This window comes from Gopherus evgoodei, chromosome 11 (genome assembly GCF_007399415.2).
Source record: "Gopherus evgoodei ecotype Sinaloan lineage chromosome 11, rGopEvg1_v1.p, whole genome shotgun sequence".
Classification (NCBI taxonomy): Eukaryota; Metazoa; Chordata; order Testudines; family Testudinidae; genus Gopherus; species Gopherus evgoodei.
In genome coordinates, this window is record NC_044332.1 from 49,481,786 (window position 1) to 49,625,964 (window position 144,179).

The 144,179-nt window shown below is 43.2% G+C and overlaps 1 protein-coding gene across 5 annotated transcripts; it reads left to right on the forward strand.

The window, feature by feature from the left end:
• The first annotated feature begins 6,413 nt into the window (after positions 1-6,413).
• On the forward strand, positions 6,414-118,231 carry ACVR1 (activin A receptor type 1). 5 transcript variants are annotated; one of them, XM_030579807.1, is made up of 11 exons: positions 6,414-6,455; positions 7,026-7,170; positions 53,936-54,009; positions 67,263-67,526; positions 68,040-68,257; positions 80,493-80,592; positions 85,046-85,192; positions 89,027-89,302; positions 94,387-94,584; positions 115,754-115,884; positions 117,005-118,231. In XM_030579807.1, exons 3-11 carry the CDS (start codon positions 53,943-53,945, stop codon positions 117,137-117,139), a joined length of 1,536 nt encoding a protein of 511 aa, XP_030435667.1. In that variant the 5' UTR covers positions 6,414-6,455; positions 7,026-7,170; positions 53,936-53,942; the 3' UTR covers positions 117,140-118,231. The 5 variants fall into 5 exon arrangements, with proteins under 5 accessions (XP_030435667.1, XP_030435668.1, XP_030435665.1 ...); XM_030579808.1 differs by having other exon boundaries at positions 6,423-6,455; positions 7,038-7,170; XM_030579806.1 differs by lacking the exons at positions 6,414-6,455; positions 7,026-7,170 and adding exons at positions 34,767-34,770; positions 37,339-37,345.
• The last annotated feature ends 25,948 nt before the right edge of the window (positions 118,232-144,179 follow it).

The window sequence follows — 144,179 nt, forward strand, 5'->3', positions numbered from 1 at the left end:
CATGATACATCATAGTTTCCTCGAAGTTTAATTTTCCAAATTGTGCAAGCATGTGTAATGCATGTGAATTCATGCTGCCTCGCTGGGGTTAATCCACTTCTTAAACATTCAGGCAAATTAGCTGTAATGTTTTGTTTGACATTTGTTTGCATGTCCTAGGATTCCCTATACCAGCTTCCACATAATTCAGGCTTTGTGGGCCTCACTAGTTAGCATAGCAGCACCTTGCTCCAGAGCCTGCTGCAAGATGTTTACAGAGACAGACTAAAGTATATGATTATTTATAGAAAGAAACATTAAGGACTCATTTCAGAAATTAAAACTGGTTACTGTTCTGTAACCATAGTAAAAGTATCTTTGTCATTTCTTACAGAGCGAGTTGAACTATTGAGTACGAATTGTATTTGTTATGAAGTAAGCATCATGGTTTAGTGAATCATTAACAAAACTGAGCTCAATTCTCTTTGTATTAGTTATCCATATGTGTATTTGGTGGATAGTTTGGACAATTATTTTTCAGACTATGGGGAGTTTGGAAACTTTTCACTTGGACAAGTCAATATTTGTATTGTGTGTGGTTGGTCACCTAAATAAAATGTTAGTGTTTCCACTCTGTGGATGACAAACATTTTAAATGGGAGAATAATTGACAAATAAATAACACACTTCTGCTACAAATACTCATGAATAATAAATAATATTCATGCTAAAATTCATCTAACTTTCAGGATTCATCTGAATATTCAGTGATTGTAAGACTACCCAGAAGTAACATAAATCCAGAAATCAAACTTGTCTTTTTTATTTACAAAAATATCCATGAATCAATTTTTTTTCCTATTCAGTCACTTCAGTGCATTACCACAAATGAGGCAGATTTATGGATCAGCTGTTTGGATGAATTGAACTAGGATCCTCTATGATCTTTCTAAAGAACAACATAACTGCCAGACTCTCCAGTATAGCTGTTGGTAGAATATTTTGTTGTTATAAATACATTTAATTCTGTGGTGAAATTAATAAAATATGTATAATGAACATATATTAATTTATTTTTCATGTCTACAATGACAAGATGGAAGAAACTGAGACCTTGGCTACACTCACACTTTACAGCGCTGCAACTGTGGTGTGAAAAAACACCCCCCTGAGCGCTGCAAGATACAGTGCTGTAAAGCGTCAGTGTAATCAGGGCAGCAGCGCTGGGAGCACGGCTCCCAGCGCTGCACGCTACACCTGTAAGGGATGTGGTTTACATGCAGCGCTGGGAGAGCTCTCTCCCAGCGCTGCCGCTCTGACTACACTCACACTTCAAAGCGCTGCCACGGCAGCGCTCCCGCAGCGCTGCCGGGGCAGCGCTTTGAAATTCCAAATGTAGCCATACCCTCAGAAATAATTTTCCAGCAATAGATGACAGTCAAAAGATGAATCCAACTTTTGCATATTTCATTCTTGGGTATAGAGATTATGAAAACAGAAAACAATCAACATAACGGCTCATATTATTCTCATGATTGTGTCTACTTACCCCTAATCAGAAACATTATACTGTACATTTTATAATGGTATGTTTTTTAGTTGATCATTGCCTGTTAAAGCAATTAGTTGTGAGATTCCTGAGAGAGTCCAGATGAACAATTTTTTTCATTAGCACCAAAACCTCTCCCCCATCCTGAGTTTGTAAACTGCCTCTTGTGATGAGCCCCAGATGTTGCATTTTCCTACTTTGCAAACTGTCTCCTGAACCACAGCCAACATTTCCATTTTGCTCTACAGATTCCATCTTTATTTGATTACTTTCCCATATATCAAATCTAAGTTTAATAAAATACATTTTCTGTTGAGGTAAGATCACTGAGACCTTGTCTATACTAGAAAGGATTTGCTGGTATAGCAATATAGTGGTACAGCTATGTTGGTAACACTCTCCAGGGTGGGTGCAGCTTAACTTGGCCAACTGGTATAGCTTATACTAGTTCTCCGAACAAAATAAGTTATAAGAACACAAGGACTTTTTGCTGGCATGACTGTGTTTGCCCTAGAGCTTCTGCCAGAGTAACTATGTTGGTTAGGGATGTGTTGTTTTCACACTCCTGACAGAGTTAGGCCAGCAACATTTTAAGTGTAGAATGGCCCTGAGTAACAATATTAGGGGCCAGATTCTGCTTTTAATTTATGTGGTTGTATCTCCCTGAGATGAACCTGGCTAACAGAGCAGCATATGGAATTGTCTATTAGATTATTCCAAATATAAACTCATACCTGAAAGAATCTAAGTGCTTAGCTATACTACAAGCTTTTGTCAGCATAGCTAAATTAGTCAGGGTTGTGACAGGCTGGGATCCTGGATTGACACAGCCGTGCCAGCAAAAGCTGCTAGTGTGGATGTAGATATACTGGCAATTTCATCTTTTGCCAATATAGCTTGTTTTGCTCAGAGAGACTGGAATAAGCTAGGCTACCAAAACTGTTTTTGGTGGTCTTAGCTGTGTCCACAGGTGGAGTGTTTCGCCGGTATAATATGCAGGTATAGGCATAATGGCAAAGCACTCTTAAGGTATGTCTATACTCCAAAGAAAAACCTGTGGCACCAAGTCTTGGAGTCTGAGTCAATTGACTCAGGCTTGCGAGGCTCAGCCTGAGGGGCTAAAAAGAGCAGTGTAGACATTCGGGCTCAGATTGGAGCCTGGGCTCTGGGACCCTCCCCACTCGCTGAGTTTCAGAGTGCAGGCTCCAGCCCGAGCCCAAATGTCTTCACTGCAATTTTAGCCTTGCAGCCTGAGTCCATTGACCCAGGCTCTGAGACTTGGTGCTGTGGGTTTTTCTTTGCAGTTTAGACATACCCTTAGTGTAGACCTGACCTAACATGTTGAGACTTTATATTGCATGTAGAAAAAGAGAGAAAATGTGGCACCTGATGTTTCTTGGCTAAATCTAACGTAATAGGGGTACAGACACTATTTCCTTAACCTGTATATTATATAATTGTAACATTAGCTTTAATAAAAAATTTAAATCAGTTCAGAGCCAGTCCAAGGCATGTCGAATAACCAGCTGAATAGTCCTGCCCTCCTTCCCCACACTTTGTGGGTATTACCTCCTAACAAGCTCCTATGTCGTCCTCCTCCACCCTGAGAGAGAAATTGGGGGAGGGACCATCCTTTTCTGTTTCCTAATGACAAAACCTTCTAGATTTCCCCATCATACGATAAAGCTCCTGGATCCAAGTAGTAACAACCAACCAAGTGTCCTACTCAAAACTGACATCCTGTACCCCCATAAATATATTCTCTTCTTTGTGGCAGTTATCCTGAGTTCACCATACATCTTGCATCATGCATGGCCCTATAAACTTTAGTGCACCCCTGCACCAAATTATCTGATGTGTCTTTTATGGGGGGCTGTAACCTGCACTCAGGGCTGGCCTTAGGATTTATGGTGCCCTAGGCGAGATTATTAAACTGGTGCCCCTGTGCCTGATCTGCTCTTAGCAACACAAACATAAGCTTACATTATTCAAAAACTTGCCACATTCATGTTATTAAAACCAGTTTAACTTAATGAAGCACACTGTAATGCTGATGGACTAGCACTAAAGAAGCAGCACTATAGAAAAAATTCTGATATGACAGAATGATGCAAATAATATATTTTTTTAATTTATCAAAATTTTATTGGAAATTTATATGAAAAGGTATTGAAACAAAGATTTGTTTTTAATTAAAAGCAATCTTTCTGGCTTTTTTGGCTGCAAAATCAGTAATAATGTCATCGTATGACAAAGACAAAGTCGTGTCTTGTTCGATTGCAAGAATAGCAAGACCAGTTAAGCGTTCCTGACTCATGGTAAAGCGGAGATAGTTTTTAATGAGCTTTAGTTTTGAGAAACTCCGTTCTCCTGATGCTACTGTTACAGGAATTGTCAGTAGAATACGAGTGGCAATATACATATTAGGATATATGTCAACAAGTTTGCGGGTATGAATAAACTGTACAATGTCCATCACCGATTTTGCATGTGGCAACATTGATGACAGTGTACTCAATTCTTCATACAGTTCAAGTCCATTTAAATCAAAACTATCACCGTGCTTCAGGATGCTCTCTAGGTTCTTGCACTTTGTCATTAGTTGCTCTTGTTTTCCTATTTCGTTGAATTTAGTTATGTCATACAAAAATCCAAACTGTTCATGGTGTACTTGCAAGGTATTAAACCTTTCATCAACAGCAGATACTGCTTTATCCATCACAACATTAAAAAAATTCAACCTCAAATTTCTTTTCTGGATCGTCTGTGGGCATGATCTGCTGTACAGATTCTTCACAAAGAAGTGTCCCTGGCCTTTTTAACTCATATTAACTATGTATTTACTTTATGAAAGTTGGAGAAAACATTATGAAAACGTAAAACATTGGCTGCCCAACTTCTGGGCTGGCAAAAGTTATACTGACTCACAGGGAAAAAAAAAAGCAGGAGAATCTTAGTACAACATATGGTCACTTTATACCAGGGGTCGGCAACCTTTCAGAAGTGGTGTGCCAAGTTCACTGTAATTTAAGGTTTCTCGTGCCAGTAATACATTTTAATGTTTGTAGAAGGTTTCTCTCTATGTCTATATTATATAAATAAACTATTGTTATTATCTGAGGTCTTGGCCACCGGTCCTGCTCAGGCCACTGCCAGCTGAGTAAATGAAACCCCAAACCGGCAGCAGGCTGGTGGCTGGAACCCTAGACAAGGATCCCAGGCCCTGCTCAGCCCGCTGCTGGTCTGGGGTTCTGACCACCAACTCCTGCCAGCCAGGATCCCGGCCGCCAACCCCCCCTCAGCCCGCTACCAGCCTGGGATTCTGCTCACCCAGGCTGGCAGGAGGCAGAGTGGGGCTGGCGGCTGAGCTCCTGACTGGCAAGGGGCCGGCAGCCAGAACCCCGGAGTAGCAGTAGGCTGAGTGCTGCTGGCACCCCAGACTGGCAGCAGACTGAGCCACTCAACCCCCCACCGGCCCTGCTCAGCCCGCCACCAGCCCACTCAGCCCGCTGCCAGCTGAGTGAATGGGACCCCAGGCTGACAGCAGGTTGAGTGGTTCAGCTGGCCTGCTCAGTCCACTGCCAGCCTGGGGTTCCTTGAGGGTTCCCAGGCCAGCAGCAGGTGCTGAGTGGGGCTGATGGCTGGTATCCCAGCTGGCAATAGGGCAGCAGCCGGAACCCCAGAGCAGTGATGGGCTGAGCCGCTCAGCCTGCTGCTGCATACCATCAAAAATCAGCTCACCTACCACCTTTGACACGTGTGCCGTAGGTTGCCGACCCCTGCTTTATACACTAGTAAGGAGATGAGCATATTACAGTTGTTGGAGGGCTCTTATCAGGAGTAACAGGCTATAGGAAAGTCAGTCAACATTTTTTGTTTCTCTGATGAAAACTGGCCCACTCCCTGCCTCAGACCAAACCTGTCACTAATAATTGTCAACAACTTAATTTTCTGTTTTTGGCTAAGATATTGATTTTTTTTTTTTAAATATTGAAATTGGATTCAGGATTGTTAGCAAAAATTTTTGGCAAACAAAGTTGTTAAATGACAATCTAAATGGCAACACAGTACTGCTTTCATGCTTGGCTCACCCCTCAGCCTGCTGGTCCAACAGCTGCAATAGACCCCAAAATCCACCTCTTGGGGTGCAGAGTGGCAACAGCAGCAGCAAACCCTCAGGTCCAATCACACGCCAATGGGCACCACCACCAGCCTTATGGACCATGGTGAAGTTAGCACAGCATCTGATCTCAGGGACAGGGCACCCATGGAGCCATAGCAGCTCATCCTGCCCTGTGCAGCTCCCCTGGATGAGATGGATCACTGGCAGCTGCCAGCCTGGGGGAGAGGCGCTCCCCAGCTAGGGTGGCGAGATCCAGATGTCCTGATTTTATAGGGCCAGTCCCGATATTTGGGGCTTTGTCTTATATAGGCACCAATTACCCCCACTTAGAGTGACCAGTCAGAAAGTGTGTAAAATCAGGACAGGGATGGGTGGGGGTGGGGGTGTAAAAGGAGCCTATATAAGAAAAAGACCCCAAAATTGGGACTGTCCCTATAAAATAGGGATATCTGCTCACCCTACCCCAATCCCCTACCCTGATTTTTCACACATCTGGCTAACCCCAGCCAAGCCCTGTGTGACATTCCAATTCTGGCTGCCTGCCCAGGAAGTGAGTTACTTTCACTTTCATTCCTCAGCAAGCAGCCAGCCAGCCTCCCTTCCCCCCCCAGCACTTCACTCAGCCTAGCCCTGACGGAGGGGAGGGAGGAGAGAGGGGTGCTCCTGGGGAGGAGGGAGAAAGGAGGGGGTGCTCCGTGGGGCAGGGGGGAGAAGAATGGATGTTATGGGAGACAACAAAGGATACTGGTTCCAGAGCCACAGCCTCACCTGACCTCAGCCGGGGGGAAAGAGTCACACTCACAGGTGAGTTCCTTTCCCAACCCCCACCCCCTCCCCTTCCCCTTCCCAGAGACCCCAGCAGCCAATCCCATTCCTCAGACTGTGCTGCATTCGGCTCTCTCTAGGACCCAGCAGCCCTGCTTCTACACTGTCTGGGCTGCCTGCAGAGTGGTGCCCCCAGGCAGTGTGAGGCCCTACGCCGCTGCCTATTCTGCCTATGCCTAAGGACAGCCCTGCCTGCGCTTGCCAGTGGAGCAGGCTCATTCGTCTAGTGATTCTTTCCTACTTCTAAATGCTATAAAAGCCAAATTCTTGCACCCCAATTACAGCTCAGCTCCGCAAGCCCATTGCACGCTGCGTTTAATAGGGATGCAGGCATAGCTGAGGGCAGAAATTGGCCAAATGTTCCTAAGTTAGTTCACAGAAACATGGACGAATGCTGACTTTTTACCCTCACCTTCCCTCTTGTCCCTCCTCCTCACCCACTGCCTCCTGAATGTCAAGAAATGCAGATCTGAATGCACAATTGCAACACACACGGTGATTCAGGATAGTTGCATGTACCAGGTATTATTTCTTCCATTCAATTTGCAGTACATTTTGCAGGAGCCAGAGAGGAGCAGGATCTTTAACAGGGGCAAGAGGAGCAGAAAGGAATCCAAAGCTGAAGGAGTAAAGGGAAACAAGATCTGAGAGAGACACTGGTTTGGTAACTACTCTCCGTCTGACATGAGTGCAGGTATTGTTGGGGCTCATTGCCTCAAAAGTTTTCTACCTATCTCTCTGGTATGAATGTGCATGAGCACAAGAGCATATCTCTGGCAACTCCCCGGTGTGAGTGTGTACGCTGGCGCTATCAGGTGCCTCTGACCTGCTCTCTGGTGGAGGTGCTGTTGGAGCAGTTCTATGGGTGCCCGCTCTGGGGCCTTGTTTGTAGCCAAAGTTGCATCTGTATTTCTTTAAATCAGTTTTTAAGAGATGTAGCTAAACTGGAGCAAAACACAGTGTGGTTGTGTTGCCAGCTCTTGCCCTTTCAGGAATTATGGAGTTATGGAATAATTGGTGTTTTGCTTAAAGTCAGTGCTCCTGGAGTCCTGGCAGTACACCTCTACTTTTAAAAAAAGCAAGTTTCTAGCCCTCCTGCTTGTGGAAGAAAGCTGGAGCGTGTGACCAGAGTGCATCCTAATGGCTCAGAAAAGGGAGTCCATTAAAAAGTTTCAGTGCCTGTGTTAGCAGCAAAGAGTCCTGTGGCACCTTATAGATTAACAGACGTTTTGGAGCATGAGCTTTCGTGGGTGAATACATGCATCTGAGGAAGTGGGTATTCACCCACGAAAGCTCATGCTCCAAAACGTCTGTTAGTCTATAAAGTGCCACAGGATTCTTTGCTGTGTTAATCTGTATCCACAAAAAGAAGGAGGAGTCGTTTGGGCATAAGCTTTCCTGGGTCGGACTCCCCCTTGTCTCCCTTAACAAATTCTTACTTTTCAAGTCACTGCTATGGGTTCTGGGGGTCTGACTCAACCCTTCTGACTGCTTGGGGCTGGCAGGGGCACTCTTAAACCAGGCGGTGGCGCCTATGGCTGCGGGCAGACTGAATTACACTCAATCCACATCAGGCGGGTTTACACCGCATTGCGTGTCTGCCCTGGGGCCGGCAGCGGTGACTTTACACTCCCAGGGCGCGCTCAGTGCCACTGCCCGAGGGGCGCCTGGCTGCGAACGCTGCCGGGCAGAGTGCGCCGCGCCGGCCGGCCGGCAGGGGGCGCGGCGGGGCGGCGCGCTGGGTTTGTGCCGGGAGGAAATGATGTGCCTGGTGCCTGGTTATTAATTACAGCGCCGGGCGCCCATTGGCAGAGCGGGAGCAGCCACTTCCTCCTCCCGCTGGCGCCGCAGGAGCAGCATCCCGGCCCCTCCTGCCGCCGCTGGGAACTTTGGCTCTGCGGCGTCTCGTCCCTCCGCGAGCTCCCCTCGTCCGCCGCCGAGCGCCCGCGGCCCGGGCTGGGGGAGGCGGCCGGGCTTGGCCCAGAGGAAGCGCCGTGATTAGAGCGCAGCGGCGCGGGGAGGTCCCGCCGCCGCCGCCGCCCCATGGCCAGGGCTGCCCGCCGCTAGCGCCTCGGCAGCGCCACAGCCCCGCGCCTCCTCCCTCCGCGCTGCCATGAGACGGTGAGTGGCCGGGCCGGGCCGGGCGGCCCTGCGGAGCCCCCCGCGCCGCCTGGGCCGGGAGCCGCCTCTGGCGCGGCGAGGTCCTGCCGCCGGGGCGCGGGAGGGGCGCGCTGCCCGCGGGGGTGGGTCCTACCCGTTGTGGGGCCCAGGCGGGAAGTCCCAGCTCCCCGCAGTGCGTGTGGGGGAGTCGGTGCGGGCACCTCGCTACCTACCTCCGGCTGGGAGTCGCCTTCAGGGGCGCTGGCAGCCAAAACATGACCCCTGCCCTCTGCTTTCCGCGGCCCTCCCTCCGCCGGGAGTGCTTGGCCCCTGCTCGGTGAGAGCGAGCCAGGAAACTCCTCGCCGAGCTCCCGGCCGTGCTAGCTGCCGTTTGAATCGCTTCAAAGGCAGGAATGTGGGATTCATCTTCTGATGCCCACAAGGCAAATGTGGTTACAGATGTTACACGTTACTGTGCCAAGTGTAAACCCTTCCCTCTGCGCTGTAACCCTAACAGTAAAAGAGAAGCTTGGGAACCTTTAAATGGATGAAGGAAGGGGGTGATCTGGGTAGAGGAATGCTTCTTTTAAATGGCCGGATTGCTATTTTCAGTTCATCTTTGGGTTCTGTCATTGCTTTAAGCACAAAAACACTTTGTAGAAAGGCTGGAGTTCCCACTAGTTCTCAAGCTTCTTTTGTAATGTAGAAACGATTGGTGAACAAGACTGACACTTTCCTGTTGGTTTCAGTTGCCTCATGCTGATTGATAAACATTACAATGAGTATCCCACATAAAAAGCTGTTAATTTAGTCCTTTGAAGAATGCAACTATCTTTTGGGGTCTAGTTTCTTAAGGCTCTTTCCTGTTAGCAATATTAAAACTCTGCAAGCCAAAAATAGAAATTTGTTTAAAAATTGCTTTTCTATATGTTTTATAAATATTTAAAAAGTATTTATCAAACATGCTTTAAAATACACAACTGTTTTTCCAAAATATAGTCCAAATGTTACAAAGCTGTTCCTGTCATGTGCTCACTATGAATAATCAAGACTCCCTTTCTAAATGCATTGAAGTCATAGGACCAACTTGAAAATGGTTGAGGTATGTGATTTTCATGGTGGAAAATCATGTGAGATCAATAGATATTACTAGGACTTTTGAGATGTGTGTTGATAACTTAAATCAAAACAAACTGAAAATACCACAGTTCAGAAATGTAGAACATGGCCTGTTGAGTGTTCCACACACCTGTGTGGAAGACAGCTACAGCCTTAGTTCCTGGTCTCTCTCAAACTAGCAAGTGCTTTGGATTTAGTCTGCTCAGCTCCCTGAGACAAGGATGTCTCGTAATGCTCAACAGTAATCCAGTTAGCCTGATGGAGAGTGGTATTAACACAAGCCTGGTCTACACTAGGGGGTGGGATCCATCTAAGTATGCAACTTCTGCTACATGAATAACATAGCTGAAGTCAACATACTTACACCTACCTACTCAATGCGGTGTCTTCACTGTGGTGAGTTGATTGCTGCTGCTCCCCTGTCAACTCTGCCTGCGCCTCTCGTGGCAGTGGAGTACAGGAGTTGACGGGAGAGCGCTCGGGGGTCGATTTATTGCTTCTAGACTAGACACAATTGATCACTGCCTGCTGATCCAGCGGGTAGTATAGACATACCCACAGTCTAAAGAGTCTTGTCTGGTCTAGTCCTCAGCCTTGAGAAAATTATCTTCTAGTCATCTTTCTCCTCCCCCAAGTCCCCAACTCTGAAAATTGTGGAGAAATGGGTATTTTAAAAGTGAGGGAGGAAAATGTCTCAGTTGTTGGGAATGTGAATAATTCTACTGCTCAGGGGAAGGAAAAAGTTAAATGAAATAACAAACTATTGTTTTTTTTTTTTTGTTTTTTTTTTTATAAAGGCAACTTCTCTAGCCATATCCATTTAGGATAGGCATAATAATAGCAAACAGCCTCTTATTTTGATAATTGTCTCAATTTGGAGATTGCAGGAGGCGGGGGGAGGAGGAGAAGCTCTTGCTAATAACCGAGTCTCAATGACTCTGCCTTCCGAAGAGAAGAATACTAGATATCAAATTCCACCCTATTTCTCTTACAGCTCCTGTTGTTATACAAACAACCATATGCCTGAATCACTGACTCTAGAAGAAATTTTCTGGACTAAATATGGTTAAAATTTTTCTCATTCCCTGGTATATGAGAAAGAAGGCAACGCTGAAAGCCAGTGTAGCAAAAGCCAGCGTAGAGAAGGCTGAAGTTTTGACAGGAAACAGATGAAGTCACAGAGGCCAGAAATCCTGTGTGCATTTAGATCTCTCGAGGCTATTTCATTCATTGCTGATTGGTGGTGGTTAGTCAATGCATTTCTGGGGGACTAAATCAAGCCACCTATTTTATGTAGTATTAATGGACTCATATCTATATATTAATGGTCCTAAAGGTTTTATTAACACTCATTGCTTTGTGAAATTTGGGGCATAAGCATGGTGTTAGCCTTTACAATATGTTTACAATAACATAATTTGTAGCAATACCCTGTAGAGGTGCAAAATGGTCTACTTCAGAGGTTCTCAAATTGTGGTCCACAGACTACCGGTGATCTGTGGATAGTCCCCTCTAAGGTATGCGCCTGGGTGTCCACACACAAGAATGAAGGGCCACACACCTAATTAGTGGAGCCATGCAGGCAAGCACAGGTTAAGGTATGCGCCTGGGTGTCCACACACAAGAATGAAGGGCCACACACCTAATTAGTGGAGCCATGCAGGCAAGCACAGGTATGGAGCAGGCATGGCTCCACTAATTAGGTGCCTGGATCCTGGAGAGGATGCACATGTAAGGTGAGGTGATGGCCTTGGAGGGAATAGGGTGGTAGATGGGAGAGGGCAGTGGGGTGAGAAGTGGGAGTGAGGGGAATTTGGAACGTGCAGGGCTGCAGCAGCCAGAGAAAGAGGCGACTTTCCACAGCTCCAGGGCTGTGGCTGCTGGGGAGAGACAGCCCTCTTTCCCAGCCTTATCTCTGTGGCTGTTCTGGCAGGGGAGATACCCCTCTCCTTCCCAGTCCCAGCTCGGGGGCTGCTGCAGTGGAGGAGTGAGGGCACATCCATTGCATTAGAAAGGTAAGACTACTGATATTAAAATAAGTTGTGTGCTTTTATTAATTTTTTTTTTTATATAGCGCTTTTATTCAAAGCGCTTTACAATAGTTAGGTAACAGTACAAACAACATTTGGAAAGATCATTAAGTGGTCTGCCAAGACCCTCAGCAATTTTCAAGTGGTCCGTCAGTTTGAGAACCACTGAGCTATTTACAGCAGTACCTTTTTTTATAAACTAGAAAAACAACTTTTCATGCCTACAGGGACATACCCTGCTTAAACCTACTGCAGACTGTGGGCTTGTACAGCTATCACTGAGGCCATAATCTGTCCTAGAGAACTTTTTTGTTATTTGTGATGATGCAGGAAATAGAAACTTTCAAATTCCAGGCTAAATTTGATGGCCTGGCAGTTATTAGGGAAATATTCCACTCCCCCACCCCCCGGGGGTGGGGGGAAAGGAAGCATTAAGTGATACAGAGTCACTAAAATTTCCAAGTGGAACCATACTTTCAAATCAGTAAAGATTGTCCATTTGTGTGACATGCATTGAGACTGTTCTGTGGCCCCCAATCTTCCAATTAGGAAAAATCCCATTATTGAAAAGGATGAAGCAATTTGCTTATGGTCAATAATACATTTAGATTTCTCTTTTCAGTTTTCATTTCTGTGTCCTGTAGCCTTGAACTAGGCCCTGTGCTTCTCATCCATGAAGGCTGTAGTGACCATAGCAAATATTTTATAAATGCCCTCCAAGTACCATCTGTAAAGGTCTAATGTTTGAGAATAATGTTCTCCCCCAGAAGGGTATGAAATTGAAGGCAGTAAAAAGGCCAAGCACCTAATTGAAGCTGCTTGGTTCTAACGTATATTTGGACATTACAAATTAGTCTGTTTTTTAGGAGGACAGATTCTCCAAAATGAAAGTAACCTTCTCATCCCCTACATTTGAACAAACAGTGATGTGTTCCATACTGTTATTTTGAGTCACTGGGCCCCCTCCTCAGTGTACTTTGTTAGTATGAAAAACACTTTTCTGTCTTGTTAATTTTAACTTCATAAAGGGCCCTTGGCATGCCATATACTTTGGGAATTGCGCGTTGACTCAGATGGCCCAAGATTTATGGGTAGTCCTTACTTGTACTTCTTCCCACTACTCATATGCCCTTTTATAACCTAATGACAGAGCGGTCTTTTCCCCTCTGTCTCCATTTCAGGACATACTTCAAGACATACTACAGTGACTGAAATAATTTTTACAGCCATTTCACTATGTACATCATCAGTCTTTATGTGATGAACTGTAGTCTGTCCAAAAATATAGAAGGTGGGGCTGTTTGTTTAAAAAAAAAAAATGCCTGGGAGAAGTAACCATTTATCTGTGTTTAATTATAATTCACGTAAATATAACACATTTCAAAGTTAGAAGCAGAGAAATGGAAATCCTGTTTGGATATTATTGGTGTTGGCAGTACTAGTCACTTTCAGTTGTATCAGCTGCTCTATTTTACAGGGAGCTCCAATGGCAGTCTCCTTGTATTTTCACTCAATTCTTTGTAAATAGGCATGGCAGAACTTGATTTTTATAATTTTAATGGGTAATATTGATGTTTTTAAGCATTCTTGCAGTTATCAATATAAATCTTCACAGTTGCCCACAGTTTTGGTGGTTCTTCTGCCTTTTTTAGATTTTTATTGCCTTAAATTTTGGCAGTTGTGGGAAGTTATGGATGGGAGTGGTGGTCAGACAATTATTTAATACATTGAGACTCAAAGTTTTAATGGTTAAAACACAAATTGTCAACATCACATGCCAAAATATATGAAATAAATAGCCTTAAATCATACTCAAGTTCTCAAGCAACACTTTTTTTTTAAACTTTGCCTATCTGTAAATTTCAATTATAATTGTGGGAATACTTTTTTTCATTGTGTGGTGAAATCATCACTTAATTATAAGTTTAATTCTTCCAAGCCTATTTATAATCTACATTACTACAGTCATCAACATCTTTCTAATTTTGCTTTTGTCAGAATGTAACCATTGTATTGCCTTAATTTTCATTTATTTATTGGTAAGGAATATAGCATATTGGTTGCTTTGCCTCTGCAAATGAATCATGTTACCTAGTTTGTTACTTAGAATGTGGAATAGTGTGGCCATATTAATTACTTACAAAGGAATTTGTAACAGTTTTAATGGTGACCACAGAAGTTCAGTCTGTGTCTCTGCAGACCTTTCTCAGAGCATTTTCAGCTATATTATTTCCTGAAGCTAGTTATTAACTAACTTCCACTTAATACAAAACACATTCCTCCTATTTGTGCATCAATTATAATTCTTGATGTTCTGATGACTGTTTATGCTGCTATCTAGCCTGATATGTCAAGTTGGTTAAGATTTTGTTTTTTCTAGATTGTTTGTCCATCGAAGTAAGAGAGCCAGGTGCTTTTAGGAAATTGAGGAAGTGACCTGCTCTTTCTTAGCAGTTGAGAAACTCTTGAGGGTAGGAGGAGTTGAAAAACCCTCTTCTCCCTTTCAGCAGGAACAGTGGCACAGTAAAGCGGAGCTTAAATTTTATGTGAAGCTGATGTAGGGGAAGGATTTAAGGACAGGATCCTTGTAGAAATCCCTGGATCCATTCCCTTTCCTAGGAGCTTGACATTACAAGTGGGGGTTCCTGTAACCTGTGCTTGTAGATCTACCTCTGTCTAATAAGTATCTGGTAAAAACACAGCTCTTTCTTGCTGTGTAGATGGAAGCGAACTGTGTTTTAAATGTGGTGGGAATTGTGGTGGGACTGAGTCCCCAGGCAATGCTTAATCTGGGTTTTGTCCTGCCAACTATTAAGCATGGGATTCTGCTTGGCTTTTTGTGTGTGTTGTCTGGGAGTTAAAGTCGTGGTGTTCTAAAACACTACTGTAGGCAAGGCAGTGTAGATTTTAACACAGTTTAAGAATGTTAGAACAAGTTATTTTATATCTCCTAAAACCATAGTTTTAAATCCTACTCTAGACAAGCCCTTTGTATGTAGCTGAGATCTTAATCTTTCTGTGTTTCAGTCTACCACATCTGTAAAATAGTGATGATACTTTGAGGCAAGTTGGAAGGCTTTATTTCAAAACACTTGTAAAGTGCTTTGAGATCCTCAGATAGAAGGAGCTATATAAGCACAAAGTTTTGTTATTAAATTTAATAGAAATGCTTTAAAGAAATAACCAAGTGACTTTTTATTACATTTAAACTATTCCCCTGCAATGTTTGCAACCATTACTCTAAGACTGTGTTGCTATGTAATATTTTCAAAAGTACATAAGGTAACTTAGGAGCCCAAGTCCCATTTTCAGAAGTGACTAAGGGTACGTCTACACTGTAGAGGAAAAACCAAGTCTCAGAACCCAGGTCAATTTACTTGGATTTGTGGGGTTTGGGCTGCAGGGCTAAAAATAGCACTGTAGGCTCTGGTGCCCAGTAAGGGGAAACAATCTGGAGCGTGGGTTCCAGCCCGAGCAGGAACAACTACGCTGCTATTTTTGGCCCTGCAGTCTGAGCCCAAGTCAGATGATTCTGGCTCAGACTCAGAGCTGGGGGGTTTTCTTTGCAGCATAGACATACCTTTAGGCTACTAAGGCCCATTGACTTTCAGTGTGTGCTTTTTGAAAGTGCTACCCTATATTACATGAACTGAGTAGAATCACAAAGATAACATTGATTTTGTTTTTATTGGATAAGCTGAGTGAGATGATTATTAGTAGTATCTTGATTTTATCTGACAATGTGTAATATGTTTTTTATAAATCTGTTACCCATTTCGTAGTGGGTTTAAATATGCTGACTCAGATAGAAAGCCCAAATCAGATATGACTAATAACAATCCATCAGCTTGTGTATGAAGGATATCAAGTGCTGCATCTCATTATCGGAGCTTGTAGGGGGAGCCTCTTCATCTTCTGATGTGGTGTTTCATTTCAGATTGGATTCAGTTTAACCCTTTGCTTTTCCTCCACTTCAACTGCTTGCTACTGTTACCTGTTAACGTTTCACTAAAGTCAGTGGAGCATTGGGATATGCATGGCAGCTGAGCAGTACAATGCCTAGTTCCAATGCATCTGCCATTGGTCAGAACTAGCCTTAAATATTCTTTGCTGGCTGGCTGGCTCTGCAAAACCACTAGTTACGTACTCCAGAAAAAATCCAGACTCGTCCACTGTAATCACATCCTATTCTGCATTAGTGCAAATGGACAACACAATGTCCATCTTCATAAATAATTTAGGGTATTCATGGGTCCCTTAAATTAGAAATGTCTGTTTTCAGGACCTCCCCTCGCTAGTCTTACACCAGTATTCAGTCTAGCATGCTTTAGCTGACTGGTCACCTGAAGGATGTGTTGGCCCAGTGTCCTCATGAAGTGGACATCAGGCTGGATGAACACTTATTTTCCTTGGGGGCAAGTGCTAGGTCTGTCATAAAATTTTTTTGCTGCCCTGTTTTCCACAATATCTCCTGGGATATGTTTGCGCAAGGACTCATAAACTCTAGGACTGGAAGGGACCTCGAAGTCATAGAGTCCAGTCCCCTGCCTTCATGGCAGGACCAAATACTATCTAGACCATCCCTGAGAGACATTTATCTAACCTACTCTTAAATATCTCCAGAGATGGAGATTCCACAACTTCCCTAGGCAATCTATTCCAGTGTTTAACTACCCTGACAGTTAATAACTTTTTCCTAATGTCCAACCTAAATCTCCCTTGCTGCAGTTTAAGCCCATTGCTTCTTGTTCTATCATTGGAGGCTAAAGTGAACAAGTTTTCTCACTCCTCCTGATGACACCCTTTTAGATACCTGAAAACTGCTATCATGTCCCCTCTCAGTCTTCTCTTCTCCAAACTAAACAAACCCAATTCCTTCAGCCTTCCTTCATAGGTCATGTTCTCAAGACCTTTAATCATTCTTGTTGCTCTTCTCTGGACCCTCTCCAATTTCTCCACATCTTTCTTGAAATGCGGTGCCCAGAACTGGACACAATACTCCAGTTGAGGCCTAACCAGCGCAGAATAAAGCGGAAGAATGACTTCTCGTGTCTTGTTTACAACACACCTGTTAATGCATCCCAGAATCACATTTGCTTTTTTTTGCAACAGTATCACACTGTTGACTCATATTAAGCTTGTGGTCTACTATGACCCCTAGATCTCTTTCTGCCATACTCCTTCCTAGACAGTCTCTTCCCATTCTGTATGTGTGAAACTGATTGTTCCTTCCTAAGTGGAGCACTTTGCATTTATCTTTATTGAACTTCATCTGTTTACCTCAGACCATTTCTCCAATTTGTCCAGATCATTTTGAATTTTGACCCTGTCCTCCAAAGCAGTTGCAATCCCTCCCAGTTTGGTATTGTCCGCGAACTTAATAAGCGTACTTTCTATGCCAACGTCTAAATAATTGATGAAGATATTGAACAGAATCGGTCCCAAAACAGACCCCTGTGGAACCCCACTTGTTATACCTTTCCAGCAGGATTGGGAGCCATTAACAACTACTCTCTGAGTACGGTTATCCAGCCAGTTATGCACCCACCTTATAGTAGCCCCATCTAAATTGTACTTTCCTAGTTTATCTATAAGAATATCATGCGAGACCGTATCAAATGCCTTACTAAAGTCTATTTATATCACATCCACCGCTTCTCCCTTATCCACAAGGCTCGTTATCCTATCAAAGAACGCTATCAGATTAGTTTGACACGATTTGTTCTTTACAAATCCATGCTGGCTATTCCCTATCACCTTGCCAGCTTCCAAGTGTTTGCAGATGATTTCTTTAATTACCTGCTCCATTATCTTCCCTGGCACAGAAGTTAAACTAACTGGTCTGTAGTTTCCTGGGTTGTTTTTATTTCCCTTTTTATAGATGGGCACTATATTTGCCCCCTTCCAGTCTTCTGGAATCTCTCCCGTCTCCCATGATTTCCCAAAGATAATAGCTAGAGGCTCAGATACCTCTTCTATTAACTCCTTGAGTATTCTAGGATGCATTTCATCAGGCCTTGGTGACTTGCAGGCATCTAACTTTTCTAAGTGATTTTTTACTTGCTCTTTCCTTATTTTCTCTTCTAAACCTACCCTCTTCCCGTAAGCATTCACTATACTAGACATTCCTTCAGACTTCTCAGTGAAGACTGAAACAAAGAAGTCATTAAGCATCTCTGCCATTTCCAAGTCTCCCGTTACTGTTTCCCCCTCCTCATTGACCAGTGGGCCTACCCTGTCCTTGGTCTTCCTCTTGCTTCTAATGTATTGATAAAAAGTCTTCTTGTTTCCCTTTATTCCCATAGCTAGTTTGAGTTCATTTTGTGCCTTTGCTTTTCTAATCTTGCCTCTGCATTCCTGTGTTATTTGCCTATATTCATCCTTTGTAATCTGACCTAGTTTCCATTTTTTATATGACGCCTTTTAATTTTGTAGGTCACGCAAGATCTCGTGGTTAAGCCAAGGTGGTCTTTTGCCACATTTTCTATCTTTCCTAACCATCGGAATAACTTGCTTTTGGGCCCTTAATAGTGTCCCTTTGAAAAACTGCCAACTTTCCTCAGTTGTTTTTCCCCTCAGTCTTAATTCCCATGGGACCTTGCCTATCAGCTCTCTGAGCTTACCAAAATCCGCCTTCCTGAAATCCATTGTCTCTATTCTGCTGTACTCCCTTCTACCCTTCCTTAGAATTGCAAATTCTATGATTTCATGATCACTTTCACCCAAGCTTCCTTCTACTTTCAAATTCTCAACAAGTTCCTCCCTATTTGTTAAAATCAAGTCTAGAACAGCTTCCCCCCTAGTAGCTTTTTCAACTTTCTGAAATAAAAAGTTGTCTGCAATGCAGTCCAGGAACTTATTAGATAGTCTGTGCCCCGCGGTGTTATTTTCCCAACATATATCTGGATAGTTGAAGTCCCCCATCACCACCAAATCTTGGGCTTTGGATGATTTTGTTTTTTTGAAAAAAGCCTCATCCACCTCTTCCGCCTGATTAGGTGGCCTGTAGTAGATTCCCAGCACGACATCACCCTTGTTTTTTACCCCTTTTAGCCTAACCCAGAGACTCTCCACACTTCCGTCTCCTATGTCCATCTCCACCTCAGTCCAAGTGGTGTACATTTTTAATATATAAGGCAACACCTCCTCCCTTTTTCCCCTGTCTATCCTTCCTGAGCAAACTATACCCATCCACACCAACATTCCAGTTGTGTGTATTATCCCACCAAGTTTCAGTAATGCTAATAATATCACAGTTGTATTTATTTATTAGCACTTCCAGTTCTTCCTGCTTATTACCCATGCTTCTTGCATTCGTATATAGGCATCTAAGATACTGGTTTGATCTTGCCTCCCAGCTTTGCCCTGACTCTCCTTCCTCTCTGCCATTATAGCCCATGCTCCCTCCTGTTTCCAACCCATCTCCCAGGTCTTGTTCCCCACTTACCTGTGGGCTTTGCTCACCTGTCCCCGTTGAACCTAGTTTAAAGCACTCCTTCCTAGGTTAGCCAGTCTGTGTGCAAATAAGGCCTTTCCCCTCTTTGAAAGGTGAACGCCATCTGTTCCTAGCAGTCCTTCCTCGAATAGCATCCCGTGGTCGAGGAAGCCAAAGCCCTCCTGGCGACACCATCTTCGCAGCCAGGCATTCACCTTCACGATGCATCTGTCTCTGCCCGGACCCCTACCTTCAACAGAAGGCTAGTATTCTTTTTAAAATTATGAAGAACAAGTTTAAGCTTTGTTGTAACGTGCGTTGTTTGCCTGGACTGCTCAAGCCCTGAATGCTTGTGTAGGAGGAAGTCCTGTCTAGTCAGAAGGCCGGATAATCCTCGACAATGCCTGTGTAACATCTCGGATATGGGCCCCTGGCAGGCAGCATACCTCCCGGGATGAACGGTCAGGGCGACAGATGGGTGTCTCCGTCCCCCTCAGCAGAGAGTCTCCCACCACCACTACCCTACGTTTCTTATCAGTGGTGGCAGCAGACCTCCCACCCTTAGGGGTACAAGACTTCACCTCCTTAACTGTTGGGGGTGATTCCTTCTCTCCTGTATCAAGAAGAGCATAACGGTTATCTTTTACCACAGCAGGAGGGTTCGCAGCAGCGGTGGAGCACTGCCTGCTGCTAGAAGTAACCAGCTGGCTGTGTCCACCATGAGCCTCCTCCTCCACTGGTGTGTCAGATACCAGTGGAGGAGGAGATGCCTCAGGGTGTGTGTCGGTAGTCCTGTGAACTGGGACAGCTACGTCAGCTGTCTCCACATGGATACTGTCCAGGAATTGCTCTTGGATATGGATGTTCCTCAGCCTAGCCACCTCCTCCTGTAGCTCTCCCACTTGCTGCCTGAGAGATTCCACTAGTAGGCATCTTTCACATTGGATGCCAGCCCAGCCTGGATATCAGTAAGTGGAAATTGCAAATTACAGTCTTTGCAAGCCCACACCAGAATCTGGGTAAAAGCATCCATGCTTTGGTGCTCTGTCTGGCCACAGGCGCAGGTGGAGGAGACAGAAGCAGTGCTGGCACAGGTGTTGCGGGTCCTCCTCACCATTGTAAGCCTCCCTCTGTCAAACTCTCTCAAATTCCCGTCTGCAGCTCCCTGTCCGCTCTGCTCTGCCCACAGATGCTGTATGTGCTCCTCCTTCACCTGGAGAACTCCCTTGCAAAACTCCCTGTTAGCAGCTCCTGTTAGCTAAGCTGGACTGTTAACAAGAGTTAACATTATGCAGTATCCATCTACCAAGTACACAAATTAGTTGACAAACTTGTGGTTTTCCATAGGGCTCAGTCTCCCTACTGTCCTTTTCTGCATTTCAAATTTAGATTAACCAGCTGCATTGCTCAGGGATATGAAAAAATTCACACTCCTGAACACTGTAATTAAGGCAGTGTGTAGATGTGACTAGATGGAATTCTTCCTTCGACTAGCTGCCAGCGCTTGGGTTTACGTAGAATGGATGAGGAAAACCCCCTTACATCAATGTAGGAAGTGTCTATGCTTTGGTACTACAGTGGCATAACTGCAGTGACTCCTGTAATGTAAACTTCCCTTGGGGGTTTGTCTAGACCAGTGGTTCCCAAACTGGGATTCTCGAAATGTTACAGGGTGTTCTTGGAGGAGGGGGGAATCCCTAATGGCGGACAAAGCTGTCCCTAGGGAACCCGGGCAGCACGGGGTCGGCAGCCTGGAGCCCCTGTACTGCCAAGAGCTAAGCAGATCAAAGCAAGCATGTCTATCACACTGAGGAGATTTACACTTCAAGGCTCTTCATAAGAAATGAAAAGGGAGGTGGATACTTCTTTTTGCTGTTTTTAAAAATTAAATAGGTAGCTAGTATTGTTTTTAAAATTATGAAGAACAAGTTTAAGCTTTGTTGTAACGTGCGTTGTTTGCCTGGACTGCTCAAGCCCTGAATGCTTGTGTAGGAGGAAGTCTTTGAGTTGGCTTTTTAAATATCTTCATGCTGTTTCACATCTGATACTCCTTGATGAAACATAGGAGCCTTGTTTTATAACAGGCTTATTCAAAGTGATAGAAGCTACACAGTGAGATCTTGGAAGAGTATTGCTGTTTTCATAATGTAATAAAAATACTATAATGATAAATTGTAATGTGTAATCAAGTCATAAAAACAAATTTTATATTTCCAAGATCACTGCTTTTATAAAGGAGAAAATCCTTGGAAATATTCATTTTTAGGAGGCGGTTCACGAGACTTGACATTTTAGTGAAAGGGATTCACAGGTTTGTTGAAGTTTGGGAACCACTGGTCTAGACTGAGGAAAATTTAGCTACCCCACATTGTCAAAGCACAACTTAATCTTCTACTTCTGCAAGGGGTGACTGCAAACAGCTAAACACAACTTGCCTTGTCTGTGCTAGTGCAAAGTGGTGATAGGTGGCACATCTTTAAATGATGTGTTTTCCCAGTCTAGGCAAACCAATAGTCAAATCCTGTGGCATCAGACTCTGGACACTACTACAATACTATCATTCCTATCCTGGCATATAAGAGAGGATTTGAGATGATGGCTAAGAGGGCGAGACTGAGGCCAAGCCTACTGTAGGAAATTAGGTCAGTATATCTGTTGGGTGTGACAAATCAACACAGATCAATTGACCTAATCCCTGATATAAACTGCGCCAAGTTGATACAAGTCTGACATAGCTACCGCCTCTTGTAGGTTGGGTACTATGCCAATAGGAGAAGGTTGGCGTAGGTAGCATCTTCAGTCAAGCGTGACAGCAGCGCTTTTAGTGTAGATGTGCCCATGTTTCTGAAGTGCTAGTTGGCACAGAGCGTAGCTAGTGAATACGGCATGAGTCGTAGTGAGTTTGAGATCTGGGAATCTGTGGCTTTTTACTTGTGTGTTTTGAGCCCCTTCTAGTGGGGGAATGTTTCTTTTTTTTGGTTGGAGGTTTTTTTTTTTTTTTTTTTTTTTTTTTTTTTTTTCCCCACCCCCTTCAGACTGAAACCAAACTTGGTTAAGGAAGAGGAGTCTGGTTTAGGTATTGGGGAGATGGTGGTGGGAGGAGCATGCAATCGCCACTTTCTTGATAGAGCTCGTTAATAACATACCTCTATTCTAGGATGTCTTTCTCCTCTTTCCCCCCCCCCCCCCTTTTTCCTTCTACCCTGCCTCTTGCCCAGGGCTGGCTTTAGGCACTGTGGGGCCCGATTCAAAAAAGCTGCCGCTGAAGACAGCGGTGGGACTTCGGCGACAGCTCAGTTGGCCACCGGTACCTTTGACGGCACTTCCTTCTTCCACATCGACCGAGCTGCAGCTGAAGACAGCGGAAGACTTTGGCGGAAGCCGGCGGAGGGTCCTTAGTGACGTTGCGGGGCCCTCTTAGGGGCATGGGGCCCAATTCAGGGGAATAGGTTGAATTGCCCTAAAGGTGGCCCTGCTCTTGCCCTCTTTGGGTGTGGGAGAAAGGGAAGTGGACCTGCTTTTTGCAAAGACTGCTTGAGAGGAAGAGAGGGTGCTGTGACTCCTAACAATAGAAGCATTCTCCACCCTGGTGATCTAAGCAGGACCAAATAAGTGAGGAAGGGCATCTCCTTCAGCACTCTGAAGGTATGGAAAGGAGGTGGGTAGAGGTACTAAGGCCCTCCCCTAAGTGTTTCAATGGAGTTGAAGCCAGCTGCCATACCCCTCTGGGGTTAGACATTTCTTTCTTTGACTATGAACCTTAGCAGCTTGGTAAAAGACAAACTGCAGAGGAGGCAGGCAGATCAGGCAACTGTTCTGAGCTCATTTGGCTGGCTGGCAAGTATCCTGCAGCCAGAAAAGCAGGTGGGCAGCTGCTGGTGGTTGTACAAATGAACAGGAGACTACTAATGGCTCTCTTTGAAGTCATCAAAGCTGCTGATCAGCTGTAGGGGGAGTGGTGGCAAACCCTAAAATCCTGTGCTAGATCAGTGGTTCTCACACTTAGCAAGCCTCTGATGTGACCCCCCCCCCCGCATAAATTAAAACACTTTTTTTTTTTTAAAAAAATTTTATTTTAAAATACACTTAACACCATCCTGCAGAAGGGGGTTGGCTGCATTTGCATAAGGTGTAGGAGAGAGGACTTGACCTCAAGGTAAGGGTTTAAGGTAAAGGGGCCAAGTAGGAAGTGACCCAGAGAAATTGCAGCAGCTAACTGAAGGAAGCAGTACATGGGTGCTGTTTATAGTGCCCTGGGCTGGAACCTGGAGTTCCTGGGTTCCCCCTGGAGAAGAGGACAGGGGTTGCTTAGAAGCCTGAGCAAAGGGCTGAATTTAAAGGGCCCAGAGTCCTGGCTGAAGACCAATGAGGGCAGATAACTTTGGACTCCTTTGCTACCTCAGAAGGGGTTCATTTTAACTGTGACACTTGGTTGGAGGGCTGAGCCACCGAAGACCCACCAAACAAGGTTGACATCTAGGTTGGCATAGCTGTAGTGCTAAGGGTGTGGATTCTTCACTCCCTTGAGCGCTGTAGTTATGTCGACATAAGTTTTAAGTGCAGATCAGGGCAGGCCTAACTCATAGTTACAGCTGAAGTGTAGCAGTGGCCTGTCTCCTTTTATAGACTGTCCTAACAACCACCCTATGCAGGTGGTATCACAGAGGATTTAGGATTCTGGGATCTGCTAAAATTTTTACGTGACAGTTGAGTGTGCACAGAAATGATATTTTCCCTTGATTGTCTATATGTCGGTCCTTGTTTCCCACCCCTAAAAATCAGTATTAAACAAAAAGGGTTGATGGGGTACCTATAAACTTGAGGTCACTTTCCTCATTTATTTGAGTTCTCCTGTGACTCTCTTAAAATACTGAAAGAGTATTTCACCCCTAAACAAATGACTGCAAAAATTCTTCCAAAAAAAGTTTCGGCTCTGGACTCAGGCCAGCCTTGAGATGTTTCAACCCCGAAGGTTAGTGTCAGACAGTACATTCAGTGGTGGGTTCTCATGAAAATCCTGATATAGCTTGAACTAGCTATAGCTGTAGAAGCTTTAATGTGCTGGCACACGCACAATATGACAAATATATATTCACCCTCAATTTTTGTAAGATACTTGCTTTGAAAAGTGTCCCGTTGACTTTACTGTAGCTCATTGACAGCAGTATTTGCTTCACTGGAACAAGTTTACAAATGAAGAACCACTTGGTTCTTTTTATGTGCATATTTGAGTTTAATTGTCCTTTGCAGGGCCACACGAATTCTGTGTGCTGTGCTCTAGAGAGCTCAGAGCTGCAGTTTGACACTGGAGTTCTTACTTCGTGTGTGTTTGTGTTTTTGCTGTTTACATTCTGAAAGGGTGGAGGGAATCGCAGATAGGATTTACAATATTGTGTTGGTTTAAAAGCTTATTTTTCAAAGAGGTTGTTTAAAGCTTATACTTTCAATTACACTGGCCTATTAAAATCCATGAATCCCAGTTAATATTAAAAATAGTGTTGATAACAAGTTGGTACAGTTTTTTATAAACTTTACCTGAAATGTCCTTGGGATTACACCTTAGGGTTTGTTTACACTACTGCTTATGTCAATGCAACTTCCATTTCTCTGGGAGGTTTTTTTCACACCCCTGAGTGATGTACGTTAATAGACTTAAAAAGCAGTGTGGACACGGCCTTATGTTGGTGGGAGACTGTCTTCCACCAGTGTAACTTCTGCCTCTTGTTGTGGTGGAGTAATTATGCTGATGGGAGAGCACTCTCATTGGCATAGTGTATCTTCACCAGACATGCTATAGTGCACATCGGTGCATACAGAAGAATGTTTAATGTTAATTTACAGTCCTTTGCTGTACAGTAATGATCAAGTAAACTACTTGACTTGGTATAGTAGATAGACCCCCCCCCCGCCTGCTTTCTTTTGGTGGTTTTTCTTCATTAACAAGGAACTGTAGGTTACTTTTAATAATATCAGTATTAAATTAAAAATAGATGATCTTGTACAGTGTTCTGAAATATTTCTTCACACAGTTTTAAAGTACATAACGTGGCAAACCTTATGTGAAAGAGAGACTACTGCTTCTGCTCTCAAACAATCCTCTTCAAAAATGTATAGTCTCCTATACTTTGGATTAAGCATAAACAATAGTCCATGTGCTGTATAAACATTCTCTGTATAAATCATGGAAAATCAGTGTTTAAAGAAACATTAAAAGGTTGATTTTAACTGACTGTATTTGCTTTGTAGTTTGCGGTTAAAATTAATCATTTATTCATCCCACAAGGTTCTAGGGAAACAAATGATTATTCTGATGAATTTTGAGACATGGGATTTTAACCCCTTGATTGACTGATCCAACGAGACAGTCAGGTTAAGTTACTTTTCAAAGTATCTCTTTCCTGATGTTACTTACATTTTGAAATGTTGAAATCATTTTAATGTTGAATATACTAAGTTTACATGCTCATCTCACTATATAGTCTGTTTACTTTCTGGTTCTTGCATGCTACCATAGTGCTGCACTCCTTCGATTGGAAGGAAATATGGGGAATTGTTTAACTATTACCAAGAGAACCAAACTGTTCATTAAGTATAAATGTCAAACCTATTCCAGAAACACTGTTTTTAAGAAGTCCAGGTAGCTTTTAGAACAATGTTTGCTAAACTTTTACATTTAATTTAATCTTTCTCTGAATCAACTTAATTTTGACATTACTAATAAGAGATTCTCCAAGTTAGGTGCTTTAGTACTTCAAATAAGGTCTACTCTGTATTTCCTTTTCTTTGCTTAGTTCACTTCAGCTGTACTGTAGAGCAGTGGTTCTCAACCTTTCCAGACTACTGTACTCCATCAGAAGTCCAATTTGTCTTGCAAACCCCCAGGTTTCACCTCACTTAAAAACTACTTGCTTACTTTGTGTATTTTTATGTCTGATTTTGTATCACAACACAGTTACTGAAAAATTGCTTACTTTCTCACCATAATAAAATAGATCAATTGAAATATAAATATTGTACTTTTCAGTGTGTATATAGAGCAGTATCAACAAGTCGTCATTGTCTGAAATTTTAGTTTGTACTGACTTCACTAATGCTTTTTATGTAGCCTGTTGTAAAACTAGGTAACTAGAGAAGTTAGTGTGCCTCAGAAGACCTCCTGCATACCCCCGGGGTACATGTACCCCTGGTTGAGAACCACTTCTAGAGAGAAGTGCCCCTTCAGTGCTCCACTGGTTGGCCAAGAGCTGGCTCTGTACCGTATTCAAGTAAAGTGGCTACAGCAGAGGGAGTTAAAAAGAATGTTGCTCTCTCCATGGCAAATTGATGTAGTGCTAATTTATGCAAAGTGCCCCCAGTGCAATAGTAAGAGATGTATTAGGAACATGTGCAGTAGGTGACATTCTATTCTAGACAGGCACTGCTCCTGTTCACTTTTATTTTGATCATTCCTGCACTACCCTGACCAAAATAAATATTCTTCTGATAAATAAGCAAATAGAACATATGAGTCTAGATAGTCCATCTGCTCTTACAAGCATCAAAAGAAAATACAGGTTCTGTCTCTGACAGGTGCGACAACTCATACAAACATACCTAGCTAACTCAATAACAATTGCATGAAGCTGTGGCAGCACAAGCTAGCCACTTGAGTACATAACCGGGGTCCTGGGTGGGCTTGCACAGCTCCTCTGCTGTGGCTTCACTGCTGCTGTTACTTGGGTACTTGTTACTTGACCCAGGCTACAGCTTCTGATTGCAGTGTATACAACCCTATGAGGCTTAGCACAGAATCTCCTCTGAGCTTGTGCTTGTGCTTGTTAATTCCTTAGTAGTTCCGCTGGTGGGAATGCTAATACAGACACAGCTGCTAGCATTTAAATAAATACAGTCTAGACTTGCTTTGAGCAAGATTGCACAATGTGGTTAAAATGCTGGAGACCAGCCTGAACGAGCACTCCCATTAATGCAGGTGCACTTGTGGTAAGGGCATTGGCAATCTTATGGGAAGGAGGAGAGGACAGCAGTTATATTCTGCACTCCACCCTTTCATCCATAGCTGGGATGGGTGTAGGCTTTGTGATGCCAGGTGCAAATTAAAAATTCAGACAGCAATATCAGGAGAAGTGAGAGGGTGAGGCACCCTGGTTGGACTAATGCCCCTTGCAGAAGGATTTGGAAGGAAGCTGACAATCATAACCCCCGAAGTGTGGGACCCTTTGAGTGACATGCTTCACACCAGACTATGGCCTGCCCTGCAAAGGTCTGTTACCAGTGTAAGATTTTATTATTTAGAGCCACACTAGCAATGTAAGGGTTTTTTTGTTTTGTTTTGTTTGTTTGTTTTTTTGTGTTTAAGCTCCTGAAATAGTAGGCATTGGAAGCTAACAGTAAAAGACTCTTCCCTTAAAAATGCAGCTGTGTTAATAATTATTTAACATAGATTTCGGGACACTACATATAGGACACAGCCAGGCTGGTTCCTGTTGTGCTGGGCACTTACGAACACGTCACAAAGGACAGTTCCTTCCCTGAAGAGCTTAGCTTTGTGTATCCCCAAACTGGTTGGCAAGTAGCTTGAATCTGACTCTGAAACATTGGGGGAAGTAGAACTATAAATCAATAAGTCAGGCCTGGTTTTGCTCCCATTGGGACTGATGGGAAATTTTGCACCCAACTCCTGTGGAAGTGGGATGGGGCATTAACTAGAAGGCCATACCACTGCTTGTGTGTTTTCTGTGGTACTTACAAATAAAACAAGTGGAACAAGTTGAAATGAAGGATGAGATGGCTGCAACTCTTCCCAAAATTGTCAAACCGTTAAAAGTAAAATCAGGTGAAGCTTTATCTCTAATAGTCTTAAATCTTTACTAGTGCACGAGATTTTTCTTTTTCTACCCATTCCAGTCTCTTCCTTGCAGTCACTCTAGTAATCCTGCACTGTTTTTTTGAAATTTGTAAGCAAATTCAAGTTTCCAATTGTTTTGGCCTTGCTGAGTCTAGAGAGCTACTGTTTAGAATTAAACTGTGATCCAGCTTGGAGTTAGAGAAATCATGCATATAAAAAAATATTATTTTAAAAAAGAGTCTGTGTGGGGAAGGGATGGGAGGGGTCTCTTCTCCTGCCCCAAGTATTGAGAATGGGACCAGCACCATGGCTGAAGTCCCATTACCTAGAAAGCCCAGAGTTGATACTTGGAGCTTGGTCCTGCTCCCACTGAAGACCAAGTCTTTCCATTGACTTTAATGTGAGAAGGATCTAAACTACCAGCTGAGTGGGCACATAATGCTCTGATTCTCCTTCATCACAACATAGAGTGGTAAGGGAAGAGCCTGTAGGTGAGAGGCAGTAAGGGAAATGATAGATGCACTTCACTGTCTTTCTCCATTGAAAGTGTCTTTGGGGGAGGGGGGGTGAAAATATGCAGGTAATAGTGAGGAAATGGAACAGATTAAATAGGAGTAGAACAGGAGGAAAGAAATACATGTTTTTAAAATGCTTTTTCACATTTTGGGTAGCGAAACTTCATTGGTGCATATTATAATAAAGGAAGCATTACTTAGGAAAATGCTGCATAGCACAGTTAATTTGAAAAGGGATGAAAGCTTCTGGTGGAAGGTTGTTTGATACTTGAGCCAAACTGGGTCAGACTTCTCTCCTTGCGGTCGTGAGTGGTAACTTGTCACTGAGATTCAAAGCTTGCTAGCACAGTTCTTGGAAGCCTGTAGTATGCTTTTGCCTTCCCAAACTTTTGGGGCATGCTCAGACCACCTAATGACCTTCCCTGCACCTTTTCTTTAAACTATGGGGAAAATCAAGCAATGGTGCCCTTTTTATCTTTTTTTTTTTTTTTTTTTTTTGGTGGGATGGGGGTGGCAAAAGAGGCAGACCCAAATACTAAGTGAAATCACAAGTGTGGTGTAGTCCTTGTCCTTAGGGCATATTTGACAACACAAATAAGCACTGCACAGTTTGGCAAGATCAGCAATGGAGCTGGTTTGAAATTTTGACAACTTTTTTTTGGTAGCTCACATTATTCAGCAGATAATGTCATATTATTCAGCAAGCTCCCAAGGCGGGATTAAAAGTTACTTAAGTAACTTATTTGATGCAGGGGTGCAATCAGTTAATAATGTTAAAAGGTAATAACTCCTTTTAGTCAGCTGTAATCTTCAGCCTCTGCTTGAGAGGTCCCCATCTTTAGAATACCAGAGGTGTTGCATGACACATTGCACTCGGTTTCCCCCGAACATGCAGCCATCAGTGAGTTCTCCTCATACTGTAATGGATTTAGCTAGTGCTCCAAGTCCTGTAACTTCATGTGTACACATTTAAGAGGGATATTCAAAATAGAAATGACTACTTAAAATGCTAGGCACTTCCTCAGTAACTGTTGCATAGGGAGTAGGCTACAGATGGAATATTTGATAGACTGTTGGGTTTCTTTGCCTTATAAAATATAAAGCAGAGTCATTCCTTAAGCATCACAAACAGAAGAACTATGTATGTATCCAACATCAAATTATCACTTGGGTGTATGCAGTTGTTGGTTCCTAGACTGAAGCTGGCATAAGACACTTCTTTAAGCACATAGTCACTGCAGAGAGGCTTTGGTAAGATAGTTGTGCTAAGTAAAGGTTGACATCCCGTCCTTCCATTGGATTGTGTTTTAACAGGAATTCTTTTAATTGGCTTCTACTGTCATTCTGTTAAAACTCTGTTTCTAGACAAAGAAATTCTTGACACATGTATATTCTTGAAAACATGCACTCTGTACTGCTTTGGTCATTAAATTCATTTTATGTGATTGTCAGCTCAAAAAAAAAAACCCTCCAAAACCCTGCATTTGGCAGCCTTTCAACAGCAAGGCAGCTTCCTGCAGCCTCGGACTATAAACTGTATAATTTGTCCATGGAGGCCTATGCATTACAGAAATGAAAATTCTTTCTCTGACAGCATTCATTGCTTAGTACACAGCAATTTGGCTGTCAGAAACAGCTGGAACAGTAGGATGGGGTAATAGGAAGGGGAAGAGAAGGAAGTGCTTACTCAGAGCACCAACCCAGACGATCAAGTTACACAGTCTGTCATTAGCAGACGACACCATGCTCTAAGATATAGCTTCATGTCTGAGCAGGAGTCTGTGGCTCAGACAGTAGGTGTTTTACTAAACAATTGAAGAAAAATCTTTACTCGGCAGTGATTGCCCAATGCTGGGTTTCTTCAATATTAAATGTGTTCTCTGTTAGATGGAGCTATGCATTAAAGTAATTTTTTTCTTTCCTAGATTAGGTAAAGTCTTGCTGTCCCCCACCCTGCTTTCTTATATGTGGGATGGGGTGGGGGATAGGTCAAACAGTTGTGAAAGTATTGCTCAGAGGGCTTGTTTCTAGCCCACAGTTCTCTTTAATCTGGTTGCTGGTTAAGAAATGTACAGTAATCACGATGATCTACTAATTAAATACCAGGTTAAAGAGGTGACAATGGGGAGGGGAAGGTGGTTTTTAAAAAAATAAAAATAAAATAAAAATGAGGAGTCCGGTGCATCTGAAGAGGTGGTGTGTTTTACCTGCAAAAGCTTATGCCCAAATAAATCTGTTAACCTTTAAGGTGTCACCGGACTCCTCATTGGTTTTTGTGTTACAGACTAACACAGCTACCCCTCTGATACTTGGCACCATGCAAGTGTTTTATGTGGCATGCCTTTCTCTAGTATGTCTTTTCTCCCAAAAAATAGCATGGTGCTGTTTGTTACATGCTTGATTTCTGTGTCTCCAACATGGCTTTGTGTTTCCTCTGTATTGATTTTCATGATTCATTGAACATGAGCTAAGGAAAAAGCATACTTAAATGATGATGGAGACAGCTGTCTGTTCAAGTAGGAGATGTACTCATGGTGTAATGGCGCCAAATTTTTCTTCCATTACTTTCTCCAGTAAGATGCACATAGTAATATTTCACTAAAGGCTTTTTCATTTCCTCTTAAGCCTCTGGTGTCTTACCTTAAAATATACTATGTTTTAAAGAACTCATGTGTACCACAAACTTTAGTATGACTTCTGTTCCTGAAGACCTAACCGCTGTAGTTCTGTGGTGATCTATCGCTAATCATTTTAGTTGGAAAGATTTTTTTTGTGGATTTGAGTCCTTATCAAAAAAAGGAAAAAATATTTGTTTTCTTAAAAGCTGATTGGCTAGCTAGCAGAACTGTTGAAAATGTACATATGGAGAATTTTAGATAAAAGCAGAAACTTCTAATGCTCTGGAAGCTGATATGTGGTTTTTTTGTTGTTTTTAATCTGTTCGCCTTTATACAACAGAAGCTGAAGTTCCAGATGTTGTTTTGGATTAAAGATAGTGAATGGGAAAAATAAGCTTTCTTAATGATAATAACAGAGTCAGACTGGCTGGTTCTGTACTGACAGGAATATGGAGAGATAAAAACTCCATTAATGGTGCATGCACTGCCGAAGAAGCCAATAAAACAATGCTGTCTTAACTGGAAAAAAAACTTCACATTGGCAGTGATCACTGCCAACTGCAAGAGGAGGCAGCTGCAGACTAACAAAAGTATTTATTAAAATAAAAACACTTACATGATTTGGATGGGACTGGTTTTTTTTCTCCCTTCTCTTACAGTTAAAGGTTAATCTTTAATGATCAATACTGCATGGAAAAAGAACAGGACCTTAAAATGCTTTAGCCATGTATAGAGTTTATGGTGGGAAGGAGCAGGGGACAGAGGATGGAGAAAAGTCAATAATATCTCTCTGAAAGAGTGTATTTTCAGGGGTCAGGTGGCCTCTTGGTGGCTTACTACCCAGAAAAAATCATTTCTGTAGAGTGACTTTTTTTTTTTTTTAAAGCTAAATGTTTCCTACAGTCCATGAGGAAGGGTGTGTGTTTTGTTTTTGTTTTTTAAAAGAACCATTCTGCTTTTTTCCTCCTCTTGATCTCAGTTGCATCCTTCTCCTGAGTCCTGGCAAATCTTACTAAGGGCTTGTCTACATCACAAAGTTGCAGCGCTGGTGAGGGGGTTACAGCGCTGCAACTTACACATCTGCAGGGCATCACCAGCGCTGCAACTCCGTGTTTGCAGCGCTGGCCGTACTCCTGTTTTGTCTCGGGTGTAGAGGATCCAGCGCTGGTAATCAAGTGTAGACACTTACCAGCGCTTTTCTTGACCTCCATGGAATAAGCAGGCATCCCAGCATACCTGAGGAAGCCTCTCCGGTAATCAAGCAGGTCTCCTTCCCCGCCGTTTGCAGGGGGGTTCGGGGAACGCGAGAGCAAACCGCGGGGAAGGAGACCTGCTTGCACGGGGGTTCGGGGAACGCGAGAGCAAACCGCGGGGAAGGAGACCTGCTTGCTCGGGGGTTCGGGGAACACTGGAGCAAAACCGGGGAAGGAGACCTGCTTTCCCGCGGTTTGCTCTCGCGCGTTCCCCGAACCCCCCTTGAAGCCGCTCAACAGCGCTGCAGTGTGGCCACATCTAACACCACTTGCAGCGCTGGTTGCTGTAAGTGTGGCCACTCTGCAGCGCTGGCCCTATACAGCTGTACTAATACAGCTGTAACAACCAGCGCTACAAAATTGTAGATGTAGACATACCCTAACAGTGAATGCAGGTTTTTCCCTTCAGTGGAGTGCCCTCCCCATCCGGTATCTGATAACTTACTGTGGTATTTAACTGATTCAGGCCTCTAGCAAAACCCTTATTCTTCAGTTCCTCTGACCTTGCAGTGCAGCTGTTGTAAGGTAGTTACTTCAACTATGCTGATTCATGGCATAGTACTAATAGTTACAGGAGGCAGTATCAGCCACCCTCATGTAGTGTGGAACTAAGCCATTGCTGATCACCAGGGATCCTAGTATTCAGTGATTTTTTTTTTAAAGCCCGCCCCCCCCCCCCGCCAAATTCTCCAACTTTTAAAAATAAAACCACAAAAATCTGTGATTTAAATAAACGCTGAACTTTAGTTTCCATAGCCACAGTATATATAGGTATCAGTTGAACACAATGTTTTATTGATACATTGTAGAACCCAGTTTAGCCAATCCTCATCATCTGGCTCTCTGTATTAACTGAAATATTGGCTGGAGCTGACTGCCCAAAACCCTTACCCCATCTTGTAATAAGGGGGAGAAAGCTCTTTGCCAATTCTCCTGGTTATCTGGATTTTTGTCACCCCACCCCCCCATCTGGCCCCAGTCCCAATTAGATTGAATAAATGGGGTTCAGCTGTTAACTTAAAGTGCATTCAAAAATCAGTCATGAGGGGGAGGTTGCGTGCATTGAATAAGTGACACTGGTAATATTAGTAAAACTTTTTTTTTCCACAAAATGTAAAAACAGAACATTGATTTTCTGTAAAAACAAATTCTGCATTTTTTCTGTGGCAAATGGATTTCTAGGTCCATGTTGAGCACTCAAGATCTAAAGGCTTGTCTATATGACTGACTGACAGCTATTCCTTGAAATGGGGGTAAACTTCCTCAGGGCAACTAAAGGCTTTCTCTTTCTATGCTAATGGCTTACAGTGGTGTAGCTATGCTAGCCTGCATTTCTGGCTGCAAATTTCTATTCTATTTCTAAGGCCTTTATTCCCTGTCTACACTAGGGAATTTGTAATGTCCTCCCACCCTGCTCTTCTCCCTCCCCGCAAATGTGACTTATCAAGGCTTTTGCCATTTTTCTCTGGATCTTCCTCCTGCCATTGATCTGGTTTGGAATCTGACTCTCAATTTCTTGCACTGTTTAAGTTGAGTATTGGTTTACTTCATGCCCCTTCTAGGATGAGTTTTGTTAAGCTTATATCTCTGCCTTTTGAGCTTGGGAGCCAGAGGGGGAACTTTTGTGATGGGCTTTCCCTGCCCCATTGGCTGTGGTTGAGGTCCAGTGATCTTTATGGAGGAATTAATCTCTGGCCCTGCATATGCTGGTCTAGCCCCATTTTTAGGGAGTAGGGTACTCATTTAAGTACAGTCTAAAAGGCTGACAAACTCCTGATAGAGCTGGAGCAGAGTGGAGGGTATAGAAAGAGCTGGGCAAAGAGTTCCCTTATTTTATCTCCTCTTTATCATGGTCCCTGGATTACCTCCAGGCAACAGAGGGAAAGAATGTGACAGTGGGACCATGATGCCCCTGTTGCTGCTGATTCAATTTCTCCCCCCCCCCCAGGTATTTTTGTGCCCCTTCTAGCTTGTTTAGCTGCAGTTCATTTCTGAGAATTATCTTAGGTGCCTCAGTTCATTTTCTATGTTGCAGCTTCCTGGACCTCTAGGCTGACTTGGTTCTCCTTCAACTGAAGTTTTTCCTGTCTTCCTTGTGCCTTCATAGACAGATGTGGTTGCTTGTCTGCTACTGAGTTAGAATAAGACTTGGGCTTTTGTGGAGATGGGTTACCTGTTTTGCCAATGACTGGGAGATCTAGGTCACACCCCTTCCCCCAGCCAACACACACTAAGGACTTGTCTACATGTACATTTTATAGCTCTTTAACAGCTGGCTGGGGGCGGGGGGGTGAAAAATCACCCCCCTGAGTGCAGCAAGTCTGAGCACTTTAAAGTGCTAGTGTAGACAGGCTCCGAGCGTTGGGAGTCGTGCTGCCAGTACTGGGAGCTAATCCCCTCATGGAGGTGGATTACCGGGAGAGCTCTCGCACAGTGCTCGTGCGTGAGCACACTCGCACTTCACAGTGCTGCTGTGGGAGCATTCCCGCGGCAGTGCTTTGAAGTTTCCAGTGTAGACATACCCTAAGTGCAGGAAGGAACTGGAGTACCAAACTCATTCTGCCAGAGGACTGGGTTAATCTTTTAAGTTTAGTGGGATGTATGTAGCCGTAAATGTACACTTCACATCCTTAGTGAAACTTTCTCTGATCTCATTCGACTTGCACAAAGATCAATGCTAGAGAATTGCCTTTTATGTAATCTATGTTTATATGCATTATTTGTTAGTATCTTTATAATGACATTCAGTATCACTCATTGGGAAAGTAAGCTCGCCTTTCAGCTTTTTCTCCTTGTTTCTCTTATTTTTCACAATCTGTTGCTTTTGTTTTGTCCTTTCTGTATCAGTGCAGGCTTCTCCCCATTCCTTAATTCATCCACTAAAATGATCAGCATAGAGATGATGCTAAAAGCATAATCCAGCTTTAGTTATTTTTACTGAGGAGTTTGATAGAAGGAGAAGTTTTAATTCAGAGCCCCTCAAACTATTGCTGTCTTCCTGAGTCTACAGATGGACAAACATTGCATTGGTTTACATCTGGTTTGGAAGGTTTGTTCACAACCATCCACTGCAAGAAACGTAATATTTAAAATGAAAGCTTGTATTCTGGTAAGGTGGGTCACATAAATGTATCAAGTTAGCCTAGTGTTTGAAAGATAACTTTCATGGATGAGGAATGATATATTCTCCTGTTTTGGAAGCATCCCTGCTCGTAAATTACAATGGCTTTTTGTTGCTTCATCCAGAAACAAACTACCTACAGGATTTTAAGAAAATTCTGATGGGTTTGAAAATGATTCCTTACCTTACCGTAAAGATCAGTAGCTAAGCTACAACTTTAGAGTGTCCTTGATGTATGAATTATTTGTCATCTTAAAACTGAGTGATCCTCAAATATTCTAGAAATGATAGGTAGTCTTTTAGGTTCTAAACATAAAAGTAGATAAGATTTAAGCTGTGTGCATATGTGTGGTTTTTTTGTTGTGTAGCTGCATCCAGGGCCAAGCAAACTTGCAAAATCTCATCAGTGGAAGGAAGTGTGTGGCATGGCGGAGTCGGGAGATGAGATCCCTTGAACTATTCTTGGGTATGCTGTAGTTCAGCAAATCTACCAAGGCATTTGTTGTGTTACAAGATGGCGGTTTTATGTCCTATTGTACCATAGTTTGACCTTCACTTACCTAAGATCCTAAAAGTTTGGTAAAATGGTTTGTTCCTGTCCAAACAGGCAAAGCCAGATTATATAGGATAATGTAGTCCAGGCTCTGTCTGTGGTATTGTAATACAGTCTTTTGAGAGCTAAACATGCTTGTGTAGCTGGTTCCTCCTCCTTTGCCTGGATAGCTAATTGCATTCAGCTTTTTGCCTTTCAAGAGGGTAGTTAAGGAAAGAATTTAATGAAAACTTCTTAAATGGTGTGTGTGTGTGTGTGTGTGTGTGTGGACAGTGTTTGTAGAGAAAGGACTTTTAATCAGATTGTCTTTAAAGACTTGTTTGTTTAAAAACAAAAACACCCCCCCCCTCCACAAACTTCTGACTGGCTGCTCTTTTGGGGGGTGGGGGGAGTTAACCTGTTGTCCTCCCCCTTCAACTTTTTCCTAACTCAGAACACCCCGCCCCTCCTGCAACCTTTCCTAACCATCATAAAGAAGTTAAAAAGAGCGATCAGCCCAATTTCAAACTCCCTTCAAGTTGCCTTCTTGAAAAACAGAAATATGTGGCTTGTTCCCTCACATTTTGTAGAGGGCCAACTGTCCAGGGATATTGTTGATGGCTTCAAGCTGTGATCTTCCTTTTTCTGCTTTCTTCCTAACTAACTTTGTGTGGAGTCCCTTTGGACATCTTACTCTCCTGCCCTGCTCATATTTGTTTGAATATATTTTAATGAACAGCTGTGCATTGGTTGAGTCACACTGCAATTATCTGATTCTGCCATAGCAGTGAGATGGGCAAAAACATGTTTCAAGCTGAGTTGCTGGAAAATTCCATTAATCGCATTCTAGTTAGGAGGCTTGGGATGAGGGGAACAAAGCAAAGTATTTTTGTATATTAAGTATTTATTATAGTTCTTCCCACCCCACCACACACACACACACACACTCTCTCTCTCTCTCTCTCGATTTAGTGGGTAATGTGATTTACTGTTAACATTATAGACCTTGGGAAAATAATTACAGAGGTTCAGCTTTACCCTGGCAGGCAAAATCCTGCTGGGATTATTGATGTGCAAATGAAGTTAGTTACTTGTGGTAGAGTATTTAAATAGATAAGGGGCCATGGAAAAAGTTCTGTCTGTAATGACAGTGCTTGCAATAGCATTCCATGAATTCATTTACTAGGTATTCAGTCTGAAATGCTCCAACCTGATAATATCACAGGCTGAAAATAAGAAACATTTGCACCTTCCAAATTCCATGCATGTGTGAAAACACAGAACTAACCACTAGTGAGACAGTATTTAATTAGTACACATGGCAATCTGCAGAATCTAGACTAGTGCTCTCTCACCCCCCTCCCCCACATACCTGATGAAGGAGGTTCATTTTGAATTATGGGTCTCTAAATAGTATTTAATTATTAGTCAGCTATTGGGGGCATAGAATAATTGGTGAAACATACTTCCTATAATGCCTTGCCCTGTGATGTTGAACCACTCTTATACATTTTTGATAGATGAGCAACCCCCCCTGCTTTTGTTTAGACTAGAATAAAAGGTGTATCTTAAACATGTATTAGCCATGACATTTTAAACTAACACATTTCAAAAGGTGATTGTGTGAAGAGGTGGTGGATCAATGTTAAAATCCAACTTTCCCTGTCCATGCAAAAATTTTCAATGTTTTAGTTAAAATGTTGAACTAATGTTTTAAAAATACGTCTTTTCCTAGTGAACATCATATGTGGACATTGGTCTCTATCTACATTGTAATGTCTAATCAGGTCCTGAATGCAGTAGAATATATTGTAGTCCTAAGAGAGCTAAAACACAGATCCATCATGCAGCATAGGTGGGGCTATACTCTGCTTTTACAGTATATAAAAATAATCATATAGACTTTGACTTTTGTAGGGCTGGAAACACAACACAAATACACTTTTTAAAACATGGGCCCATACTGTGCTGTATCATGTTCCCCCAGTATTACAGTATAGAGACAGGACCTTTGTCAGACTTGCTTGCAACCATTCTTAACATCCTCTAAAACTGGCTCCAAACTCTTAATGGTATGTTTTGATTTGCAAGAACAAAATACTGTTTTGATCTTAAATGGTCTTGTAAAATTACAAGAACTGTTTTTTTCAGGAAAATACTTGCAATGTCTTTTCTGAAGCAAATCAGTTTCAGGGAGGGCAGCTAACAATTCTTGGAGAAGGGAACGCAGAAGTATCTCATCAGTTAGAAAAATTCCTTCTGTCTTTATTTATGGCTGCGAAGTATAAACACCACCTACTTTTTTAAGCATTCAAGTAGTTAGAATATCAGTATCTGCATATTCGTCCTTAATGCTTCTACTTAGCAGGCTTACATTAAAAAAAAAACCACAAAGTTCTGCAAGCTAAAGAATGTTGTTCTGTCACCAAAACAGACACACTTTCATGTAAAGACTAATAAATATTTCACCACTCTGATATTCTGACAAGCCCTGTGTTCTTTTCTGTAGGGAAGCAAGTTAAGGTTTCTCTTCCCTCTTCTTCATCTGTCAGTTTGTAACACATACCTTTAATGTGACTTAAACACTTTTTAATAATTAATTTTGAAAAGCCTAGAGACTATCATAGAGCTTCTGTTTGTCCCTAAAGACTAAAGTCACTCTGTGCATCTGAAGAAGTGGGTTTTTACCTGCGAAAGCGTATGCCCAAATAAATCTGTTAGTATTTAAGGTTGCCATCGGAATTCTCATTGTTTTTGTGGATACAAACTAACATGGCTACCCATCTGATACTTGTTTATCCCTGAATCTGGTTGAGCAAATACGATAAGCATTTAGAGCAAATATTACACCAATATAACCCTCATTAAAAGTATTGGTAGACACAGGTCACTACCTAAAGTTGAAAATCTGTATTTACCTCTAAAATTCTTTGTGCTTTTGCCAGTTTTTTAAAAACACAACTCCTTGATCATCATAACAATCTGACTTGTGATTTGGCTTTTGTTTACAGTTGTGCAACTAACAATGGTCAAGCTAAGTTTTCTTTTAAAATAAATAAGCCCTCCTTTCCCTGAAGCTCTATGCTGAGATTTTAAGCAGCATGGCCAGGATACTGCAGACACTTGTGACTGGATGAGAAGCATCATAGTACATGAGCTCAATATCTGCAGTGTTTGCAGGATCGGGCCCTATGCTTGCCTCTTCTGTAACAGAATCTTCATTCTAAACTAGTTTTCTGGCGTTTATAATTAAAATGCATCTGATTATGCAAGTGTATTGATATGTGCAGTGGTTTGGCATGGCTGCAGCAGAATTCAGAATTACTCAAACCAGTTTAAAATATATTACTGAGATTCATGAATACTCTCACCCTTTTTAAAAATAAAGAGCTCATGCTGCTACTGTAAGACAATCTCCAATGTGCCTGTTGGCTTCAGCAAGCAGGCCTCAATGCTTCTCTTCCCATAGGAGCATGTCCGAGCATCACATTGTGTGCCAATGTGACATAAAATGTATAACTCATTTAATATTCAAAATGTTACTAAGGATATTTACATTAATGAGCTGCTGAAATATGTGGGAAGCAGCAATAACGGGTATACTTGCTGTTAAGTGTCTTGCTTAGTTTGTGTACCTGTGATAAATTTGATAAGATGCATAAAGCCAGGGCATACTCAAGTTGTTGAGCCTAACTTTCTCATGCAATTACTTGTGACTGTATCAGATATTTGTCAATACGAATGATAGTTTAGTTTCTGCTTGGCTGTTTGCATACATAAAATTGTGCACACGGTTCTTAAATATTCAGGGGTGAGGTCACCAGCGAACCAGAACCATTAAAGAGATGTATGTCTACACAGCCCATGTTAGAGTGCGGCCACGGCAGCGTTGTGATGTCGGCAGTGTAGACACGCTTTATCGCCAGGAAAGAGCTCTTCCAGTGATTTAAACCCCCACCCCCACCACCCCAGATGAGGGCTCCTGGTTACAAAAGCACTGTTTATACTGGTGCTTTTCAGCACTAAAACTTCTGTTGCTGTGTGCATGTGTTTTCACACCTTGTCATAACTTAGTCCCAGATTTGGACCTTAGCGTCCAAAATATGGGGGTTAGCATGAAAACCTCCAAGCTTAGTTACCAGCTTGGACCTGGTACTTGCTGCCACCACCCAAAAAATTAGAGTGTTTTGGGGCACTCTGGTCCCCCTGAAAAACCTTCCCTGGGGACCCCAAGACCCAAATCCCTTGAGTCTCACAAGAAAGGGAAATAATCCTTTTTCCCTTCCCCCCTCCAGGTGCTCCTAGAGAGATACACAGACACAAGCTCTGTGAATCTAAACAGAGGGAGTCCACCCTCTGTAATTCCAGTCCTGGAAACAAAAGCACTTTCCTCTTCACCCAGAGGGAATGCAAAATCAGGCTAGCAAATCCAACACACACAGATCTCCCCCTGATTTCTTTCTCCCACCAATTCCCTGGTGAGTACAGACTCAATTTCCCTGAAGTTCCCCACTAAAGAAAAACTCCAACAGGTCTTAAAAGAAAGCTTTATATAAAAAAGAAAGAAAAATACATACAAATAGTCTCTCTGTATTAAGGTGACAAATACAGGGTCAATTGCTTAAAAGAATATTGAATAAACAGCCTTATTCAAAAAGAAGACAAATCAAAGCACTCCAGCCACTATAGACATGTAAATACAAAAACAACAAAACCATGTTTGGTACTCACAACTTGGAAACAGAAGATTAGAAAACAGAAATCACTTCTCAAAGCTGAGAGAAAAGCAGGCAGGCAGACAAAGACACAGGGCTTGTCTACATCAGAAAGTTGCAGCGCTGGTGAGGGAGTTACAGCGCTGCAACTTTGAAGGTGTACACATCTGCAGGGCATCACCAGCGCTGCAACTCCCTGTTTGCAGCGCTGGCCGTACTCCCGTTTTGTCTCGGGTGTAGAGGATCCAGCGCTGGTAATCCAATGTAGACACTTACCAGCGCTTTTCTTGACCTCCGTGGAAGGAGGAAGCCTCTGGTAATCAAGCTGGTCTCCTTCCCCGGTTTGCTCTCGCGTTCCCCGAACCCCGAGCAAGCAGGTCTCCTTCCCTGAGGTTTGCTGGGTGGTTCCGGGAACGCAAGAGCAAACCGCGGCGAAGCTGGTCTCCTTCCCCGGTTTGCTCTCGCGTTCCCGGAACCCCGAGCAAGCAGGTCTCCTTCCCTGCGGTTTGCAGGGTGGTTCGGGGAACGCGAGAGCAAACCGCGGCGAAGCTGGTCTCCTTTCCCGGTTTGCTCTCGCGTTCCCGGAACCCCGAGCAAGCAGGTCTCCTTCCCTGCGGTTTGCAGGGTGGTTCGGGGAACGCGAGAGCAAACCGCGGCGAAGCTGGTCTCCTTTCCCGGTTTGCTCTCGCGTTCCCGGAACCCCCCTTGAAGCCGCCCAACAGCGCTGCAGTGTGGCCACATCTAACACCACTTGCAGCGCTGGTTGCTTTAAGTGTGGCCACTCTGCAGCGCTGGCCCTATACAGCTGTAACAACCAGCGCTGCAAAATTTTAGATGTAGACATGGCCTCAGACACAAAATTCCCTCCACCCAGAGTTGAAAAAAATCCTGTTTCCTGATTGGTCCTCTGGTCAGGTGGTTCAGATACTTCTTTCCAGGTGAAAGAGATGTTAACCCTTAGCTATCTTTTTATGACTCACCTGAATGACTAAAATTTTAGTAATGAAAGTGGCAGTGTACACACCACTTAGTTATTGAATGAGTGAGCATTTTTAAGAAACATTATTTTGTGCTTAAGGAAGAAGGCTCTATAGCCTCTTCCTCTTTCATCAGAGTGCTGTGTTAGGCCTTGACTTCAGTAAAAATGCAGTGCCCTTGGCTTCTGTGAAAGACTGTAAACTGTGGGTTTTTCTACACTGGGAATTAACAGTGCTGCAACTTTCTTACTCAGGGGTGTGAAAAAACACCCTCCTGAGCGCAGCAAGCTGCAGCGCTGTAAAGCACCAGTGTAAACAGTGCCCCAGTGCTGGGAGCTGCGCCCCTTGTCGAGGTGGTTTTTAAAGAGTGCTGGGACCACACAAGGCACGTTAAAGCGCTGCTGCAGCAGTGCTTTAGTGTTGCCAATGTAGACCAGCCCTAAATACAGTGAGGTACAGAGTCTTAAAAGACACAAGTAGGGTGTAATGTGTCTTGAGTTTTTGAAAGGGCTTGAAGAAAATTCTTTGACAATTCCTCACCTACTGTCCTGGGTGAGAAGTACCTGCACTGCCAAGCCCTCCCCCACACACTTTCTCCACAAGCTGTCCCTATTTAACTTAAATTGCCACATCTTCGCTGTTCTATAAAACTCTGTAACCCATCCGAAGTCCAATATAACATCATGAATCCACACATACCAGTTAATGAATGGTAGACTCCCTGAATAAATGAGTCTTGGGGCTTTTCCCCAGGGGTGAGGGGGAATTGGACCCCAGCCTCTTAGACTCCTCCTGGATCTGCTCTTCTTGTGGACACACTTGAGACGCCTCTTAAAGGAGCTTCACTGACATGATCCCTGCCCACCTCTTCCCTGCCCCCCGATATGGAAAGCGGTTAGTGCTGCTTGTTCAGCTTTGTTCTTTGGAGCCCCCTCACCTCAAAGGAGGGGCGGGACAGGAAAGAACCAGGGGTTCTCTGCCTCCATTCAGTCCACTTGCCCAGGCAAAATTTCTCTTGCATGAGTAGGTTGTTCCAAGCCCTGTATTTGATACTTGTTCCCTCACACTGTAATTTCTCTAATCAGTGTATGAACTGTGGGTGACAGCACAGACAAATGTATGCTAGCTTGACGCCAACAGGGAGACCAAATGAGATTTTATTCCTGTAATTGATGACGTGTGTGTGTGTGTGTGTGTTTTTTTGTTTAAGCTATAACAGCTTTGGAAATCAAAACTTTTTCATAAGTGAGACTAACTTTCATTACACTTGTTGGATTTGTTTAGGGCATGACACCTTGGTCCAGGAGTTAGTGCTATTCTCTTTGGTGTCTCCACTATTGACAGGCTGGATAGGAACCCAACACATCAAAACCTTGCAATGCCTACATTCTTAGTGCATCTCAGACTGAGACTTCCTGTCTTTCAGACTGTTTCTGCTGGGCTTATATGTTGGTACTCTACTGATGGGTACTTTATACACATGCAGATACCAAATGGAGTTTGACTAACTTCTGTGTCATATCTTAGTGATCTAGGTAAAGGGTTGGGTATTTTTCCCTCAGGTCAGTACCCCCATGTGCGATTCTTCTGACTCTGGCCTGGCCTATGCTAAAAAGTTAGGTCGAGCCAGCTATGTTGCTCAGGGATGTGAAAAATCTACACCCTGAGCCATGTAGTTCAGTGGACCTAACCGTTAGTGTAGACAGCACTAGAGAAATGAAAGAGGCATTGCTGCCTCTTGGGGAGATGAATTGCCTACACTGATGGGAGAACCCCTCTCCTTGGTTTAGGTCAGGGGTTCTCAAACTGGAAGTCAGGATGTTATTACATGGGGGGAGGGGTGTGAGCTGTCCACCTCCACCTCAAACCCTGCTTTGCCTCCAGCATTTAGAATAGTTTTAAATATATATATATATATATATATATATATATATATATATATAATATCTAAAAAAATGGTTTTTTATTTATAAAGGGGGTTGCATTCAGAGATTTGCTATGTGAAAGGGGTCACCCACTTCAAAAAAAAAAAAAAAATTTTGAGGGCCACTGGTGTAATGCCTGCACTCAAGGCTTGGCTACACTGGAGGGTTGCAGCGCTAGTGGTGGGTTTACAGCGCTGCAACTTGCTCACCGTCCACACTTGCAAGGCACATACAGCACTGCATCTCCCTGGCTGCAGCGCTGGCTGTACTCCTGCTCTGCCTGGGGTATAACCATTGCAGTGCTAGTGATGCAGCGCTGCTCCGCCAGTGTGGCCACCAAAAGCGCTGTAATTGGCCTCCAGAGGTGTTCGGAGGTATTCCAGAATGCCTGTTCAGCCACTCCCAACAGCACTGCAAATGCTGGAAATGTGGCCACACTGCAGCGCTTTCCCTACACAGTTGTAAGAAGACAGCTGTAACTCCCAGTGCTGTACAGCTGCAAGTGTAGCCATACCCTCGGGCACGCACTATAGCAGCTCAGCTGTAGCCTTTCCAGTGTAGACTAGACAAGCCCTTTGAAGGCTCTGGTTTTGTGTATTGTTTGGGGGAATGTGTGTGTGTGTGTGTGTGTGTGTGTGTGTGTGTGTGTGTGTAAGGTCACACAATTACAGATGGGTTTATAGGATCATTCCCTATAACTGCAAGGTGAGGACAAAGCTTATGTAAATACATGTTTTAATTGCTGATGAACTCAGCTGATGTGCAGTTATCATGGAAGGTAGAATTACATATCAATATGGTCTATATTTATTTATTTTATTTATTTTTAAGTCTGAGGTACATGCAAAATATGTGCAGCCCTTGGGGTCTCTGTCAGCTGCCTCCAGTGCTGTCAGTATTATGGAATTTGGGTGCTCCTGATCTCTTCAGAATGATTTGAATTTGTTTAATGGTGTGTGTCCATGTCTGCGCCACATGAAGAAATTGTTTCATCTTAATTAATTGAACCTGCCTTGCTTTCATTTGGACCATTCCATGGGGGTTCAGAATGTGTGTAAATGATGTTCATGGCCCTGTACAGAAACAGTGCAGCACACAGCTTCCAGCAAGTTGCGTTGCTGTCAGTCCCACCTTTAGATTTTAAGAATACCTGGTTCTCTCTTTACGGCTTCCTAACTGTAATCACCAGTGGAGCTGCAGTACTGATGAATTCTGGGTCCAGTTTTTGCCTGCATAGTCAGGCCATAGTGATATGTTGAGAGGAGATCAGTGGAGTTTCCTATGAAGAATAGGATAATGGATGTGTATACTTGTGTGCGGTGAAAATCCTAAAATCTGTTTGCCATATTGGATTAGTACCCAGGCATTTAGATGGTTCAGAATGCTACCCCCTTTTACAGTGCTTTATGAACACCAGTCTTCATTTTCTGAACTTGCTTTACACTTGCCCTTTCTGAATCGTTCTCTGCCCCAAGTTTTGAACCGAAAGCTTACTTGCAATGTGACTCTTACATACTGGCTTGGGATCCCAGATAGCTTTTTAATACACACAAAGTTTGCATGTTGACTAAATATCTGAATTTGTAAGTTTGACCTTTTTAAGTACAAACAAAGGATTTGTTTTTTTTACTTTCCTAATGGCCCAGAGCAGCTTTAAATGTTCCATGAATAATCTGCTTCTTTGTATTTGACTTGGATGTGCATTTCCAGAAGTAATACTGTCACACTGTGTTTTTACTACCCTCTAGTGGTGATAGTAGCTGTAGTAGTTCTTAGTCCAGGAAATGCCTGTTGAATGACAGTACCCAGATTCATTAATAGAAAATTGGGGATGGGGAGTGCATGTCTGGGAATGGAACTGGAAATAAAGCTTGATGCATTATTAGCTGCACGCCAAAGTCTCTGTCAAAAATTAATGTGAAACTCCACCAAATACAGGTGTACACTATGCCACGTGTACCAGTGTTGCTAATACATCTTTATTTTTAATCTAAGGCATCTTTCACAGGCTCTTGTTTGCTTTTTGTTTTTTCCCTTGGCAATGAAAGACTTTGCTAGTTGGTTTTACTTTTGTTTTTCTTTAGTTTCAGTGTCTTGTGTAGACAATACACGGGCCTATGTGATTATAGTGCAATGCTTTGCATCTGAACTGTAAGCCCTCCAAAGGAATGTTTTTATAACCAAAAACTTTCCTTTGCATTTTACAAAATTAAATCTTTCTCTTTCTGAAACTTTTTAACAAAAATGGAATTTGACCCCAAATTCCATGTCAGAATGATCCTTTAATACAAGTTTCACATGGGTGTCTCCAAATGTAGGTGTGACATGCATTTTATTTTTAAAAAACCTGATATTAACTTGTTCTTTATTTTTTTTAATTCTAAACAGGTTTTAAAAAACAAACATTACTGTGCTGTGTTGGCAACTAAAACTTTTAAGTAGTGTGTTAATTAAAAAAAAAACAGCCTGAAAGTGAAATTGACTAGAGACCTGTCTACCAAGCCTCTCCACTGTCCTTTTGTGTTTTTTGAAAAGGAAGGACTTCACCATGAGGCTTAGGAACTCCAGACATCCTTTCAAACACATTGTTTACAAACAAGATTACTCTCCCTCTGTTCCAGACAAATATTCAAACCAAAATGTGTGAACTAACAAATGTGGGCCACCTTTTTGTTACATCCCATCTCCTGTCTATTTAGGCCCTGGTCCCACAAAATAGATCTACGGTTGTAAGCCCTTGCATTTTTGGCAGTTCCATTAACTTCAATATGACTGAATCCATGGATAGAAGGGTTCATAGTTCAGATTTTGGGCTTGGATTGTAACCTTTTACAGATGGGATCCTTTTTCCTATGCAGCTTCTAAAGTATATAGCATGCTTCTGGCACTGTGTAAAATAAGTGCCTTCATTACCTGAGCTTAGAGAGAAGGAACCACCTCCCTCCCCCAAATAAAAAGCATTAAATGGAGAAAAGCATGTCAAATTTAAAATGTGAAGTTTTTAATAATCTTGGGTGTTTATATAGGCAAGAACATTCCCCTTTGACCTTCTCACAGTATAATTTTAGGAATGTGCCCCATGTTTATATAGCACTTTGAAGTTGTAATAAAGCACTATGTAAGTCTTAATTAGTATTATCAGTTTCACTACAAGGATTTCATTGTACTATTGCAATCTTCTGTGATTTATACCTGAGTATTGTAGTGGTTCCTTTAGAATATTTGTTAGTCATTTTAAAAATCTCAGAATATAAAAGACCTAGTTTTCACTATGTATTAAGAGTTCTAGTTATATAGTGTGGGTTTATTATTTATTTTTAAACAACATAAGAATGGCCATACTGGGTCAGACCACTTGTTTATCTAGCTCTGTACCCTGTGTGTCTCAGTTCATAGGATCATAGGGTTGGAAAGGACCTCAGGAGGTCATCTAGTCCAACCCCCTGCTCAAAGCAGGGCCAGTCCCCAGACAGATTTTTACCCCAGTTCCCTAAATGGCCTCCAAGGATTGAACACACAACCCTGGGTTTAGCAGGCCAATGCTCAAACCACTGAGCTATCTTTCCCCCTCCCCTTAGATGCTTCAGAGTGAATGAACAGAACAGGACAATTTTGAGTGATCCATTGCCTATCCTCCAGACCCAGCCTCTGGCAGTCAGAGGTTTAGGGACACCAGGAACGTGGGGTTGCATCCCTGAGCATCTTGGCTAATAGCCATTGATTAACCTAACATCCATGAACTTACGTAATTTTTTTTGGGTACTTTTGGCCTTCACAATATGCTCTGGAAATGAGTTCCACAGGTTTGCTGTGGGTTTTGTGAAGAAAGTACTTCCTTATGTTTGTTTTAAATTTGCTGCCTGTTAATTTCTTTGGGTGTCCTCTAGGTCTTGTGTTACATGAAGGGGTAAATAACACTTCCTTATTCCCTTTCTTGATACCATTCATGATTTTATAGACCTCTGTTGTATCCCCCTTTAGTCATTTCTTTTCTAAGCTGTATAGCTCTGGCCTTTGTAATCTCTCCATATCCCTTATTATTTTTGTTGCCATTTTTGGCATCTTATCTCAAGAAAAAAGATATTAGAATTGGAAGAGGCAACCAGAGTGGTACATAGGATTCAATGTGTGGACATCCCATGGATTGTGATATTTACTGGCTCCTTATGTATTCCTTTTCTAATTGTTCCTAATGTTAGCTTTTTTGTGACTGCCACTGCATGTTGAGCAGATGGTTTTAAGAGAACTATCTACAATGACTCCAAGATCTTTCCTGAGTGCTAATAGATAATTTCGATCCCCATCATTTTGCATGTAAAGTTAGGATTATGTTTTCCAATGTGTTACTTTGCATTTACCAACATTGAATTTCATCTATTTTGTTTCCCAGTGACCCAGTTTAATGAGGTCTTCACAGTCAGCTTTGGACTTAACTATCTTGAGTAATTTTGTATCCTCTGCAAACTCTACCACCTCATTGTTAAGGCTATGTTTTAGTCACTGGTATTCTTAGTAGAAGTCATGGACAGATCACGGGCCGTAAACAAAAATTCATTCATCTATGACTTTTACTAAAAATACTCACCCGGACTAAAACTTGGGGAGGCGGGGGGTGGTTAAGAGGCACTGTGGGTGCTGGGGGATGTGGCCCGGGACCCCTGCTGGTGCTGGGATGGGGTGGGGGGGTTGGCAGGGGTTTCCTACCCAGCTCCCTATCCCTGAAGCTCCTAAGCAGCGGAGGCAGGGCCAGGGCAGGGATTCCGCTGCTCCTGCCACAAGTGCTGACTGCTGTAGCTCCTATTGGGTGGGAACTGCAGCCAATGGGAGCTGCAGGGGCAGGGCCTACAGGCACAGGTAGTGTGCGGCGCAGAGACCCCCTCTGCCACCTATAAACCGCAGGGGGGCCATGCCAGTGGGAGCCAGTGAGTCCCCCTGCTCCTAGCCCTGAGCCCCTACCACACACTGAAACTGCTGCTGCTGGCACCAGTTGCTGCAAAAGTCACGGAAGTCACAGAAATCACGGAATCTGTGACCTCTGTGATAGACTTGCAGCCTTACTCATTGTTCATTTCCACCCCCTCCGCGGCCCCCCCAAATCATTGAATGTTTAACTACTACTGATCCTTGCAGGATCCTGCTATTCACTACTCTCTCCCTTGTGAAAACTGGTTATTTATTCTTACCCTTTATTTCCTATCTTTTTTTAACCAGCTACTGATTCATGAGGGGACCTTCCTTCTAATCCCATGATTAAGGATACAGTATAGGCATGTGCACCACCGCTGCTGCAACCAGGGCCGTGTGCATGATTTCCTTCCCTCCCCCCCAGCTTGTCAGTCTCCCCTGCAATGGGGCTCCAACTGTCATTCCTCTCCCTGCTTCAGCCCTCCCTTCTGCTTATTTTTAGTAAAAGTCACAGATAGTTCATGGGGTTCTGTGAGTTTTTCTTTATTGCCTGCAACCTGTCTGTGACTGTGTCAGTTACTTTTAGTAGAAAAATCTTAACCTTACCCATGACTGTTTTAGTTTGCTTAAGAGCCTTTGAGGGATCTTGTCAAAGGCTTTCTGAAAGACCAAGCACACTGTATCGACTGGATCACCCTTCTCCACGTGCTTGTTGACTTATTTGAAGAATAATAGATTTGAAGAATTCTAATAGATTGGTGAGGCATGACTTCCCTTAGTAAAAGTCCTGTTGACTCTTCCACAACATATCAGATTTATCTGTGTCTGATTTTGTTCTTTACTATAGCTGCAACCAATTTGCCTTGTACTGAAGTTAGGCTTACTGGCCTGTAGTTGCCAGAATCACCTCTAGAGCCTTTTCTAAAAATCAGTGTTTCATTGCCCATCCTCGAGTCATCTGGTACAGAGGCTAATTTAAGCTATAGGTTTCATACTCATGATCTGAAATTTCATAATTTTCTTTCAGAACTCGAATGAATGTTATCAGGTCCTGGTTACTTATTACTGAATAAATAAATGTCAAGGTTCATATCCAATCTATTTGACAAAAATAAATCAAATAGATTATGGAAAAAACGTGGGCTTGGAAATTTGTGTGTACTTAGTGCAGTGTGTCCTCCTCTTCAGCAAAAGAGAGCACATATTAGGTAGAATATGGTAGGCATTTTCAGTGACCATAACTTAGACGTGCTGGAATTGGTTTGTCTGCTCTGGTTTGTGGTAGGTTGATAACCTAGCAAATACTGAGACAATTGTAAGCCAGTGCTCATGTAATCCTGTTGGAGCACAGTTATGGGAGTCATCTTTGATGTTTATTGATGCAACCAATAAACTGCACCTTTTAACTGCATTAAAACAAAAAACAGAGCCACAAATATGTCTGATTCCTGCAGGTGAGCAGTCAGGGCTGTCTTCCTTCAGTTCTCTACACTTTCAGACTCAGGAACAGTAGTAGTTCCTTTGTCAGGTTTATCTCTACAGCAGGAAATGTTTAATCTAAAACTTCAAGATGGCAAGGATGTCCTGGGAAAATCAAAGCTGAGAAGCCAGTCAGCTAGCTGGAGATGGGATTGTGTGGCTGAGGTACTTATCAGAGGATAAGTCTCAAGTGACAGATGATTTGAACAGAAAACAGCACTGAACTGCTCTGAGGCTATCTTGAACTGCTGCCACTTCTTTCCCCCTCTCCCTTACTCTCTACTTTTCCAGCTGACACATCAGAAGACTGCTCAGCCAGCAGATACCAAAGCACAGAGGGTTGTATTTCTTTTATAAACATTTATGTCCTAATCACTGTGAACAGTCTGTTTTTTGATAGTTACGTTTCTGTTGAGGTAAGAGGTAATCTGTGGAACCTCCTTCATTGTTTTGATTGTTGGCATCTGATTGTGCAGCAGATTTTTAAATGAGTTTCTTTCTTAGTTTATTTTTAACTAGCTGAATTAACAGGCCAACAGCAGATACTTCATTCTCTGAGCAAAATGGCAACCAGCAAGGGATCTTGACGTCTCTTCCAAAGTTTTTGGCAGGCTTTCAACTGTATAAACACAGTATGTTGGCTGGAGCTGGATAACTGCATACAATGAGAGCTCTGGTTCTCTTGCTTACTGGAGTCTAATTTTATTATTTGGAATTTGTTTTTTGTTCTTGTTGGAGCAGAGACAAATCTTTATAGAGAATTAACTTTTTTGCCAAGGCTGCTGCTGCTGATTGATTTTATATATATATATATATATTTTGTAGCTGTGTTGATGGGTTGCTTCTCAAAGTCCTTTTCTCTCTCTCTCTCTCTCTCTCTCTCTCTCTCTCTCTCTCTCTCTCCACTCCAGCCCTCCATCTTTCAAAGGAAAATCAAGATTTCATTAAGGTTTGAAGCTCACACTTCAGCTCTCTGCCCTGTGTCTTACAACCACAGCAGGAAATCCAGTCAGTTGTTGAGTAACTCAGTTGTGAAGTCACAGTGGTAATTTTGCCAGAAGCTCAGGGGCTGTACCAAGTTTGCATAAACACGGCATAATTGTCAAATATACACAGGTTTTTTTAGAATGCCATTAGTGTACACAGCACTTCATGGGACATATAGGCAAAATATGGTTTTTGAGGCTTTCAGGAGAAGGAATGCCAAGGGAATTGTCGCAAAGAAGCTGAGGGCTACGGTTCTTGGTATCTGCTTTCCCAATGAGATAGCACATTCTAAAATGCAGATTAGAATGCTGTGTGACTGACCTTTTTGTTCAGATTTATAATAGAAAAGGCATGTTGTCCAAAGAGGTTTATATAAATTGGTGCCCTCAAACAGATCTCTGAATGTTGGTTAGTCAGCAGGCTTTTTTTAATGTTAAGAAATGCTTGTGTTGTGTCTAGAATACTTTGAATCTGAGTGCTATTGGAAAGCAGTGAGATCTGGTGGATGGTGATTTGGGTTCTGTTCCTGATTCTGTCACTGGCCTACTGGGTGAACTTGAGCAAGTCACTTTACTTCTCAGTGTTTGTTTCCACGTGTAAAATGGCAAGATTTTATGCTTACCTCCTTTTTTTTAAAGTGCTTTGAGATACGTTTATTGAAAGTTGCTCTATTACTTATTAGATCAACTGGTTCTTCTGGCCTCCTTTTTTTGTGTTTAGGCGCATCTGAAAAGGATTCACTAAACAGCATGATAGTCTGGGGATGAAAAATTAATTGAATGGATCAACTTTGAAAAGTTGATCCATTCACCATTAAGGAAGAAACTGTCCATGTTTCCTGAACATTTATTGTCCTTCTGTGTTGTGTGCAGCCAAACACTTAGTTTTGAAGCATAAGTAGTGAATGTGGACCCATATTGACATAATACTAAGTTCTTGACATCATCCAGGCCAACTCTTACCAAAGAGAGGAACAAAAACTGGAAAAGTTCTGTTTCTCAAGAAACTGGCAAACCATTAAGTCATAAGTGCGTGTTCTTGAAGGGTTGCATGGGGGGTGAGGAAGGGATAAAATAACTTGCTGTCTTCTGATTGTCTTCCCCCCCCCCCTTTTTTTTTTTTTGGTATCTTAATGTTTCTTCAGTATCTCTCTTGCTGGTCTGCAAAATGCCTTTCATGCTCTTATTTCTAATGTCTTAACCCACTCTTTTCTCAAGAATGTTCCCTTTTTCCTCTCTTTGTTAATTTCCCATTTAAATTTTCTCCTTCAGTGTTTGTTTGCTTTACTGTCTTCCTCTATTCCCATGACTGTCTGACAGCCTTTTCAGGATGTGGGTCAGTGCATGTGCTGCTCCACTTCTAAAGGAGGCTGAGTGCTGTGAACTTTCAAATTCACTCCTTTCAGATACAGGGTAACTCCCAACTCTGTACTAATAGTTTGCTTCAGGGTTGCTGGCTTAACCAACTCCATGTGGTGGAGCAGCATCACTAGAATCCATTTTTTTTTTTTGTCTGTGCATTTGAACCTGTGGTCTCTCGAAAGAGACGTGTACTGTACCACCTTTGTCCAGGTGTGCAGAAGTTTATCTGGGTGTGGTCATCAAGAGAAGACTTGCTTACGATGTCAGTTCAAATGAGACCCAGTGATGGAACTGTGTGGGGAAGAGTGTTCTAGTCACATCCATCAATCTGCACACATTTTTTTTTTCCTGTCAAATCCTTTCCAGCTATTTAAAAATACTGAATTTTTTAAAGATTGATTGCCTGTCTTCTGAGTCAGCTTTCTGCCAGGTAAAGCTTCCCCATACCATACCCTGCTTCATTTCTGCATTAAGTCACTAGCAGCCTGGGTTAAAAAGCAAGTTTTTCTTTTGAGTGAGAAATGAAGGTACTGAGTTTTCCAAATTTGATCCACTCAAACAGAAACCACTTCCAAGAAAGTAAATAGGGACTATAAAACACTTCCATTAGGATAGTCCTAATCACTTTCTCCCTTGAAGAGAATAACTTGTCTTAAACAAGCTATTGCCTCCATTTTTGATTTAGAAGTGTATGGAGTTTAATTCCAGAGATTTAGCATTGGAAAGAAAGGAGACCATTTTGATGGAAAACATAAGTGATTGCTATGGTATAGGTGGTTTTCTCAGAAATCTGTTTAATATATTTCTTTGCAGTGACAGTCCGATCTTCTTCTTTTCATGTGTGTGAGGAGGGAAACCACCAATTTGTGGGGAAAAACTAGTGAAATATAGGAAATCTAATGAATTCACTTGTATCTAGAAACTATGCACATGCTGGAAATATCCCTTAGTTCGCTCACTAGATGCAATTGTTTTAATGTTTAGTAGCAGAGGAATAGTGTTGGGGTCACTGGAATGGAACCCTTCACAAATAAGGCAGAATACAACTGGAAATTTAATTACTAAAAGTAGTCGCTGAACTATGGAGGTGCCCTCTTCCCTTCTAGTTTCTTTCTCTGTTTTAAAGAAAATCTAATAGTGGGACTTGTCCACCAGTGTTCTATGGCTGTCTGCATTGGCAGGCAGTGCCCCTCTTCTGACACATCTTCAACTTAAAAAGATTTGTACTGCGTGTATGAAGTTCACTTTTTTTTTCTTTTAAATCTTAGTGGTTTGGTTTGAAAGCCCAGAAATTCAAGTGTGTGCCAGACAAGGTTTGCTTTCAAGAGTTTGAATCTGCTTAGCAAAAACAGTTATTGTTTTGTACCTGCAGTACAATACCAGCTGTGACTCCCCTTCTCCTTCCCCCCTGTAAGAATTGTTGTGCAATTTGTAGGAGTGTGTTTGTGTTTTTGTTGTTTTTTTAATAAAAGCCTACTAGAAGAAAATCCAACTGCTTAGTTGTTTAAAGTACACTTATTTTCCCTTTTGCTCTTTCTGCAGATCTACAATGATAGATGGAGTTATGATTCTTCCTGTGCTGCTGCTGCTGGCTTTTCCATCACCCAGTCTGGAAGGTAAGTAATGTGAATTACAGTGGGTTAGTGCAGCAGCTGTTGACTCTTGAAGAACCAGACTCAAATACAGTTTTAATTATGAATCTGGTCCTAGTCTACTCTAGTTCAGTGTTTTACCGTTATACATTGACAGTTGACACATTCTTCTTGAGAGTGATGTTTGATTAATGTTTCAGTTGGGGATTCATAGATAAGGAGATGTTTTGAGGGCTTCTCAGTTGGAAGTACTCAGAAAATAACTAATCAGTGCTCACTCCAATGAGGGGTGGAAGAGCATCAGTAGTTCAGATGAAGGTCTAACAACCTCTGGACAGATGCTGCTCTGCTCCTTCTAACCTGAGTCAGTCACTGTTGCTCCTTTGTGTGTTTGATTACTAATGTCTTGAGCCACACTGTGTGCAAATTCTTCAGTTTTAACTGTACTCGTTGTCCAAAGTAATTTAGAACTGTGCATATGGAGGTGCATGTACTCCACTCTTCTCTTTTTAAATAAAATTTTTTACTTTGAAAACCTAAAAACGTCTGAGAATCTACATCCGTAACTTTCTCTGCACACCTACTGACAGGTAGAGGTGAATGTTGTGCAGATAGTGTAGGGCAAGGTGAATGTAGTGTCCAATCCAAAGCAAAGAGGAGAAGGGGGGAAAAGTGGGAAAGCGGCTTAGAGTTTACAACAAATCAATAATACAAGTACTCTGTCATTGTTTTAATATGACTGTCCTTTTCTAATAAAAATCTGCATTTCAAACCTAAAACGTCTTGATGGTGTCACTTCAACAAAAGTATAATGAAGTGTTCTGCAAGGGAAGAGTTAAGTCCATAGAGGGGCTCTCCTTTTTTTTCCTGGAAGTTGCTGCTGTGCTGATCTTAAGAGTCATGGGACCATATATATATGCATGGTGTGAGAGGCATGAGAGGCTGCTGGGATGAATTTAGAGTAATGCATTTGTAAGAGTGGACTGTATATCCTGATTTGTTCATCACCTTATATAAACTGAGCAATTACACATGTGAATCACTTTGTTTTGTGTTCAACTGAAATGTTGAGGTAAACTTGTCCCATAAATTTTCAAGAAGAGTGTGTCTATAGTAACTGTCTGTCTCTTGTAGTGAAGGTGGTGTAGCATGTGCAGAAAATTAGCCCTACATTTTTCTTCTCCCCACCACCTTTTTCTTTCCTCTCTATGGCTGATTTTTGTTCTCTGTATACTGTATGACTGCTGCGATGATATACTTTATTTTTTTCCTGACTTAAAGTAATAAGAAAAAAGCAAGACCACTTTTAATAAGTTCTGATGTAATCAAATATGGAAGGATGTTCAGTAAGAAAGCTTAGTGGAACCCATGATGCGTCTTGGTTTGTATCTGTTTGCTCATGTAGATATCTGGTCTTGCGGAGGCCAGGCATTCAGTGATCTCATGAGAATTAACCACTTTGTTTCTGTACACTTTGTCATCACTTCCTTTCTTGTTAGTAGGAAGTAGGGCCTACAGCGTAAGTCAAAGGTACCTAATAATGGCCACAGTGGTTGAGATCAATGATGCATCTAGTATCTTGTCTTTCAGCAGTGGCCAATGCCAGATGCGTCAAAGGTAATGATCTAACCCCTGTTGTCCAGTTCCAGCCAGAGTGGATTTGAACTCCTTGTAATTTCCTGAGTCCACTTTCCACACATGTGGTTGGGCCATAATTTGGTGCAGAACTGATAGAACGGAATGCCCATGAGTTCTGGGGCAAAAATTCCCTTAACTCCTGTCTGCCTTCTAATTTTGAATGGATATTAAGTCTGCTACTAGGCCATAGCACTTTATTTTTTATTTATTTATTTTTTTAATTGGGGTTTGCTGGAGTGGGCTAGCTTAGTTCTGTCCCTTAATCTAAATCTACAAAACTACAATACTTCATGTTTGGCATGAGAACATCCTCAGGTTTTGCAGCAGACCTGGCCAGCTTTCTAGTAGCAATACCCTTGCTCATAACTCCACTGCAGCTGTAGCCTGATTCTCAAGGTGCCATTAAGCCCTGCTGTTACAAAAAAGCAGGGTAGGGTCATGTGCATGCTTCATACAATGTCCATATTTAATGTTCAAGATCTATATTTTATGGGTAGGAACAAAACAAGGTCTCTCAACATGAGTTTCTTGTTAAAAGAAATGTTTGATGACCTGGGGTAGCTTCATATCCTCTTAGCCATCACTTTCGTTCACATCTTTCTTGATAGCAAACTGGTGGTAGACTTTTGGGCCTACCTTTTGAATAGCCCATTTGCTGCTGTAGCAGTGCTTCAGGAGGCAAGAGTGCATTTGCAAGTTAATAGTTAGAAAAGCATGAGAGAAATTTCCTATACCTGTAACCATGAATTTTAAAGTTAGAACATTGTCTGAGGCAGAGGATGAAGATGTTAAAGTAAAAATTGTTAAGCTTGCTGTTGGTGTTGTGATAGACGATTTTGTCAGGGTAATGGTATGTGGTACTGAATTTACCTATATCATTTATTGTATTTTTCTGTAGTTAGGGTCCTTTGTTTTCAGTTTATTCAATTTATTTTTTCCCAAGAATTTATTGGTGTTTATTACTGCAACAAAAACAGGTGAAAATCAGTAGAAAAAAATAATTTTTCTGGGTAAATATTAGGGTTTATTTTGGTGGACAGAAGGATGTGGGGGAAAGTGTTTGGTAGATTAATGCTTTGATGAATGGAATTCAGTGTAGTTTGCTGTAGAACTAAAACAGAACTCAAAACACAATGCCACCTCTAAGTTTAAGAAAGCAATACATCTCTAATCCCCAAACAAAACTTTTCATTTGAATAAACAGTTGTAGCCTATAAATATTTACAAGTCTAATAGTTCTATTTAATAATTGGGTCACACAATTTGCAGTGCATACACTCAACGTCATCCTTTTCTCCTGCTTTTGTTTTAAAAAAAAAAACTTGTGTTTTGAAACGTTTTCTGATACAGATTTTCATTTTCTTCCCATTGTAGGGTCAGATCTTTAAAGTATTATCTGCTAACACCTTAAAATGTGTACATGGTGGGTATGAGATTCATCAGTATATTCAGATGTACTTCAGAGCTTGTATGCCTGCCTGTTTGTGTGTAACTTCTAGGCTAACACGTAGCATTACTTCAACAGGCAGCTTTGCATATACATATAGACTAATTTATTGTATTTTCCTAATAAAACAAGTTTTATTTTCCTGTTTGATATAAAAGTAGGGTGAAAATCAGGGGAAAGGGGAACTGAATAATACTTAGGATTTTTTCAGTAAAAATTGGTTTAAAATGGAGAGGAAAGGGGCTTAGCTATACTTTCCTTTTTTGGGGAAAGGAAGCAGTGGTATGGGAGGGTCTCATCTTTCCTGAAAGATGCCCACAAAACATAGTGAAGATACGAATATATGAACTTCTTGACTTTCCTCCCTGTGTGTGTTCCTCTTCTCACTCAGATTTTCTTCATGAACACTAAACTAGAATTTTATGGGAGCTAAATTTAATCACCTGTGGTTGACTTTATTTTGATGTTGGTGAAGAGTAGCTAGACGTATCTAAATTGGAATAGGTAGAGCCCACCTGAGGCTAAGTATCACTGTTGGATTATAGGAGTTCTGTGATCTCTTGATATGCATTCTACATTTTCCAAGGGGTGAGGGGAAATTCCATTTTACCTCATAAATACAAATCTACTTTTTTGCCTACATGGCTATCTCAGAAAACTGTGGCTGCTTTAAAATGTTTAATGGTATGTCTTACCCTTTATGTAAATGGTGGTCCTGTTGAGTTGACCAAGAAATTAAGAGTTTTGCTGCACTGCAATGTGAACCCAGGGTTAGTGGGACTTGAGTTAGCTGGCCCTGGGTTAGAAAACCCAGGGCTTGAGCGCCTTGCACTGATTTTTAACCCTAGGTTAAGGTTTTTCTAACTTGGGCTTGAACATGAGGCTATGGTGTCCATAGTGCAGCTTAAAGACCCAAGTCAAACTAACCCATATCCCAGACTCCCTAGTGGCCACCTGGAATTTGGATGCTCAGGCCCTATGTCTGTGGTGCACTGTGAGGGGAAACTTGATTGCCCACCCTGCACACTTCAGGAAATTTGAACAGCTGGCCCACACAGCTTGCCAGCAACATGGAGGAGGCGTCTTTTCAAGAAGTTCTCTTGGTTTACTCTGTCACTCCTGTGTCAGGAAACGGGCAGAGCTTCTGTTTGATGCTGGTAGATGTTTCGATGGCATTTTCTGACCCACCAAAGGTACTTGACACAGCTTATGGAGGAGGAGAGAATGAGGCGTACCCAGGCAAGGCTGACTTGAATGGGTTGATGCTGTGCATTACGCTTGGTACAGCCGCTGATGCCCCTTTTCATGCAGTGTTTCTGGAGCAGGGCCGCAGCACAGACTGGTGATCTCACATAATCATGCAGACCTGAGATGACCAGCAATGGGTTCAGAACTTTTGCATTAAAGAAGCTATATTTGTAGAGCTTTGTGAGCAGCTTGCCCGAACCCGCCAGTAATAGAGATACGCGAAGGAGGGCACCCTTGCTGCTCTAGAAGTGTGTTGCTATAGCAACTCTGGAAGGTGGCTCTGCCAGACTGCTCTAGGTCTATTGCAAACCAGTTTGTTGGAGAGTTGACTGGGGATAAGCCACATACCTGACTGCCTCAAACCTCCGCCTCCACTTTACCCAAAGTGGCAGTCATAAAGATATTCCTGGGGTAATTTCTGGCTTTGAGAGAGTGGTGGTTTCAAACTGTGCTGGGGCCATTGGTGGGACTGGTGCCCATGGTTTGCCCTCCTCAAGGAGTATGTGTACATAAACTGCAAAGGGTGCTACTTCATTGTTATGCAGGCCCTCGTGCACCACTGAAGTTGATTTATGAATGTCAGTGTAGACTGCAAGAGGGAAGTTCACGATGCCAGTACTTTTGGCAAATGGGTCTACAAGATTCCTTGATGGGCTGGGACACTATCTTGCCAAGTGACATCATAGACTGAGTTCCTGTTCTTGGGGACCCCACATACCCCATTTTTGCCTTGGCTTATGAAACAGTACCCTGATTTCTGAGGCCCTGGCAAAAGATGGTTTAATTACATTCTCAGCAAGTGTAGAATGGTGGTTGAAATCCTGTTGGAGATTTTTACAGACATGTTTGGATGTCAGTGTCATCATGTGTTGTCTGCCTTACTGTGGCTTGCTGTGCTCTTCACAATCTTTGTGAAGTTTGGAGGTGGTCCATTTTCCCTTGAATAGCCCTATGCTAGGGAGGGGCTACTGAATCAGTACACTCAACCAGAAAGTGCACCTCCCACAGCTGGAGCTGGTGCGCCAAGGCAACAGAATCAGGGATGCATTGTGTTCCCACATTATGGACTTGCATGGCCCAATGGAAGAGGGGGGAATAGTACCTCCGTGAATGTGCTTTTGGGGTGTGTGTGAGAGGGGTTGAGCTAATTGGTTTGGGGGGGTTGATTGCTATGCAGTGTACTTATGAATGAAATGAATTATGAAATGGGGATGATTTACAGTAGAGATTTATATAAGGAAGTTATTGAAGAGTAGACTTCTGTACCTAATTGTACAGCAGAATAGTGTTTGCTTACTAATTCCTAATGGTTCCTGATCATGTGTTTACCTGTTGTTACAATCTGTATTTGAATGTTAAGAATCAATGATAGTAATAAACTTTTGATGACAAACTGCTTTATTGATCGACATATTAAAATCGTACAACATTCACCCTTTGGCAGCAGGCGAGCTGCCATTACCACATCAAAACTCTAGTTACAACAGAACCTTTCTAAAACTAAAACAAAATAAGTACATGAACAAATGCAAACAGTGGAAACCATTTACATGATAGAAACCACTACCATTGCATGTCCCCTACTCCCACCCCTTGTTTCATTGTTTCCTGCTCAGTTGGTGCCAGGGGAGAGGGGTGGAGGCTTACACAGGGAAGGGGGTCAAGACAGTGGACTGTGTGGGGCTAAGTTGCCCAGCCCAGCTACTCTTGGGGCCCGATTTCATGGGTCACCTAGCCATGGAGTTTTCCAAGCTATTTCTAGACCGCATTCAATGGTACAGTGCAGGGGACTCAGGCTGTTGTGTGGGAGAGGCAGCAGGAGCCCATGCTCATGCAGCCATGATTCGCATCAGCGACTCTGACAGTACTCCTCTGCTGAACTCTGTCCTCCTGCCTTAGTCACCATTCCTTTTCCAGGAACTGTGAAACGCTGTCCTCACTGTGTAGCCAGCTGTCCTCTTGCTTCTTGGCAAGTCTTTTTTTTTTCTCTAGCCTTCGGTTTCTGTTTCTGATACTGTACCTGCTTTTTGGCCCGCTCGAGGAATTCAACTGTAAGTTCATCATGGAAATGCTTCCTCTTGGAATGGTCTGTGAAGGCACACTGGGCCAGGCTTGTACTGAAGTGTGGGTGAGCTGTGGCGGTCCTGTGGCCCGTCGAGGTCGAGAGGCCTGGAACAGGACACGACAGAAGGTTATCATCTCAACTAGCCCAGTGCAGGAGCACAGAAAAAAATCATGTTTCATTTCAAGGACTTAAAATGTTACTTTTCTGAAACTGAAATTCAGTATATTGTGAAAGGTATGCTTCAGTCCACAGAAGCTTCCTGACACAGCCTGTTTAATCACAGTGAAGAAATGCAGAGACAATGGTAAGTTTAAAAATTCAAAGCTGTGGTGTTTGTATTTTTGGTTTGTTTTCTAAAAATTGCAAAACTACTTGGGCTGGGGGAATGGAGAGGCGGTCCGTGGCTGTGCTACAAAAGCATTTATTTATTTATTTATTTATTAGCCATGTAGGCCTCTGACATTTTGGAGGACATAACAGTTTTTGTGGTGCCTGATTGGCAAAGAGAGATGTTGTTTCAAGCTGTTGATGGGGAAACCTGCAGTTAATGCAAGAGAAGTATTCAAACATCTGGGAACTGAACAGCATGTCTGAGTGGACTAGGCTGGCCAGCTATTGAGGTGGCCCTGGAAGATATGCCCTTCCCCTGCAGTATTACTACCTATTTAGAGTTCCTGCTTCAGGAAAAGTGTGCAGCTATCAGCACCCAGGATTGGGTCAGAATTCACAAAGGGGTCAACAGAGTGCTGGTGTCTGCTTCCAAATGGTTTAGCCAAGTTATAGCTGCATGCAAACATGCAGAACTCTACATCTTTCTTCCTCCCTGCCCCCGGCACATTTCTGGACAAAAATTCAATCCTCAGATTTATTTTGGACAAATGATTTTGTTGCCTGTGGATTACCTCTAACTGAAATGAAATAGATTTGAAAATGGAATATTTTTTTCTCCTTTACAAGCATGGGAATGCAAGGTTATTTTTAAGAAAGAGGGATGCCCGAGCAAAACCTGTCTTTCCAGTAAAAATATACTTTTAAGATATTCTGTATTGTTTTGCATTTCCTGGCTACCATTTTGATTGGGGGGGAGGGCGGGAGGGAGAGACAAGCTGCTGACATACAATCCATGGATGCACTTTGCTAGCCTGAGCTGCTGCTGTTGTATGCCAAGGAGGAATTGCTTCCATTTTCACTGGGTCAATTGGAGATTCTTGTGATAGAGGGGACAAAGGAAGTTGGCCCATGGGATTGTAAGACGCTTCGGAGGGATTCCCAGGACTAAAGTCAAGCAGGGCTGCCTGTACCGTGCAAAGTAACAGAGCTTGAACCCTGGGTCATGGCTTGACTCTGGCTTGGACCCTGCAAGGCCCTGGAACCCTGAATCTGAGCCTTGGGTTAGCGTGATTTGTGTAGAGAGGGAAGAGGGGCTTAGGCTTGAGCCTAGGCCTGACTTATGTTGCAGCATAGATCTACCCTTAGAGTCTCTGGTAATGCATGGCAATTGTTGCTGAGAAGAAAAACTGAATTAATACAGACCAACTGTGGCCAGAATGTCACTGGGGATTTTTACAATTAGGTAGTGAACATAGTCAGTCACTATTTATATATAATACGAGGCTCTTAGATGTGGAAGAAAAGGCTAGTAACCTGATCCACAAGCCACTCTTCTTTCTCTCTGAGTTAAGTGCACTAGGAGAAAACATGGAGCATCTGTGTGTGTTGTTTGTGTTTTTGTTTTTTTCCTCCAGTCACATCTTTGTTCTCCCTGACCTGGCTTACCTGGCAAGTTGGACTTCTCTGAGGCATATCACAGATGTGTAGCTCTAGGAGAGTCCCGTGAAAGGCCCATCTACCACAGCTAGCCTTAAGTGAAATCTCCACTAGAGAGAGGTTGGGGCCCATGCTTTGAGGCTCCTGAACAGAGCAGCATGCCTGGAGGGTGAGGCCACTCTTTACTGGATCTCCCACTCCAGCAGCTGGACTAGAATGAGAGGTGGTTTGTGGCCCATTTCCAGTGGTTCTGGCATCTTGGGGTGGAGTGGGGGTTGCTCTTTTTTGGGACTAAAAACATTGTCTGAAGCAGAGGACAAAGATGCTACAGTAAAAATTGTTAGGCCTGCTGTGCATTCACCTCTTCCTCCTTCTCCATGTTGTGTGAACCTCCCCTCTTGCAGGTGTCCATGGACAGTGGTGGGGTAGTGATAGGGTCCTCCCTCTAGAATGTCATGCGGCTGATTATAGAAGCGACACATATGGGGATCTGACCCAGAGTGACCGTTTGCCTCCTTCGTCATTGGTAGGCTTGCCTAAGATCCTTGGCTTTTACGTGGCACTGCTGTGTGTCCCTGTTGTAGCCTCTGTCCATCATGCCCTGTGCAATTTTTGGCATATATATTAGCATTACTTCTTTTTTGATTGGAGTTCTGCTTGCACAGATTCTTCTCTCCATACAGCAGTCTGATCCAGTGTCTCCCGTTCGCTCCATGCTGGAGCTTATTTGCGATTCTGGGGGAACTACGTGGTCACCTGTGCTGCTGAGCTCTCCACACTGACCAAACAGGAAATGAAATTCAAAAGTTCCCGGAGCTTTTCCTATGTACCTGGCTAGTGCATCGGAGTTGAACACTCTGGGATAGTTCCTGGGGGCCAATAACATTGATTTGCATCTACACTACCACAAATTTGACCCAGCAAGTTTGATTTTTAGTGCTACTCCCCTCACCGGGGAGGATTACAGAAATCGATTTTAAGAGACCTTTAGGTCAACGGAACGGAGTTGAATGCGTCTACAGAAGCACTATAAAATCGACCTAACATGGCTAAATTCGACCTAATCCTGTAGTGTAGACCAGGGCTTAGATTCTTTTCTAGACAAAGCAAGACTAATATAAGTTTATTGACCAAAGAACAGAGATTCGAATGATAGCAGCCAGAAATATTGGAAACGAAGGGTTGCATAGACAATAAAACTATATAACACACATACTAGAGCCTAGACTTAATTAACAAGATAGCCTGTTATTTCATGAAGTTCATCTTACCCAAAGTTCTTCTCCCCACATTTATGAGCCTGGCTGGCTGTTTTTTTTCCTTTTCATGAAGAAAACCCACTATTCGCTTACCTTCCTAGGTGAAGGAGCCGGAGTGTACCTACAGCTGTAGTCCAAAAATCTGTTTTCGTCTATTTGGAAACGGGATAACCCCTACCCTGTTTTCCTGCCTAGAGTCTCCCCTGGAGAATTTGCAGTCACTTGATTAGCACTGTGCTCAGGCAGACATTCTGTAGACAGACAGATAAACTGGTTTCTTTCGGGCGAAGATGTTTTTCAATTTCTGGTGGCTGGCCCCAATTCAGACCTGAAAACATGACTTTGTGTGAGCGTATACATACATCTTGTGGTGATTATCATGACTGATGTGACACAGGCTTTCTGTGGAGACCTTGCATTACTCCCTAGTGAAATAATATGCCTCAGAGATGGGGGATCCTTTTAACCATTGTGCACCACTGTGTCATCTGGTTGGTTCCAAAAGGCCACCAGATGACAATCATCTCTAGTTTAGCCAGTTTGTCCAAGCCAAACTTAAGAGTTTTCATAAACTTTGAAATTATAGTAATTCGTCAGCCACTGGGCAAACTTCTTTTACTATCATAGCACTACCTGGATGCAGAGGTGAATCCAACCTGTCTCTAGAGATTTTTAGAGAGAGATCTCCCACAGAACCAGAAACATGCATATTGTATTTGCGGTGGTGGGGTATGTATGTGTTAAGTGCTTTCCAAAATAAATATAAAAGAGGGCATTGTGAGCTCTTTGAGGCACATATTATCTCACAAATAGAAATTGGGTGCAACCTACAAAGTAAAGTGTTCAGTTTAGTAATAACACATTATTTAATGTGAATGAACATAATGAATATTTTGGGGTGGCTATTCTTAGTTTATCCTAAATATTTAATCTAGCTGTAACCAGCCAGCTGGCGTCCTGTAGGCATCTCTATACAAAAAGCCTCTGAATTCAGTTATCCCAAATATCAGAGGGGTAGCCATGTTAGTCTGGATCTGTAAAAGCAGCAAAGAATCCTGTGGCACCTTATAGACTAACGGACGTTTTGGAGCATGAGCTTTCATGGGTGAATACCCACTTCCTCAGATGCATGTAGTGGAAATTTCCAGGGGCAGGTATATATATGCTAGCAAGCAAGCTAGAGATAACGAGGTCAGTTCAATCAGGGAGGATGAGGCCCTGTTCTAGCAGTTGAGGTGTGAAAACCAAGAGAGGAGAAACTGGTTCTGTAGTTGGCAAGAAACCTTAGTGGCCTTGGGAAACGGCTCACGAAGAATATTCCATGAAATAATAGATTAAAAGAAATATATCTTTCTATTCTTGTTCCATATGAATAGGTTGTTAATTCGCACTAATAACAGGATGTCCCTTGTGAATCATTTGAATTTTGCAAGTTTAGCATGTAAGTGATCAAACTAATATTAGTTTGATAATTGTAATCTAGCTCTAATTTTTAATACTATGTAATGAACTAATATACTGTGTGTATAAAAAATTATAACTTGCACACAAGTCTGAGAACTCACTGCAAGTCTCTGCTAGAATCTTTTAAATGTGGCAAGTCAAATTTTGGGGCACATCATAAAGTGAATGGACTGTAAGTATTGCTGTGTGGTTTTTTTGTATGTTTTCTTTCATATAGTATGCAAGTGTATTGGGGTAAGAATGGTTAGGTGATGGAAATAATTTAACATTGGCTTCTTGCTTGTTCTGCAAGTGCTGCATGTAGCTTGTTCTGACTACATTCCGTGCCTCAAGTTGTTTCTGGCTGTGTGGAGGTGCTCTTTATACTTTCTTGCATATTTTAAACCAAGGGTAGGCAACCTATGGCACGGGTGCCGAAGGCGGCACGTGAGCTGGTTTTCAGTGGCACTCGCATTGCCCAGGTCCTGGCCACCGGTCCAGGGGGCTCTATATTCTAATTTAATTTTTAAATGAAGCTTCTTAAACATTTAAAAAATCTTATTTACTTTATATACAACAATTATTTAGTTATATATTATAGACTTATAGAAAGAGACCTTCTAAAAACATTAAAATGTGTTTACTGGCATGCAAAACCTTAAATTAGAGTGAATAAGTGAAGACTCGGCACAGCACTTCTGAAAGGTTGCTGATCCCTGTTTTAAACAATGCATCTCTGAGTTCTGAGTGGCTTATCGCACTTTACACTATTCAGGCCCTGGTCTTTTCTGTAGCTGAGCAGTGCTGGGGATGAATGTTCATTGAGCACTGGGCTGTAACCTTTTAAGCTTCCAGAGAGGACAGATCCTGAAGTACTAAGCAGCTTCTTGCCGCTTGTCTTGTACTTGGCTTATCTAGAGAGAGGGGCAGAGGGGCAAGGTTTTGGAACTCAGACTAACATTCTGATGAGAGATAAATTACATACGTTTACAGAAAAAGTTCTGGGTTACTGGAGAATTTATTGGTATTTGATCTTGTCTGAATCTGGGAAATCTCTTTCCATGACTATTTGTGGGTTTTTTGTTTGTGTTTTTTTAAAATATCTTTTCCTGTCTGCCTCTCCTGCGTCCCCAGTATAAAATGTTACCAGTGAAATTTAGTGCTGACAATACCCGCCCTCCTCCTCATAAGAAATGGACTTTTTTGGATTTACCAAAAACTTAAAAATAAGAATTTGGGAGTTCAGATTCCTCTGCTCCTGGAACCTGTTTGGTTTGTGTAGGTCTTCTTAATCAGTGGGCTTGTTGAGGTGTCTGTGGTACCTTCTCAGCTGGTGGTCTGCTCAAGTTGGAATAATGTGGTGCACTGCTCTTCACTTTGTAGTAAGCTGCTGGTGTTATAGTATCAATAGTTTTTTTTTTTGTGTGTGTGTTTTTGGTCTGAATAAAATTAAGTTTGAGGCTACAGAAGCAGTGGTGGAGGAGGGTTGGCAGGTCATTATACACTCACCTGGTATAGCTCACCAGCGAATTGGGGGACCTACAAAGTAAGTAACCGTGAGACCTCCTCATAAGAGAGTTTTGTTTCTGGTAGGCCTAAGCGTGCTGTAGCTTTTCCATGAGACAAGAGGTGGCTCTTTCATGCAAAATTTATTTCTCAACTATGAAAGTCTGCAGAAAACTCAGACTAGTCTGGTCTTGTCAGCACTGAATAAATCAAGATATCAAGAAGATCTGAATCATTTACATAAATGTGACCAGACAGTGTTATAAAGTATAAAGAGGGAATTCCCTTAAGTCTACAGAGCAGCTATTGCTTTTATTGCTCATTAATTGAAATGACTGTTACTACAACCCATGGACTTTCTGCTCAGCTTTGTCCTGCAGGCCACTGTTTGTAAAATAGTGACATCAGAAGTCTGGTGTTTTTGTGTGTCTGCTCTGGGCAGAAGGAGACTGCAATTAAAGAAATGCTCATGAGGACTGAAACACTACTGATCAGGGTGCCCGATTAAATCGTTGCTGATTCAAGTGCCTGCTGGTGATGGTATTCTCCCCAGGAGCACAGGTATACAGTTTCTATTCTCTGCAGTTAGATAGATCACAACTAAGAAGATGGCAAGTGTGACATGTAAATGTTTGTTTGGTTCTGGCTGAGTAGAGTCCTCCCCAGACAGTTGAGCAGGTACAAACTAGTTGCTCATAAATGGGTATCTTAATAAATTGAGTCTGTTAACATCTTCAGGTCCCACTTAGTGTGAGTGGCACTAATTTCTGTTCAAACGACTGCCTTCTTAAACAGAAAGTCGGTGAGTTAGCGACTACTGAATTAAACAATAGCTATATCCTTTGCATGTACCTGAAATGAAATAAGAGTATGCTGATGTCCCCTCAATTCTCCCCCTCTGCAGATGATGAGCTGAAGCTAAATATGGTCCACTACGAGTGTGTGTGTGAAGGCATGTCCTGTGGGAATGGAGATCGCTGCCAGGGCCAGCAGTGCTTTGCCTCCCTGAGCATAAACGATGGCACTAAAGTTTACCAGAAAGGCTGCTTCCAAGTCTATGAACAGGGGAAAATGACATGCAAAACGCCCCCATCTCCTGACCAAGCTGTCGAGTGCTGTCAGGGATATTTGTGCAACATGAATATCACAGCACAATTGCCTACTAAAGGTGAAAGGTTAATTTTAAAATAGCTATTTTATAATAAGTTTCTAGTTGGGCGTTTGCCTGTTAATGTTCTTCTCTCCTAGTGCAAACTAAGGTTTGGGCATAAGGCTTTTGCCACTTGAACCAGAGGGGACTGAGAATGGGTGTAGCTGGGGTCTGCAAGCTGTATAATCAGTGTCACTGATTGCTGTTGAATATTGGGGACTAAAGTGCACAAAACAGTAAGTTTTTTGACTCTGGGTACTGACTTTGATAAAGCTCTCTGAAGCCAGCTGTGATTCTGAATTTCAAAAACTTGAATGGATTTTACCACGGATGGGATTGCCATAAAAGATTTGGTGGTGGTACTGGTGGTGGTGGACTGTGAATGGAAACTTATATGAAGTAGCTTTGACTGTCTGTGATTGGTATTTAGTTCAGTTGACTACAAATGAAAATGTCAGCATAATTTTGTCTTTAAACTACTATCTGTGGGAGTTCTTAACCTCTTTTCTCTTTCCTGTTTTTCTTACCAAGGGCAAACCCTCCAGGGAGAAGCTGTGGGTTACAGCATGGAAATGCTAGTCATTGTTATACTGGCTCCGGTGATAGTGCTGCTGATATTTTCAGCGTTAGCTGTGCTGATTATTCGAAAAGTACAGCAAAACCACATGGAAAGGCTCAATGCTAGGGATGCAGAGTACGGCACAATTGAGGGACTCATTGCATCAAATGTTGGCGACAGTACACTGGCAGTAAGTAATCTTTTGTATATGGTAGGAATTGCTTAACCTCTGTGTCTCAATTTCTTTCTCTGGTCAGGTCTACACTAGAAACTCGTGCTGGTATAGTAATGTTGGTTTATTTTTGGTGGGACTAGATGGGGTGACATTTCTATATCTGCATAAGTCCCTTGTGTGTGTGTATGTATACAGTTATAGTGGGATAAAAGAGCTTTGGCTGGAATAGCATATTTTGCTCAGTGAACTGGTACAAGCACTTTTTTGCTGGTATAATTTGCATCTATGCCAGGAGGGTTCGCTAGTGGAGCAATACCAAAAAACCTTTGTAGTGTAGATGTGATGTGACAGGAGAGTAGCTCAGGTTACCTTACAAGAGTGTTGTATGTTTAAGCTTCACCATGAAAAGGGCAAATATGCCTTTCTGTCCATGATGTATAACTGTCTTGAAAAGTAGTTGGGTGGGATGTTTTTAATGGCTCTACAATCATATTTGTTTAGGAATTTCACATCTTGTTTTCCCTACATTTGCTGAAGAATTTCTGGATAACTGGAGAATGAGATTTTTGACTCGAAGAGGCTGAAATATGAGTAAATGCGAGGGAGGGGGGACTTCTTGGTAAGCAGGTTAACGGTAATCCTACTTTACTTTTTGTATTTATTTTTTGTTAACATTTACTCAGTCTCCTCTTAAACAAGAAACACCTCACTTGGAAAGTTCTTGCCCTTTTAAATATTCAAATGACACCAACACTGTGAAGCCTGAGAGAGTCCCCGCAACTGGGAAGACAAAATTTGATATACCTGAAACTTCTAAAGATAAATACAAAGAAGAATCATCACTTTTTTCTGATTTTTTTTTTTAAAATCTTAGCCTTTTTATGTGTGTCACAGGGAAGCAAGCAAACTGTAACTTTTCCTCTGTGTTGTCATTACAACCTGACTGTTAAGAGCTATAGAAAGGTTTAAAGAGTGACTTGAGAGAGGAAACGTTGACTGAAAACCACTAGGATATTAAGATTAACATGTAGTTCAACCTAGTATTTCCTTTCTGTGTTTTGGGAGACCTATTCTGTTTGTCTCTTCTCTCCTGGACTGGCAGAAGATGGGAACTTGGCTTTTGCAGGTGGAGAGAAATAGGTTGGTGGTTGTATACTTTTTTAAGGTGTCCCCATCGCCAAGTAACAGAGCATTGCTGACTGCTTCAAGAATTTCTGCCCACTTCTCTTTGCCTGAAAGTTGGTGGATGCCATGCAAGCCTAGTTGTGAGGACTTGTTAAAGCAAAGATGCTTGGAAACAGTCAAGTGATAAAATCCCTACTCAGGGAGCCATGAAATGATGCCTGCATTTAAACAAATGGGAGATTATAAAGTGAGATGCTTCTAAAACTTGTTTTTGTGGATTGGTGTGGAGTTGATGGACTCTGAAACCTGACCCTCAGGAAAGTTGTTTTGTTTTATCATTTTTCCTAGGTTTTATGAGGTGACCACCAAGTGGCACCATTGTTAAGAGGATACCTTGATTAGGAGGAGGAGCAGGTTAAAACCCGAAGAACCAGTCCTGCCTCTTTTTACTGTCCGGCATCCCTACCTTGTCTCTACCCTGCAGCACAGAAACCAAGTTAGGAGTAGGTAGCAAAAATCTGGAGGGCATCCTAGTACAGTAGAGAATCTGGCTATATCTCAGACTGGCTCAGTGTTAAGCCTGAGACTGGTGGAAGATGTGAGACTTCCAGCTGAGGGAGTGCAGCTCATCTGGAGCTTGTTGAGAGGAGGAGCTAAACTTGCCTCTGTCCTGTAGCTTGAAATACTCAAGACGAAGTTATTAAAGTTTGCCTGGCTGTAGAACAGGTGTGGCATAAGCAGTGGAAGCTTCCTCATAGTGCTGTGCTTCAGCTCTGCCCTGTAAGAACCACATCTAGTGGCCATTCTTCCTACTTGTTCTGTCTTCTCCCCCCTGCCCCCACCTGAGTCATCTGGTGCCCCTTGAAAATGTTCAAGTAAGGGAAGGTCAAATCAGCCAGCAAACAAGAATACATCAAAGCTTTCTTTTTAAAAGAAGTGAGGTGACGTTACTCACTTTAAAAGCAACTTGCAATTTAAACATTACATGGTACCCTGAGAATGAAACCTCATGTATGCAGTGCATCCAATGTGACTCCACTGAGTTTTGATTATGTACAAAAGTGTTAGTTCCTTGTCACAGCTGAGTGTTCATCCCAACTATAATTCTTTCATTTTTCATGTTCCACATTTAAGCACTCAGAGGAGAAAAATCTTGGGTTTTGTAATACATTAGATTTGTTTATATTTAGGATTAGTTCCCACAGTGTAGCAAATATTTATTGCACTAAGCTTTCTGAATGAAGAAAGCTGTCCTCCTTAAAATGTTTTTCCAGTTGCTGCAGATAGCATTTTGCTTCATTCCAGAATGAGTGGGGGCTGGGCGGGGGGAGAAGGGAAGAAGGGAGAAGTTAGTTCACATTTTGGATAAAGGGCCCTGTTTGTTTTACAGACAGTTTTGTCATTCTCAGATTATCTTCTGAGCATACTACTTAAAATCTTGTTGGGTGAAATGAGGCTTCAGAGATTTCTGGTTGAAACCTGAAAGCACAATTTGTTTTATAATCCTTGTTCTAATATTTCATAAAAATCTTCCTCCTCTGCTTTCTCCTCCAAGAAAAATAGAAGTTCGATAATGTCAACCTTTCCACTTGATCATATTTTTTTTTAACTGGATTTGGAATATACTACTATCTATTTTTGTATTTTAACAGAGTAGTAGGATTTTAACAATATACTGGAATCTTCCTTATTCATTATTTTTAAGTTTACAGTTTAAACTTTTTTTAGTCACGTCCCACTTTTTTACTGAAAAATTTATCTTTAAGATAAAGATTCGTCACTTAAACAGTTGACAGTATTGTTTCCTTCTCTTCTATTCCCTCCCCTCCCCCCCCAAAAAAATTATTTCAGGTAGCATTCCCTATAGTTAAGGTTGCCAACAGCTTTCCATTATCCAACACCCATCTTCAGTTGTCAAAATTAAATGGTTTGGGTTGAATTTCTGTGGTGGTTTTCTGCTTGAGGCTGAATTTTTGGGTTGAAGTTTGAAATAAAAGGGTTCAGCCATTTTTGTGAATGAGAAAAGAGTTTTGCCCATGCTTTTAAAACCAAAACCATTTTGTTGAAAAGGTCTAGCTTGGAGCAAGGACTTACAATTTGGCAAAGAGATGAATGATCCTGCTGTCAGGAACGTGTCTTTTGCTACCTTCATGGAAATTTGGCCAAATTTTAAGATGCTAAAAAAATCTGGTTGGGCATGTCCAGTAGAGATTTGTTTAGACCTGGGCAGCTGAACTCACTGAAGACTTCATCTGGGCTGCTCATGTGTAATCCCTTGTGCCAGTCAGACTACTCGTCATCCCCACAGAGTGACTGTGTTCTCCAGCCCAGAGCTGAGGACATGGCTACACTGGAGAGTTGCAGCGCTGGTGATGGGGTTACAGCGCTGCAACTCACTCTGTGTCCACACTTGCAAAGCACGGCCAGCGCTGCAACTTCCTGGTTGCAGCGCTGGCTGTACACCTGGTCTGCCTGGGGTGTAGGGATTGCAGTGCTGGTCATCAAGTGTGGACACCAAAAGCGCTTTTATTGGCCTCCAGGGTATTAGGAGATATCCCAGCATACCTTTTAAGCCACTCTGCTCATCGTTTTACACTCCACTGCCCTGGGCTCAGGAGACCTGCCCTTTAAATGCCCCGGGAATTCTAAAAATCCCCTTCCTGTTTGCTCAGCCAGGTGTGGAGTGCAATCAATCAATCAATCAGTGACCATGCCTCCACGCCCCAAATGAGCCCCAGCATGGAACACTTCAGAGCTGCAGGACCTCATCAGTGTTTGGGGTGAGGAAGCTGTGCAATCACAGCTGCGCTCCAGCCGTAGAAATTATGATACCTATGGGCAGATATCAAAGTCCTTGCTGCTAAGGGGCCATGAACAGGACGCGTTGCAGTGCAGGGTAAAAGTAAAGGAGCTGCAGAGTGCCTATTGCAAAGCCCTTGAGGGAAATCGCCGCTCAGGAGCTGCCCCCACGACCTGCTGTTTTTACAAGGAGCTGGATGCCATACTTGGGTGTGACCCCACTTCCAATCCTAGGAGCACGATGGAGAGTTCAGAGCAGGGAGGAGTGGGGGAGGGTGTAGAGGAAGCCGAGAGTGAGGCTACTGGGGTGGGGGGAGACACCCCCGAGTCCCAGGAGGCATGCAGCCAGGAGCTCTTCTCAAGCCAGGAGGAGGCTAGCCAGTCGCAGCAGCTGGAACTAGTTGGTGAAGAAGAAGCAGAGGAGCGTGTTCCCGGTAAGCAGATTTTATTTTTAGGATGGCAATGTTTTGGGAGAGGAGGGTGGGAGTTATGCATGCCTAAATGTGGAATAGCCCATTGATTTGGTCTATCAGGTCTCTGTAATCGGCCTCGGTAATCTCTTCAAAAGTTGCAGCCAGAGCGTGGGCAATGTGCTTGCACAAGTTTATAGGGAGAGCCACCGTGGTCCTTGTCCCGGTCAGGCTAACTCGTCCACGCCACTGTGCCGCGAGGGGTGGGGGGACCATGCTGCACACAGGCAAGCTGCATAGGGACCAGGGCGGAATCCACATTGCTGTAGAAGACCCTCCCTCTCTTCCCAGGTAACACGCAGCAGTGATATATCTGGCAGTAGAAAATCCTGTTGAAAATGTAGGGATAGTGTGTTCAGTTTAGATCCCTGCTCTCTGCTTTCCCCAGTGCAGGTCCCCAAGTACTGCTCTCTGCTTTCCCCAATGCACAGAAACCCCAGTGAGCCCTCAGGCAGTTCCCCTTCCCAGGTGAAGTTGCGGCAGAAACACTCACCCCATTGCTCCCCATGCCTTCGCTACCGTGGCCTCTCTGTGCTATGTTTGGTATGTGTAAATGATGCTACAAATAGTCTACAAACTCCTTCACTGTGATAATAAACAACGTAGCCTCTGTATTAAATGTTTCTATTTCTGTTCTTTTAAGCGTCCTTGAATACTCCAGCCCTATCACTGCCTGCACGAAGACTACAGAACTTGAGGAAAAATCCTAGAAAATCAAAAGAAGATTTGATCAAAGCAGTTATGAATCAGTACGCCAGAGACAGTAAGAGGCTGCAGGACTGGAGAGAGAAAATGCATGAGTGGAGGCAAACACAAAGCAGGAGAAAGGAATTGGCTACCAAGAAAAGCACAAAGCAGCTGATAAGCCTCCTGGCTCGCCAAACGAACTGTATGCAGTCTCTCGTAGCCATGCAGGCAGATCAGTACCGTGGTAACCCCCACCCCTCCCAAAGCTCTCTCCCTTGTTCCCCAGTGTTTGCACAAAACACCTTTCTCCAGCAGCCTGGTTCTTACCACCACCAGCTGCCCCCAACACCTGTACGTTCACCTACCAGCCCTGAGAACTACAACCCCCATCACTATGCAGCATATTAATTCTAAAGTGCAGCAGGCATTGAACAGCAATCCAAGCAGGACATATTCAAACCTCTGAATGTACAGTCCGCCACCCTACCCCCCCTGCCCTTTTATGTACTGTATTTTGAATAAATGATTTCTTGGCTTTTAAAACATTTTTTATTATTGCAGAAAGTGAGAAATACAGTACCCCAAGGGGAAAACGGGCACTGCAAAGGCACCAAACATTACTGTTGGCTTTCAGCCTCAAATTGCTCCCTTAAGGCACCCCTAATCCTTGAAGCCCTTTGCTAGGCTTCTCTAGTAGCCCTGCTCTCTGGCTGTGCAAATTCAGCCTCTAGGTGTCGAACCTCGGAGGTCCATTCCTCACTGAATGTTTCACCCTTCCCTTCACAACTATTATGGAGGGTACAGCACGCGCATGTAACAGCGGAGATGCTGCTTTCCCCCAAATCTAGCTTCCCATAGAGACACCTCCAGTGTGCCTTTAAACGGCCAAAAGCACACTCCACAGTCATTCTGCACCGGCTCCGCCTGTAGTTGAACCGGTCCTTGCTCCTGTCAAGCTTCCCTGTATACGGTTTCATGAGCCATGGCATTAAGGGGTAAGCGGGGTCTCCAAGGATCACAATGGGCATTTCGACGTCCCCTACTGTGATCTTGCGGTCTGGGAAAAAAGTCCCGGCCCTCAGCTTCCTGAACAGGGCACTGTTCCGAAAGATGCGTGCATCATGCACCTTTCCAGGCCATACTGAGTAAATGTCAGTGAAACGCCCACGGTGATCCACAAGCATTTGGAGAACCACAGAGGAATACACCTTGCGATTAATGTACTCGGATGCCAGGTGGGGTGGTGCCAGAATAGGAATATGCGTCCCATCTATTGCCCCTCCACAGTTAGGGAAACCCATTTGTGCAAAGCCATCCAGAATGTCCTGCACGTTCCCCAGAGTCACGGTTCTTCTTAGCAGGGTGCGATTAATGGCCATGCAAACTTGCATCAACACTATTCCAACGGTCGACTTTTTCCCACTCCAAACTGGTTCGCCACTGTCATAAACAGATAGCTAAGGGTTAATGTCTCTTTCACCTGAAGCACCTGACCAAAGGACCAATCAGGAAACCGGATTTTTTCAACTTTGGGTGGAGGGAATTTTGTGTCTGAGGTCTTTGTTTTCTGTCTGCCTGCTTTCTCTGAGCTTTGGAGAAGTAGTTTCTACTTTTTAATCTTCTGTTTCTAAGTGTAAGGACAAAGAGATCAGATAGTAAGTTATATGGTTTCTTTTCTTTGGTATTTGCATAAATATAAGTGCTGGAGTGCTTTGATTTGTATTATTTTTGAATAAGGCTGTTTATTCAATATTCTTTTAAGCAATCGACCCTGTATTTTGTCACCTTAATACAGAGAGACCATTTGTATGTATTTTTCTTTCTTTTTATATAAAGCTTTCTTTTAAGACCTGTTGAAGTTTTTCTTTACTTCAGGGAAAATGAGTCTGTACTCACCAGGGAATTGGTGGGAGGAAGAAATCAGGGGAGATCTGTGTGTGTTGAATTTGCTAGCCTGATTTTGCATTTCCTCTGGGTGAAGAGGAAAGTGCTTTTTGTTTCCAGGACTGGGAACGGAGAGTGGGGAGTCACTCTGTTTGGATTCACAGAGCTTGTGTCTGTGTATCTCTCCAGGAGCACCTGGAGGGGGGAAGGGAAAAAGGATTATTTCCCTTTGTTGTGAGACTCAAGGGATTTGGGTCTTGGGGTCCCCAGGGAAGGTTTTTCAGGGGGACCAGAGTGCCCCAAAACACTCTAATTTTTTGGGTGGTGGCAGCAAGTACCAGTTCCAAGCTGGTAGCTAAGCTTGGAGGTTTTCATGCTAACCCCCATATTTTGGACGCTAAGGTCCAAATCTGGGACTAAGGTTATAATAGCCACCGATCAGTAGCTGTCTGGAGTTGCCAGCTTCCAGATTGCAATAGCCACCCACTTCTCCACTGGCAGGGCAGCTCTCAATCTCGTGTCAGGGCAGCTCTCAATCTCGTGTCCCTGCTCCGCAGGGTAGGGGCGAGCTCAGCACACAGTCCCATGAAAGTGGCTTTTCTCATCCGAAAGTTCTGCAACCACTGCTCGTCATCCCAGGCTGGCAGGACGATGTGATCCCACCACTCAGTGCTGGTTTCCCGAGCCCAAAGGCGGCGTTCCATGGTGCTGAGCACGTCCATTACTGCCACAAGCAATTTAGTGTCTTGTTCGTCAGACGAATCAATATCATCGTCTGACTCCTCACTGTCACTTTGGAGCTGAAGGAATAGCTCCACCACCAAACGTGATGTGCTGGCAACATTCATCAGCAAGGTCCTCAGCAGCTCGGGCTCCATTTGTAACAGAAATCGCGCTGCAGACTCACAGTGGCGGCAAACTGCTTGGAATGTGTAGCAAAGCACCACGGGGCGTTGGAACAGGAAGCGGAAAGACCCGCACCCTTCCGTCCACTTCCCACAAGCCACAGTGCCAAAATGGGACGAGGTGCTCTGTGGGATAGTTGCCCACAATGCACCACTCCCAACAGCGCTGCAAATGTGGCCACACTGCAGCGCTGGCCCTACACAGCTGTGTTTGTAGAGCTGTAACTCCCAGCGCTGCACAAATGTAAGTGTAGCCATACCCTGAGCCAGGACTCTTCCTGCAATTATTTCACCTGGCTTTGGGGGACTGATGTGCTGCTGTAATCAGGAACTGAGAGCAGAGACACTCTCCCATGCTCTCAGCAGCCCGCAGCCCACACCCCTCACTGCACAGGCAGCATGGAGAAGGAAGCAGAGAGGGGAAAGAGATGCGAGATGTAGAGACAGGGTCAGAAGCTGGTATGGGAGACAGATAGGAGCAAATGGAGGTAGAAGGCAGTGAGGTGGGAGATAGGAACCGGGTGGGGAAAAGGATAGGACTTGCGGAGGGGGAGGGAATAAGGGCCAGAAAGCTTTCTAAACTAGAGAACTTTCCCCAACAGAACCTAGAGTGAAATTTGTTGTTCCCGAGTCTCCATATTTGTTTGTTTGGTCCACAAATAGGTGTGAAATCCACTGGCTGAGTATTTCCATCCCCCTCTAATGGCAGGTCCACATAGAGGGTAGTAATCTCCTATTGCTACCAATTATCAGTTAGCTCATGTGGTAGAACTGTGGATCAGCCGAGCCCAACTTTGTACTTGTCCCATATGGGAGTCAGTATGGCTCTACATGATCAAATTAATTTTGTTACATTTAGATTTTTTTTATGGATGTAATTTCCTACATTAAAAGAATGTTAAGGTTGAGAAGTCAAGCACTTCAAAAGTTAGGAAATGCTAAACTGAAGGTTGCCCTGTGTAGCTTTTATTCAGCCTCCTTGTGTGTATTAGGTTTGGCAGAATTCAATTTCTAATAATTTAAACTGATAATATTGGTGTTCATTTTAAAGCATTAACATTGTCGTCGTTGTAGGCAGTTATGGGGGGGTATCAGACAATTATTTGATAGGTGTTGAGATTCAAAAAGTTAAAGCTTTATAAAATGCTGAAGCACAGATCGTATATTTTTTGACGTGATATTGACCAAGTAAATAATCCTTGGATCAAAAATCATACCTGTCTTTACTATTCACTTGCTAGTCCATTTACAGAGCCTAAATCAAAAGTCTAAATTTCTGGATTTTGACTCCAATGCATTTTTCTTTCTTTGACTATTTGTAAATTTCTTCTCCGATTGGTGTTTGTTTTTTTTAATGTGCGTTTTAAAGTAAACATGTACTGACACTGATTAATCTAATCCAGCGGTTCTCAAACGTCATTGCACCATGATCCCTTCCTGACAACAAATTACCCAGTCCCAGGCGGGGGGACCGATTGAGTCTGCTCGAGCCCCACTGCCCCAGGCAGGGGGTGTAGGACAGGGGACAAAGCCAAAGCCCAAGTGCCCCCAGGCCGCAGCAAGTATAACACCAGCCCTGGCCACTCCATTAAAATGAGTTTGCGACCCACTTTGGGGGCAATTTTGAGAACTGTTCATCTGATCCTTCTAACCCTAATTATTATTGTCTTTTAATAACCTGATCACATCATAGGCACAGACTCCATGGGTGCTCTGGGGCTGGAGCACCCACATGGAAAAAATGGTGGGTGCTGATCAGGGTTCCCTCTACATTTTTACATCCAGTGTGGAATGAATTTTGCTAAGTGCACCAATATGAAGGTGCTGTGTGGGGGTGGGGCCAAGAGGTTCGGATTGTGGAAGGGGGCTCGGGCTAGGGCAGAGGGTTGGGCTGCTGGGTGGTGGTGGTGCGGGCTCTGGGGTGGGGCTGGGGATGAGGGGTTCAGGGTGTGGGAAGTGGCTCAGGGCTGTGGCAGAGGGTCGGGGTGCTGGGCTCAGGTGGGGCTGGGGATGAGGAATTCAGGGTTGGGGTGTGGGCTCTGGGGTGGGGCTGGGGATGCAGGCTGCCCCTGGGCTGTGGTGGGGAGAGGAACCCCCTGTGCCCCTAGCCCTCTCTCTCCATACCAGCTTAGGGCTGTGGGAGAGTCACCTCTCCCCAGCTGCAGCAGCTCTGGTGCAGCTGGGCCGCAGCAGGGGCTCCTCTCCCCCGGCCACAGCAGGTTGGAGGTGGGTCTGTGCTGGGGCCGGCAGGGAGCCTCTCCCCCAGCTGGGGCAGGTTAGTGCTTGAGGAGAGGCATCTCTCTCCACCACAGCCTTGAGCCCCTGCATGGGACTTATAGGCAGCTCCATGGCCACGCAGCTTAGAGGGAACTTAGGTGCTGAGCATCCACTAACAGCCCTCCATCAGCTTCCTCCAGGGGCCCAGCAGATCAGCATCTTCTCTCTCCCTCCCTGTGTCTCCCACTTGCCACGATCGGCTGTTTCACGGCATTCAGGAGGATCTGGGGAGAAGAGAGGAGGAGCGATGATGTGGAGTGCTCGGGGGAGGGAGCGGAACTGGGTAGGAAGAGATGGGATGGGGCCTGTGGGGAAGGGGATAGAGGGGCCAGACCCTACACCCTCAGCACTTTGGAAAGAGCACCTGTGGATCACATGCTGTTTTCTAGACTTATTCTGTCCATTGTGTATGTTTTACATACATAAATAGTGGTGTGGCAGATGGGCTAGTAATAGGTTTTGAGCATGTGAGCTTATGTTGACAACAAAAAGTGCAGCCATTCCCCTGAATCCTATCCCTGGTGCCTTTTTTTTCTTTTTTCTTTTTAAAGCTGACATTCAGAAAGTCTCATTTTGGAATGGTCAAGTGCTGCCACCCTGTGGAATACTCACAGGTTTTCAATAACAGATCTTGGGTTTTAATATGCAAGAACAACTTTGGTGCTTTCTTTGACCCCTGTGGAGCAAGGTAGTTAAGCACATGCTTAAATTCAATTTAAAATTATTAGGCCTTCAACATGTGTAAGTGCTTTGTTGAATAGGAATGGTTTTGTTGAACTGGCACCTTTTGTGCTTGAGTTTGACTTACCTACTCTCACAAGTTGTACATTTCTAACTGTGCCCCATAGTTAAAGTGGTGCAGCCCACCTAGCGTGAACTCATTTATACTAGAAGAAAGGTACTTATCCTGGAATTGCTTATTCCCATACTGGTATAATTGCATCTACACTAAGAGGGGTTTTACTGGTGTGTAACTATTTCAACAAAAAAATTAAACGAGTACAAAATCTGAATGTGGACCAGATCTTGAACAAGTGGAAGAAAAGTAACTTCTACAGCAGGCGTATATTTTCCTCTTTCAGGTTTTTAATTTTTTATTGACATTTAATCTCTCTTTAATTTTGACTGGTAAATGTAAAACATTTAAGTTATTAAGATCGCTTTTTAAAATGTAAGATTCCCTTTAGAGATTCTTAAACCAAAAAATATTTCTTTTATATGGTGATGTATCAACTATTAGTTATGGGTAAACACTTGTGTCTGTGATTGCTGTAAATATGGCCTTGCTAATGTGCAATTTTGGTAACCTATGAAAAGAATATGCTTGTACTGCAATTTGAAAAGGTAAAACAAAAGATGATGTAGTTTTTAAAAGGTAAACACTACATTTTTACTTTCTCCTAATCATGTAGGGAGTTGAAGGGTCTTAAATTTGGAAAGCTCAAAGAAATGAAGCCTCTGTGCTTTGGAAGGATATCCTCCTGTGAGGCATAGAAAGTTTTAACAAAGGGAGTAACGCAGAGATAAGGTCATTTGAGATAGTGAGGGGGCACAAGCTAAGCAAAGGAAGGGCAGAGTGTTAAAATAATTTAGGTAGAATTTCATTACAGAGTAGCCAGCATTCAGCAAACAAACTCCCAAGGGCAGTACTAGGAGCAGTAAATGTCAATCACTTTTTCATTGCAAAACATGTTTGGAGGAAAATGGTGTTGTGGCAGGTACAATTGCTAATTAAAAAGTAGGAACAGATTTGAGGCCTCTTTTTTTTTTTTTCTCTTCCATTGTCTGAAGAAAACTTCTGACAGTGGGTTGCAATAGAAAATGACTCTGTATATAAAACTTGTATCTCCCTTTTCCCCACCCTCTATTTATAGCTTGTGGTCTAAGACTGTAAACTCCTCAGGGCGGGGCTCTGCCTGTCTGCACCATGTCTAGCACAATGTGGTCCTGATGCTAATCAGGTTTTAGGGAGCTACCTTAATAATCCTTAAGATGAACATTGTGTGAACAAATGGGAACATGTACATTTTATGTATTTGGATAAAAAGTCCACATACTCTGTTTCTCAAATTTTTCCTCTCCCTTTCTCCCTCTTTTCAATAGGACTTATTGGACCATTCCTGTACATCTGGAAGTGGCTCTGGTCTTCCTTTCCTGGTACAAAGAACAGTGGCTCGTCAGATTACACTCTTAGAGTGTGTAGGTTAGTAAAACTCTTGTTTGTATATCTAATATCAAGTCCTGGTATCAGTTGAGGTTAGGGAGACCAGATAGCAAGTGTGAAAAATTGGGATGGGAGTTGGGGGTAATTGGAGCTTTTTCTTACAATAGGCACCTAATATTGGGACTGTCTCTATAAAATCGGGACATCTGGTCACCCTACTTGAGGTTGAGCTCTAACTTCCATTTGAACAGTCTTTCTCTTCTCAGTACTCAACATGTTTTCAGATAACTTCTATTAAGTGGAGTTCTCCATGCTTCTGCCTGTGAATGGAAATTTTGGGGAAAGTTTGCTGAAAAATGCATTCACCTTTTGCATAGTGTGTGTCCTCTGTGATCCAACATCTGCATAGCTCTGTCAGCTAAAGCTAGGAAGGAGAAAGTCAGTCAAAAATAGCTTTCAAAGTGATCAGCAAAACAAGCCAAATAAGCTAGATTTGAAGATGTTTCAATCCATTTTAAAAATATGAATATATGGGGTTTGAAAGTGTCTACATGTGAAGTAGAATACTGCTAACTCTGGGGGTGTGTAGTTTTAAACTTTTTTTACAGTTATCTGAATTATAGTTAAGGGGTAAAAATACGTTGCATGAGAATGTAGCTAATTAAAGTGTACCCAGGTGCACTATTACAGGTATTGTGTAGATTTTCTTTAGACTCATAGACTCTATGGCGAGAAGGGACTATCTAGTCCAGAGGTGGGCGAACTACAGCCCGTGGGACCATCCTGCCCAGCCATTGAGCTCCCTGCTGGGGACGCTAGCCCCAGGCCCCTTCCCTGCAGCCTCAGCTCGCTGTACTGCCAGCACTCTAGGCTGCGAGAGCTGCCGGATATAGTGTATTAAATTGCCCCTCGTAGGAATGTGCTGCTTATGGAGCACCAGGACTGGCAGCCATAAGTAATATGTCCTAAGTAGCACATTTCTAGGGGGAGTAATTTAATACATTACACCAAGATAGGGAAGGTTGTGCCTCCCCAACAGCCTGGCTCCTGCTCCCTCCCATGTCCCGCCCCCCGACTGCCCCCCTCATAACTCCTGGCCCATAAACCCTCCCTGTTCCCTACTGCCCCACCCCTGATAGGCATGGGAGTCTCAGGGGGCCTATCCAACCACCTCTGTTCCCTGACTACCCCCCCCCCCCAGCCCCTTATCCAGACTCCCTGCCCCCTTACCATGCTCCTCAGAGCACCAGGACTGGCAGCCATAAGTAGTACACCATAAGTAACACTTTCCTACAGGGAGCAATTTAATACACATTTAATACACGTCCTTCATACAATTTCAGAATCCTGATGTGTGGCCCTCAGGCCAAAAAGTTTGCCTACTCCTGATCTAGTCTGATCTCCTGCATATTGCAGGCCACAGAACCTCACCCACCTACTTGGGTAACAGTTAGTTACCTCTGGCTGAGTAACTGAAGTTACTGAAGTCCTCAAATCATGATTTAAAGACTTGAAGTTACAGAGAATCCACCATTTACACTAGCTTAAACCTGCAAATGACCCATGCTGCAGAGGAAAACTCTCCTCCTGCCAATCTGACTCTCTGTGGAAAATTCCTTCCCAACCCCAAGTATGGCAGTCAGTTGGACCTGGAGCATTTTGGCAACAGCCAGACACCTGGGAAAGAATTCTCTGTAGAAATTCAGAGACCTCCTTCTTGCCATCCAGCACTCTTCTTTTTGAAGGAAGGTAACAAGGTTTTTTTGTTTTTGTTTTTTGTTTTTTTTTCTTCATTGTTGGAAAACTTTACCTCTACAATGTTTTTGCATTTTAACTCAAGACATAAGCACTATATCCTTTTTAAATAACAAGTTGGAGAAGGAAAAAATTGTCTCCTTCCAGAAAGTGACTTAATGTTTTTTGTTTTTATTTTTAAACACTAGGTAAAGGAAATAAATCCATGTGCCTCTTTTCTTTGTTGTTAAGAAAGAAAACAGGAAATTCATTGGCCTGTCTATGCAGTAGGTCAGATGAGATGTTCATGATGTCCCCTTTTGACCTTAAATTCTATGAATCTCTGAATGTTTCCTCCACCTTTTTGTTTTTAGATTTTTATGTCACTGGAGCAAGAATATACAATTGTTTCCCTATGCTGGTAATAGTTGCTGGGTCCTTTCTTCTATTTCTGTGCTCATTTGGCTCAGGCTAGGGGGAGTAAATTCAGTTAACTACAGCCACATTGGACCTTCATGTTCTATAACTGTCCAGTGGCGATCCATTGATGATGGCCTAGGTGTGTTACTCATGGAATTCAAGATAGGCAAGCTACAGGCCTCCAGCATCAATTCATTATCTCTTCTGCTACCATAGGTCTGCTGGTCTAAAAACAGGATTTTGTACAGCTCTTTATCTGTTTGCTTGAAACCAGATACAAATCCCCTAGTGTGAATGCAGGTGCACCAATATAAAATGCACTCATGTCAGTATAGCATATTCCCTTAGAACACCATCCACACTGGTAGTTTTTTTTTTTCTTTTTCTTTCAAGAAAAATAAAGGAAAAATCATACCCCAGCCAAAACACTTAAATTAGTATGTATGTGTTGACTAGCCTTAATGGTATTAGTGCTGCTGTCTGTTTCTGTTCTTGTTATGGAATGTATTAAATAGTGACAAGCATTCACACTTGTGTCAAAATCACATGTGTTTTTCTTCAGTTTGTATTAACCAGGAGTGTTACGCTACACATGATGATCTTACATGGTCTCTGGTCTGCAGATGGTCACGTCTCGTGTGTGTGTGTGTGTTTGGCACTGAGCCTGCTCTTAAGTTAGCTCAAGTTGGCAGTGTTTTAAATGGGAAGGCTACATAGTACTGCTAGTGAAAGCTCTTGGGCAGGAAATCCCTTCTGTGTGACAAGCGCTACCACATCAGTGTCTCATATCTCTTTACACTTGATTACACCTGTTGTTGAATCGATGTGCCAAATCCCAACCCCCCCCCCTTGAACGTTGGCAGCTATACATATTAGAGAGACAACAAGTTGTACTGCACTGAAATTGAGGCAACTTGTTTAGATCAGATGATTCACTATACAATGGTGAAAACTGTAATGATCAGAACTCTTTACCACTTGGGCTCTGCTGTATGGCACTCTATTGCTAATGCACTGTCATGGGCAGACAACGTGAGCAAATCTCTACACTCAACACCAGAGAGTGGTGGTGGCTGGGAAAGCAGGGAACCAGAGGAGTCAGGAGCTGAGTGAGTGGACATGGAAACAGGGACCTGGAGTTGAGGGAATGGAGATTTGGTGGAGGCTGGGACACAGAGGTAGAACTAATGGAGATGGGAGGGCAAAGTGGGGGCCCAGGGAAGGGATTGGGAGAGGAATATGGGGGGCACATCCCATGTCCTGTTGGAGGGCGGAGAATAGGAACAATAGGTGGGGGACACAGAGACCAAGGCATGAGCAAATGGGTGGGAGTTGCTGGGAGTCCCTGAAATAGAGGGGAAGGGAGGGTGGCACACAGGGAGCATGTGAGGGAATAGAGAAATGGTAGGAGCTCCTGATAATGTGCATGCACTTGGTATCCAAAAAGAAAAAAGTGTGCAACCACCTAGTGTTTACAGCACACTCAAATCCTAAAATAGGATAGTTTATCATATCTTTGAATAGTTTGGGGTTTTTTTTGTTTTTAAAGTTCTGTTTTGTCCATTTAACTGACCTGTTGAAGATTTATATTTGTCCATGGCATATCATTTGTTTTTTGCAGGGCTAATACTGTAAGCAAAGTAAAGTCTAAAGAACCCAGTCTCCCCAGCATGCGTGCACTGCATGCTCTATTTTCAGAGTTTGCAGATTGTCTGGATTGTGTACCCTGCTGACCACAAGACCTAGAGCTAGCCATAATTTTGCTGAACTGTAGCCAGTGTTCTAGCTTAAGCTGTAATGACACTTTCATTACTGGTGGTGGTGATCACAATTGTTCCTGGTAGCATCCACAATAATCTAGATACTGTACAAACACGAAAGAAGACATGGTCCTCACCCCCAAGAGGTCACAATCTAAAGACCAGACAGATTGATGAAGGATATGGGGAAGGGCGTACAAGTAAAGTGGTCAACGTGGTATTGCCATGATGTAGCCAATACAATGTGTGACTCTCAATTGGCTTTTTGTTTTGTGCATCACAATAGATATATGCTTGTTCCAGTTATTGTACATGGTAGAAGTGGGCCCAGCCCTCAGCAGCAATTTTATTTATTTTATTTATTTGTATTGCTGAAGAGCCTCGGCGTCCTAGTCGTAGATTGGGGTGTGTGTGTGTTTATTTTTAGCATTTCAGAGAGGGCAAGGAGCTGCAGGCAGTGCAGCTTGTCACCTTTCAAAATTGTTTTTATTTAGACTGGATTGTCTTGATCTATTTATGCTAACTTATAATTCATTGACACTAATGAAGAATGTTGGTCAAAATTCCCTTTTTCTCAGGAAAAGGCCGATATGGAGAGGTCTGGAGGGGTCAGTGGCAAGGAGAAAACGTTGCAGTGAAGATCTTTTCTTCACGAGATGAAAAATCTTGGTTCAGGGAAACTGAATTGTACAACACTGTGTTACTGCGGCATGAAAATATTTTAGGTAAGTAGAACAATTGCACCCATTATACTGAAGCAGAGACACCAGGAAACTGAGTTAACTTTGAACTGTAATGTTGCATGCTCTTCAGTTTTCTAAGTGCCCCTCAGTATCCAGGCTTTGGTACATGTTTTTGGGAAAAAGGAAGGGGGAGACAATTATAGAAATAAGGGAGGGATTTAGAGGCCAATCCTTGGAATCAAAGGCCCCTGATCAGAGATGTCCTCAAAGCAAGTGTCATTGCCTTAATGAAAAAACAAGCTAGTGAGCAGCAGGCAATGTGGCTATCAGCTGATTGCTAGCAGGAAAAAAAGGAGGTGTGCAGCCTGGGTCTATAGTAGCCTGTCAGGTCACACTGCAGTGTGACCAAAGGGGAGAACCAGACAATTTTGAGAGTTGTGTGACAGCTGTCCAAGTCAGTTGCATTGGATCCAGGCCCAATGTCGTTTTAATCTACATAGGTGTAATGGGATAGGAAGAAAGAAGGGGAGAAACTCTCAAAGTTTGTTCTTACTGTTGCATACTTACATGTGCTTGTTAGGTTTGAGTATAAGTATTCCTTTAGACTTCATGGAAGACTCCGAAATGAGTTGCCTGTATAAGGCAAAAAGGATATTATTATGAAGATGTACAACCAAACATTAGGAAATATTTTCGTGGTGTCTGGGTAAAGTATATTTATGTGTAGGGGTGAGGTAATCAGGATTTACCAGTTCTTAAATAACTTTGGTGTAAATGGAATTTGAAATTAACATTTACTAAGCCTACAAACTCTGGTGTCAGCAACACAAGATGTTTCAAGAGCTTGCATTAATGCAGGGAGGAGGAGATCATAAGCTGGTCTGGTTATATCCTGGTACTGTGAGATCAATGTACCAGACATTTAATGAAGATGATTGTGGACAGGACAGGTTGGTTCTACCTCTCCTTGCTCACTTAAATAAAATGTTCCTACATTTGCACCTTAAAACATGCTAAAATTTCACTGGTTTTAGGATTATGGATGCAAACGGGCTACTTGCCATGGCCTGACAATCAGCTTCACTTCCATTTCCTTGCTGATTTTCCTGCTGTTGCTACTATCTTCTCTCCTCATGTATATTTGAGAAACTCTTGTCTTTTTGGTTGAAGCTCTGGCACACAATCAGATGTTCCATATTCCATGTTCATTGCTGTGAAACAGCTTCTGACCTCTGGGTTGTTTGTTTTCCTTTCATGCTTTTAACTTTTTTTGTAGAGATCTTGTGTTGTATCAACTTAAATCTTCTTTAAAGTCAGACTTTAATTAGAGTCGTCCTTTATGAAATAGCCCATTTTTCCTGCATATAAACATATTGAATACTGAGATCCTGTATCACTTTTTCTCTCTGTCAACTGTACCTGTTGCAACACTCTCTGTTTAGAGCCAAAAGCCTAAGAAAATGTTTTTTCTTCTCTAATTTTGTCACACTTGCATCTATTGAACCACAGTTGCAGTTTGTAAGTTTAGGTAGTACTTTTTCTTTCCCAGTCTCTGCCTTTTCACTGGTGTATCATTCTGAAAAATGAAAAGCAGCAGTCTTTTTACTGCTTAGTGACTTTACCTTACCATAACCTGTCTCACTTTTAAATTATTTTATGAAGGCTCTTTCTTGTTTCTTTCCTGTTAGAGAATGCCCTCCTGGCTCCATGGATCAGCCTCCAAGATGTTTGTCAAATGTTTCCTGAATCAGTTTCCTCTGCTGTTACAAAAATAATATTGTGGCCTCCAGAAATGTGAATTCTTCAACTTCTCTTCCTGAGAGTATACTGAGTTGACTGAAATATTACCCTTTCCCATTGTTCTGCTGTTTGACTCAGTAAAATCATGTCAGTCTTTCTAGATTATTGTGAAATTTTGCTGGTTATTCCTTGGATTTTTTTTAGGCACAATGTCAAATGTCATATTTACAAGAAATCGGAATTTTAAAGGAAAATGTGTGTGGGAGGGGCTGAAAGTGCATTTGTGTTTGGGTGTGCCCTGTGGGCTTTCTATTTATTTGGGAATAAACTTCTATTGTAAATACAAGAGCAGCTGCCACTCTTTCACCTCTGGATCTTGGATTTGATTTTGATCTAGGACACCTCGGGGGTGGGGGGTGGGGGGGCTGTCTTGGTTCTCTGTTTACAAAAAAAACTGTTCTCAATTGACTTTCTAGAAAAAGGATCAAGAAATCCAGCCATAATTAATAGCTATCTTTCCATCTTGCTCTACCTCTGAGGTACCTTGCATAATAACTGAGTTGTCCAGCATTTGGGGGGTGGGGGAAGTTATCATCTGACTAAAGATGCTTAACTAGGTCTTGCCAAATTCCTCTAGGCAATTGGCCAACTTTTGTCCACTAATCTTGTGGATGGAGCATCTTGGGTTTGGTGCCTAGAGCAGTTTAATGCAGCCTCAGGGTGAGTCATCTTCTAATTTGTTTTGCTTCAGCAATTCCCAAGTGGCATTTCCAGCAACTGTAGAGCAAGCTGTTTGTTGCTTAGCCCAGAAGAGACCGAAGCCAAGATGGTGATGGTAGCTTGAAGGAAATATCTTGATTTTGAGAGTGTACTCCCTGACTATTATGTGCTCATAATCTGGAGATCTGGTTAGACCAACAGTTGCGCGCAGATTATCAAGTAGCTATTGTTACTCTCTGCCTCCCCTTGGCCCCGGTTTTTTCGTATACTCTTGGCCAGAAAGGTGTGGTCTCTTCTTTTTGGATATGGACTTCACTCCTGTCAATGCCTTTGCCATTCCAATTAGGCTATTGCAGCACTCTACATGGGGCTTCGTCTTAAATCTGACAGTTACACTGGTCGGAATAAGGCTGCTTGCTTCCTGAGCACAGTAGCTCACTGAACACCCATTTTCTGTGATCTGCTCTGGCTGCTTGTTGGCCTCAAGTAAAATGTGGTGTTTTTGACCAATAAAGGTTTAGATGGTCTCAGACCTGCCTATTTGAGGGATTGCTTCTCTCCCAGTGCCACGCTGTTAGAGTTGCAATCATGCTCAAACTGGAGCTCCCTTTAAGTGGGGGAAGTTGCTGGCAGGCCACTCAATTTTGGTTTCATTTCTCACTCTGTGACCCAAAATAGCTCAAATCATTTGACCTCAAATGCACTTTGCAGGGTTTGCCTGTTCTCGCAGGCATTTGGGGAAAGTTTAGGGTCTAGAGTGAATGATGGGGCTTTGAAGTGAAATGTGGTATCAGTTGGTTTGTTCGATTATGACTGCATTTCTGGTCAGGCTGATTGGTGGGGGTGAATATGTATTGTATATTTATATTTTAATTGAGTTCAAGGTGGCTAGAGCTATGGGTTGTCACTTAATTAGTTTTGGCAATCTAAATACTGTATAATGACTTGGCTTTGATTGCAGTTGAAGGCAAATATAGAGTTACTTTATTTTAATTATTGGGAATAAAAACTGAAAACACTTAGTTTAATAATTCCTATTTAAAACTGATTTGCTTAAATAGCCAACATCCAAATAAAGGAAATTGTTTGTTTTTAAAATGAAATTTGACCTGTGGATATTAGTTGTTAAAAAACTTGTTTTGATTTTGAATTATAACTTGCAATTTTATCTTGTTGTAGTCATTCAAATGAAGGTCTCATGCATTTTTGTGAATAAATTTGAGTTGCATTTTATGAATATCTTTTTAAGATTGCTCTCACCTTAGTATTTATCATCTCCACAGTGGCCTTTCACAAGTAATGACTACATTTCAGTTCAGTTTTAAATTATATGTTGTTGGCGACATTTTACCTCTTGATGTAAACTTGAAATCTATGTAATCTAATTTTGTTGTCTTTTTGCTTTTCTCATCTCAGGTTTTATTGCATCCGATATGACTTCTAGAAACTCCAGCACCCAGTTGTGGTTAATTACACACTATCATGAAATGGGATCTCTGTATGACTATCTACAACTCACTACGCTAGACACTGTCAGCTGCCTACGAATAGTCTTGTCCATAGCCAGTGGCCTTGCACACTTGCACATAGAGATATTTGGGACCCAGGGGAAGCCTGCCATTTCCCATCGGGACTTGAAGAGCAAAAATATCCTTGTTAAAAAAAATGGGCAGTGCTGTATAGCAGATTTAGGTGAGTTTCAGTTTACAATCAACACAAACTGCATGTTCCATAACTAACCAAATATAGTAGATACATTTTTAAGGTGCTTTGAGTTATTTTTAACTTTCTGGAAGTTAGGGCAGCCACTAGGGGGCACTTATAAAGTACTATCCAGCTGAATAAACTTAGTACCACTTCTGATTTCAGAAACAGATGTTACATTTTGGATCAGTCTCAGACTGGGCTTCATCAATAAATAACACTTCAGTTTCATTGAAATGCTATAGACTAGACATTATTAGAGGCTTTATGGATAGTATTTAGGATCCAATTAACGTTTTTTTCCCCTCTAAATTTTATTTTTTTTCCCATTCTTCCATTTCAAAAAGGAAGGTGGGCAATTTAGGGCTTGATCTGTCTCTGATTTGGAGTCAATGGGAGTTGGGTTGAACTGGGCTCTTACTAAAAATGATGGTGTACTTATTGTTCCAAATGCTTTTACTTAAATCTTAAAATCCTACTAAACTTTTTGCCTGTAAAACTTGTTGTACGAAATATAACATTTAAACTCCCTGACACCTATAGGCCTGATCCAGCATTCCTGAAGTCAGTGGGACTTTTGCCACTGATAGTGAACATAGAACCAAGCTTTTATTGAGTTACTTTGTGTGTGTGTGTGTGTGTGTGTATATGTATGTATGTACGTTTTTGTTTTTTTTTAAAATTAAATAGCAATTTCTAGGCCAGGGGGATGCAGAGGGATGATTAAAGCAACACGACTGGTTAATGTACAAGGCATTATGGCACGATGCTTCTGTTATCTGTGCAAAGGGAAGAAAAAAGGGACAGACTAGTCGTCATAAGGCATGTTGAATGTAAGGGAATAATTGGCTGGATTTAAAAACATTGTGTGACTTGATTCTGAGATTTTCTTTGTGCGTAATTCCTATTTAACTTCGCTGCGTCTTCTGACTGACACACATTAAGATCTGACTTTATCACACACAAATGGTGTTCAGCATAAATGCAAGTGCTCCCATAATAAGTAACAACCTGGCTGCTACTGTGCTGAGGGGACAGTTCCTTGGAACCCACAGAGGGAATATGAAACAGGAAAAGGATATTTTATTTAGTGAAATAAGTAATACACATCTTTAAATTCTGTTTAATTGTAGAGTTCATTTTTAAGATAATACTTATCACCAGAAGGGGGCAGCATTTATTTTACTATTGCGTCAGCGCCACAGAAGTGAAATGAAACTTTTTTGCAATGATGTTTAGAGACTTCATTAGTATAGTGGAGGGGTGTATGTTAAACAGATAGGAGCAGAAGTATTTGCTGCTGTTCTGACTTTTGACAGTGGGGAAAATAAATGGCCTTTCTGTATATGAAAATCTTGGCCACCTATTTATGAAGCACTCTTCTTACTTCATTATCTCTAATGAGGATTAACCAAAACTGTTGTTCCTCTTCAGGATGTATTGAGTCCCTCTGTGCATAGTTGGCCTGTCTTCATTCTCTTCTGGTCTGTTTTTTTCTTTTTTATAGAATCATAGAATACCAGGCTCGGAAGGCACCTCAGGAGGTCAACTAGTCCACCCCCTTGTTCAAAGCAGGACCAATCCTCCGACAGAGTTTTGCCCCAGGTCCCTAAATGCCCCCTTCAAGGATTGAACACTCAACCCTGGGTTTAGCAGGCCAATGCTCAAACCACTGAGCTATCTCTTCACCCTCCCTGTAGTGAAGTGTAGCTTATGATGACAAGAGAGGTGCAGTTAAGAACCAGGTAGTTATGCATTGTATTCCCATCCAAGTCACTGCTCTGGATCTGCCAGTGCATCCAGTTAAGAAATTCCTTAATTGTATAAAATAAAAGAAAAAATTGCTCCTGAGGGAATTCTGCACCCAAAAATTAAATATTCTGCTCCTAATATTTTAATTGTCAAAACACAATATAATCACACCATTTTCAGTTATTTGCTGATTACCGAAATAATTGGTGTGATTATATTGTTTTGACAATTAAAATACGTAGAACTTTGCAGAGTGTGTGTGTGTGTGTGCGTGTGCGCGCAAAATTCTCTCGAGTACCAGGGTTCTGCGTGGTGAAATCTGGGTGTGGGCAGCTTGGTGGGGGGATCTGGGTGCACAGGGGATTGGTGCGGGGTTCTGGGTGCAGAGGGAATGGGACCCTAGAAGGAGAGGCATGGTGAAAGTGGTTAGGGCTCATTGAGGGGGAGTGGGGCTTGGTGGGGTGGGGGGTCAAGGTGCAGCTGGTTGGGGCTCATGTGGTCTGGGTATGGGGGGCTTCTGATGCAGGGGTAAAGCTCAGCAGGGTGGTGGTTTGGGGGCTCTGGGCGGGGTTCTGAGTTCAGGGGGCTCCTGATACAGAGGGGCTGGGGGGGGGTGTCACTCTACAGGGAGCTGCTCCCCCTGTCCACCCAATCCCCATGCCTCCAAAACACCTTTCTCTCCTCCCCCTGACCCCCCCCTCCCCATGGTGCAGTGCTTCCTTCAGCCAGGGAAGGTTTTCTGGGGCTTGATCTGACCCAGCCCCAGCTGCTCTGTGTGGGGGAAGGGGAGGGGGAACTCTGTCTCCATTGTCCTCTCCTCCTCCTCCTCCTCCTCCTCCCTCTCCCCTCTGCTGCCTGAACAGTGTGAGCTGCTGGGGACGGGTAAGTGAGTATTGGTGCGGTTTCTCTTTGCTTCCCCACAGAAACCATTTTCTGCAAGGAAGCAAAGGGATTTGGGGGGATAGAGTGGGGTGGACATTTTTCTGCATGCCGCAGTTGCAGATTTTCTCCAAGAGTAAAAATTGTGTGTATATACACTCTCTCTCATTTTTCAGTATGAATGGAAAACGCTCTCAAAGCTGAGCAGCTCTGTTTATAGAACAGTTGTAGCACAGATATTGTCTGTGCAGTCTTCCCTACATTGGTGTCACTGGCGTGATCATTTCTTCAGGAGAACTAATAAATTTCTTGCCAAATGGCAATTCGATGGTAACAAGTTTCAGTTGCTACTAATCTAGGCTGGACATGAATTAGAAGTTTAGGGAGGAAAGTCCTTTGAAATCAAAACTTTACCTAGTTCCAAAACATTCAGTGAAATACCTAGCTTGCAGAGTGGTTTTTTTGTGTGTGTGTGTTTTTTACAATTGTAAAAAAGCCTGATGCTTTTTATATAGATATATCTTTTTAATAAAGAAACCCAAGTATATGTGGTGGCTTCAGTTTAATGAATGTCTGTCTGTATTCGAGTTACTGGATTTAGGAAAATTGTTGTTTGGGGGAACTATAAAAGCAATCCACATACGCAATGATTCATTGCGTAGCTTTGTAGAAGAGAGCAGAGACTTACATATAGTACAGGACACAAAATAGTGCAGTAAATGTCACTGTTCTGAAACAAGTACTTACCTTGCTAGAGAAGATGTAAAAATTCTAAGAAAATTGCTTGAGTGGTAATATTATAACCTCCTCAATGTTTAGAATGGAATATCTGTATGGAAGCCATTAATGATCCAATAGTGATGTAAAATAAGACTTGTTTTTTCTTCTCTTGTCCACAACCAAGAAGCTGCATCAGTTGCAACTCTTCCTCTCTCTCCCTTAAATGTTTCCTGTCAAAATCAATAGTCTGCAGTAGTTGATACCCTGCATAGTGCTTGGGTTCCCGAACTCAAATTTTCACCTAGGTTTCTTGAAATGGAAGGCAAGCATGCTGAAAACAGTGAAACATCTGGTCTCTAAATACCACCTAAAGTACAGAGACCTTCATATTGAGGATCTGGTTGCAACACTTTCTCATTTTGTAGTGTAGAAAAACACTAACTTGAGTCTCATGAAGCCCTTGACCTGTCATTCTGCTGAATCTTTCGTCCAATTTAAATAGTGTTTTGATCATATCAGCAAATTTCCCCAAAGTACTGATGTGTTCAAAGTTTGCCAGGAAAATTGCACTATAAAATTTACTTTCCCTATCTGAAAGGGGGAACGTATACTTATTAAGGACTGGAGATGCCTTTAGCTGCTGAGCAGACTTAGTATATTATCTTCCTTAGCAGTGAAGGGGTTCACATATTTCTAGTTCTGTGCTAGTTCTTGTAGCAACTCCAAATTGATTTAAAGTGCACTTAAACAACAGAAAAATGTGTTTTCAAATCCTCGTTACTGTGGAAAAGAGATTGTGTTTTGAAGGAATATTTGGGAATATAGTAATCCGGTGTCTTCGTCTTCCATGGGTCTGCAGTTAGTGTTATCAGGTTGTCTTAAATAAGCCTGTGTTAAATTTAAGTAGTAGATGTTGCTCTTGCAGAATTTGGTAAGGGAATCAGGAAGAGTCTGTCTTCTGTTTTGTTGCTTAGTACTGTCATGCACCTGTCGCTGTTTACTTTGGGAGTGACTGCCTGTTTACCATGGTAAAATAGGTTCTTTGTGTGTTTCCAAATTTACTATAATTTAGTCTTTCACATAATGTTCTTTACTTAAATGTTTGGAGATCAACATAAACCAAAGTGAGTGGTTTTGTTTGACTCATCTCAGGCCCCCTTGAGGATGTTTACTTTCTGACCTACATCTGTGTTGCTGTTTTTCAGCTTTATTTTTTACTCCAGTCTACATATTGGTCATGCAGTATTGTTTCTTCTCTCTGCAAAGAAAGTTCTTTCCCCCACAGTTTGTACATGTCCGCCTACCTAGAAGTTCCATAAATACATTTGGACTCAGGGTAGGATTGTTTTCTTTTTAAATAAGATTCCTGGCCTTCTGGTTATACGTGTAGAAAGTAATGGTGACATCCAGTGGCTGCCAAACACTTAACCCCTGGAATGATAAAATTTTATAACAGTGCAATACACATGTTTAATAGTAATCTTGTAAGAGACAGTTGGTCTAAGTCTGTGGCCAAACTGGCTGTTTTTGATATTTGGTAGCTAGTGTGGAGCTGACACAGCTGCTCTTTGGACACTTGAACCCTGTCTATTGCTTGTTTTTCAAGCAACTTCTGTGTCCTTGGAGTGTGTACCAACTTTTGTATGCAGTTCAAGTCTCTAACTGCATGTGCTATTAGAGTTTTTAAAATGATTTAACAGCAACTCTGCTTTTTGTTTCAGGTCTTGCAGTTATGCATTCCCAAAGCACTAATCAGTTGGATGTGGGGAACAACCCCCGTGTGGGTACCAAGCGCTACATGGCGCCTGAAGTCTTAGATGAAACCATTCAAGTGGACTGCTTTGACTCTTATAAAAGGGTTGACATCTGGGCTTTTGGACTAGTCCTCTGGGAGGTAGCTAGACGCATGGTTAGCAATGGTGAGTATTTGAGGATTTCTTTTTAGGACTCAGACTTCTGCTTTTTCAAGAGAGGTAAGGAAACAGTGAAAGCATCTGCCATTCTGCTGCACACTTTGCTGTTGAACTAAGTGGGCAATGTGAAAATACTGTATCTCTAAAGTGTTTGTATTCCAGAGGCTGAACTCTCACTTACTCTGAAGGACTTGTGTTGTCTCGTATCTGATGGGCAAAGTGCTTTTGCCAACTTTGGATGGGATATGATGAAAAGCAACCATTGTTGAATTCCAAATTGAAGATGATTTTTATTATTATACTGAAATGGTAATGCTGAGAGGGGCTCTGATGTCCTGAGAGGATAACTCTACTCTGTTCCCCATGCTTGAGCCCATTCAAACATGTTTAGTTCCTTGAGGTATTTAAGTGAGAGCTTCTAGAGAACCCAAAGGACAATATAGAGAAGGGAAGTGAGGTGTGTTCCGGGGTGTATATATATATATCAAGCTAAACACATTGCACTCCTTAAATTTGTATTTTGAACAGGTATTTCTTTTTCACGAGGAATTTTCTGATATTCTTCTCTTCAGCAGTGAGCAATAATGCATTGGTAGGGAGACTCCTATCCTAGATAGCTGTCTTGAGGATTCCTTAGTGGAAAACAGCATACACCTAGTTTCTCAGTGACCAAAAGGGATGGATATACTGCAGGAGTCTGAAGTACAAATACTGAATCTGGTCTTGTTCCTCTGGTTAGAAGGGACTGGGAGCCCTCTGGAGCACTGTATGAGGTGGTGGTGGAAGTTTGTTTGGAAGTAACCCTCAAGCCAGATAAGTGATTAGGACTACTCATACGCTTAAACTTTGCATGTGCCTCAGGCCTGGTCTACACTGGGAGGGGGGATCAATCTAAGATACATAACTTCACCTACGAGAATAGCACAGCTGAAGCTGATGTATCTTAGATCGAATTCAAATTACTTACTTCGCGTCATCATGGCGCTGGATCGACGGCTGCGGCTTCCCCATCAACTTTGCTTCTGCCTCTCACACTGTTGGAATTCAGCAGTCGATAAATCGATCCCCGATCACTCTCCCATTGTGTCTACACTACACGTGATAAATCGATCCCTGATAATCGATCGCTGCCCGCCGATCCAGTGAGTAGTGTAGACATACCCTAAGTATCCTGTTGAATTAGCACAAGTGGCTTGTGGAAGAAACTTCTGTATAGATTGAGAGAAGCTTTGAATTTTAAGAGAGCATTCAAAATCCACATAGGCAAAATAGTGGGTATATTATGTATTAAGGTTCTTAGCTATAATATGTTTAACTTTGATAAAAGTCTCCAATCGTTTACTGAAATAAGTATGTATTGATTTGCTTTGGGCCTGATCATTTTCCTAGGAAAGTCTCTTGATCTGAGGCCTTACCTTAACTAGAAAAAAAGTTGCGGTGTTACCATGTGTGACTAATGTATGGTAAGATGAAGTAAAATCCCAGTAAAAACAAGGCAGCAGGTAGTTTTCATACCTGTTGACAGGTCAAAGTAAACACTAAACTTCCCCATAATCTGTTAGCAGCTTGAGACAGGTACAAAAACTACAAATTACCTTGCCTCTACTTGGATTTTACCATATGTATTCAAAATAAGAGCCCACTTTTTGACCTAGTGAAGACTTGCCCAGAGGGAGTAGACTTGGGCCTTGGGGAGGAGGTCAGCAGGTGAAGTAGTGTTTAAAGCAGAAAAGCTGGTCGTGTATTATAATAATTAGGCTGCGTTTCACAGCAACTCCTGAATAGCAGTGGCCATCCTAACTATAAAGTTGACAATGGTTTTCCCCCGAAAGCATTGCTCCCCCATCCAAGACGATGCTCAACACAGTCTCCAGGTAGGCAGTTACTTCTATAAAATCTGCATTCTGGAACTGGAGTAATTTCTTTAAAAGAGAATTCTAAATTGGGTTCTTTTTTGAGTTTTTAGAAAACAAGATGAGCTAGTTGGATGGCTCTGTGGCAAACAATTCCACATAACATTTAGGAGCCAAATACAAACAGATCCTGCTTCTGTGGAAGTCCGCTGGAATCTTGTGATTCACTCTAGTGGGAGCAACACTATCACTGCTCTCTGAATATGGAACATCTTCTTGAGACACTGGGAGAGGTGCTGTACAGTAGAACCTCAGTTACAAACACCAGAGTTACGAACTGACCAGTCAACTACACACCCCATTTGGAACCAGAAAAACACAATCAGGCAGCAGCAAAGACTAAAAAAAAACCAAAAAACCAGTACAGTACTGTGTTAAATGTAACAACTAAAATAAAGGGAAAGCAGCATTTTTCTTCATCATAAAGTTTCAAAGCTTTATTAGGCAATAGTTATAAACTTTTGAAAGAACTATAAAGTTTTGTTCAGAGTTACGAACAACCTCCATTCCTGAGGTGTTTGTAACTCTGATGTTCTACTGTATAGAGCAAGGATCGCTTTGGTATGTCAACAGATGGCTTTTGAACCATGAAGTGATGTGGTTGTGGCCTTAGAGCAGTGGTTCTCAGCTCGCTCCCCATGGGCTGCTTGTAGCCCAGTCAGCACACAGCTACTGCCCACGTGACATCCTCAGGGCCATACAGGTAGTATATCTACTGTGTGGGTGTGGCCTACATAACAGAGCTGCATATGCAGCCCACAGTGGTAAATAGGTTGAGAACCACTGCCTTAGAAGTAAGGTGCGTCTCCTCACCAGTAAGATGAGTTGAGGTAGCTACAAGGGATGGTTAAATAGAGGGAGCTACAAGGGATGGTTAAATAGAGAAGTGGAAAAAATGTCACTAAAGAAATTATTATTGTGCACAAACTTTGTGTGGCTATAAAATTAGCATCAGTGTTTTTGTTAATATTTTACTGGTGAACTTTTAAAAAAGGGAGTAAAAAAGATTGAGAGTATTTCTCAATACTTGGAAACCTCGGGGTTGCAATTTGTCACTTGAGTGTCTTGAGATTTGATCTGTAACAATGAGCTTATGTTGAGATTTAGATTCTGAACTTTATCTGAAATTGCATATTTTTCTTTCTAAACATTGAGCACTGTGGAATGGAAACCTAATTACCGATTGTCCTAGTGAGAGTTCTTTTGGATGCGTGGTGGTTTAACCAACTATGTAATAGGTAACTCAACCCAAGACCACAAGGGAAACTGAGATGAGAACAAAATGTGTGTTTCAATATAACTGATGCCATTCATAGCTATGGTTAACAGGATTGGGGATAGTTAATGGAGTGCCTGTATATCTTCACACTGCACAATATTTTTTCTCAATGAAGCCGTATGCACAATGAAACTTGTCATACCAGTTTTCAGTTAAGACACTTATAGTTTCAACTAGATATGGAACGTTTTTTAAGCTAGCTGTGAGAAATTCTTCAATTTTTTCTCTCTCTATGCATTACACGTGTGGAGTACGCATGCACACCATACTCCTGACTCTGGAGATTTTAACAAGCAATGTCCTTTGTCCCCTGCACATGCATATTAGATCTTCTTGTGCTCCTGAGTTGAGGATATAAGAAGCAGCGTGGGTCAACAGTCTCCCAGTTATTTATTACATCTGCATGGTCTGAGTCGGAATCCAGTGTCATCCTTTCAGAAAACTTGTAAATAAGATTGTAAATAGTGGTTCATTAGGTTAGTGTAGTTTGTTTTCCCCAGGCTGGGGATTCCTTCCTCACAGTCGGGGACTGTGCCCAGACTCCCCATTTTCAAAACTGTATTTCCTGCCTTAGTCATTGACAGAGAAGGAATTAATACCAGCTCTGTCCCTACTATTTAGATGAGACACACATTTTAGCGACATGCAGCATGTCACTCGTTTCCACCAAGAACTCACAAAGCTTGTGAGTTTCACCTTAGAGGAGATGGAGAAGGCTATGAAGCCCCTTTCTGATCCTGCCCAGGAAGACCCCCTTGTACATCGGCCTCATCAAACGTGCACAGAGGGGCACTGCTTGTGCTTAGGAGTGGAGCACTCAGTATCTAAGCTCCAAGACACACTCTCCAGGACTTTTCATAAGAGTAAGGGACACTCTCATGGGCACAAGGACAGATCACTGTTGAGGACTGTCTGTAAGAGACACACTACCGTGAGCCCATTGAGGTTGGGCAAGCCCTTGCACACAGACCCTAAGGACTGATTCTGCCAAAAAAAATCAGGGTGGAGGGTAAGGTGTATAGGGAGAAGTATCTTCCTGTTCCATTGGTGATTCCAGTTCTGAAGCACAAGGACTGTTGTCCTCCAGTCCCTTCCACAAGCGTGGCTTTGGACTCTGATAGTGACAGCTTCCTGAACACGCCACGACTGGGGGTGCACTTGTTCCATTGGTGCCAACCATCAGAACATCCTGCACATGGAGTGCACAGAGAACTATATGGCACCAGAGGATATCTTCCTCTCCCGCCTGCAGTTTATCCACTTCTCTGGCCCGGCCCTCCTGAGGGACATTACTATACCAGAAGACTATATTGCTTTGTTGTCCCAGGAGCTGTCTTTCTGACAACCGTCAGGCAAGATTACCATGGTGCTGATGGCTCTGATGTTACAGAAGGCTCAGTTTTTGGATTTGGACAGATCTGATGAGCTGGTCCCTCGTTCGTCAGAGACCTAAGCCTGGACAGGCGATCGAGGACTTATGGTTGCTACCCTTATGAGACTGCCTCCCTTGGGACCAGTGGTTCCCCATGTCATGGTGTCCCCTTCAAACAGTTGGCCCCTCTTTCTGGCCCTGTTGGGAACCCTATACCAGATGTCCAGCACCCACCTAGGAGTCTTTCCACTCTTCCTCATTGAACCATCAACCAATTCCATCAGTGTGTGTGTGGAGGAGGAGAAGGAAGATGCTGAACCAGAACCACAGGTACCGATGTTTCCAATGGGAATATCCTCCTCTTCCCCAGATAAGGCAGTCTCTTCCCCATCCCCCCCCCCCCCCCCCGACAACCATAAGCAATAACAGGACTTACCACAAAGAGTGGCTAGTGGTCTCCAAATATCTCTGGAGGAAGCCCAAGATTCACCATCACCTGTTGGACATTCTGCAGCTTCAGGCCCAAATAAGGTGGCTCTCCCAGTTAACAGGGCCATCTTGAAACCAGTGAGATTGGTCTGGCACATCCCCCAGCATCCTGTGCGCTCTTTTCCCCGCCTCACCCCCACATACCGAAAAGGGCTGAAAAGTGCTATTTCATTTTGGCAAAGGGAGCTGAATTCCTGTTCTCCCACTCTGCTCCCAACTCCCTGGTGGTATGGGCTACTATGGAACATATAAGTCTCAATACCTAAGGACCACACCATCTGACATGGGCTCCAAGAGACTGGCCCACCTGGGGAGAAAGATCATCCCTGTAGGCTTGTGATCCTGCATCACCAATTACCAGGCCTTGCTAGCCAAGAATGACTTTAACTACTCTAGGCTGGTGGCCTTTTAGGACAAACTTTCCTGTGAGGACAGAGCCAAGTTTTTCTCCCTTCTAGAGGAGGGCAAGTTGGTGGTAAAAACATTTCTTCAGACTGCAGTTGATGCTGCATCTGCAGCATCCAGAAGCTTGGCCACTGGTATTGTGATGAGGATAGATTCATGGTTGCAATTCTCAGCTCTCCCCAGGGAGGTGGAGAATACTATCCAAGATTTTCCCTTTTGAGTCCAGCCTCTTTAACAAGTGGAAAGTCTCAGCCTTCTTGTTAAAGGGCTCAACTCAAGGTCTTCCCTCTGCTCCCTGGGGATCTGCACATGGGTCTCAAGGACAGACAACAAGAAGGAAGACCTTTAAATCAAGATCACTACCACTTCCTACTTGTGCAGTCTGCTATGAGCATCCTGTGGGGCCTTCCTGCAACAGACAGACTCAGCAGCCCTGCTTTTCATCCCCCTCTACTACTGCAACCTGTTCCCAGCCTGCGGCTAGGAGCCACTTTTGATGGTTAGCGGGTCTCAACTAAAACATCTCTCGTGCTACTTGCCCCTTCTGTCACCTTTTTGGAGGCCGTCTCACTGTTTTGCCCACAATTGGGAGCTAATCAAGATGGATAATTTCCAAGACCTAACCATCCATCAGGGATACTCCATAGAGTATATCTCCTTCCCTTCCTGCAAACAACCTTTGTGGTTACCCTTCAGGACTTTCTCAAGGCAATTCTTCAACAGGAAACGGTCCTCATTACACCGAGGTGCCCACCTCAAGGAAGAGGGTTCTATCGTCTGTATGTCATAGTCCCAAAAAGGACACCAATTCTGGATATTTGGCAACTCAACATCTTCGTTTGGAAGTCGGAGTTCAGGATGGTCATATTGGTATCAGTAATCCCCTCTCTCCAAGAAGGGAGGTGGTTCATCGCTCACAGCTCTTGACATAGGTGTCCACCTCTCCTATGGGAGTTTCCTATGGCTTATTGTGGGCCAGGAGCACTTACAATTCTGGGTCCCCTCTTTGGACTAGTGACAGCAGCCAGAATGTTTGCAAAAGTTTTCTCTGGGGTGGCAGACCAGATGAGAAGTCAGGGCCATACAGTCTTACTGTATCTCAATGACTGACTAGCTCCTGGTAGTTCGCTTTTGCCACGAGGTCAGGTCAGCTAGTCCATACCTCATTCAAAGCCCTCGGGGTCTGCATGAACAGAAGACCATTTTGTCCCCCACAAGGACAACAAACTTTATTGAGGCAACGTTGGACTATTTTTCTGCAAGAGCCTTCCTCCGTGCAGAAAGGTTTCAGACGATGCACAACCTAGTTTCTTTGATTTCTCACAGACCAAGGACTACAATGTGGATGTGCCTGTCGCTGTTAGGTCATATGGCTGCGTGTACTTGTCTGACCCCCTTTTGCCGGGCTTTATCTGCATTGCCTGCCTGGCTCACTTTGGTCTACTCACCTAATAAAGACCACATTAACTCCTAACTCTCACCAGCTCCTTCACTGAGTGGTCAAACAGACAAGGTTCCCTTTACCACTTCCAGCATCACTATTGTAACTGATGCTTCTTCTTCGAGTGATTGCTCATATCCATTCCAGTTAGGTGTACGCGCCGCGCGTGCACATTCGTCGGAAAACTTTTACCCTAGCAACTCAGTGGGCCGGCAGGTCGCCCCCTAGAGTGGCGCCACCATGGCGCTCCATATATACTCCTGCCGGCCCACCCGCTCCTCAGTTCCTTCTTACCGCCCGTGTCGGTCGTTGGAACAGTGGAGCGCGGCTTAGCTGACCTCCACTTCCCTAGCTACTCGTTTTCTCGTATATAGTTATGCAGTTATAACCCTTTTATATATATATTTGTATGGTTATACGGGTTTTCTTTGCTAACATGGTTAGTTTAGTTAGCGGGGTTCAGGAAGTAGCCCCTTCCATGAGCCCAGTGCCGGAGCCATGCATGGCTCACCGGGTTTTAAAAGGGGCCCGGCCTGCCAGAAGCCGCGGCCGAAGAGAGATCTACATGACTCCTGTTTGAAGTGCCTCAGGGCAGATAAGTGCCCCATTTGCAAGGCTTTTAAGCCGAGAACAAAAAGGTGCGGGACTTTCACTTACCCCTCCACCTTGGGCGCCGAGCGATATTCAAGCGGCGGGCAGAAGCGCCTCGGCACTGGACCCCGCCGGTACTACCAAGGCCTTTCGGCACCGACCGTCGCCGGCACCGATGTCGACTCGGCACCGCTCCCTTCCGAGGTCGAGAGAGTCTACGATTCCTGCTGGTGCCTGGCGGCTCCCCGGCACGCGCCGTGGTTGAGCCCCCTGCTCCCGCTGCTTCCGTGCCACCTGCATCGCAGCCAGAGAGCTCGCCTAAGTTGCGTTACCCGGCACCGGCACCTGCAGAGGCACCGATGACTTCGGCTCCGTCGATTCCAGTCCCCCAGGACCACGAAATCCGGTGCCTGGCAGCTCCCCGGCTCACGCCGTGGTAGAGCTTACTGCTCCTGATGCTTCTGTGCCAACTGCACCGCAGCTAGAGAGGTCGTCTAGGATGGCTCGCCCGGCACCGACGACGTCGCCACCGTCGATCCCGGTCCCACGAGGGCCGTAGAATCCGGTGCCTGACGGCTCCCCGGCACGCGCCGTGGTTGAGCGTATTGCTCCTGCTGCTTCCGTGCCAGCGGCACCGCAGCCAGAGAGCTCATCCAAGTCGGATCGCCCGGCGCCGACACCTGCTACGGCACCGATGACGTCGGCACCGTCGATCCCGGTCCCACAAGGGCCGTAGAATCCGGTGCCTGACGGCTCCCCGGCACGCGCCGTGGTTGAGCGTATTGCTCCTGCTGCTTCCGTGCCAGCGGCACCGCAGCCAGAGGGCTCGTCTACGTCGGATCGCCCGGCACCGACACCTGCTGCGGCACCGATGGCGTCGGCACCGTCGATCCCGGTCCCACAAGGGCCGTAGAATCCGGTGCCTGACGGCTCCCCGGCACGCGCCGTGGTTGAGCGTATTGCTCCTGCTGCTTCCGTGCCAGCGGCACCGCAGCCAGAGGGCTCGTCTACGTCGGATCGCCCGGCACCGACACCTGCTGCGGCACCGATGGCGTCGGCACCGTCGATCCCGGTCCCACAAGGGCCGTAGAATCCGGTGCCTGACGGCTCCCCGGCACGCGCCGTGGTTGAGCGTATTGCTCCTGCTGCTTCGTGCCAACGGCACCGCAGCCAGAGAGCTCGTCTACGTCGGATCGCCCGACACCGACACCTGCTGCGGCACCGATGACGTCGGCACCGTCGATCCCGGTCCCGCAAGGGCCGTAGAATCCGGTGCCTGACGGCTCCCCGGCACGCGCCGTGGTTGAGCTCCTGCTCCGGCTGTTTCCCTGCCAACGGCACCGCAGCCAGAGGGCTAGTCTAAGTCGGCTTGCCCGGCACCGACAACGTTGGCACCGTCGATTCCAGTCCCACAAGGGCTATCGAATCCGGTGCCCGACGGCTCCCCGGCACGCGCCGTGGTTGAGCGTATTACTCCCGCTGCTTCAGTGCGGACGGCACCGCAGCCAGACAGCTTATCTAACTCGGTTCGCCCGGCACCGGCACCTACCGGAGCTCTGATGACCTCGGTACCGTGGATCCCGGTCCCACGAGGGCCGTCGAATCCGGTGCCTGACAGCTCCCCAGTACGCACTGTGGTTGAGCCTGCTGTTCCCTTCACGCCGGAGATGTTACCAACGGCGAGGGCTCTCAGTGCCATGACAGAGTCAGTGCTGCCTGACCCGGGCACCGCCGGTACGGGTAATACAGTCTCTTCAGGGGACTGTCCCCTGTCAGCACAGCAGAGCGGCACCGTTCATGATCACGGTCCCGCAGACACTCCACGTCCTGTCGGCACGCCGGACGCCACTGGCAGTCCCGGTGCTGTTTTCCTCGGTACTGGTCACACTCGCTGCACCGGTCGGTATCCCGTTCGCCGACCCGCTATCGGCACCGTTCCGACCTCTGGCACCGGGGCAGGTACCTTGACTCCTGTAGCCCTTCTCCGAGTTGGGCAAGGTCCGAGTGAGTCAGAGACTCTGCCTGTGCCTTCTTTTAGTACCTCCATGGCTGTCCGGACGCGCATCCGTGTCATCCCATATGCGCAGATTTTATGCTCAGGACCACGATCCTGATATGATGGCCAGCGGGCGCCAGCCCCGAAGCAGAAAGAGGCTTGGCGAATGCACAGGCTTGGCCGCCAGGTGTTCTCTGCAGGGGCCCTGCAGCTCTGGGTAGCAAAGCAACAAGCCTTGCTTAGCTGCGATAATTATAGCACCTGGGTGAAGGAGTTTCTCCCTCAAAACTCCCACCTGGAGTTCGCTACCGTCTTGGAGGACGAGGGAAAGAAGGTTCCCAGAGCGTCCCTCCAGGCCTCGTTGGACGCAGCAGACTCTGCGGCCCGCACTCTGGCCTTGGGTGTCGCCATGAAGTGCATTTCATGGCTTCAGGTTTTAAAACCTCCGGCCGGAGCTGCAGTATGCCATTCAGGATTTACCCTTTGTTGGTAAAGGCATCTTCGCGGCAGAGACAGCCCCAGACTGCGAAGCCTGATGGACAATAGGGTCCTAATGCGTCTCAGCATGTATACGCCAGCGACCAAACGCAAGCCTTTATGGCCCCAGCCGCCATACTCTGTGCCTAGCCAGAGGCAGAACTCTGGCAAACGGCAAGGCCAAGGTGGTCGCAACAAACGTCAGGACCCCTAAAGAGCCAAAGTCAAGGTCCTTCGCAATTACCACTGGGACCAAAGACGGACCTTCCAAGGTTCGCCTGAGGGCGGTGTACCAGTCGCAGGACGGGATCTCAATCCCGCTTTCTCCTGGCATGGCCCCAGTTACTTTCAGATCGCTGGGTCCTGCGCACGATGGAGCATAGGTACCACCTTTAATTTGCTCCAGCCCTGCCCCCCTTCAGCGGGCGAAAGGGGCAAGGGGTTTTCTCCCGTTATGCCCTAGTCCCCCACTCGAACACAGGTCTCAGACCTCCCTGGTCCTGCATGGACTCAACCGGTTTAGGATAAGGTTGAAGTTCTGCATGGTATCCCTGGGAACCATTATTCCATCCTTGCCTCCTGGGGGCTACTATGCCGCCCTGGATATGAAGGACGCGTACTTTCGCAATGCCATCTTCCCTCCGCACGGGAGATGCCTCCGCTCTATAGCCGACTGTCAATACTCCCGGTTTCCGGCCATAGTCGCCGCCTACCGTCGCTGATGTCGGATATGCGTTTTTCCGTATCTGGACGATTCGCTTATCCTAGGAGACTCTGAGACACAAACCACTCAGCCCGTGGACATCGCCATGGTCTTATTCACAGGTCAAGGCCTGCGGTTTACTATAGAGCAATCCACTCTGGTTCCCACGCAGAGGTTGGGCTTCCTAGGGGCTATCCTGGTCTCCTACCTAGCTGGAGCCTGCTTATCACAACTGCGGTTTTAGGCTATGGCAACAATCATCTGAGGTCTGAAGGCTTTCCCAACGACCTCAGCTCGTTCTTGTCTCAGTCTCCTGGGTCCATGGTTGCCCGCAAGTTTGTAACCAAACACGCCAAGCTCCGCCTCCGTCCTCTCCAAGTCCGGCCCACCTCGGCGTACCGCTTGGACAGGGAGCCAATGGTCATGGTAGTTACCGTTCCCTCGGACGCCTTAGGCTCCCTAGAGTGGTGGCTAACTTCCTCCTTGGTGTGGACAGGGATGCGGTTTCATCCGCCCCAGCCCTCACTGCCCCTGACGGCGGACGCATCATCTCTCTGCTCGAGTGCTCATGGTCACCTCCGAGCTTAAGGCCTTTGGTCTTCTAGGGAGCTGGCATTCCTCATTAATGCTCCAAAAATGAGAGTAGTCCGCCTGGCATGCCAGGGGTTCCAGCGGCAGCTGCGAGGCCGTGGTATCTCGGTGTTTACAGCCAACACAATGGCCAGGTGCTTCATAAGTATTCAGGGGGGACATAGTCCTCCCCCCATTTTTTGTCAGGAGGCCATCCATTTCCGGGTCTTTTGCATGGCCCACTCGATGGAGCTGGCGACGTCCTTTCTCCCAGGCGTTCGGAACGTCTTACCTCTTTGACTCAGCAGGTCTTTCCTGTCTTACGAGTGATCACTCTGCCCCATGTGAGGCGTCCCGCTTTCCGGAAGTGGAGATGTTTCCTCACACAGACCTGTTCGCTCACCGCGAGAGCAGGAAATGCCAGGTGTTCTGCTCCTTCCAAGGTCTCTCCTCGGAATCGCTCTTGGACGCATTCCTGATGTCGTGGAAAGGCCAACTGCATTATGCCTTCCCACTGTTCCCACTGGTTCATTAGGTCCTGCTCGAACTCCGCAGGGGCAGAGCGCGCATCATCATGATCACTCCAGAGTGGTCCAGGCAGCACTGGCATACCACGTTGCTCGGCCTGTCAGCCCAGACCTCATCACTCAGGGCAACGACAGGCTTCGTCACTCGGACCTGCAGCCTCTTCGCCTCACGGTGGCTGCTGCGTACCTGAGTCGGGGTGACAGGCAGCCTTCCACCTGGTCAACGTACCGGGCCAGGTGGAAGCGTTTCTTTTACAGCTGCAATACGCTCGATCTTGCTCCTGCTGAGGTCTCGATCCCCTCTATTTGGCCTGCCTCTGGCCTTCAGCGGCAGGACCTGGCGGTATCATCGCTGAGGATACTCTCGGCAGCCATCTCTACCTTCCAGCAGGCTAAGATGGACGTTCAGTGTCCCACGCTCTATGGGTTCGAGGCCCCTCAAGGGCTTGTTGCGCTTGCACCCTCGGGTGCGCCGCCCAGCCCCGCCCTGGGACCTCAACCTAGTCTTGGCCAGACGGGTCTCTGAGATCAGAGCTCTTACGGAGGTTCCGCCGTACACTAGGTTCCACAAAGACAAGGTGCAGTTATGACCGCACCCGGCTTTCCTCCCTAAGGTGTTTTGGCCTTTCATGTTACCCACAGCTCAACGCAATGGGCATAACCGTTGCACTCCTTGGACATCTGTGGAGTGCTCGCATTATATTGACAGAATCATTTCCTAAGGTGCCCCCAGCTCTGCCCGGTAGCGGGCCAAAGGGAGGGCTTGCTTGTTTTCCTCTCGGAGGATCTCCTCTTGGGTGATGGCGGACATCCCCACTTGTTATGATTTGGCTCATATTTCCCTAAGCCACATCACTGTGCATTCTACCAGGGCTCAGGCTTCATCTGCCGCCTTGCTGGCTCGTGTTTCTACCCACGAGATCTGTCGCGAAGCTCCATTGGTCTTCAGTCCATACCTTTGCTTCGCAGTATGCCCTGGTTCAGCAGTCAAGAGAGGCTGTAGCCTCTGGCTCAGCAGTTTTATTCTGCCACATTTCACTCCGACCCCACCGCCTTTGTAAGGCTTGGGATTCACCTAACTGGAATGGATATGAGCAATCACTCGAAGAAGAAAAGACGGTTACTCACCTTTGTAACTGTTGTTCTTCGAGATGTGTTGCTCATATCCATTCCGCACCCGCCCTCCTTCCCCACTGTCGGAGTAGCCGGCAAGAAGGAACTGAGGAGCGGGTGGGCCGGCAGGAGTATATATGGAGCGCCATGGTGGCGCCACTCTAGGGGGCGACCTGCCGGCCCACTGAGTTGCTAGGGTAAAAGTTTTCCGACGAATGTGCACGCGCGGCGCGTACACCTAACTGGAATGGATATGAGCAACACATCTCGAAGAACAACAGTTACAAAGGTGAGTAACCGTCTTATCCCTTCTGAGGTGGGTGCCCAACTGAACAGTCACATTGTACAGAGCACATGAACCACCAGACTATATATATCAACATCCTGGAGCTACAGGTAGTTGACTTTTGCATGCAAAGGCCTTCCTTCCTCTCACTTGCACCCTCCGCATCCACGTAATGTCAGATAATATCACCATTGTCTACATAAACAGGGAGGAATGAGATCTCTGCTGCTTTGTCTGGAGGGAGGCAGGATTTGGAACTGGTGCATCAGTCACATCATCACCATTTAGGTGACCTACCTCCTGGATATCCACAACTCCTTAGCAGACAACCTCAGCAGGCATTTAATGGTGGACCATGAGTCAGGAAATGCACAACTCCATTCTGACAGACATCTTCACTTGCTGGGTCACACCTCTGAGGGACCTCTTTGCATCACAAACAAACAAACAAGAAATTCACCATGTATTGTTCCAGGGAAGCCAGAGGTCATGATTCCCAAGGCGATGCTCTTCTACTGTTGTGGATGAGCAGTTTCAGATATGCCTTTCTTCCCATTTCCCTGCTTCTACAGGTGCTGAGAAGGATGCATCATGACGGAGCCAATGTCTTCATTCTTCTAGCATGCTACTGGCCAAGGTAGCTTTGGTTCCCAGAGCCTCCGTCCATGTTAGTCGATCCTCCCTTCAAGATGCAAACCTTCCCAGAACTCTTGATACAGGACAGGGGCAGGTCAAACACTCGTACCTCGGCTTTCTCCACCCTATGGTCTGGTGTTTGGATGAGCATCTGAGGTAGATTGTTCTTGTTCATTCCTGGTCCAGGCTGTACATAACAGGTTTTGGTCAATTCTTTCCTACTTTGGGTATCTGGCTAAATGGAAATGTCTCCACCTGGATACAGCACAGTCAGTCTTAAAAGTCCACCCAGCAGCTGTTAGTGCCTCCTGCCCTTACCCCCAATAAATAAATAAATAAATAAATAGTGAGTGCTCTGTTTTACTCACCCAACTAGGACACTGTTCCTGAAGGGCCTCATCAAGGCCTTTTCCAGCAGTCACTAAACCCACACCATTATATGATCTGAACCTTTTGCAGTTGTAGCTTAGTAGACCTCCATTTGAACCCTTAGCAGCATGTTCCATGTCTCGCTTTTCCTTGAAGGTGGCATTTCTAGTGGCCATCACTTCGGCCAGGAGGATCAACAAACTTGGAGCACTCATGGCAGATTTCTTCCCCCTCTTTTACTTTGTCCTTGTGTATCCTTTCACCTTCACCCTACATTTCTACCTAGAGTTGTTGCAGAATTCTACCTTGGCCAATGTATTCACTTACCTGTCCTTTTTCCGAAACTCCCATGCTTCTGAAGAGAAGAGACTTTCACTCCTTCAATGTCAAGTGTGCATTGGCCTTTTACTTGCAAAGAACTAAGACCATCATAGAGTCTCCAAGACTTGTTGACACAATAGTAGCGAGATCCCATGGTCAGGCTGTATTCTCTCAGAAGATTTCCAAGTGGGTTTCTGGCTGCATTATAGAATACTACGGACTAGCTTGCATCCTGCCTCCTGGTGGTATAACGACCCACTCTCCAAGAGTGCAGGCTGCCACCAGGTGGCATCCCTGAAGGAGGTCCCTATGCAGAGCCATATAAGGAAGTCCCCTGGAATGCCATATATGTTTGCTCATGTGCCTGTCCAAGCCGCTGCTGCAGGTGTAGCAGTGGGATCTGTGATGCTGCATGAATCTTTCTTGGTGGCTTCCTCACACCTACATCCAATCTGATCTTGCTTATCAATCTCCTTTGTGTGGAATTCACATAGGAACCAGCACTTGAAGTGGAGGTTACTTACTGTAAATGGAGCTCCTTCAAAATGTGTGGTCCCTATCTGTATTCCACTACCCACCCTCCATTCCCCCCGAGAGCTGTAGATGTGATTGGATTTGTGGTAAGAGGAACTGAGAGGGTATTGACCTGCACTGCTTATACCCTTGCTTGGGAGCATGAGGAGATCTTCTGCATTTGTGTGGGCCAATGGACACTGCTGTCAAATTGCTGGACTCAGATGCGTGGGGCACATGCGTACTCATGTATGGAATACATATAGGGCCCACACATCTCAAAGAACCTCCAGTTCTAGTAAGCAACCTCCACTTAGAAGTTTGTCTGAACTCCTCTTTGCCATCTTAATTCTAACTTGGCTTAATTGGCCACGTTGGTAGTTTGCAGGTTGATAGACCTTAGTGTTGTATTAAATATTTTAAATGTTTAAATTTTGAAAAATTACTAGTTTCTATTGAGTGTACAATATTACATCCCATCTGAGTAGAATGTTGTCTATATTGCAGTAGCTCCTATTTCCAGGACCATAAGTAATTCTTCTCATTCTTATGTTTTAAATGTTAAACATCAAGGGGAGAATTTTTATTCATATTTCATAGTAACCGTGGAAATCGCTGTCAGGTGATCAGTCAAATGGTGTAGCTGGATCTGTAAAACAGCTTACATAGGCTATATCTACACTTCAGGCTTGGAGTATGATTCCTGGTTCAAGGAGACATACTTGCACTAGCTCTCATTGAAATATAGTACAACACTGGAGGTGCGAACCTCAAGATGAGCGAGCCATCTTGAGTACGTGGCTAGGGTCTCAGATGGGCACATACATGGTGGCTGCTCCATCCTGCAGTTCACACTGCCATGGCTACGTTTTTGAGTCTCTCTTAGAGCTAGAAATCCCATCTCCTACTTAGCACATAGACATGCTCTTAGTTTAATGACTGATAGCATGTGTAATGCCAAGTGTTAAGGTAGAGCTAATCTGCTATTGTGTCAGGATGTCATAAATGGCAGGAAGCAATTTTCAGTTGTGTATGCTATGAACTTGTATTGGCAGGATGCTGGGCTTAATGTTCTGATCAGTATGGCAAATTTTGTATCCTATTCTGTAATTGTTGATCTAGTCTAGTCTTTTAATTCATAAAGACTATCAGCTCCTGTAATACTGAGTAGGTTATTCTATCTGCTAATGACTGTTCTGGTGACACAGTATCTTCTAACGTTCCCCCTTTCAGTTGTTGATTAGTTTAAGGAAGGACACAACATTAACATTTTTTTCGCTCAACTTAGAGTGTGGTTATGGCCTTGAGGCATGTGTACACTGCAAGATACCATCTAATAACTAATTATTTCTTTTTTAAGCCTGGTGACCAGTACTGTACTCTATGCCTAATAGTCTAACTAGCTCACTGCAGAATCATTCTCTTGCTTTTGAATAGATTCCCTAGTTAGTTTACAGTATGCCAGCAATCTTTATCTTGTATTTCATAGCATCATACAACTGGAAGGGACTTTGAGAGGTCTTCTGGTCCAGACCCCTGCACTCATGGCAGCACTAAGTATTATCTAGACCAGGGGTCTGCAACCTTTGGCCCGCAGCCCACCAGGGTAAGCCCCCTCGTGGGCTGGACCAGTTTGTTTACCTGCTGCGTCCACAGGTTCAGCTGATCGCAGCTCCCACTGGCTGCAGTTCGCCGCTCCAGGCCAATGGGGGCTTACCCTGGTGAGCCACATGCCAAAGGTTGCCAATCCCTGATCTAGAACATTCCTGACAGGTGTGTGTTTGAGACTCCACCTCTTATTGCTATTATTTCTCAGTCTCACTGATTTCTAATACTATCATCTTGTTGACCATCCATGCTAATCATGATGTACTGTAACTGAAAGAGAATTTAGACTACATACCCATTTTCACAATCCAGGCAACTTTGCCTCATATTTTTATACAAAGATCTGCCTGTTAACTAGTTAATTGCATCGTATTTCATACAGTCATTATATACATATATATATGACAAGCTGACATTGAAGAAATGAGTTATCAGGTGAAAAAACCATCTTGGATGCAAGCTTATCATTAATTCAATTGTGGAAAAGCTGGCTTCTTTATGGGAGCGTTGAAGTATTTTCTAAGTTATGAAAGGTATCCTTAAACTGTTTGGTAACCGACATGGGTTTAGGATTGTTTTGTGTTCTTCTCTTGCAAGTGAGGAAGAGAAGGGATACCATAGTTCACAGGGACAGCTCTGTTACGACAATGCAGACTAGAGGTTACGGTGGCTTGCTGACATAGTCCCTCAGTTGTTGTGGAGCCAACAGTGATCCCATAGGATCCATGAAGTTTGGCATGGTTGTTTAAAATATTTCTGACTTAACTGTTAGAATAAAGGCCAGATCTGGTTCCTTCTAGATTTAATATAGTCAACTATGATGGTTAAAAGTAATTAGGCTTTATTATACTCAACAATATATACCAGACCAAATGAAAAGAGTAACTTAAAGTAAATCCCTGCTGTGTTTTTGGTGATAGAAGAAAGATTCTACTAACAACCTAATGAGGTTTGGAAATGAAGCTGAAATTTAGATTAAACTTCAAATATAGATTCAAATCCCCTTCCTTTTTCCCCAAAGGTAGGCCCTAATGTGTGCCTTAGATTGGTATTTCTGCATTCAGATGTTGAACAAAAGAGAAGTTTTACATTTTAACTTTAATGAAATGCTAGTTTTACACTTCACACCTGTCAACATTTGAAGTATAGAAAGAGGGACTGTTGAGAAGAAACATAGGGATGTCTTCACTGACTACTGTAGACTAAACTTTGTTCTGGAGCAACAGACTAGAAGATGTGCGGAATGGGAGAGAATATAAACATTGTGCAAACCCCCCCCCCAAAAAAAAAAAAAAAACCAAAAAAACTACAATAAGATGTTGCTCAGCACTTCTGAAAATCAGATCCTTTTCAGGGTGACTATATGAAGTGCCCCAAATCATTAATAACTTCTGAAAATGTAGGTTAATATTACTTTACATTGCATATAATGGAATCTGCACTTCTGTATGCATATCAAAGCTAATTTTGCAATTAAGTTTAGTTAAAATAGGCTTTTTCTTCCTTTTCCATCTCTGCCATCTGTTGTATCTTAAACATGTATCTATAGTTGAGTAATACAGTTACATTAATCATGTTGTAAAGTAGCTTTCTTAAAGAGGGATAAAGAAGATTTTATTCATGTAAGATTGAATGAATCTATCAGTGTGGCTTATTAAGTAAACCAAACAGAAAACTAAATGTTGAGACGTCTCTCCCAAATAGGAAATATATTTGAACACTCTACTGGAATGTGTTTTACTCCTACAAGATCCCCAAATTTCTATATCTTCTAGTGGTGACAATTTAACATGCCTGGTTGAATGATACCACTGTATCAGATTTTTCCCTATGTAAATCAGTCTTAACTTTAAATGCTGCTTTATTCTTGTGGCTGTATCCTTCATTACATCCTGGTATATTTGAGTAATTTTACCATGCCAAATGAATACTCTTCTTGCTTGTATGTCCTTTTTAGGCCTGACTGACACTTAAGATTTCTGGTATAGCTTTCAAATAGAGATGAAGTCATTTTTTTGGGTAACTAAAATAGCTATTCTGGTAAAAGCCCTTCCTGAATTGAGAGTAAGGACTTGTCTACACTTAAAATGTGACAGCAGCCACGGTAGCGCATCAGTGTAGAGGCCTAACTATGCCAACAGGAGGCATTCTCTTGTCAATGTACGTAATCCACCTCACTGAGAGGCGATATCTATACCAAGCTAAGGCCCAGAATAGATAGTACTAGGCTGATGGAAAAATTCTTCCATTTACCTAGCTCTCAGGGAGGTGGATTTTTCACACCCCTGAGACATGTGGCTATACCAACTTGTAAATACCTAGTGTAGACCAGGCCTAAGCTATACAGGTAAAAACACTTCTATACAAGTATTACTGTGTCCATACTGAACAGGACACTGCCTCGTTAACAGTACTGGTATAGTTAAAGGCAATACAATTTTTTATTATAGAAAAGCCTTAGTCTCCCAAAGCAGGGGTTCTCAGTCAGGGGGTTATAACACAATGGGAGTTTGGACTTGCAATCACTCTGTCTCATCCATATTGTTAGCCATGACATTGCTCATATCTAGATCCCAGCTCCATGGGAGAGGGGCTCGAAGGTGGAGATCTGAAAAAAGCTGAGAGAGGTTGAGGCACAATGAACTGTCTGTCATTTTTTATCATGGGAAGGGGGATAGGGTGGGAATCCTGATGATATTTTATTAGCACATCCAAAGTAGGGATGTAAATACCATTTTATAAGTTCACCATTTAAACTATTAAAATTTTTAACAGTTAATGTTTTACATCCGTAATCCAAAAATAAGATGATTGCAGTGACTAAGTGGGAGAGTTGAAAGTTGCAGTTGCTTCAATATAAAGTGGCTTCAGGATTTTCTGTATCAAAGCCCTTTGAACTTTTCCTTGTCTTCCATACCTTGTCACACAAAAGATCTCAGTGGTATTCTGTGCTTCCTGCTTTGGTTCTCCAGCTATTCCAGTCTATGCCAAGCTGTTTTAGTCCTTTTTTTTTTTAAGGCTAGTTTTCTATTACTCTTCTTCATTCTACATCAGCTGAAACCCTTGTATCTGTCTCAGTCATTCTCCTTATGCTGTTGTGTCAGAGCACTCTCTGTATTTGTTTTAAAGCCCTCTATATCAGATAGTGAGCTTCTTTATCTTTTCAGAGCTTGTCCACTTCATTTTTGCATAGTTTCTTGCAACATGCATTAAATCCTTATGCTTAACAATCTGTTTCACCTTGTATCTAGCTGTGACACTCTGATTATCTTTTTCAGACCTGAAGAACAGCTCTGTATCTTGTCTATGGGTATGTCTACACTGCAATGAAAAACCTGCAGCTGGCCTGTGCCAGCTGACTCGGGCTCTGCGAGCACAAGTTGGCTGGCAGGGGCTAATTGCAAGTGTCTAGTTGCACTGTAGCCATACCCTCTGTAACTAACAGAAAGTGGTCCAATCAAAAATGTTACCTCACCTACCTTCTCTTTCATGGTTTTTGGCAGTTCTGATTCTTCTTTGACATCTGTGCGTAGTCCACATGTGCAGGTATGCATGTGCAGCATGTGCCTGAGTTCAGAGATTTATTTAACCACTGTCAAGAAAATCTCGGGGTTTTTAAAATTTTGAAATTGAATCTCCGTTTTTGGCACTCCCCACTCACTTAGCCTTATGGTATCATATGACACCAGCTTTACAATATGTCTTTAAGAAAGAGAACAATCTTCATTTTGAGGTGTCAGTGTGAGAGTATATAGAGACTTAAGTGCTTCTTATCTTCCTCCATGAGTCATGAAAAACAGTTCTATTTATGGTTAACCAACCAAAGTCAGCATACCAATCTTGAAGTTTTCTGTTAGCATTTTGTTAAAAAAAATTCCATTTCTCTTCAGAGTCAGTTAGTTTGTGTCAAGGAGTCAGTGAATTCCCAAGGGAAAAAGAGGAGTTTTAAAAGCCTTTTTGACAATTTATACTTTAACAGTTGCAAGGGAGGAAATGCATAGGCAAAACTAGCACCCTTTGTTAGTAATATAGTTTAGCATGGAATTTACTTATTTTATTTATTTTATTTTTGGGGGGCAGGGTTGCTTGTCTGGAATAAATGACGTAGCCTTTAAAATGTGAGATGCAAGGCTTTCTGGTGGCTAGCTAATGTCTTTCACCAGCCAGCTACCTCTCATAAATTTGTGAATCTCATAGATTCTCTGTACCTTTATTAATTTGGGAAGCAGCATGGTTTGGCCACCAAACATGTTTCCTTTTTTTTTTTTTTTGCAAGGAACTTTGAGTTCTAATCCTAGTTCTGTCATTGATTCACTGTGGTTTTGAGGAATTTCTCTGTGCCCAGTTTCTCCACTTACAAAATGGGTCTGATGCTTGCCTACCTCATAAGTGTCATACATACAGATTAACATATTGAAGATGTAAACGTGTGTGTGATAAGAATTAGTAGTAGTATGAATGTTGCAGATGGTTAAATCATATAACCTCGGCCTCAGTGCAAAAATGTCGTGCTGATGAAGTCACTAAAAGCCCGCAGCACAATAATGTAATCTTCATCTGTTTTAGGTATTGTAGAAGACTATAAACCTCCATTCTATGATGTCGTTCCAAATGACCCTAGTTTTGAAGATATGAGAAAAGTGGTCTGTGTGGATCAGCAAAGGCCAAACATTCCCAACAGATGGTTCTCAGATCCAGTAAGTATGCAAACTGGAGGTCATGTCTTGAAATGTCAGCTCATACCTTTTGCAATAATCTTTGATGTAAACTGTTTTCAGCTGTTAATATCTTTTTAGTTGAAATGGTCTCTATTGCTAAGATAATTGCTTGCAAGGATAGATGGACACGTGTGTGCTGATACCTGAGTGTATGTTAAGGGAAAAACCAGAGCAAACAAGTTCTCGCCAGGCAAATCGAAACAAATCTAATCTCTGTGATATAAATCCAGACTGATTTTTAAAATGGCCACACCCACTGTGGCGCATCTTATTCTTCCTCTTCAGTAGAAAATCATGTTGGTGTTGAAGTAACCTGTGTAAGGACATGAGGGTCATAAATATGCAGATTTATGTCAAAACTGACTTTTCTCCTCTCCCGCATAATAAGGGCCCATATCAATAAATATTTTTAAAAGGTCAGATTAAAGTAGTAAGAGTAAAAATCTTCATTTTTCTTCACCAAAATCAATGTAATTGTGCCCTCAAATATCCTGTCAGCAGTTGAGTAACTGGTTTGTCTGTTTCTGAAGGTATGGAATTATGGTTTAATCTCTGCAGTGTTTTATGTATATTTGAGTCGCATTGTTGGCCATGGACAAATAAAATAAGATGTCCTGCCACGTTAGACAATTCTGTTTCTCAGATACAAATTTTATATTTTTGTATTTTAAAATTATAAGTGGAAAATGTGTATTTTCCAGTGTTTTCTATGTTTTTATAGAAAACTTATTTTTTGTTGCATTATTTACAGATTTAGTGATACTATTTACACTGTTTAGTAAAACTGCTTTTAAACATTCAAATACAATTTTTATCTGACCTTATGTTTTTTTTTAATTGCACTGGTCAGGTCATCTTCTTGACCCCATTCTTTTTAAATACGGTTTCCATTTATTCAACAAACCAAACCAAAAATAAAATCCTGCAGAATTTTGAAGGGATGAAATCATTTTTGGTAGCTGTAAACCAAGTTGTAGATTTTTGTAAAGATTTGAGTATTAACAAGGCAGTAAGGCTAATGAAACTTGAGTGAGCTTGTGATCTGTGAGCTTATATGCAACTGTCTATTTTTGTTTTTTTTTTCTTTCTCTCTTCCCAGACACTAACCTCTCTTGCTAAGCTGATGAAAGAATGCTGGTACCACAATCCATCGGCAAGACTAACAGCCCTGCGTATCAAAAAGACTTTGACCAAAATTGATAATTCCTTAGATAAACTGAAAGCTGACTGTTGATGTTCTTGTGATGCTGTCAAGATGGAAGGCTTTTGTCCAGTTCAGAAATATTCTGGCCTGACAAGTTCTAGAACTGGTCCCGAATGGCTTCTTAGAGGCAGACTTTCTTATCTAGCCATTCATCTGGGAAACAATGGAACCATACGAACCCTGCTCAGTGACTGTCGTGGGCATTTCACAAAGGGTCAAACTATAAAGACTTATGCTGGATGTACTGTTGCAAAGATAGTGGCCTGAAGGAAGACACAGAAATCCTAAAACAAGATCAGGGCATTAAACAATGGCTTTGAATAGCTTTTTATAGAGAGTCTCCTAGTTACTCCCAGGACAAACACATGGAAGTGGTAAATTTTAATCAGCAATATTGCCTGTGCTTCTCCTCTTTATTGCACTAGGAATTCTTTGCATTCCTTACTTGCACTGTTACTGTTAATTTTAAAGATGTGACTTGCCAAAAATGATTGGCTATGTACCCCATTGATCTGTGTCTGAACAATAGGAAATCGATTTGATAAATTGAAAATGTAACTGTCAGATTTTTAGCTGCATTTTACATGTGTACTGATGTTTACAATAATGCTGAACATTAGGAATTTCTCATTTATACAAAACTTGCAAATTATTTATTACTAATGCACTTGCCAGTTTTAAAAAACTGAATAAGTGCATAAAGTTAAAGCTTATTTTTGTGGCCTCTTTCATTATTTCTTACACAGACGTTTTTGTAATACAATATAATCTGAAACAGAAATTGCTTTCTGTATTATCATATTACAACGTGTTAGTCACATTTTAAATGCTTCACTTTTTTGTAGGTGTGGTCTGTAACATAACTTCAGTTCAATTGCAGAACATATATTTAGCCACTACTCACACAACGCCGCATCTAGTGTCTTACTGATCTAGAACATGAAAGCAATGTAGGACTTCAATAGATTTTTTTTTAAGTCATGAATGCTGTGGGAAAATGCATTTTTTTTCTTCTAAGCGCTACATAATGTGCATTTAAACTCTGCCAGAAAAACTATTTTGTTTTTAATCTACTTTTTCTATTTAGTAGTTATTTGTATAAATTAAATAGAATGTTTTCAAGTCAAACGAGTGTTTTTAGTTAATGCCTATTAGTTACTAGTTTCCAGTTTCTGATATCTTTCAGTGATCTTGCAAGCTTGAGGGCAGGTCCATGTCAATACTTGGATGGGACATGTAGGTGCTAAGGCATATGTTGGCATTCTTCCCTTTTGAGTCAGTACTGAACCTATACAGTTAAGTTAATAGAATCATAGAATATCAGGGTTGGAAGGGACCTCAGGAGGTCATCTAGTCCAGCTCCCTGCTCAAAGCAGGACCAATCCCCAAGAGATGGCTGAATTTCAGTGCCGGGTGAAGGGAACCCTGTATATGCGCTGCATATCAATCTGTAGGATCAAAGATGCTATACAAAAAGAAGCCATGATTATTAGTTCTTACTACAAGATAAAGAGATGTAAGTGGTAACTGCTGAATATTCTGTATCACTCAAACTGAAGAGTTATAGATACCTGGTGCACAATCATTTTATATTAACCAAATGATTTGGGGAGATAGTTCAGTTCTATGTGTTTACTGATGAGCGACATCTTTGGGAGGGAGATGGCAGACGACCAGAGGCTCCTTGAGGCCTGCCTCAAAGAACCACGGTGCTAGGAACCCCCAGAAACCACACTCGGTGATGCATAGGTGCTGTTGATTCCCAATAAGGACTGCTGGGAACCTGTGCAAAGTCCACACTTGCCTGGTGGTGTGGTTCTTCTATGCCTGGGTTCCTCCACATCTTCTGAGCTGGGTGATTGTGCATTATGGCCCAAGTTTACAAGTCTTAATACACCAAAAGTAGGAAAATGGTTGGCTCAGAATATCGTGGTAATTTCTCTTCCTTTCTTGAGCCTTAGAACACACATTTGTGCAATGATTAGACAAATAATGATCCCAGAACTATTAACATCAACTCAAAAGTATTATTTAAACTAGTTAACTCTTCTACTTTGCTGTGGCTATGTGGGCAGAGAGGCTCACTCTGCAGAGCGTTAATTTGCTTTTAGCGAGCACCAGATATACTAGCAGCAACTGAAGTTTAAGACTTGGGCAAGGAACCATATTTTCATGTTTGTGTTCAGCACCTAGTTCTGTGGATCCATGAACCTTGTGGAGATATCAGAGTGATAAGTAATATAAATATGGACTATTAATAACAGTTCTCGCTGCTGTGTGGGATTCAGGTGCTGATGCTGCACTGCAGTGTGAAAGGTACATTGTATTTTAGTGAAGTCTATCTGTCTCTCTTTCTCTCTCACTGCCATGGTTTCCTGCTGTTTGCTTCTGTTCAGCTTTTTCCCCTGCATCGCCTTCCTGCTGATGTAATCACGTGATAAATTTCACGTTTGAACTAAAGGAAACTAGTTTTTTTTTCTTTCTGCCACAATGTCAGTAAATTAAGTACCAGTGAGTTTTAAGTGTTTCAGTTTTGTGTTTGTTTTTTTCCCCTTCAGTAGAAAAGGTAATTATGGGTTGATCTGGTCTTTAGGTCTTGTTTAACAAATCGTCCTGTATGGTTACGTCTTTTTTATTTCCAAGCAAATCCACTGTCTAGTTGCATCCCATGTGCATAAGAGCTGGGGTGTCAACATGAAAAAGGAGTATCTCAGGAAAAATCAGAATAGATCTGTTTGTGAAGCAACTATATCCTCCCTCCCACTCCTCCTCCACCATTCTATGAAGAGAAGCTGTCAGTACATGGAGCATCTTGGCTTTGCCTGCTGGAAGGCAAGAGCTGTCAGACATGGTGAATGTAGAAGCATTTCCCCACTTTCTTTGTTTTGTCTCCTGACCATGGAGCAGGCATAGAAGTGCTCTCTCACTGTAGTCTCCATTTCCAACTCAAGAGGATTCAGCTACTAAGCAGCCAAAGCCAGGGACCCAGAAGTGTCTGTCTCCAGCCTTTCTTGGGGCTCTGCTTGGTTTGAAATGGGCTTTGCTGCCACTCTCCCAGCACTGCCCTAATCTCTCCTACATCCAGCCACCTGGTATCAACTCAGCTAAGAGCTGGTCAGTTCCTTTCTTCAAGGCTTCCCCTCTGCTCCAGACATACTAACCCTTCCAGTGGTAGCACCATTCTCTTCTCAGTGGGACTGTGATTGCAACACCCCACCTATCTCATGCCAGGCCCTCTCCCTGATCCCCCATCTTGTCTGTCCCCTACTGTTAAGCTTAGCTTTTGTTGTCCATTTGAACAGTGTACCTGCCATCAATGGATAACACAATAACCCACTGACTGATTCACTGCCATTTCCCAGCAGGCAAATGAAGTATCAAAAAGGATCAGCCAGATCTGCCACTGAGAATTCCCATCATGTTGAAGTGGTCGGAGAAATTTTGCAACGACTGCCTGTAGTTAATTGACTCCAGAGCTTTCCAGATTGACAGCCACTTCTGGTACTGAGGGAAGGCAATGGTTTCACACCTCCTTCCCCTATTTCCCTGGTCCTCAGAAAGCTCAGGGAAAAGAAGATAGAAACAATTCCACTTGCTTCCTAGTGACCTTACTACACCATCCATGGCATCTGGACCTCATGATCCCAGCAGTGGGAGAATCCTGGGCACACTCCTTCTATTGGACTGTTTCTGGGAGCTATCACATTCGTTCCCAGCTAACTCACCTCTAATTACATCACACCTGGGGAAAGGCTTAATCAGAACGTTTTCTGACACTAGGTAATGAATATGACAAGTCTTGGATTTAGTCTCTCTTTTTCTGGCAAGAAGTTCAATAGTGAAGGCCCCACCCCAAGTAGGCCTGGCTCCAGAACCTTGTAGTGTAAACCTACCTGTCCAGCTGCATCCTCACTGGAATGCAGTGGGAGGGTTTCAGTGTGTGAGGCAGTCTCAAGGAAGAGAAATCCCAGTCTATTAAGGACATAATAGGTTACATAGCTCCCTGCTGTTCTAGACCATGAAAGGAAGAAAGAGATGGAATTTTATGGCCTTTAGTGAGGACATCTCTGGAGACAGAACTCTGTCTGAGGTAGTGTTACCAACATTCTAGTCTGCCAGACCTGGCACTGCCGGTTATTGAAGAGGAATGCTTGAGAGCTCATTATAAATGTAGAGTAGAATTTTCTTTTGTTGTGGCTTTATTCAACAATTTTAGACACAGAGGTTGGGTTGAGCAGGGGAACATGCTGCCATACCTGATATTTGTGAACAGCACCTTTGTTACCGGCACATTGCACCCAAGTTTGTGCAATGACTTCCGCTCTCCCTGAACTACTGACCAAGATGAGTCTCAGCAGCTTGGTGTCTGCTGGGGAAGTGCTGACTGCAAAAAAGTCCTGTTTCTTTGCACCATGGAGTCTTCAAGAAAATGTTAATGTAAAAAATGGTATTTCTGATTGGCTGCTTACTTTATTTTACTATAGTTCCTGATGCTGTTTGGATTATGAAACACTGAACTGTTGCATGAGGAATCTCCTGTTATCCTCAATAGGATTTCTCAACTCAGTGCAAAGTTACTGGGCTGATGGGAATTTGTGTTCTAATTTCCAAGGAGCCTTTTTTTTTTTTCCCTAGGCAATGGTCTGAAGTCCAGGACATTTATGTTCTAATTTAGCTTTGGATATGTGTGATGCAGTAGGGACTGTCTGTGTGGGGAGTGGGAGAGCAGGGGAGGACTTTAGGGGATGGACAATGCTAGGTAAGGGAGGGGAAAGGTCAACACCTTTGCCCGGGAAGGGGAACAAAGGAAGGGAGTGGCAGGAGGGAAGCAGTTTGAGTTTGGGCTTCGGGCTGGATGGGCGGAATTCAGGGTATCCTAGCTAGGATCCAAGCACCCTGAAAGCCCAGAAGGACTCGATGGAGGGGTCCTGACTGTGCCTGCAAGCCCTGCTGTAACCTGTGTTCCTGTTGTCCAATAAACCTTCTGTTTTACTGGCTGGCTAAGAGTCACTGTGGGTCCCAGGAAGAGGGGTGCAGGACTGGACTCCCCACACTCCGTGACAACTGGTGGCAGTGGCGGGAGATACTGCACCCCATGGACGACGCTTTCTGTAGTAAGTGACTGGGGAGCAGTAAAATGAAGGGGTGATTAACCCCTGGGAGTGTGTGCCCACTGAGAAGGACTTGGCAGTAACAGGGTCCCCCGGGGGATTGCAGCGAGCGGTCCCAGGAGCGGCGGAGTCTACAGCTCGACCCTGGCAGAGAGGTGGTGAACTCAAGAAGGGCTGGTGCACTAGGGGTCCCCCTGGAAACCGTGGGGAGCGGCGAGCACCCCAGCCTGTGAGTGGCCAGCAGGAAGATGTATGCCAAGCTGCGCAAGTGTGACCTGCTGGAGCTGTGCAAGCAGAGGGAGCTGCGCCCGGGGAGACGCACCAAGGACCAGCTGATTGCCCAGCTGGAACAGGGAAACCGCATGAATGAACGGAGCCCTGTCTCTGAGGGAAGCAGCCGGGCAGATGCAGCACAGGCACCAGTGTCTGTCCCCGCTGGGAGTGGTCAGCCGGCGGACGAGGGCTTCCCGAGACCCCCCCCCTTCCTAGGCCTAGGGGAAGGGCGAGGAGGAGCCCAGTGAATACCGAGGGCACCGTGACCTCCCCGGCCAGCAGGGGAGCCTCCCGGCGAAGCTCACCCCCCAGCAGGGGATCTCCCGGTGACGCTCGGCATCCGTGGAGCGGATGCGGCTGGACTATGAAAGGGAGCTGAAACGGGAGGAGCTCAAGTTAAAGAGGCGAGAGCTGGAGGAGAAGGAGAACCAGCGTAAACATGAGGCGAACCAGCGTAAACACGAGCGGGAGGAGAAGGAGAAACAGCGTAAACATGAGCTGGACCTGGCCCGGCTGAGGAGAAGTGAGGCCCTGGCTGTGGTGAGTGAGGAGGGACCCAAGCCTACAAAGAGCTTTGATAAGCACTTGCTGCCCCGGCATAAGGAGGAGGAGGATATAGATACCTTCCTGACGGCCTTTGAGAATGCCTGCGAGCTGCACAGGGTGGACACTGCAGACAGGATCGCAGTTCTCACCCCCTTACTGGACTCCGGAGGTGTACAGCCGACTGAAAGGGGCGGAGGCAGGGGACTACGAACTGTTCAAACAGGCCCTGCTCCGCGAGTTTGGGCTGACTCCTGAAATTTACCGGAAAAAGTTCCGGAGTCAGTGTAAAACCCATGAGGTCACATACCTACAACTGGTCAACCGGGCGCAGGGGTATGCCTGCAAGTGGACAGCTGGGGCCCAAACTAAAGAGGACCTGCTTGACCTATTCATACTGGAGCACCTGGACTGAGCAGTGCCAGGAGGCTTTCCGGGCACTGAAGGAGGCTCTGGTTAGTGGCCCAGTTCTGGCAAACTCAGATTTTGACAAACCCTTTATGGTGTTCACGGACACCTCAGACACAGGACTGGGGGCGATGTTAATGCAGGAGGATGAAAAAGGGGAGAGGCACCCCATTGTGTACCTGAGTAAGAAGCTGCTACCCTGGGAACAAAGCTACGTGGCCATCGAGAAGGAATGCCTGGCCATGGTGTGGGCCCTTAAGAAGCTAGAGCCATATCTCTTTGGGCAACACTTCACCGTGTACACCGACCACTCTCCCCTGACCTGGCTGCACCAGATGAAAGGAGCCAACGCCAAGCTCTTGAGATGGAGCCTGCTCCTGCAGGACTATGACATGGACGTGGTCCATGTGAAGGGAAGTGCCAACCTGACAGTGGACGCGTTGTCCCGGAGAGGGGGCCCTGAACTTCCCCAGGTCACTGGGCAGAGTGACCCTGCTCAGGTCAGTCTCGAAGGGGGGAGAGATGTGATGCAGTAGGGACTGTCTGTGTGGGGAGGACTTTAGGGGATGGACAATGCCAGGGCCTGTAACCTGAGCTAGGTAAGGGAGGGGAAAGGTCAACACCTTTGCCCGGGAAGGGGAACAAAGGAAGGGAGTGGCAGGAGGGAAGCAGTTTGAGTTTGGGCTTCGGGCTGGATGGGCGGATTTCAGGGTATCCTAGCTAGGATCCAAGCACCCTGAAAGCCCAGAAGGACTTGATGGAGGGGTCCTGACTGTGCCTGCAAGCCCTGCTGTAACCTGTGTTCCTGTTGTCCAATAAACCTTCTGTTTTACTGGCTGGCTAAGAGTCACTGTGGGTCCCAGGAAGAGGGGTGCAGGACTGGACTCCCCACACTCCGTGACAATATGGACTTGCCAAGGAACTTTAAGTACATAGGACCGGAAGGGTTATCGTGTCTAATCCCCTTGCTATTTCAGTCAACTACAACATATAATCCCACTCAAACTTATGCTCCATTTTAAAACTAGTTGGTTGTTTGCTCCCATTACTCCTATTGGAAGTAACCTCACTCCTTTGCCTAGTAACCCTCAAATTTAATTGACTCACCTGAGAAGAGCCATTTATGCTAAAGAACAGCATTGGCCCAAAACCAAATGACTATGATCTGGTCAGGAATTAGCTATGGTTGGAAATTAAGAGTCACTCTTCCCCAATCCATAAAATAGGGATAATGAACTGAGTTGTAATGTATTTATAAAGTGCTAAGTAAATGCTGCTGTTAAAGCCAGCTACTGGTACTGATAGAGAGGAAAAAACACTGAGCATCCTGGCTCTCAGCCTGTGGTAATCCCTTTACCAGGAGGCTCTTTGGAAGTACCCACCGTTATCTGCTTCTCTACACATCCAAATTCCCAGTGTGGATGTCTGAACAAAAATGGCATTTTGTGTTGACATCTTGATTGTGAAACAGTGTCCAGATTTTCACTGAACACTTCTGAAGTTTCACAAAACTGCTTCAATTTTGTGGATGTTGTAAACTCAAATCAAGCAAATGTCATTTGGGGGAATCAAAATTAATTTGGCCAACTCTAATAATTAACAGTAGATCATTACTTTTCTGATCTAGTATCAGAATTGAACCAGGAAACCACACCATTCAGTAACATGGCCTGGAGGCAAGATTTCATAGAAATTTGAAGAAGGAACAGACCTACCATATTAAGTCACTACATCATCTGCCTACTCAGTGCAGGATTTTGACTGTTTTTGGGTTATTTAACTAAACTTTCAGTTGCCTGTTTGCATGATTATGGAACACAGTCCACTGAATACCATAACTTTTTCCAAGATTTCAGGGGTTTCTTGATTATTATTTTTAAAAGTACTTCTAGAGTTTCTAGATGCTGTGGGTGGAGGTAACAAATGCTGATCATGTTCCCTGCATGTTTACTGAATCAATGTTCTTCAACTTCATCCATAATACCTCATATTTTAGAGAGATCGGGAATATTAATATATTATGACCTTACTGCAACAGATTGTATTTTTATTACTATGGAGACAGCATTAGTTGCTCCATCGCTTAAGTGGCATTATTTTTGTCCCTGCCAAATGTGTGTTCTGCACTTTGATATACGTCTGAGATCTTCATTCAAATGGAGATAGGACATGCAACTAAACTTCAGTAAGACGAGAGTGCCATTTGTGTTTAAATAAAAACAACCAGATACGCATGAGTAGTACTGTAAATATTCAATTAGCTATCTATGGAAACAAATTGTACTGGTTCCATCTGCCCTTTTAAGTTAATAGGATAAAGATTAAAAAAGGATAAGCATTGAAGAGAATAACATGCTTTCTTCTGTTCTAAATAGTTGATTATTTTTAGTTCATAATATATTTCACTAGATTAATACCTAGTATGACTGTTTAAAGACAACTAGTGCTCTGTTCATAGGATCACTTTAGAGTTATGGCAACGAACACTAGTTAGGACTGAAGGCATTACTGTTTAAAGTCACATTTTTCACTTGCTCATAACTTTTTTTTTTTTGGGTGGTCTGGGCTGAAACTTTCTATGCTCAGTCTCTGCTCAAAATTGAATTGATCTGGGAAGATTGAGGGACATGGAGAGAGCCACCTGAGACTCAGACAAGAAGTAGGACTTCAACATCAGATTCTTTCCCCTCAAAATAGGAAAGGACATGAAATTCAAATTTAACCTAGTCATAGTCCTCATTGAGAAAGGAAAAACCTAAGCGATTAAAAGGTTTAAGTTAAACTTTTTTTTTTAAGATTTAGTCAGATGTCTGTCCATCCATGCACAGTAGAAGAGTTTACATCTAGGATTTTGGTTTAGGTTAAAGTGTAAGTACAATGTATAAAATGTAAGGTATGTGCAATACCATGACATCCACTCTTGTTTTGGAATAATGCATTTGTCTCACCCACAACTAAAATATCCTTTCAAAACCTCAACTGAAAACACATTGTGCACAGGCCAAAGAAATACCAGGAAAAACCAAGTAGTCTTAATAGAAAGAACAGTACATGGTGATGAAATCTGCTTAGTGTGGATATAAACACTTGGAGTGATTCAAAAAATATGTCTGAGCCAAAAGTGGGGCCCGGAAATTGCAGGGCTAGAAACTCTTATCCCTCTTGCAGATCTGGAAAATGCAAATTCTTGTAATTATGGCATTTTATTTCTCTAGGTCTCAGACAATTGGCACTAGAGCCTGATGAATCTCTCAACTTTGCAAAACTGTGAAGTGGTGCACTTCTGACCTGCAAATAAGCACATTTAAGCTTTCTTAAAAGTCTTTTGAGGGGAGCAGAGGAGAGGTTGGCTACCTCTTACTGCAGACTCGCCAGTGGATTAATTTGTGTTTTTGTAGGATCCTAACTCCTTAATGGTGTTTAAACGCTGATGTTGTGGTGTTGATGCACCAATACAGAATTGTATTGTAACACTAACGCCATTCAGTGATAAAATGGCTTTTTGGTTCTTTCTTACTGTGGGCTGGTGCGTGGGAGGGGAAGAAGAGAGGAAGGACTCTCCTTTCTCTCTTGTGATTTGGAAGGAAGGTGTGTTCTTTCTGCTTCCTCTGATTTCCTGAAGATGCATCTTCTCCAGCACCCTGTGTCCTAGCCAACCCCCTTCATGGTTGCTCCAGCTGTTGGGAATGAAGTGCGGGATCCCCATAGCTTTAATGATCTGCTCCAAAGCCCACTGATCTCCATGGAAATCAGAAGCAGATTAAGTTTTATTGGGACCTTGGACACATTATTTGGGCCACCCACACCTAGGGCCCCAAATTGACAGGGCCCCTGGGCATGGGTCCCTTTCGGCCCGTGTGTTAATCCACTGCTCATGGGAAGCGCTGCATGGTCTTTAGTGTATTCATGATCAGGCCTTAATTCCCTGCCTTGCCCATCTCAAATGTGGGGAGAAAACACAGCTCTCAGGCCTGCCCTGAGTTTGCTCAATGTTTCCTGCACATTCGTAGATACCAAATGGGAACTGATCTAATGTGTCTGTTTTCCCTTCCTGGATCTGAGTGAGCAGGAGCACTTATGTACAAATGTATGCAAGAGGCCCCCAGAAGCCACCTGGAGAACAGCAAGGCTGAATATTAATGTAAGAGCATTCTCTTGTTAGTCAAATGGAACCTCATTATTGGTGGTTGGACACATCACTCAGATAACACAAGACACGCCATTTATAGAGTGCTGTATGGAACCAGGAAAAGGATAGCTGGAGTCATTCTCTGATTAAACTCCTCACTAAGAGCTTCATTTGCCTAATTAGGTAATTTTTTTCCCCATGTATTAGAAAATGTCAGACAAGAAGAAACCGAAAGCTGTAATGGGCAGCCTCTCCGAAATGGAGAAATTAACAACCAAAAGCTTGCCAGAGTACAATGTTCAAAGTTGCAAAATGAGGAGAGGAAAAAAACATTTGCCTTTTGACTGAGAGACTGCTTGTTTTTTCTTGTTATAATATTTGCTCTACATGGATCTTGCAATCTTTAATATTGCAAAACAGATTGTTAAATGGTTTAATATTTGTCCTCTTGTTAGAGATTGTTTATCATTCAAATAGGAAAGCAGGGGGCGAAATCCTAAATACTTCTTGCCAACTGCTGTAGCCACTGTATATAAATTTTAAACAATCTAATCCACAATGTAGTAATTCTTCAATACTTTGGCTAAAGATCAGATGTTCCTATTGCAAATAAGGTTTCTGGCTCTGAAATTATGACAAAGCTGGTGTATCATGTCTCTTGTCAAGTATCAGAGGGGTAGCCGTGTTAGTCTGGATCTGTAAAAGCAGCAAAGAATCCTGTGGCACCTTATAGACTAACAGACGTTTTGGAGCATGAGCTTTCGTGGGTGAATACCCACGAAGTCAGATGCATCTGACGAAGTGGGTATTCACCCACGAAAGCTCATGCTCCAAAATGTCTGTTAGTCTATAAGGTGCCCCAGGATTCTTTGCTGCTTTTACATGTCTCTTGTGTTCACACTCTGTATGAATTGTAAATTAGTAATTACTATCTAAATTAATTAAAGTTAGACCAATAACTTTTTAAAAGCAAGTCAAAGGTACGCTATCATCTTGAATTGTTTGAATAAATTCCCTTTTCTTATAGAGCACTGTTAAAATACTAGGCCCTGTGAAAGTGCTTTTTTTGGGAAGGGTTTCTCTGCTACTCTGCTGTGTTTTATAAGGCTTTTGGAATAAAATCAAAGTTGCTCAGGCCCTCCCCTTCGCTCCCTCCCCATTGCATCTTTGCACATTTCTACCTGTTACCTCTTCAGTTTCAGTTTTGTTTCTACTGTTGCTGGCAAATATTATCTTCTTCCAGAAAGGGGTGCTCACAAAAATTTAAAATAGCCAATAGGGGCTTTCCGAAATAAATACACTGATAAACGTGTCTCATAGCAAGAGCAATCAATATATTACTCTTGTCTGTACATTCATTATACTCTTTGCTACTAATTTATCACATATTCCAAAATCCGAGGTTATTCCCATAAACTAAACAGAGATGCAAATCACGTGATACGTTTACAGAAAGAGAAGCATATACAGGACTGATTAGGAGACAGCATTCCAAGGACATCTCTATGCTATGCATGAACTGCCATGTGTCAGAGCAGTGGTCTGTCTAGTTCAATATGCTACATCTGATGGTGGCCAATACTAGATGGTTCAAAAGAATGTACAGGAAACCTTGCCGTGGACAATTATGGGAAACTGTCTAGGGGAAACTTCTTTCTAATCCCAATCACTGTACTAAATGCTTTATTTGAAATGAGAATTTATATCAATTTTAAAAAATTTAATAAATATCTAATCCTGTTTGAGTTTATATTTTCTAGACATCTTAAATTTTTGTTGTTTTTCAGTTTCATTGAATGTTGTCTTGAATTAGAGAAGTTCAGTCAGGCATACTCATATGCCAACTATTGTTTTGTCTACCTCTGTGTCCCCTTGTAGTCCATATCTTCACAATTTCTCCTTAGATAGAAGTTCTCCCTTTTCTGATTATATTAATTGCCCTTCTTGAATGACATCTTCTATGTCTGAGGTCTTGTCTACACTTACCGGGGTAAGTCGACCTAAATTACGCTACTCCAGCTACATGAATAACGTAACTGGAGTCAACGTAGCTTAGATCGACTTACCGTGGTGTCTTCAGTTTGCTGCATCAATGGGAGACTTACCTTACTCTTCTCTGGGAGCTGGAATACCAGAGTTGACCGGAGAGCACTCTACTGTCAATTTAGCAGGCCTTTACTAGACCTGTTAAATCAACACCTGCTGCATTGGATTCCAGCATCATCCGTCTCCCCAGTAGTGAAGACAAACCCTGAAATAAGGATTTTCAAATCTTTCTATATAGTCCCCATAGTTAGTCTAAATTGAAATCTCCCCTATCAGGTTAGTGCACACTTTAAGTGAATTCATGCAAAGGATACAGAGATGTTGAAAGCAGCACTTTCAGGTCAAGCTGGATGGGAGCCCCTAAATGGCTCTGACAAAAATGAGTAGCCCTGAATAGTGGTTTTACAGCAGACACCACAGACGGTAACTTTTTTTATCCATGTGGACTGTCTTTTTTTTCCTACAGCTGCTTAACATTTTACTCCTATTTTTGTTCTGTGTAGATTTTCATGCCATTCTCCGAGCACCTTTCAGTAGTGCATTAAGCGACATGGCTAATACCTCTTGTGGGTCATTCCTTGACTTACCCTGTCCCCATGGCGTGGGCAGGTGTTGTGTACAGTATAACGTTGCATTTTGGTAGGGTTTTTAATGTATACATCCTGCTATGTTTTTAGGTAGGAAAAGGCAAGATCAAAGAGGGGTACCTCACACTTGGAGCAGAAGGTGGTGAGTTTGTGATGCTGCTCAGTTCATGCCACCATTCGGGATTGGTTGCCGAGAAATCTGTCTCCTACACAAATGAGCTTTTAACCTTGTGATAGAAAGTGCCATTGTGCCTGAGGAGCGGAGTCCTTCCAGGAAGGGCACGTTAGCACATTTCCCTCTACTCCTGCTACCTTTCTCAGGTGGGACAGCAGTATCCTATGGTCAACAGGATCCAATGTTGCAGAGATCTCCAGGAGAATGAGAATGAGACTTTTGTCCTCCATCCATTCAAAGAAATCATCAATCAGTGTAACTAAAGTTGTTTCGATCCCATGTCTTGGCCTGAAACAGATTGTGCCAAGATAAGAATATTTGATTCAGTTGAGTTTGCAGTTGGCCTTTTGCTAGCTTCTTTGACTTTGCTCGGGAACAGATGTGATGTGTGTTTTCATAGTTTTTCCTATTTTGGTTTTATTCACTAATCGTTTATTTGCGGAGTTCAATTAAAAACTCCTAAAATGAAGGTTGCCAAATGCTTTCCTATCATTACTCCTGTTTCCAAAGTCTCTCAGATCCCTAGGACGTGCTGTTTTTAAGCCTAATGTGAATCATGCCATGCATACTTTTAGCTTGGAAACTAATTTGTTTTAATGGTGTGTCAAGGCTGATTGCCCCACTCTGGCACTTCAAGTGCAGAAGGTGGGGGCCCCACAAGGATTCTAAAAATTAATACTGGCCACTTCAGGCTTGTATTAAACTCCCAAGGTTACGGCTTCTCTCTGACCTTGGATGAGTAGATGCTGCCACCACCCAAATGCAAAAAACCCCTTTGAACTCAGGAAGGCTCATTTGGGAATTCCTCCCTGTGTGGTACCCTCAAGCCCTTTCATACATACACCCCCCTCCAGGGAAAAGCGGAGAAAGACAACAAAAGAAATCAGCTTTTGCCACCAGCCAATTAAACAACATGTGCACAAACTTCTTAGGACACAAAAACCTAATCCTGTTGTTTAAAAAAAGGTAAATTTTATTAAAAACCAAAAGAAATTAAATAATCTGGAATTTAGGCTATTGCTAGATTTAAAAAGAGCAAATATAATAATTAAGCATCAAGAATGGTTTTCTTGAGGTCCAGCTTAATGGTTACAAGCAAAACAAAAGCAATTGAGGGTTAGCAAAGAGGAGTCCATAAGCTGTAAAGAAATAAGCTTAATCATGTCTTCCTAGACCTTTCCTGATCTACTTAGCTATCTGGGGGCTTCAAATGAGTAGTTTCTAGGTATGATCTAGTGATTTTCATACCTGGTCCACAGCTTTTTACTGCATAGCTTCAGCCCTGTCTCTGCTCTGTCCCCTCTCTCTGGAGAACAGACAGACAAAGGGAATGTTTTTTTTCCCAATTTAAAAAAGTTCTAGCCCTCCCATTGGTTCTTATGGTCAGGTCATCCCTTCCTTTTACCTAAGGGCTTTTAAAAACCCTTTACAGGTAAAGCAAGTAGAGAACAGCTACTAACAGAGATTTTGTAGCTGGCTGGGTGCCCATAAAAGGGGGCTATCTCCTCTTCCCCCTTCATTTATCACAGGCCTCCAAGTGTTTAGGGGCAGGGTTTTTTTTAATTTTATTTTAAACACACAAGAAATCTGGCGCTTGGTATGCTGAAGGCCTGCTGAAGATGGGAGAAGCAAGATTAAGGATCATTCAGGAACCTAATACTACAAGGTGCTGATAATGGCACCCGAGGGGTACTCATTACACCACATGATCATGTGCCGGAGTAGTTCCTGGTGACGTAGGTTGGGTTTTTTGTTTTTTTTGTTTTGTTTTAATTTTGCATCCTTTTCTCTTGCCCTGCTATGTGTGACACATGGCCCTATTCCTGCAATAAGGTCTGTTAAGGTGAACCTCTGTTCCCATTCAGAATCCCCTTGACTTCAGTTGGACTCTGTGTGGCTGCTAGTGTCCATGGTAATGGACCCTGATGCAGGATTTGGGGCATGTGGGGTAAGAGAATGGTCTATATTTGTAATTGATACTTCTGCTTTAATAAAAGCAAAATTTAGGACACTGCCCTGCTGTTCCCATAATGATAGCAGTGCAATCAAAAACTCTCAATTCTATATAGCTGCTACTTAAGTTGGAGCTCAAAACCAGCTTGAGTTTAAAATGCAATTTGGCAAGCAATGATGTTCTAATCTCTTCTTTGGGGGGGGGGGGGAAGGACAATGTCCATTATATGAACTTTGTAAAGAAACTTGTAACCACTTTGGGAAGGGACTCAACTGCCCAGTCTAACAAACCTAGATCTCATTCTAAATAGTTACTTAGGTTAGACTGGAGAGACACCAGTAATGAAATAGAACTGAAGGGATAAGTGAGAGAAAGCAGAAGAGATTTATTCAAAAGTTGTACTTTGTGGGAGCCTTGTCGGTGAGCTTCAAACCATCCTAAATGTGCTTAAAACCAGGCACCTTTTTATTACTCATGGATACTCTAATGCCTAAATCCTGTTTGCCTTACTGAAACGAAACCCACTGAAGCGGACAGCGGGGGAGAAACAGACCCTGACCAAACAATTTCTTAATTCAGATAGGTTCAGTTCTGAATTTGTTAAAAATCCTACATTAGAATACAGTACAAATGGACTAACTTAATATGGAAAGGTGCACCTTGATGACAGGTGATTGCTAGCATCAATGTTCAGTCACTCAATGGAGCCTTATTAAAAAATATATAACACTTGGCAGCCTGTGCTGTGATAAGTGAAAAGCGTATGGGAGCCTCCTCCCTATTAGGTATGATTAACAAATAACTTGCTGACATGTCAGTTTTCATTTATCATAACAGTAAGATGTTGTTATAAAATCTAGCTCTAGGCAGGATATGTCCAAATATTCAGAAAAGCATTGTCAGATAGTTGAATATGCTACCCATCAATATATTTCAAGTGGTGTGGGTTGGTCAGTGTCAACTCTGATTTATATTGCTGCTTTCATATCTTCAGGTCTTAGATAAAATAGTTTAGGTTTGGGATCTAAATAAACAACGGTGCTTATTATAAGCAAACTAATAATAGTTTGGAATTTTAAATTCTTAATTGCTCTTAATGAGATTGCAAAAAAGTTGAACATGTACTTCTGTAAACCATATGCTAAGGAAGTGCTTTTTCACTCATCTATACTCTGGGATTTTTATCTGAAAATATAGTTATTAAACCAAAGTTGGTATTTCACTAATCAATATTTATTTTAAAATCTTACTGACAAATCTTTTTTTATCCAAATCAACAGGACAGGATTCAAATAGATTATTGAACTACAGTATTGTTTAGGCTGCAGTGTGTTATGAGGATGTATGAGATTCTCCCACATTCCAGTCTCTAATGCCATTTCTACAGTGGAGCTAACATTTCAAAAGTTGTAGTTTGCTGCAAAAGTGGATTTTCAAAGTTGCTAGTCATTGATTTCATTCAGACCCAGGTCTCAATCCAGGTCCTTGAAAAGGGTGCCATCGCTATTTAGTCACCTCGAGATAAATAGAAAAATGTAAGCACCTTTGAAGGTGTTGGCCATTTCTTGTAAATCACTTTCATAGAATCTTAGGACTGGAGGGGACCTAAGAGAGGTCATCTAGTCTGGTCCCCTGCATTCATGGCCAAGTATTATCTAGACCATCCCTGATGGATGATTCTCACCTGCTCTTAAAAATCTCCAATGATAGAGATTCCACAACTTCCCTAAGCAATTTATTCTACCCTGACAGGAAGCTTTTCCTAATGTCCTAACCTAAACTGCTCATGCTGCAATTTAAGCCAATTGCTTCTTGTCTATCCTAAGAGAAGAATAATTTTTCTCCCTCCTCCTCGTAACAACCTTTTATGTACTTGAAAACTGTTATCATGCCCCCCCTTCAGTCTTCTCTTCTCCAGACTAAACAAACCCAATTTTTTCCACTCTTCCCTCATAGGTCATGGTTTCTAGACTTTTAATAATTTTTGTTGCTCTTCTCTGGACTTTCTCCAATTTGTCCACATCTTTCCTGAAATGTGGCGCTTAGAACTGGACACAATACTCCAGCTGAGGCCTAATCAGCATGGAATAGAGCAGAAGAATTACTACTTGTCTTCCTTATAACATTCCTGCTAATAAATCCCAGAATGTTTGTTTGTTTTTCTTTCTCTTGCAACGGTGTTACACTGTTGACTGTGTTACACTGTTGACTCATATTTGGTTTGTGATCCACTATGACTCCCAGATCCCTTTCCCTTCTTAGGCTGTCATTTCCCATTTTATATGGGCACAACTGATTGTTCCTAAGTGGAGTACTTTGCATTTGTCCTTATTGAATATCATCTTTACTTCTGGACAAACTGAAGAAATGGTCTGATCACTTTCAATTTTAATCCTGTTCTCCAAAGCACTTGCAACCTGTCCCTGCTTGGTATTATTGGCAAACTTTAAGCATATTCTCTATGCCATTATCAAAATCATTATCTAAATCAACCTTTCAAGGTCCCTTCCAGTTGTAGGAGATAGGTATATCTCATTATTATTTTATTTTATTTTATTATATAGCTAGCATTTCAGACTTGACATAACTTACTTTAAATATGGACACTTTCCCAAAGTCATGGATGTCTTTAGAGACTAATTTTAGGGAAATAATTGGTTTAGATAATAATATTCATCCGCATATAAAGCTATTTTCTGATTTGGTCCTGCAAATTTTATTCCTGTGTTAGGAACAATGAATCTATAAAAGCAGCAAAGACAGGGCCGCCTGGGGGGGGGCAAGAGGGGCAGTTTGCCCCGGGCTCCGCAGGGGCCCCCAAGAGCTTTTCGGGGCCCCTGGAGCAGGGTCCTTCACTCGCTCCAGGGGGCCCGGAAAACTCTTGCGGGGCTGGGCCCTGGAGCTTCTTCCACTCCCGGTCTTTGCCAGCGGGGGGGTCCTTCCACTCCAGGGCGGAAGGACCCCCCACCAATGAATTACCGCCGAAGCGGGACCTGCCGCTGAAGTGCAACCCGGTCTTCGGCGGTAATTCGGCGGCAGGGGGCCCTTCTGTTCCGGGACCCACTGCCAAAGTGCCCCAAAGACCCACAGTGGGGCCCCCCCGCTGCCAAACAGGGCCAGCTCTAGACATTTCACCGTGCAGGGGGCGCCCTGCCGCTTGCCGGTCCCGTGGCTCCAGTAGACCTCCCGCAGGCGTGCACTGGAGCCGCCTGCCACCGACGGCCCCAGGCCCCCGGAATCCTCTGGGCAGCCCTGAGCAAAGAATCCTGTGGCACCTTATAGACTAACAGAATCTATGTATAACTGGATCCATGGCCAGTGCAAGAAGTAAAGAAGACAATAGACATCCCTGCCTAACTCCTCTGAGTAATTCAATCCCATTAATGTGCATATCTGCTTTTGGGCTGGTGGTGTAAAGAGCAGTTATCCATTTAAAGAACTGGAGGCTGATGTCCCTGGGGGGCAGGACTTGAAACAAAAGGTCCCATTCTATTCTATTACAGACTTTCTCACCATCAAGTGACAACAAAAGAAATGGATCTTTTTTGATCTGGCATTATGGATGATTCCAAGTACTCTCTGAAGATTGTCAGACGTTTGTCTACCCTCAGTGAAGACAGCTTGATCTGCATTTATATAAGCTAAGAAGAGTATGCACTTGAGTAGACTAGCTAGTATGTCTGCAAAAATCTCTGTCATGATTCAACAGTGATATGGACCTATCAGAGCTGCATAAGGTAAGATCTTTGCCAACTTTAGGGAGAACAACAATAGCTTCTTCCATAGCTATGGGAGGAACTTCCGCAACAGAAAAACATTGAAAGTAGCTCTCAAGAGACCCCTCATACCTCATTAAGTACCTTGTAAAATTCAGCTGGAAAGCCATCATGCCCGGGACTCTTAGAATCATAGAAAATTAGAGTTGTAAGAGACCTCAGGAGGTCCTAGTCCAAACCCCTGCTCAAAGCAGGACCAACCCCAACTAAATCATCCCAAACAGGACTTTGTCATGCCAGGCCTTAAAAACCTCTAAGGATGGAGATTCCACCACCTCCCTTGGTAACCATTCCCATGCTACACCACCCTCCTAGTGAAATCGTTTTTCCTAATAGCCAACATAACTTCCCCCACTGCAACTTGAGATCATTGCTCCTTGTTCTGTCATCTGCCAGTACTGAGAACAGCCTAGCTCCATCCCCCCTCATTCTTTTCTGCAGACGAAATAAGCCCAGTTCCCTCAGCCTCTCCTCATAAGGCACGTGCCTCAACCCCTTACTACTTTGCATGCTTACTATTGCCTCTAAGATTTCTTCTTCTGTTATTTCTTTATCTAAAGTATCTTTATAAGCCGTGTTTCTTTGGCAAGCCTGCTATTTCCAGATAGATTTTAACTTCTGAGCTTGGAGTATCTGAGCTGTAGAGATTTTTAAAATAAGATGCAAACATAGCACATTTTATTAGGGTGTGTAACTATCATTTGCTGCTCGTTGTTAATTGGTGGAATGTTACATTGCTCTTGAATCTCTCTAAGCTTTTGAGTCAATACCTTACACTTGTATGTCTTTTCATAAAACACCTGCTTTTTATACATAAGGGCTTTTTCAGCAGCATCTGTCATCAACATATTTGATTTCCCCCTAACGTTAGTTAATTATTGATTATACTTTTTTAAACCTGTTTTTATGAATTTCTTGTAACCCTTTTATCTCTTAGTTCTATTTTGTCTTGAGCTCTTTGGTTTTTCAGTTGAGAGATTCTGCTTATCAGCTGCCCCCTAAATACTGTTTTGCCTGCCTTTTGATATTATCTGTTTATTTTAGTCACCCTGGAAAAGCAAGCAGCTCATTTTCCAAAAGAGGGGTCTTTGGGTCCCATCCCAGCTATCAAATATTGCTTCCAATAGTGTGTGTTCTGACCAATGTAATGGTGCCAATTCATGATTAAGAAATTATATTTAATGTTTCTAGTAAAGAGCTGATCAGGGTGTGAATAAAAGGTGTGATCTTTTCCCTCAGTGTAATTCTCTCCTGCAATCTGAGAGATTGAATTGTTGGCACAGAGGAAGTTAATGCTGCACCTGCTTCCTTATCCCCCTTTTCTTTTTATCAGATCTTTCCCAGTAAGGAATTGGTGTGCAATCGAAGTCTCCAAGTACAATTTCCCCTTTGTCAAAGTGTTGCAGTATTTAAATCATTTTTTGCTTTTGATTGGGAGCATACACTGAGCAAAGTTCTGTCAGGGCTCTCTTCCTTTTAATGACATGATTTAACCCCTTTAAAATAAGAATTTTGAATGTCGAAGGAAGAGCCATTGAAAATAACTATTTATCTTATTGGAAAAAAATTAAATTGTTGTGATTCTTGAGCTGTTTGTCCATACAAGGGTTCATTCCAATGTCTCTCATTTTGAATTATGTGAATATGGTTTTCTGTTTGTAAACTTCTCCCGCAACCCGCCTTTCAGGTTCCCTCCCCTCTTCTCCATTCTTCTTCGTTTAAATCCAAAAATAAAATACCTAACATTGCATGTAAATCAGTCTCCAAACAACTGTGCTTTACTGAACCCTAATCCTCTCTACGCTTTCTGTGAACACTGGACATCTTCTCTTGCAATCCATAGGGATTCAGTCTGCACCTATTCATCCCCAAGAAGTCCCTTCTAGTTAATCTTTAGGTTTCTCCTCAGGTATCTGAGTTCTCTTATTCAGCTTCACTTCTGCCGTTGCCAGTATGGTCTCTAGAGCTTTTTCCTGTTCTCCTTTTCCTGGGTTTCACTGTCTGTCAAGACTTGTACAGTAGCTTAGCTTTAGTTACTACCTCTGGAACATCCTTTTGTATGGCTGAGTTTTGGGTTTCTATCCCAATTGACTGGAGTGTACTCCCCTTCCCCCCTCGCTATATTTAATGTCTCTTATGGGATAATACTGTATTTTAAAGCAGAAGGGGACTTCGAATGGGGATCTCCATCTGTAGCTGATACCTGCCCTCCAGAGTGTTGCTGTAACTTCCCCCATCTCTCTCTCCTCTTTTTTTTTTTTTTTTTTTTAATTAGGGCAGAGAGATCATGGAAAAATTGCAGCTTGTGGCCTTACACTATGAGTGCCGAATGCTCTCTGGCTTTTCTCATAACTAAGCTTTCTGCTGATAATCATGAAACTTCACAATTTTGTCTCCAGGTCTATTGGCAGGCCTTGGTAAAATTCTGTCAATTTTTACCTCTTCCATACAGTTTAGCTGTAACAACTCCACAATTAAGGGTTTTACATGCCAGACTGAGTTTCCTTCTTCAGCATTTCCTTTAATTCTGATGTTGGGGGACTAGTAGAATAACGTGGCTGTCTGAATCCTGAGCTCTGATGTGATAGCAAAGTAATCTGCCCCCATTGACCCCACCTCCTTCCCTAACCTCCCCCCAAAATCAGAGCAGAGAGTTTCACAGGATGAATTCTCTTTTAAAAATCTGAAATCTAAAAAGATACCAAGAAGAGTGTTTCCTGCTCGCAGCATAGAGACCTTTCAGACTCCAAGCAAACATGGCAGTCAAATCAGACAGAAAGGTCAGGACTGAAGAAAATCAAATAGCTACCAAAGCAATATTTTGGTGCTGATCACTGAATTAAAGGCCATGAGGCATGATCTGATGACCGGGCTTCTACCAATAAAGGAAGTTACTAACTTGGAAGAATGAGTCACTGTGCTAGAAACTGGCCTAAGAGAAGAAAGTGACAGAGAGAGAGAGAGAGCCGCAGAGCCACATGGCATTGATGGAGAAGAGAGAGAGGGAGATGCAGCTTAAATTGGATGATATAGAAAACAAACTAAGAAGGAATATCAGAATTAAAGGACTGCATGTATGAGATTTCTATTGTCCACATAGAACAGATGGAACATTAGGTACAAGGCTTCAGCCAAAAATAAATATATATATATAAAAACAAAACAAAAAGCCACTTCACATAATACATTCAATGAGAAACACTTGCAGCACCATATGGTCCCACCCCAGGATACAAATAAGCCCTCTTTGAAATTGACTGGAATTATCTTATTGTATGACAGGAGAATAAATTTTCTGGATGATAGGTCAGAGATCTATGGCAGAGCAAATACCAGGGAGACTGTTGAAAACCAGCATAATATTGGATTGGATTTAGAGATTGTCACCTGACAATAGTGAAAAATCATGGAAAGTCTTTCTTTCCTCCAACACTTAAAAAGAAACCTTATTAGAAGAAGGAAAACAGTATTGTTCTTAATAACTAATTGGCAGTAGAACTTCAGCCTAGAATGTTTCTCAGATGGATAGGAAGCCAGTGAAGATGATCTACACTTTGTGCCCTCTACATTTTCAGAGTTTTCAGTGAATATCAGACTGTGAATTTTCAGATTTATGACTGGACAGTAGAATGAGACTGTTTGTTTGTTTGATCTGGTGGAAAAGCAATGGCATGTCATAAAAATGATGCAGTTTTATTCTCTACAGTAATTTAGCAATATTCTCTTACCAATATTATTTAGGGCTCAATTTTGTAATCCTTGCACACCCAAAACAATTTGTAGTTAGCACTGGTGTACAAAGACAGACTTTTGAGGACACCAGGTTACCATCAACAATTCATAGGAAAAGCTATATAATACCATGCAGCTAACAAGCAAGTTGAATCTCTAATCTTTATCCATTGAACCACAATGGTACATGCGCACAGGGAAGAAGCAGATGAATTTGAAATATTTGCTGACCAAATTAGATCAAAAAATGTTTATGGGCCTCTCTCAGTATATATATCTTTGGTGCTCATCATTTTTGTAGTATTTGAGTACATGCATAAGTTTCCATGAAAATGAGTTTAAAGGAGTAATTTATAAATAAATTGAAAAGGCTGGATTTGTCCATCTCATAAGGAGCTTTTAAAGGTGCTCTGTTTGTTTTTTTCAGATGTAGCTTTATGCAGTCTTATCTTGTCTGTAAAGTGTTAATTATTGTTGATACAGTAGCATAGGTGCCGACTTTTCCTCCTAGCCGAGGGGTGCTCAACTCCCCCAGCTCTGCCCCCTCTTTGCTCCCCATCCCACCTCTTCCCCGCCTCCTTCTCCCTCCCAGAGCTTCCTACATGTTCCAAAACAGCTGTTCACAGGTGCTAGGAGAGAGAGGCAGGACTAGATTGGCGGGGCTGCCAGCAGATGAGATGCTGAGGGAGTAGCTTGGCTGCCAGTGGGTGCTAAGCACCTGCTAATTTTTCTCTGTGGGTTCTGCAGCCCTGGAGCACCCACAGAGTCTGTGCCTATGTACAACAGAACCTCAGTGTTGAACACCAGAGTTACAAACTGACCAGTCAACTACAGACTTCATCTGGAACCGTAAGTATGCAATCAGGCAGCAGCAGAGTTTAAAAAAAAAAAAGGCAAATATAGTACAGTACTGTGTTAAACCTAAACTACTAAAAAAAGGGAAAGTTTTTTTTTTAAAGATTTTACAAGGTAAGGAAACTGTTTCTGTTCTTGTTTCATTGAAATTAAGATAGTTAAAAGCAGCATTTATCTTCTGCATAGCAGTTTCAAAGCTGTATTAAGTCAGTGTTCAGTTGTAAACTTTTGAAAGCAACCACAACGTTTCGTTCAGAGTTACAATCAACCTCTATTCTGGAGGTGTTGGTAACTGAGGTTCCACTGTATTACCAATTAGAGGTAACGCATTTAAAGTTCATAAGTGATAGGCTGCAGGGGAAAAAGACGGATGGGATGAAGATTACTCCAAAATCTAATTACGAAGAAAGACTTACTTTGGGAGAGAGAATTTCAATATTTCAATCAGCTTAGATGTTTTTATGTAGTTCTGAGAAGAAATGCAAAGGTTGAACACAGGGGTGTGAAGTAGGGAGAGTAGTGGTATTAAATTAAAAGATTTTTCCAAAGCAAGAATTGAAAGAAAGTACTGCTGCAAAATAATTCAATAGCTGGATTACAACTTCCTTACAAGTATCAGAGGGGTAGCCGTGTTAGTCTGGATCTGTAAAAGCAGCAAAGAGTCCTGTGGCACCTTATAGACTAACAGACGTATTGGAGCATGAGCTTTCGTGGGTGAATACCCACTTCGTCGGATGCTTCCGACGAAGTGGGTATTCACCCACGAAAGCTCATGCTCCAATACGTCTGTTAGTCTATAAGGTGCCACAAGACTCTTTGCAACTTCCTTACAGGTAATACTGATGTATAAAAAATTGACTGAGAATTTCATTGTTTAACTTTTTAAAAAATTGAGACAGAAATAGGCTTGACAGTCTACAAATAAAATGTATAGCTCTAGGAAAATTCCCTAAATTATGGAGTTACATTTAGCAGCAATTTCATACATTAGCCAAGGAAAATTCAGCTATTCAAAAATAAAATTGCACCCATCATCATAGTATCTGGACACTCTTTGCATATGTATATTTTTTTAATACAAGAAAAATCTTTCAGCCCCTGTCCTCAGAGTCAGATTCCTACTGGAATCCTGAGAACCCTATCTATCAATGAGGAATGAGATGAATTTGGCACTATGCCCTGCTGAAGCTAGTTCACTGCTGTGGGCCTTCCAGTGGCTGTGAGATGATGATGATGATGATGATACAATGAATTATATTTATACGGCTAAATTATGCTCCCCTCTGTGGGGGTGTGCTAGAGGAGGAGAGAAGGTACAAGAGTTTTTCCTGCTGTATCCTCTGTCCTATTGCCACTGTCATTGAGCCATGTCTGAAATAAGTTTGGGAGCTCCTCAGGACAGAGAACTGGTCTCTTCTCTCTATTGGAACACAGATTTACACACTTTTGGGTGCCAGTAAAATTGAACAGATTATTTTGTTTCAGGCTTTGATTTAGGCAGGCAAAGGGGAAGGAGATAATCCAAAACAAACTAACCATTAGAGCTGGCCTTTTCTTCTTTAAATGGACTAGTTTTCCATCAAACAATATACTTTTGTCAAAATTGAAAAGTTTTATGGGAATATACTGATTTTGATACTTTTAGTGGGGGGGAAAGACTAACCAAATTGTTTCCACTTTATTGTATCACTTCAATAATGCATTTTTGTTTTGACTTCTTCTATATATTTAAATATATAATATTTTTATGATATATTTTATGTTATCAAAACAAAATGTTTATACCCTTATGCAAATGAAAGAATGTAATGGTTCTGAGTCAGTTTTTCAGAATATTCATTTTGTGGGAAGTTATGAAATTTAAGCTTTTAATTGATTCAAAGAACAAAAATAAAATGTGAAATTTTGGAATTTGCTATGGAATGGGAATTCCATTTTTGACCATTTCTCCTAATGATCATAGATGTATTAAATGTTTACATAATGCTTTACTAGGAAGACCAACTCATGCTTCTTATAATTATGTCACCCTGTGATTCAAAAGAAAATAAATTTTTTTCTTGTAAGCATCCAATACAGTCTAAAAGAAGGCTGAGTCCTGAATCCACAGGGGTGTCATTTCATTGTATAGCACCAGGACGATGCAGTTATCAGAGACTTTGAAATGTTAAACCTTTATGACTGAGTGTAGAATAAGCAAGAACAAGTGACTAGTTGGCGGGAACTAACACAGTCTGGTATTGCGTGTTGTGGATTTTTTTTTAAATAAATCCACAGTTTGGTGGAGAGGACAGAGGAGGACTTTTATTTTTTCACCTGCTATATTTTGTCTGGTTTCTCATGTTAAATCCTAGTGGCTTCTTCTATAAATTGTTTCTGATAACTGGTTCTATCCTGTCTGTAGTTCTTCATAGTCTGCTCTCTGATCTGAATCTCCCATGATGCGTCACATTCTCCCCTTTTGGGGAGGGAAGAGGGTGTATTATTGATCTTCCTGGCCTTGGTGCATCATAGGGAGATATAGTACAGCCAGAGACTGCAGCCCATTGAGGAGAATGGGAACATAAGGCACCCAAACTACAATTTCCATGAGACACCACAATGCTATTTTGAATCAAAGTATTTCAGCTTTGGGTTTTGGCCAGCCCTACCCTGACACACACAGGCCTATCATGTCTATATTTGCTACTGTGTGCATGTCAATTTTTTTTTTATTTGAAAACATTAGTTATAGGGTGATAACACAAGAGTATCAGTGCATTTCATCACAAGTCTCAGGTTGACATGACCAGTCCCAAAAAATAATCAGGACATTTTAGGGATGGATATCATGACGGATGGAAAAACACTTCTGGAAGAAGGTCTCATTTAAGCTTCCAAGTTTGGCAGCTGAAGCATGAAAGGTCTGGGCTAGTCCCCTGCTTTATACAGTTGTGGCTCTATGTATTTTGCCGCCCCAATCATCACAGTCAGGCGGCTTTTGGCGGCATGCCTGTGGGAGGTCCACTGGTCCCGTGCCTTTGGCGTATCTGCCAGTGAAGCCCAGGACTGGTGGAGCTCCTGCAGAAACCCTGCCAAAGGCAACCTGACTGCCGCCCCAGGCACACGCTTGGTGTGCTGGTGCCTGGAGACGCCCTCGGTTTTATACATTAAAATACTTGCATACTAGTTCTTCAGGGACAAAGAAAGAAACTGTCTTTTGTTCCATGTATGAAAACAGATTCTAATATCTTCTCATTTGCACGAACCAGCTGAAGGGAATTACTTTTAATTTCAAACAATCATAGTTCAAGGAAAAAACCGGTACAAGGAAGAAAGCATCAGTCTGCAATTTCATCACCATTTGGCAAAGCTGAGAGCTTTCTGGAGGACTGCCATGTTGCTTCATGATCCCTGTTGGTACAATCAGAGACCTACAATGAAACGAACACCTCTGATGAGAATACAAGGCAACCATGAATAAGAAGAAATTAATGAGGGA

Coding starts and splice junctions, on each gene's coding strand:
- ACVR1 (XM_030579805.1), top strand. Junction 68,258..80,492: donor TTGGCGACAGTACACTGGCA/GTAAGTAATCTT, acceptor TCTTTTCAATAG/GACTTATTGGACCATTCCTG. Junction 89,303..94,386: donor GTGCTGTATAGCAGATTTAG/GTGAGTTTCAGT, acceptor TTTTTGTTTCAG/GTCTTGCAGTTATGCATTCC.